This window comes from Rhamphochromis longiceps, linkage group LG8 (genome assembly GCF_057381845.1).
Source record: "Rhamphochromis longiceps isolate RC_006_pf linkage group LG8, R_longiceps_female_GT1.1, whole genome shotgun sequence".
Lineage (NCBI taxonomy): Eukaryota > Metazoa > Chordata > Actinopteri > Cichliformes > Cichlidae > Rhamphochromis > Rhamphochromis longiceps.
Genome location: NC_140564.1, coordinates 9650595 through 9772490, shown reverse-complemented (window position 1 = coordinate 9772490; position 121896 = coordinate 9650595). Strand labels below are relative to the sequence as shown.

The 121896-nt window shown below is 40.1% G+C and overlaps 2 protein-coding genes across 2 annotated transcripts; one reads left to right on the top strand and one right to left on the bottom strand.

Moving 5' to 3' along the window:
- Positions 1–7730: 7730 nt before the first annotated feature.
- On the top strand, positions 7731–26196 carry hs3st3l (heparan sulfate (glucosamine) 3-O-sulfotransferase 3-like). The gene is made up of 3 exons (XM_085415671.1): positions 7731–8555; positions 23937–24166; positions 24648–26196. The coding sequence occupies exons 1-3, from the start codon at positions 8056–8058 to the stop codon at positions 25034–25036; spliced, it is 1119 nt and encodes a 372-aa protein (XP_085271797.1). The 5' UTR covers positions 7731–8055; the 3' UTR covers positions 25037–26196.
- Positions 26197–26411: 215 nt separating this feature from the next.
- gsg1l2b (gsg1-like 2b) lies at positions 26412–58378 on the bottom strand. The gene is made up of 5 exons (XM_085415201.1): positions 57906–58378; positions 56955–57002; positions 52974–53126; positions 32487–32598; positions 26412–29214 (listed from the first exon to the last, which is right to left on the bottom strand). Exons 1-5 carry the CDS (start codon positions 58204–58206, stop codon positions 28914–28916), a joined length of 915 nt encoding a protein of 304 aa, XP_085271327.1. The 5' UTR covers positions 58207–58378; the 3' UTR covers positions 26412–28913.
- Positions 58379–121896: the final 63518 nt, after the last annotated feature.

Genomic DNA, 121896 nt, shown 5'->3' with positions numbered 1-121896 from the left:
GAAAACAAATCCTCTGGTGACGGAAAAGAAACCATTTTATAGACATTTTATCCAGTTCTTTTTCATTTTGCTCACTTCCTCACAACTTCTCTCTCTCTCTCACACACACACACACACACACACACACACACACACACACACACACACACACACACACACACACACACACACACACACACACACACACACACACGACCCTTCTGAAAGCAGCATAAGTAGAGCTTATCCTACTTGGAAAGCCTTGATCTGATCTGATCTGGCACCTACCTCTGATCTCTGTTCACCCTATGGGTCAATCACACACTCACACACACACTTACTCGCTCTTCACCAGGGCACTGTGTGGTTTCTTGGCCAGCATGTGAATCAAATGACAGGTGGAAAAGGTGCTGGGAGAGCAGGAGGTGCAGCCCTCTGATCAGGGTGTGGCTCTGGCAGGACTCATTGGCCCAGCAGTCCTCTAATTTAGAGACACCAACAGGACACCAAGAGCTTCAAAAGAACTGTAGGTACTATATGTGCAGTGATCATAATACTTATTCATTCTGAACCAAGTAGCATTTTTACACTCACACACATTTACTAGAACAAAAGCAGGTCAGAACTGAATTACTTTGATGCAATAGTATTAGAAACATCTAGAAAAGCTAAACGATTATTTGATTTTACTCAATTCACGTTTCTAGGCAGCAAATAAGAGGTTGGCTAGCTCAGTTTATGGGGGTCTCTGTCAAACAAGTTCTTCACAGGCTCAACCGTACTGTATGCCTAATGTGGACTAATCTCATACAATCTTGTCAGTGCTCTTAATGCTCCTTTAGCATAACGCCTGCTGTTGAGACATCAGAAGTCATAATATACAGTCATCTTCTTTATAGTGAAGTAAAACTGAGTGATAAACAGTCAAAACTCTCCACTGTAGTCACACTATATGTATTTGTGCAACTTTTTTTCATTGCACTTAGTCTGCTAGGCAGCTAGTTTCTGTGTTGGATGGATTCTTATTTATCATAGACTGCATATAAAACATGGTCATACTCGCTACATTTAGAAGCCTGAATTTAGGAATATAACCGCTGCTGTAGTTTTTGGTACTTTTTTGGAGTCAGAAGTTAGCCCTACTGTATTTGGATACAAGGTGCAGAGTGTGCTAATGCTTGCAAGCTTGGTTAGCTTGCAACTGTTAACTTGCAAGCTTAGCTAGCAAACTGTTTAGGTGGCACCAGTGTTGCCAATTCCTCAGTAAGGAAAATCGCTATTGGCTGTCCTAAAAGTCGCTAGAAGTCGCTAAATGATGTCATCGCCTAATTTGCATAATTGGTCATGCCTATGTAATTGTAACAGACGCTGTAGGAGAGAGAAATAACATCACGGAAGAGACATAAAGTGAGTAAAAAACACCATAAAAGCATTTAAAATACATTTAGAACTACAAGTTATTTTGTGTGTGTGAATGTGTGTCTGTGTGTGTCTGTTTTATAGTTTTATACCTTGTGATCCATAAAAAGTAATGGCAAAAGAAGAACATTTTTAACCATTAAAATAAAAATGGACACAGCAAGCCTCACCAGACAGCTTCAGTCATATCGGATGTACAAGACGGACTTAAGGCTCATCAAGGGCATCTGATTTCTAAGTTTGCAATGATGGGAATGATATTTTTTAGTGCATTGATTTATTTTAGTCAAAAAAAAAAGTACATTTACTGCAGCTCCCACCCTGCTTTACAGTGTGTGTGTGTGTGTGTGTGTGTGTGTGGGGGGGGGGGGGGGGGGGCTTTGCTCATGTGCTTTCATGTCAAAAAGTCATCATAAATAAGTCTCCAATAACACCAGAAAAAGTCGCCAGATTTGTCGCTAGTCGCTTTTTAGAAAAAAAGTTGCTAAGGGGGTCTGAAAACTCGCTAAATATAGCGACAAAGTCTTTAAGTTGGCAACACTGGGTGGCACCCATGTGGTGGAAAGGTCAGGTTCAGTGATTTTAAAGTATGGGGAGTGAGGGCTCCCCCTCCCCCTAAAGTAACCAGTCACACACATCTAAATGTATTTTCTTGTACCTATAAACATGATCATAATGTTTTTCTTGCTATTTTAACACTGGTGTGTATGTGACCGACTTACTTTTGGTGCCAGCCACTAGAGAAACTCCCGTTTTTGGCACTTGTGCTTCATTTTTCAGCCTCCGTAGTTTCTCCATGGATATGTCTCCAAGTCCCTGGTGGCTGGCTGCAGTATAGGTCAAACCCTTGCCCTGCCCCCCAAAATAAAAGTCTGTCTCAAAAAAACCCACATGAAATATGTCTTCAGTTGTACAAAGTACTTTTTTATTTTTACTTCTGAAAATCAGTGTTCCTTTTGTATGTATTGTACTGTATGAAAACCTTCCCCTCACACCCCCCTGTTTGTCTTTGTAATTTATGCTTGTAGTTTCACAGAAAGATTACTACCCTTTGAAAATAGGACGTTTCAAACTGGATTGACACAATAAAAACATACAATGACTCGTGTCACGCACTAATGGCAGATGGGTTTTAAAGAGTATGGTCAACCAAATCCCCCCAAAACACATTTTGTCTCATTCTCGATGCCATTAAGTGAGAAAATATGCTCTTCTCTCTTTTTTGGTAATGTGGGTGCGGCGACCTTGTAAGCACTCCACAAAAACCACTTCAGCACGGCCTGTGGTGCTGAGAGATGTTAATACCAGGTCCTTATGTTTGAAATGGATGGTGAGGTCAGTTTGTTAGTTTGTGACTGTGACTGGCTTGCAGGTATGAGGCTCTCCACTGAGTGAGTTATGGCTGTAATTTAGCCCTGATTACATTTACCATTACTTTACCTCTAATTAGACTGTCAATCAGGGCAGGTGAAGATGAAAGATGCAGTCAGACTGACTGTATAGGAATTATACTAAATTCAGGGTTGGTGACAAATGCATTGATTCAAGACGAGCTCGTGTTGCACAAAACCACCTCTTAACCTTCTGAAATTAATTACACCGTCAAGTCAAAGAAACGTAAAACATCAACAAAAGTACAGAGTGGCTCGCGTTCATATATTTATGTTTTTTAAATAAACACTCCCCATTTTATACATTGGGATACAGAATGTATTAATCACCTTGCTCTGTTCCCATTTCGGATAATGAATCCCTGCCTAGGTTTCAGCCCTGACCTCAGGGTCACACTTTATAGACGACCACTTCATCACAGAACAATCTGCAGGGCGACTGCAGACAAAAGACACACAGCCTCACCTGATGACCTTGCATCTTGATCCATGGAGAAAGGCTGGAGAATAAAATAAACAGGAAATAATAGGATATACAAAGTATAGTTGATCATCTCTATGGAGCCTTAGTGTACGTGTTTTTTATGTGTAGTTAGAAAGAAAGGAACACTTAAGGGTGACTTTGGTATAAGTGTTATTGAGTAATTGGGGCATTTAATGACTCTCTTATTTCAGGGTCAATTGAGCAGTGGATGGAGTTTTTACTGAACTGACACTTAGGGGTTGGGTGGTTTTGGAAATTTATCAGAGTAGGGATATTTTTGATGGTCTCACCAAAAGGTTAAAGTAATTGATATTTTTCAATGTCCTGTTTCTTTTTATACATAAGAAAAGCGCATAAGAGGTGATAAGTAGTATCTCCAAAACCAATGTTGATGCGATTGTATTTGTTGGGCTCATTTGGGGCAGGTCTGGCTTTACTTGTGTCACCCTTGTTTAATTTTTTTTGCCATAGCTGCTGTGGCTGGAGAGGCCCATACAGGAGCCCAAGAATAAAATCAGTGTGAGTAATGTTGTCTGATTGCTGAAAGGGTCAGCCACACTTGATGTTTTCAAAATGAATCTAACATTTGTCCCAGTGATCTTTGGGAACACTCCCAAAAATAAGTGATAATAAGTAACAGTGGCTAGGATGTGCCTAAGGCTTTGACTTTATGTATATCAGGTACTTTCACATTGACAAGTACGAGATATCTGAAAACAACACAATCTAGGGAATGGAAACTACTTCATGTAAGTACTTTGCCCCAATCAAAAGCTGTTCAAACAAGTGATTGCATTCTCACTTGAACAGTTTGCTGCAGATTGCCCATAATTTTTATGGGTAGAGTAAGTCAGAGTAAGCTCTGACTTCTGGCAAAACTGGATCAGATGGAGTAGGGGATGCATGTCCTTGCCTAGACCATTTTGCACCATCCCAAAACAGGTGTGGCGCAAAATACTTGCTATTACTTCTTTTCCCACCAACACAGTGCCAGTTCCTCATCTAGAATCACTTCTATGGATTTACACAACGACTAATTGGGGTGATCGTGGCGCAAGAGTTGGGAGTTCGCCTTGTAATCGGAAGGTTGCCGGTTTGAGCCCCGGCTCGGACAGTCTCGGTCGTTGTGTCCTTGGGCAAGACACTTCACCCGTTGCCTACTGGTGGTGGTCAGAGGGCCTGGTGGCGCCAGTGTCCGGCAGCCTCGCCTCTGTCAGTGCGCCCCAGGGTGGCTGTGGCTACAATGTAGCTTGCCATCACTAGTGTGTGAATGGGTGGATGACTGGATATGTAAAGCGCTATATAAATACAGGCCATTTACCATTTTGATTTGCATCAGTAGCTCAAGGAAGGGAAATGTAGCAATGATTTGCAGATACAGACCACAGATTTTGTTTTCCATGGTTTTCTTTAAAACAAAATGATTCCAGAGTCAGTCATGTTTGATTCCCAAACTTCCACAGTGGCACCAAATCAGCGTAAAATTCAAATATGTGTCAAATGAAACAAAGACTGTGGCAATGGAGCCTAAAACACCACAGTTAGGAACGCAGACCTTTCTTCTCCAGTTGGACCTGATGGATGCTTATAAGCTCCACAAGATGATACAGGGCATGTTTGCGGAGACTCCATTGGCATCATGGAGTATTTGTAGTATGTTACAGCTGGTGGCTTTCATCATGACCCTGATTCAGGGCTCAAGACGTGGTTAAGCAATAAAGCTGCTCTGTACACCACAAACTGCAGCTATGACCCCTGCCCACCACCTCTCAGAGCTTTCCCAGATTTACCAGGGAACTGACAGGGACAAGAAGAGTCCATATGCCCTTCATGATGAAGAGAGTAAGGTTGGAAGAGTGGGGTAAGAGTGAGCATTTACAGAGCGAGATGTATAGGATGTATAGGATGTATAGGATAGGATACCATTCTCCACAGGTGTATTTAGGGAATAAATAGTGGTTGACAAAAGGAAGGAATGATTTTATTTTTTGGTTTTTGAACATCCACAGGTGCACTGTGTTTCCCACATTTGAACTCTTTTGACTCACTGGGGCATTGATTTAAGCAGTCTGATGGCAACTTGTCAATAAAGTGTTAGTGAGACAGGAAGGAGCAGAACAATAGAGTAGCTAAGAGTAGATTAAATTTTCTCTTTCATCATCACATGAAAAGCACATATAGTAAAGTATATATGCAGATCTATGAAAAAGCATCCCCCCCTTTCTGATTTAATTAAATATCAGACAAAAATCCAGTAAATACAAAATGCAGTTTTTAAATGACGATTAGACTCATTAAACGAAAAAAGCTATCTGGCCCTTTCTAAGTCTTTGGGACTCCAGTGAACCCCAGTAACAGTGATTATCCACACCTTAACAAAATTTGTAACACTAGAAACCTTCCCACAAGTTTATTCAACTCAATTCAATTCAATTCAATTCAATTCAATTCAATTCAATTCAATTCAATTCAATTCAATTCAATTTTATGTATACAGCACGAAATCACAACAACAGTCGCCTTTATATTGAAAGGTAGACCCTACAATAATACACACAGAGAAAAACCCAACAATCATATGACTCCCTTTGAGCAAGCACTCTGGCGACAGTAGGAAGGAAAAACTCCCTTTTAACAGGAAGAAACCTCCAGCAGAACCAGGCTCAGGGAGGGGCGGGGCCATCTGCTGTGACCAGTTGGGGTGAGAGAAGGAAGACAGGACAAAAGACAAAAAAAAGGCATTGATGATCTCAGTGAAATGTGGTGGTGATAGTGTAAAGGTCTGGAGCTGCTTTGCTTCTTCAGATCACTTGTTGGAATTGGTGGAACCATGAATTCTGCTCGCTAACAGAAAATCCAGATGACCTTCGATCCCCCCCCCCCCCCCCCCCCCCCCCCCAAAAAAAAAAAAAGACTGGAGTGGTCTAGTCAAAATCCAGACTTAAATCAGATTGAAATACTTTGACTTGACCTTAAACTGGTCATTCGTGCTTTTAAAACCCTCCAGTGTGGGTAAATTAAAACAATTCAACAAAAGCATGGACCAAAGATTCCTCCCCAGTGATGTCAGACACTCACTGCCAGTCACTGCAAATACTTCATTGTTTTTCGTAGCACAGCCAGTTAGGTTGGCATTTACTTTCTCACATAGGGCCAGGTGGGTTTGGACATTTTTTCCCCTAAATAAATGAAATGATCACTTAAAAAAACCCCCAACATTTTATATTTGCTTGGGTTATCTTTGTCTAATATTAAAATTTGTTTTATGATCTGATACATTTAAATGAGGCAAATATGCAAAAACCACAAAAAAATCCTAAAAAATCACGAATGGGGCAATACTTTTTCACGGCACTTCAGCTTTTCACAATACTTTCTTATGAATAAATGTATCACTATAATAAATAGAAGTATGATTATGGCTAAATAACATAAAGTTTATCTTGCTGTAAATAGATGGTGGCTTTTATTAATCTATGCAGGACAATGCAGTGGTTTTATGGCATGGGTCACATCTGCTATGGGATAATGACAGGGGTAAGCCAAATGGAACATGAAGTATGTGCTTATTTGTGTGGGTAAGTGAACGTGTGCGTGTATGTGTGTGTGTGCATGTGTGCACACGCGCTGTGCAAGTGTGGTTGGGAGGGGGAATAATGAGTCTCCTATGAGCTATTACCCCTACCTTAGCTCCGCACTCTGCAATAATAAAAGCCAACATTGCAGAGCTCCCTAACAGGAGACTGCAACTCAACACACTCCTGATGCCAGTGATAAAGCGTTCACTTTTGACATGCAAACCTTTTTCCTGGATCAAAAATAAGTACACTTTTCGATTCATGTATCAATACCATTTGTCAATAGTTTGGGAGTTTATCATGTAAGGGATCAGAACAGAATCACTGCATCCTACACAGAAAACAAGGTTTCAAGGCATTTCTGAATGATTCACTGTGGGCTAACAGTCTGTCATTTGAGGTCAGTCAGCTAACTATTGGCGGCTGTACTACATCTAAAACTGTCTGACCCTTAAGCCAATTATGCCATAGGTTTTACAGAGCAGAGTTTCAGCTCTAAGTACGATAAATCCAGATCCAAATGACACCAATACTTCTTTGGGGATCCATCAGAAGAGTTTTCCATCTATACAAATATGCAATGGAGAGAGATGATAATGCTTGATGCGCTGATTTGTAGCATAAAGTCCCAGAAATTAATCATTTCTTTTGATAATAATGATTACTGAACATGTGAGGTGATCTTTTTCTTTAATAACTTCTATAAGTCTTCACCAAATAAATAATACTGTAATTAAAAGAGCCCCAAGCCATAACCCCGCAATCAAAGATATCTGAGGGAAAAGAGAGAGAGAGAGAAAACTGTGGACGTGAATCCCCTTAGGATAAGCCGTGGTAGAGAGACGCAGAGTAATCCAGTGAAGTGGGGAGAGAGAGAGAGCGAGAGAGAGAGAGAGAGAGACCCGCTGCAGCGAGGCTCTGACATCAGAGCGTTATTAGTTCCCCTAGGTTGCCAGGGTGGGTGAGTAAGTGGGCGCATATCCTGGATGTCACGTAAACACTAGTTCCAGTGATTTACTGAGTTTGAGCGGCTTTATGGTTCGAAGAGTTCTCAATATGCTCCAAACACGCGACGTGAACGAGCAGGAGAGCAGCGGAGCGGACTGACAGAGACTCTCCAAGAGTTCACGGGATGTTCATGGCGTTAGGATGTGAGCTGAACTTGTGGTAGAATGGCCCATTATCACACATGGGCCTGTGAGGAATGGCAACTTTTTACCACCACCACCACTACAACCACCATCATCACCACCACCCTCCGAACACGGACCTGCGGCGGCTTTTCCACCGGCTCACCATCGCGTCCTCGCTGAGCATCCTCTGCTTTTCGTTGGTCTACTTTCTCACTGGATGCTGCGAGTCGGAACTGACAGAAAACTCTGAAATAAAGTCGCCCACGAGCGAATTCCTCGTGTCGGGGTCAGGATGGCCGTACGAGAGAAACGGAACCAGTTTTGCCAAAGAGAGTGTCACCGCAGCTGGAGAAGGCGCATTCGGCAGCGAGCATCCCGAGCTGGAGGCGAACAGCTCCGGGAAAGAGTGGACAGCCACTCGGAGGTTACCCCAGGCGCTGATTATAGGGGTTAAAAAAGGAGGCACCCGAGCACTGCTGGAGTTTCTGCGGCTCCATCCAGACATCCGCGCCCTGGGGTCTGAGCCGCACTTCTTCGACCGGCATTACGCACGGGGATTGGACTGGTACAGGTACGCGCACTTTACGCACAGAATCCAGCTCACCAGAAGTGCTGAAAGTACTTTAGTTTTTGCACGAGTTGCTCTTTGTTTTATTTTTCCTTTACAAAGTTTATCCTAAGAAGATGTGTCTTACAGAAATCTGTATTTTTTAAAAGAGAAAACCAAAATGCTACAGTGCCCTAATAATTCTTGTCATTTAAATGACACAAATGATTCCAGTATTAGGTTTCTGTATTACATTCGAGAGCCAATTAGTAACCGCCAGCTTCATCTTGTGTACCCAAACACATCTACTGCTATTCCGAAGAGGTTTAGGTGACAGTCAAAGAGAATTTGCCATCTGGCTATACCAATCTGTGCATGCGTACACGTGTGTACTTGCCATACTTGCTGTGTGCGTGCATACGTGCCTGTTTGTTTGTAGGGCTGCAGAGAAAGAGAGCAGAGGCCTCCCAGACTGACTTCTCACAGAGCAGCAAAGTAATCATCTCTGGAGCCAGAGCCAGATGTTACTGTTGTCATGTGGCTCAGTTCTTGGGCTGTTTCATGACAACTCGGAAACAAACACACACACACACACACACACACACACACACACACACACACACACACACACACACACACACACACTCTCTCTCTCTCTCTCTCTCTCTCTCTCTCTCTCTCTCTCTTCTAGGTCCAATTCAAGTTACTTAGACCTGGTAGAGGGGACTTTGAGGGAAAAAAAGTTCCCAACAGATGCTGGATTACACATTTTTGATTTTCATTCTGCTTTTCGAACTGTGCCTACTGTAAGCCTGTGCACCCACAGACCCGCAAACTGCTCCAAATATGACAGATTAAAACTGTATCCAAATCTGGATACAGTGTTGCATGCTGTTAACCAGCTTACAGTATATTACAGGGGCTCAATAATGGCTCTCATTGGCCTGGATCTGGGAGCCTGTTTGATACGTCAGCAGCAATTTAACCTATGACTCAGAGAGATAAAGTGAGAGAAGTAATATCTGCTTCCTGGGGAGTGTTTTTACATTGATGTGATCACATGCAAAGACAGGAAAACACACCACAGCCACCATCATGTCAAAAACTGTGGGATGTAAACATAATGAGAAAATTCCACAAATCTGGAAGTACTGAGAAAGCCACAGAGGCCTCATCTGTCTGCCTACATGTCTGCTCTGTGTGAGAGTGTGTATGTGTCTGTGTGTGCCACAAGATTATGTGTATGTGACACGAGATTGTCACATCTTACCCTCAGACCAGATGGGCCTCGCTGCATGTTGGGCCACTTGACATCACTGTCAGCTTAGTCAATTGACCTCTGACTCTAGGTCACTTTACGCTGAGAGTTAATGATGTGTTCACACCACTTCATAACAAGCAGTTCACAAAGGACAAAGGACATGGACCCCTTTGTTTGTGGTTATTGAAAAAATTCTTAAATTACTATTGTTTTTATTTGTATTTTCTAATGTTGATTTAAAAAAGACTGCAGTTCAAGAAGTTATACTATATATATATATATATATATATATATATATATATATATATATATATATATATATATATATTCCTCAGTTGTACCAGCTTTATATATATGTATAATCATGTGAACAAAAGCCTTTCTAGTCAGAGTCTGGGACCTCCTATTAGTCCTATCACTGCAAAGAGGACAGTTTAATCACACTGCTGAGCTATTTCTCACAAAACGAAAGCCAATCTATCATGAAGGTCAAAGCTGAGCTGTAGAGGAAACTTTTCGGCATCATAAGAGAAACACAGCGCTCAAAAACATTACATTTATTTGATATCTGCTGTAACACCGGGCAGCATGGTAGTGTGGAAGTTAGCCCTGTTGCCTCACAGCAAGAAGGTCCTGAGTTTGACTCCACTGTTCTGTGTGGAGTTTGCATGTTCTCTGTGTTTTATGTGTGTTCTCTCCAAGTATTCCAGCTTCCTCCCACGGTACAAAGACATGCAATTAGTCGGGTTAGGTTAACTGGTCATTCTAAATGGCCCATAAGCAAATGGTTGTCTGTCTCAATGTGTTAGCCCTGGCTGGGAGCCTAACACATAGAGTGTACCCTACTTCTTGCCCTATGGTAGCTGGGATAGGCTCCAGCCCCCCACAACCACAAGGATGGATAGATGAATTCTAACAAAGAAGTAAATATTGCCAAAAGCTTTAAAAACTTTATTTTGGGGCAAAGTGACCAAAGTTTTTTTTTCAGATTTGACTGGTCTTTCATACATTTTTTTATGTGTCAGTGAAGTTAAAGCTATTATAGACAATGCTCAAAAACAAACTGAGTAAATGGGTGCATAGAAGTATTAAAGATGGCTGCCAAGTTATGAGACTTACTTCTGGAGTGACCACAAATTGCTTGCTTAGCTACTGGTCACGCAATCGTTATTATTATTATGTATTTCTTGACAATTGAAAGTAAAGTTATTCTTGTTTCTGTGCAAGTTTGAAGGAACTTAATACATAAATTACAAAATATCTTTAAAAAGGCATCCTATTTTTTTTTTAAAACAAAATGTAGTTGATTTCGTTTTGCTTCTCTTCTATAATTTATGTGTGAGATGTAAATGCCAGAACATGACATGCAAAAACGAATTAGCATATTTTTGAGGGGGGTTAGCTTACAAGTAGTCTTATTATCCCTCTGATGGTCATCGTCAAAATAGGGACCCTTTTGGGTCCCCTTGGATTTTTGATTCTCAATATATCAGTCATTTTAAAGACTAGTTGCATGAAACTTGGCTAGGAGTTGCATTTTAGCATTATTTTTAAAATTCATTGATCCCCTCTATGGTGTTGTGTATAGTAAAGGAGATTCACATAAGTGTTACCATCTGTGGTCCTCGTACCATTTTGGGTCCCATTGACTCCCATTATAATCACATATTTTCGATATACTGTAATCCTGACATGTGATAATTTTTTTCTCGTGAATACCTAATGGATCTAAGCCTCAGGCTTCAAAATAAAGGAAAAATATGTTTCGGATCCAATGAGCACAATATTAGGTACAGCACCACCATAGACATTTTCAGTGGTTTTGAATGCAGGACATGGTTATCTTATTATGCAAAATACATGACAATAAAACAGCTGACCACCATAAAATAGTCTCGATGTAGTGGAACTGATATAAGAGAGTGGTGTGAATGTGATTGAGAATATATTTATAATATATATTACGGGTTCCCCCCCCCCCCCCCCCCACCCCCAAAATAAATAAATAAAAAATAAACAGGGGTCTTTATGACAATAAAGCTATAAAAACATAAAAAATATTTACAAATTTATGAAAAACTTTATATCTGTGGTTAGGTCTGAAGTTGTTTAAAAGATCTGATGTGAAAAAAAATGAAAAAACAATTCATAAAATTCATTGCTATATCACCTTTTGGATGGGGACCATTTTGGGTCCCGAGGGATACCAATGGAAGTATATTGCAAAAACTCTTATTGCTCCAAAAATAATAATGCATCCAAATCAATTCTATTCTGAATTCTTTACCTATCCAAGGCTCTAATAACCTCATGCCAAGTAGTTCCATTTGCAACTCATTTTTTGAAAATATTGCATATTATGGTTTTTTACCCCCCAAAATAAAAAATAAACAGGGGTCTTTATGACAATAACGCCATAAAAACCTAAAAAAATGTAAAAGAAAATTATGAAAAACTTTATATCAGTGGATAGGTCTGAAGTTGTTTAAAAGATCTGATGTGAAAAAAAATGAAAAATTAATTCATATATGATATTGCTATATCACCTTTTGGATGGGGACCCCTTTGGGTCCCAAGGGATACCAATGGATGTATACTGTAAAAACTCTTATTGCTCCAAAAATAATAATGCAGCCAAATCAATTCTGTTATGAATTCTTTACCTATCCAAGGCTCTAATAACCTCATGCCAAGTAGTTCCATTTGCAACTCATTTTTTGAAAATATTGCATATTATGGTTTTTTACCCCCCAAAGAAAATAAACAGGGGTCTTTATGACAATAAAGCCATAAAAACATAAAAAATATTGAGAAAATTATGAAAAACTTTATATCAGTGGATAGGTCTGAAGTTGTTTAAAAGATCTGGTGTGAAAAAAACTGGAAAAAAAATTCATAAAATCCATTGCTATATCACCTTTTGGATGGGGACCATTTTGGGTCCCGAGGACCATAAAAGGGTGTAAATTTGAAAAACTCTTATTGCTCCAAAAATAATAATGCATCCAAATCAATTCTATTCTGAATTCTTTACCTATCCAAGGCTCTAATAACCTCATGCCAAGTAGTTCCATTTGCAACTCATTTTTTGAAAATATTGCATATTATGGTTTTTTACCCCCCAAAATAAAAAATAAACAGGGGTCTTTATGACAATAACGCCATAAAAACCTAAAAAAATGTAAAAGAAAATTATGAAAAACTTTATATCAGTGGATAGGTCTGAAGTTGTTTAAAAGATCTGATGTGAAAAAAAATGAAAAATTAATTCATATATGATATTGCTATATCACCTTTTGGATGGGGACCATTTTGGGTCCCGGCGACCGTGAAAGGGTGTAAATTTTGACGGTGGGTGCATAGAAGTATTAAAGATGGCTGCCAAGTTATGAGACTTACTTCTGGAGTGACCACAAATTGCTTGCTTAGCTACTGGTCACGCAATCGTTATTATTATTATGTATTTCTTGACAATTGAAAGTAAAGTTATTCTTGTTTCTGTGCAAGTTTGAAGGAACTTAATACATAAATTACAAAATATCTTTAAAAAGGCATCCTATTTTTTTTTTAAAACAAAATGTAGTTGATTTCGTTTTGCTTCTCTTCTATAATTTATGTGTGAGATGTAAATGCCAGAACATGACATGCAAAAACGAATTAGCATATTTTTGAGGGGGGTTAGCTTACAAGTAGTCTTATTATTGTTATTTTTTTTCCCGATTAAATACTTGAACCAAAGATGGAGTTTGTACAGGGAGTGCAGAATTATTAGGCAAGTTGTATTTTTGAGGAATAATTTTATTATTGAACAACAACCATGTTCTCAATGAACCCAAAAAACTCATTAATATCAAAGCTGAATGTTTTTGGAAGTAGTTTTTAGTTTTAGCTATTTTAGGGGGATATCTGTGTGTGCAGGTGACTATTACTGTGCATAATTATTAGGCAACTTAACAAAAAACAAATATATACCCATTTCAATGATTTATTTTTACCAGTGAAACCAATATAACATCTCCACATTCACAAATATACATTTCTGACATTCAAAAACAAAACAAAAACAAATCAGTGACCAATATAGCCACCTTTCTTTGCAAGGACACTCAAAAGCCTGCCATCCATGGATTCTGTCAGTGTTTTGATCTGTTCACCATCAACATTGCGTGCAGCAGCAACCACAGCCTCCCAGACACTGTTCAGAGAGGTGTACTGTTTTCCCTCCTTGTAAATCTCACATTTGATGATGGACCACAGGTTCTCAATGGGGTTCAGATCAGGTGAACAAGGAGGCCATGTCATTAGTTTTTCTTCTTTTATACCCTTTCTTGCCAGCCACGCTGTGGAGTACTTGGACGCGTGTGATGGAGCATTGTCCTGCATGAAAATCATGTTTTTCTTGAAGGATGCAGACTTCTTCCTGTACCACTGCTTGAAGAAGGTGTCTTCCAGAAACTGGCAGTAGGACTGGGAGTTGAGCTTGACTCCATCCTCAACCCGAAAAGGCCCCACAAGCTCATCTTTGATGATACCAGCCCAAACCAGTACTCCACCTCCACCTTGCTGGCGTCTGAGTCGGACTGGAGCTCTCTGCCCTTTACCAATCCAGCCACGGGCCCATCCATCTGGCCCATCAAGACTCACTCTCATTTCATCAGTCCATAAAACCTTAGAAAAACCAGTCTTGAGATATTTCTTGGCCCAGTCTTGACGTTTCAGCTTGTGTGTCTTGTTCAGTGGTGGTCGTCTTTCAGCCTTTCTTACCTTGGCCATATCTCTGAGTATTGCACACCTTGTGCTTTTGGGCACTCCAGTGATGTTGCAGCTCTGAAATATGGCCAAACTGGTGGCAAGTGGCATCTTGGCAGCTGCACGCTTGACTTTTCTCAGTTCATGGGCAGTTATTTGGCGCCTTGGTTTTTCCACACGCTCCCTGTTGACTATTTTGAATGAAACGCTTGATTGTTCGATGATCACGCTTCAGAAGCTTTGCAATTTTGAGACTGCTGCATCCCTCTGCAAGATATCTCACTATTTTTGACTTTTCTGAGCCCGTCAAGTCCTTCTTTTGACCCATTTTGCCAAAGGAAAGGAAGTTGCCTAATAATTATGCACACCTGATATAGGGTGTTGATGTCATTAGACCACACCCCTTCTCATTACAGAGATGCACATCACCTAATATGCTTAATTGGTAGTAGGCTTTCGAGCCTATACAGCTTGGAGTAAGACAACATGCATGAAGAGGATGATGTGGACAAAATACTCATTTGCCTAATAATTCTGCACTCCCTGTATAATGCAAACATACAAGCTAGCAACATGTATAAACATAAATAGCCTACTCAAAAATGCAGATTTTCAAGACAAAGCTTAGTTGTGATAACATTAAGGCTGGATAATAATTTTACTGTTTACTTTCCCTTTAAAAAAGTCTGGCTAACCTGTAGCTAGACACAGCTCTCTGTGAATGGTATTCATGGCCATTGATCAATGGTCTTTGATCAGTAGTTGTTGATCAATGATCATAGTAAAGATCAAGAAACTGACCTCACAGCCCATTGTTCCCTCAGTTGTACCAGCTTCAGTCATTAAGCAAATATGCTATTTATAATGTTGGAGAAACCTGCAGTCAGCTGAGACTGAAGAAGTCACCTGGATGATGACAAACATTTCTCCCACTGAAAACGCCACGTGCAGACGAACAGAATCAGCCTTTTGGGAGCTAACCTGTAGGTTTGTCAGGCTGCTCATATTCTGTGCCATGTTCCAAAATATCAATAATTATAGCTTTACAATGTTTTGCAAATGAACTATAGCTTAGAGAATACAAATAAGACTCAGCATCAACTTTTGGAAATAAGACTCATGTTGTAATAAATGAGAATGAGGCATAAGGCAAAAATGCACTTTTTCTAACAGATGGTTAATGGAGGGTCAGCTTCAGTGCTTACTTTGTCAACATGACATTTTTGTGTAGATACTTTTGTTTTGTTTTTTTTTCAGTTTAAATTAAAGAGGATGAGATATAGTGTATCTTCTTTAGAATCACCCCCTCTTCCATTTGGGAGTAAAATAACATTTAGCTTCCCCAGGACTATTGAGATCAGAGTCCTTGACAAAGATCCACTAATGGCGTTGAAGCAGAGATTGGATCTGGAAGAGCGCTGCGATGGGCCCTGAGATGGACTGGAAGTTTCCTCCTTACTGTGCTGCCTGGGATCGATAGCGCTATCTCCTCGCTCTGACCTTGGGTTGACTCCAGCGTTAGAGCAGTTAGCTTTGGTCAGCTCGGCTTCTGTTACAATTAGCAGGAAGCTTTCTCCTACATTGGCATAACCACCCCCCTCCCTCCCTTTCTCGCATAGGCACACAGGGGTCATGTTACTCACAGCTTTTTTCTCTCCAAGCAACTCCGGATGAATCCATTAAAATTGCTCAGCTAGCAATTCACATTCTCCCTCATGATGCTTTCTTATTGAAAGATGGCATGACTGGCGGATGGAGAGCAAAAAAAGGAGGGGGTGAGGGGTAAAGTGGATGAGGAAGAGATAAGGCTTGGGTGAGCTGGAGGTTAAAGGGTGAAGCCAGTGTTACCGCAGCCTCACACATCTCTGCTGACCTTTGCTTCAACCCAAGGGACTGTTATCAGAGCTGGGCTCGTGTGTGTCTGCGTGTTTGTGTGTGTGTGTGTATCTTTGGGTTTGGCTATAGACATTCTGTCCTCCAGACAGCTGAGCTGGTTGTATTTCGTTCCTGAGGTACAGTGAGATTTATCAATATATTATTGATTCTGATTTACTGGCAGTAAAAAATGTGACTCTTTTAATAAAAAGCAGCTTTATGCTTTGTGGTTGGAAGCCCATGGATAGCCATAGATAGTATAGACGATGAATGTAGCTTCCATATTTGTAAAGTAAAGCCAACATATATGCGTGAAAAAACTGCACCTGTGACACTTTTTGATTGCTAAAAAAACTCCAGTTTTGCTGCAACAGTCTGTTGTAAAATGGTCCTCAGATATCTGCTCTGTGAGCTTAGTAAACACATTTCTGAGCATATCCAGTTTCACAACACTACGATGGTGAGAAGCGTGCAGCTCAGGGCTTTACAACAACCAGTGGCAGGTGTCATGGAGGCTACTACCTGTCTAGCTAGCTAGCCTACTAGCTAGCCAGCTAACTGTATATAAAAGATAGATCATTAGTGTTTTGATTGCAGAAATGGTCGATTTCTGGAGTAAAACTGGCTGTATTTGGCTGAGAAAGTGTTATCTGTTAAGCATTCACAAGCAGTCAGGTGCAGTGCAAATAGACACGAAGGTCAAAGTCAATAATTCAAATTAGCAGAGCTGAGGCAGACAGCTGCAGTTTAAAAGTGTAAAGGAGAGATCACCCAGACTACAGCTATTATAACGTGGAGAGCTGTTTAATTATTTATTTATTTATTGGTACCATTGTTGAAAAAAGTTTTTTAATACTGTAAAGTTGGGCATTTTAACATGTGATTTCATGGGAGGGGTTTATCTAACTGCTATCTGAGACAGCCTCATGTGACCACTAGAGGAGCTGCAGATTCTGGCACGTCAGTGTTAGCATCTTTTTTCAGATGTGGAGGCAGCCTCTTTGTTCCGGACACACCAACTTACCTTGGCATAAATCTACAAGTTCCTGAAAATTGATTAAAAAAACACCCAAAAAACTTTTATTAAGTTCTTGGAGCAGTGTGAAATCCTAAAGTTCTGCTTTATTTGTAGTTACTTTAAGTTTAGTCTTCAGCGGTGAATGTTAGATTCTTCCTGAGCCTCACAGAAAATTTATTTTTCACTACCTCGACTTGAAATTTATGCTTAGGATCAAATAAGCCAATAACATTTTAAGATATTTAAAGGCATAAATCTTTATGTATTTTTTTGTATTTAAATAAGACCAATTTCACTGAAACCTTTTTAAAACATAAAACTATTTGTTGAAATTTATTCCATAAATAAATAAATAAAAAATAATGTTTTAATGCTCCATTATTTTACTTTCCCCCCCAAATTGGTATTTTTTTTTCACCAGCACTGATATCAGGAGTTTGATTTCATAGTAAGCTGTTAAAACTACACTGACTGAGAGGTTTTCTAATGCTGTGGGAGACCTACTGGGACTTTTAATTGCAATCCAGGATCAGCTGCTCTGATGGCACCGGTGCATTTGCAATTAATCCTGAACTCGTTAAGGGATGCTTTTAAATTCATACCAATACACTGCTGAGTTTTTCTTGCAATGACACAACACATGGTGTTACTTTTGTTTTTTGTGTATGTGTAATAGAAAATAATTATCATGTAAATAACACAAGAACAGTTGCCTAAACATTTGATGTCCAGCAGGAGTTAGAGAGAAACATGAAACCGAAATTTTTAGATGAATCTGATCTGATTTATTGATATTCTTTGGTGATATTCCACACACACACACACACACACACACACACACACACACACACACACACACACACACACACACACACACACACACACACACACACACACACACTTGTGCGCACATGTGTGTGTATAATTTTGATAAGTTGTTATGAAACAACACACTAAAGTATGAAGTAATTAAAGCTATACTTGATTTTGGTGGCTTTGTGTAACTGGGGTTCAGGTGTGATCTCTCTGTTCCTCGTACTGTACAGGAGGTAATCACCATAAGGCCTAGACGGGTGGGGCGATCTGGCTCTCATTAGGGCACTCCCCCGGGGTTTGGAAAGCAAAGGCTGGGGGTGGTCTGGGGCCCCTCTATGATGGATGTCTCCTGGAAGTGGACAGGGCACATCCACAATAGACCGACCACTTAATGGTCCCCCATACAGAGGAAATGGATGAATGGTCCCTCAAAAACACAGTCATGCATATGTACAAACACAAAAATACACACCCAAATCTCATATTTGACTCATAAGCAGGCAGCCAGGTGTGTATAATGAATTCCGCCAATATGTTGCTGCTCTTTAAATGGCTATTGTTTCCTCCTTGGATCAAACATCAAAGATTAACAGACCACTTTTTCATTCTTTGATCCAGCACACCCTCAAATCCTCAGATTCTTTGCTGCATATTTCCTGCTATACATGATGAAGAATGCAATTGCTTCACATTTATTAACACACACACATCACATGAAACAGTATGCTACTGATGAGCCTCTAGAGGGTCCTGGCTCCTTTAGTCTCCACCTGCTTCTCTTGGTCCCAGCTGAGGCTCAACGCTGCATTACCAGTTGTACTCCATCCCTTTACATTCACACCAGCACCCCCTCACTTCCCACCCCATCATAACATTCACCCCAGGTCATGTCATCCCTACTGTCACTGGCTAAGCACCATTCGCACCCACCTATACGTGGTAACCCCTAAGCCCCTACAGGATCAGCAGCCATTGGCCTTGGCTGGCCTGAAGTAATTCACCAGGGAGGTGTGCAGAAATATTGGAAATCAGGAGACAAAAGAGGGATTCCTCAAAGGAAAAGGGGCTCATTGTAAGGGGCTGGATAATCCACGTGTTCATCTTCCTGGATGTTTGATCTCGCGCTCAGGAGAAAATGAGCAATGAGCGGTAAAAGGATGCAGCTAAAACAGGAGCTTCAAAACTGCTAATTTATTAAGCTTTGTTGGGGGGTGGGGGGCATTTTCTCTGTAACACATGGTGTCTCCAGGCACTTCTATTCGCCTGCCAGTGAACACAAGAGGTTAATACTACTAATGTGGGGACAGACCATAAAAAGATACCACTTTGTGTCACTGTACAAAAGTAATGCCATCATAACATGTTAATGTTGGCATTACTCTGGGAACGTTTGTGATGCAGTATTCCTATTTATTCACCAGTTGGTGACCCTCCGAGGCTGTTTATTTGGTCTACTTTGGGTTTTGGTCACGCACTTTAGTGAAGTTCAGGTTACTTAAGTTATACTTAATTGGGAATAATATTTCTTCACATAATGTTCTTCACGAATAGTCATGCAGAACTACATGTAAAAAGCGGACTTTTTAAAAATACACTTGTAATATTTAATTTAGTTTGTTACTGTTGTTACTGTCTTGGAGGAACTGTGACCACATCATTTCCTTCTGATTACTCATTTATTTTTCATACCAATAACAAGTAAATATAAAACACCACACACTATTTTTTCCTAGCAAAATTACTCTTTTTTGATCCTGCCCCGTCAGCACCACTTCAACCAGTGACATTGTTTCTGATCTGGACGAAATGTTGCATACCTTTATTCTTATATCTCCAAGAGCACAAAGTTCCCTATGCCAAAAGTACGATGAAGCCATATTTAGTTATCAGAAAAAACTAATGGCTATTTTGTCAATCAATTAGTGTGTCTTTGCTAACCTCATAGCAGAAGCATATTTGGAATACATCTTATCTTTTGATGGTGCTCTTAGGAGCAGTAATTAGCTCTTTGTGCTTAGGTAATGGTATGGGGCTCTTGGCTCTCAGGCTATTCACAGACAGATTGCTAATGGAGGTGCGTTTGTATCCACTCCCATCATTCCTTCATCAGTCACCCACCCCTTTCATTTAAAACACTCTAGCAAATGCTCTGGCACACACACACACACACACACACACACACACACACACACACACACACACACACACACACACACACACACACACACACACACACACACACACACACACATGATCTTTTAAAGGGTCTGGTAAAAATCCACTACACCCACCATTTATGTCTTCAGAGCATTTGTGTGTGTGTGTGTGTGTGTGTAGGATGTTTCTTTTTTAAATGTGTCTTTTTCTGTGTGTGTGTGTTAGACTGTGAGAAATTGGTCCACAGGGAGACCAGAAGCACGACAGCAAATGCTTGACTAATGAGTGAATAATGAGTGTATGTTTGTGTTTTGCAGAATGTGTGTGTGTGTGTGTGTGTTTATGGGGCCATGTAACAGACTGTACGGCTCCTCCTGTCTAGGGTATTGGAGTTAAAAGGGAAGTCTTCAGGCTAAGTGGTGGTGAGCACTGCCTCACACTGATCAGATCAAATGAAATCGCTCTGAGTGTGTTTGTGAAACTCCTAGAAGTAGGGCCGTGTGGTGGGTAGTAGGTGGATGTATTGACAGGTTGCAGGTGCGACTGAAGCCTGACTGAGCTGACAGGTAGAACATCAATTGATCAGCAGTGTTTCTCTTTCCCTTTATCCTCTTTTTGTAAAAAAGTATCTTCTTCTTATTATTAAGGTGTCATTTATGAGAACATTTTTATTGATTCTGTTTTCTGATACAGCCTTTAAATAGGAGTTTGCATCTCACTCACTCACACACACACACACACACACACACACACACACACACACACACACACACACACACACACACACACACACACACACACACACACACACACACACACACACACACACACAAACAGATTTGTTTCCATTTTGACAGAGAGGGATGAACCAGTGACAGAAACACATCAATTAGAATTTTACTTAAGGATTTGGCAACAGTGGGAACAAAGAACTCCTTTTTAATAGGTACAAACGTCAGAAGCAGAAAATTACGACCAGTTTCCAAAAGTTCTGTGGAGCATTTTAGTTTTTCTGAATACCATCACTAAACAGGTTTATAGTGTTAGTGACATTTATGACATGACATGAATCTGGTGTATGTAGCAAAGCATTTAAAAGCAGCCAGTGATCCTATATGCCTAAATTATATAGCACATAATAGCATTGTGGATATTACAGTTTTTTACAGACGCTAGGACACATTTCTCAATACTTAGGTCACGTTTGCAAAACTCCTCACACAGTGAGCACAACAGAAGTCTATGTGGGCTAAACTGAGGACCAGTTATCATTGTTTTGGCACAAAATGCATTCAATGACTACATCTCTCAAATTTCATGAATTATCTTCTCACTCAGACACAACAACTGCCAAAAATCTTTGTACGTACAGGACATTTTGCATGTGCTTACATACTGTTTTCAAAACTGTTAAACTTATGGCCAAAACAATAACACAATGCAAAACTTAAAAAGACAGCAAAATCCAACAGCAATATTTTATTGAAACATATTTTAAATCTAAAAATGCAGTTTAACCAGCCACAGCTGATTCTCATTGTAGATGAACATCTACACAAGTGTTACTCCTTCAATTTTTCAACTCCTTCAATTCTGGCAGCCAGAAGATTCTTTCCTAGGTGTATTGCCCTAGATGACATGAGATGTGATGTGGATGAGAACCTGTGGCCAAATGGAGAAGACCGAGTAGATTAGCATTACTATTGTATGTGTATCAGTGGATGGTGTGTATACAAATTCTTGTATTTTGGGATTACTTAGTGCAAAAAAATAAAAATACATAAACAAATATTAACGAATTCTGCATGATGTCTGATTCATTCCAGTAACATATATTGAAATTATAAACAGAGATGTGTCCTTGTTTTACACAAGAAAACACTGTGTAATGCTACATGTTGTTAGTGTTTTTTAGGTCATTGTTTTGTGGGTGACAAAGTGTGTTTGTCGGCTGTCAACCTTTGCTAGTGTTCTGGAAGAATGAGTTTATTTGAGACCTGAATGAAGTGTTTTGGTAGTTGTAGTGCATTTTGAATGTGAAATGAACTGCTTTGCCAGGCTGACGGTCAGTTAGGAGGATTGTGTGAAGTGTTTTGCAAAAGTGACCTAAGTATTGTGAAATGTGTCCTAGCGTCTGTAAAAAACTGTAGTAGCAGTCAAATTATGAACATAATTCTTCATTCTGAATCTCAACTAAAGCTACAAGAAAAGTTTTGTTAAGAGAATACAGAATCCTAATTTAAGGTGATATACAGTAGGATTAGCCATAACAACTTCCCATCTTTATTTATTATTTATTTCTATTTATTTATTATTATTTATCTATTTTTTTTATTATTACTTCTAATAAATCTGTTTCTATTGTTTGCATTTTTATTCTTGGATTCTTCTTGAGTAGCTTTGCATCATCATTTCAAAAATTATCCAAATTTACTGAATACTGGCCCTTTGTGCAGTCTCTTAGTTCATCCCTTATCTGAAACAAGCCTTTTTAGCTTTAAAACAGCTTTTGTCTGATTGGCTGTTCTATTTCTCAAAGGTGCCCAAAATAACTAACTGAATAATTGATAATGGAAATAAAAACACATAAAAAGGTTAAATCATTTTTATCTTTGCCAAATTTGTTGTGATGTTTTTATCATGGAAACTGGCTGTCAGTCATCTTACTGCTAAATGAGACCATTTAAGGTCTACTAATATTCAGTATCATCAAATATAGAGAGGCTGTCTTTACATTTCATGCGAAGATTAAATTATAACAGGACACCTTGTCCATTGGGGTCTTTTTGGAAACAAATGAGGTTTTCCTAAATACGCTGAAACCCTGTGTTTGCCTTAACTACCTATTTAGAATCAGCTCTTTAGCTTACAACGTAACACCAGCTGAAATGCTGATTCAGAGCTGCTTATGATCGTTCCACTGTGGCTGCTTGTGTTTGGTCAGCCAGTCAGGTGTGTGGCAGGTGTGTTAGCAGATGTCCCTGAATCCCCAGACAGTCCTTTGGGGCCTCTGGAGTCTTTTATCTCTAAATGAGTCCCATCTGCTGGGCTTCTGCTGCGGAGGTGGAGGTGAACAGAGTGAGGTGCATTCAAGGAAATCTGTTTTACGTACCTGCCTCTTTGTCTGGTTCACAGAAGAAATCTTGCTCGGACACTCTGATGCGATGTGTGTCAAAATGATTAATAGGGTCATATGAGGGAATGTGTAGAGACCTTTGTGATTACTGTACTGATTTTCAAGAAAATACCTATATGTACCCATATGTGCAGATACATGTTTTCAGGATATAATTTCAAATGCTGAACTAGTCATTTAAAACCTTTATTTTTACTCTTTAAATAGTCACATGTTAGACAAAATCTCACATGGTGGATAATGAAGAAAATGTACTAACATTAAAAACATCGATCCATCATTCTTCCAGTGGAGTAGTTCCTCCATATACACGCATTTCATACCAGCCTCAATCTTTTGCAAGGATTTATGTTTCTGACTTGTGTAAATTCATCTGCTTACTTTCATGTGCAGAAGTATAATGCCCAAAGCCCTGGATGGCCAGATTGTTATGGAGAAGACGCCTCGTTACTTTGTTACCGTGGAAACACCAGCGCGAGTCCATGCCATGTCTAAAGATGTGAAGCTGATCGTAGTCGTCCGTGACCCTGTGACCCGAGCCATATCTGACTACACACAGATCATCTCCAAGACCCCAAACATCCCCGCCTTTGAGAGTCTAGCCTTCAAGAACCAAACCACAGGTACAGATACAACTAAATGCGAGGATTTGATTGTACTTCTCATGAAGATGTTTTCATTTTTTTCTATTATGGGTTTTTTTTTTCAGTTTGCCCAGTCAGCTATGCATAGCATCTCTAACTTTATGAGTCAGAGATTAGTTTAATTTCCAGACAGCTCCACTATCTGTAGGCATTTGCAAATGCTGCCACAAGCTGCATTTAATAGTTGTATCAATTAGCATTTATTTACACCTGCCAAAGTGTTTTACATCCAACATTTTGACAATGAGAAGTTTCCTGTTTCCTTACTAGGAGCTTGGGATGCTTGGTGTTTACAAGATATCAGCATTCAGCTTGGTTCTAGTGATATAGATGATTGGTGTGGGGTCAAAAAGTGAACACAGTGGGCGAAATCCTCATCATCTGACCATCCTTATCTAGGAGTAAAGATGACATAAATCACATGCATTGCTCTCTCTGCCTCCCGTGCCTTTGTCTCTAGGTCAGATCGACTCTCTGTGGAGCCCGCTGTGGATCGGTCTGTATGCCCAACACATGGAGCGTTGGCTGGCCTGGTTCCCCAGAAATCAGATCCATCTGGTCAGCGGGGAAAGGCTCATCTCAGACCCAGCCGGGGAACTGGGCAAAGTCCAGGACTTTCTGGGCCTCCAGAGGATTGTCACAGACAAGCACTTCTACTTCAACAAAACTAAAGGCTTCCCGTGCCTCAAGAAGCCGGAGGGAAGTAGTAAACCGCACTGCCTGGGCAAGACAAAAGGGAGGACGCACGCCTCCATCAACCCAGAGGCGATTCAGAGACTGAGGGATTTCTACAAGCCTCACAACCAGCGCTTCTATCAGATGGCAGGACAGGATTTTGGATGGCAGTGACCCTTTGACGGGGTGGAATTTGGGGCTTTTTGTTGGCACTGTTTTGAATAGACGCCTGTGTTAACATGCCATCTGATTGAGACAAATGCAGCGACTCAGAGTGCAGAAGAGAGAGCCAGTTATCTGCTTATGACCAGCCAAGCAGCATTGCAGAGACTTTGTTAATAAAAACCCTGTGTCAATCCATTCAACTCTACCAATCAATCACCTTATGTTTGAAAGACAGCCGTGTCTTTTTCTATACGACAGATTGCTCAAAGTGGTTAACATTTATGTGTAAAGGTGGTCATGAGAATGTGGTTGCTGTAAGTTGTGGCTGTATAATTGTAGAACAGTGAAAACACCGTAGCTTTTAGTGTCTCTGCAGTTTAATCTGCTCAGTAGACTGTACAAGGAACTCAAGATCTGATGCATTTTCACCCTCCTCAATTTCCATAACTTTCTCTTTCGACCTGTTTGTTTTCTAATCTTGCTGGTTAAGAATTTAAGAGCAATCAGTGCCTACATGTTGAGCACCATCCTCCAAGCATTGTTTCTGAAATAAAGTGGGATGAATCTTTCATGCGGCGAGCAGCAGAAGGGTGAGCAAGAGAATCTTTGTATGAGCTCAGATTTGACTGAGTGGTTTTGTATTCTTGAATAATGAATGCGGATAAATGGATGTAGGGGAAGCGGTGTGGATCACTTGCCGCTTGGCACATTTATGTGAAGGATTTAAGTTGGTATCCCGCTGCAAAACCAGCATCCTGTGCTGCACCTTGAACAAGGTAAAGGGAACCACTGGAGGACAACAGAAACAAGACAAGTTAAATGAATGCAGAGGTTCGACCCGCCGATGAGCCATTTCAGTGGACTTTGATGTACGAAGCTTTTCTGCTTCTGCTTACAGGGTTGTCAGTTTTCAGTTTGCATGTATTTGCACTTGTATGAAAGCATAAAAAAGACACCTATTTTTCAGCAAAGATTTCTTTCCCACAGCTCTTCTTGCTCATTGTTTTCTGTTGCTATAAGCTCTTACTGAGCTCGGATGACAAATGATTGAATTTCTATTGAATGGCATTAGTGCAATTGCTTTGCAAATGTAAAGGCTGCAGATTGCCTCGGTGGTAAGATTCAAAAAGTCTGGTGGTATCTGTAATAAAGTGAAACAATACTTTAATGTCTGAACACTCACGAGTGTGGTTACTGAGATGGACTACAAGGGTGACTGAGTTCAATCTTTTGATTAAAAAACATATTTATGTATGCGTGTGTATGGGGGTGCGTTGGCTCACCAATTTCTGCTAATTTCAAAGTTAGGCAACACCGCCATCTTGTGGTGAAAGCAAGGAACTGTGGGGTTGAAGCCCAGCAGAAAATATGATAAAAACAACTTCTTTATTATCACATATGCTCCTTGATTGCCTCAAATTAAATCTTTTCATAAAAACGTATTATTCATATTAACATATTAAGCTTAAAACAATTATCCACAAAAAAGCAACTAATGAACACTGCACAAAAAATGCCACTGTAAATAAGTCATGACATACTCGTAAAAACACAACAATCCATGCTTCAGCGTATACTGCAACCCAGGAGAGTCAAAGATAATTTAAACTCAAGAAGAATAAGCTGTCAAGTCATCTACGTTTACATTTCACTTTAAACTGAACAAATAAATAAGGTACGCAAAGATATACTTTGAAATGCACTTAAATGACAGTAAGTAGCAACAATCCCAGTGTGTCAATACAAGAAAAACACCCCCATCATCAAGTAAATATTAACACAGAGAGCTTCAAAAGACGCGCGGTTCTCTCGCTGATGGGTTTTGGCAGTTTGCACAGACAGATACATGTTTCCTCTAAAGCAGTCACTTTTTCAGAGAAACACCACTGCCCTTATTCATATGTTGTGAGCACAGAGCATGCTGCGTGAGTGGAGGCATGCTACTGGAAGTAAAGGCACTCAGCGTGGCCTGCAGGCATCCTCCACCCCCAGAACCTTCTTGCTATACACCTTAAAATCATCTTTTGTTTCCATGTGTTAGACAGAGCAATGCTGCTACAGTTCCTCGATCGTGGTCGTACTTCTCGGTTCTAAAGACCTAATGCAGTGTGTTTGATGCCACTAAATCCCATTTGGTTTACATGATTGGTTAGGTGTGAGGCAGTGTATCAATATATGGATACTGTCGGTCCAGCAATGTCTATTTACAGCTGAGTGAGTCATGGACACACGCAGCTTTAGCAACTTTGTACACCTTCATCAATAGTTAAACTTTAAAATTCAGCAACCCAAGACTCTTTACGCCTCACTGAACTAATTGGAGATGTTGAAGAAGCGATCAGATCACTGTCCTTTCTATGGAGCTTTTCTCTTGGCTTTTGTTAGGTTCCTCAGCTTCACCTATTCTCATTTATGCTAACGGCCACCATGGGGTGACTCCTACATGGAAAATAAGAACGACTGAAGAGTGGCCTCTGTACAGCCAATGAGAAAAATGTATCCTATTTCTCAGATGATTTACAACTAGAGCAAACATTTCTGTAATGTTGCTAGTTTCAATAGATGATGATATTTATATGCTTTGGTGCACAGCTAACCTTCATCCAGTGTCTTCAGGTTCTCATCAGATCTGAACCATGCTTGTTACGCCCCCTGATGGAGACGGCCGGAACACTTAGGATTTCAAAACATTATGATGGGTATGTCTATCTTTTATGAACGGGGAAGAACCACTGTGGTGGGCTCAGCGACTAGAAGTACTAGACATGGAAGAAGCTACATGTACCATTTGAGCATCGGTGTATGCAGAAGTATCCCAGTTATGTTTTGTATATGTTTTGGTTTCAGAAATCTGGATAAGGCTATAACCCAGTTTTAACGGGACAGCTATGTAGGTTATAGGAGGCTTGATTAGCTTTAAACAGTTGGCCTGAACCAACTGGGTCCCTGTAGAGTCTTTTATATATCATGTTCTGACTTTTATCAGAATCAGGATAAGTTTCCAAATCAAATTTCCATGTACATTTGATGAGTTCTGAGGTAATAAACAATCACTGTAATCACTGAGATCATTGCTGAGGAGACGGCAAACCTTCATTTTGAATTTTACAGTAGTGTAATTAGCTTCAATGGTACATTTACTGTATATTGACAGTATATTTGTTGATATGCTGTGCCACAGCAGATCAGGTTTGACCATCATTTAAATGGTGAAAAGCTTATTTTTCAGATCTTTTTGTTGTTTTGTCACTACACAAATATACAGAATAAGTTCCGAGTAAATACCTTCCCTGCTTTTTGTGAAGGGCTAAATTATTTTCTAACAAAAGATGATATGATGATCTGAAAATGCAAGTTAGTTTTTTTTAATTGACTTTTTATTCAAAGTAAGGTAAATAGTCTTCCTGCTAATAACAATAATTGTTGTAACCTTGCTAATGACGCATGAATATAAAACTAAAACTGGATTTTTTTTAAGGATGTGTAAAAAACCCCCAAACCTTTAAATCTTCTGCCTTAAATATGAAGTTATTATGCTGAAAATATGTAATATCCTGCCGTGCTTTTATGGTTTTGGGTTCATGGCTGTCATCACCCGTCAGCAAGTATCTGTTGAACACAGTGAAAAACCTGAAATTAAACATCCTGTTGTAGTTCTCAGGAATGGTGAAGACCAAACAAGAGTTATGTTTATCAGGTGACCAGAAATATGCGTCCAAATTAGTGCTGTGATTTACGATGCTAAATGTTGAACATTTTGGCTAATCACTTAAAATCCCCAGAGGTCTCAATCATGATCTCATTATCCTTAAAGAATTTACATCCTTGTAAGACACTGGACATGACAGTGACAGAATCATGTTTCAAAATGCTACACGCTGCTTGTCTAGCAGTATTCCTCTCCCTGTGGATCTGGCAGGTCATTGAGGTCTAAGAAGATGGAGGTGTTGGACAGCTTGCGTCCATCTGACGACAGGTCGAGCAGTTCCTCGGCAGTGCTCGGCACAGAGCTGATGTACATGTCCCACACCTGCTCCGGAGAGTCCAGCTCCAACAGCTTCTGCTTGATCTTCAGGTTCTTCTCAATGTTCCTGCGCTTGTGCTTGAACTCCAGGATGGTTTTGGTGTAGCGGTTGATGGTGGTGACTGAGGATGCCATGCAGGCCGTGAAGGAGCTCCATGCCAAACTAAGGAAAGAAACGAAAACACCATGAACTCCTTCATTTGCTCCATATTCAACACCCTTTGTTCAGTTTTCTATCCTTTACAGAACCTGAGCTAATCCTTTGATATACTAACATTTAAATCGTGGCCACTCCCAATAAAAATGTCACATTCTTCAACTCTGGCACCTCCACCTCCTTACTTTAACCTCTTAAGCCCCAAGCCTACCTTTTGCCCCCGTATCAGGGGGCGTTGGGGCTTAAGAGGTTAAATACTGATAGCAGACTAGGTATGACAAATGCATCCTCAAGTGAAAGCATTCATAGAAACATGAAAATATGATTTTGAAAACTTTATCTTGATAGAAAGTCTCTTTTATTTAATGATCAAAACACAAAAAGCCTCTTTCCTCCAAAATTCAGACTACTGAAAACAGGTTGTCATATTATTTTGATATCTTTGGAAAACAGTTACTTTGTGACAACATAAAATACTGTCAAGGTAATTTTTTTTGTCACGATCAAGTAATAATAATTATTTGACAAGTAAACAAAGGGGTTGCTTTGATTAGGGATCAGAAGACAAACAATAGCTAAAAAAAATATACATGCCTGTTTAGATAAGTTATCAATTTTACAGCAGCATATTACACGTGTGCACCATTGTTTAAAAATTGCTATTCACACATTTATAGACTAAGACAATCTAAATCTGTTTTAATGACAGCACACTGTGAACTTTTTAGCATAACGAATGGGTTTTCTGGTACAGAGAGGTGAGTCAGTAAGAGAAAACATTGCATATACAACAATGGCTACCTCACAAAAACCATGTTTATAGATACGGACTAAATACAAGGAGGGAAGGGCAATCAGGAACAGGTGACTTTAAAGGTGCAGTATGTACAATCTCACCAGTAGACGGACTGGTGCTTATATCGCACTTTTCTACTTTAAGCGCTTCACACAACTTGCCTCATTCACCCCGTCACACCCCGTCACACCCAGTCACACGAACACTTTTCTATGTTTTTCCTATGCAGGTGCCTTTTTATCAAACATTCACAGTCTGAATGGATGCATCAGAGAGCAACTTCAGGTTAGCATTTTTAGCGCTGGAACAGACAGGGATCAAACCAACAACCTTCTAATTAGTAGGTGTGCTACGCTACTGCCTTAGCTACAGCCACCCCAATAGATGTCAAAAGACTGCAGACTGCAGTCGACTGAATCTTGTTCATAAATCTCAGCTACACTGGCCACTGTAGGACAAAAAACTCTGTAGGACTGCTGGTCATCTGCAGTAAGTGTAGGGTGTCATTCTACTGTTTAGCTCAGCTGTCTGGCACACTAGCTGGCACAATATTAGCTTAAAACCAGCTGCTGTTTTTGTTCAGCTCATTGTCCAGAGACGGTGAGTAAGTAATTGCGACAATATTGAGACTAAATAAGCATATTTATGAACCTTTTCTTGTGTTAGAGCCCCGACTTCAGTTGAGGAGATGAAGCTTGAGGTAAAGAGGAAGAGGACGAGGTGAAAATGAGGAAGAGACAAAAGCAGAGGAGGAGGACAGAGGCATAATGAGAAGGAAATGATAAGAATATACATGTACTAATGCTAAATAGCTGGAGCTTGAAAGAGCTGTTTGTGATCTTCTAATGAGGCATGCAACGTATATCTCAAGCCATGAACATAAAACACTATTATGCTACTGTGTCTGCTGTATTCAAGACAGCGGTGCAAGATGGTGGCTTCCAAAAACTGGCTCTCTTTTCTTTGTAATTTAGTGATTTGATCCTAAATTTACAAGAATGCATAAATTATGATATTTATGAGTAAAAGATTCTTTTTTTCTATATTAAATAACCACCAGAAATGATGTACTATGCTGATAAAAAACTGTCTATGTGCTTTCATCGTGTTTTTGCAGAATAAAAGTCCAGCCAATGTGAAGGAGGAATTGTCCTCCGGGTGGCGCTGATTCATCACAAAAGCCCTGCAAACCTGTCTGCTTTATTCAGGCATAATTGTTAGTTTAACAAGGAATAAAGATCGAACTGATGAGGTTTAACTAGAGCCAAACCCATTTGTTGTCAGGCTGATGTTACTGGCCAGTATTACCTGTGTGCTGATTTATCAACATTAGTATTTATAGTGATTGATAAATACAAGCTTTCCCACTAGCAACACAGAAAAAGAAAAAGATATTGGCTAATCTGTTGAAATGTTTGCCTTTCAAATCACTGAATACTGATACCAGTACTCAGTGATTTAAAATTCAATATCAGCTGGGCTCCAAGTTTAGCACAAAGCAAACAAAAGTTGAGAAAAGAACTGCAATGCATGGTTAAACTAAGTATTACATATTTCTGCTGTTCTTGTGCAATTTAAATTGATCAAAAATGAAATAACCAATGTATAGAACATTTTACCAAATCATTTCAATGCTTTGGGAGAACAAACAAGTGAGGACTCAAAGGGCCAAGTGGTGAAACAGTGGGATAAGAAAGAAATTACTACAAAGACTGTAATGGGAGGGAGCGGGGTAAGGAGAAATACAGAAAAGTAGGCTGAGAGCAACAGCACAGGAGACACAAAGAGAAAAGACTAAGCTATCTTGTAGAGTGGGCTTTTTCCTTTATCCACTTAACAAGCTCAGTTTTTGGACCTGTGATTGCAGCAGATGAAAAGACTGAAAAGTAGGCTACAACTGAGGTGCTGAAAGGTTCAGTCTGGCCCACAGATGGCTTTGCGAACTGTTAAAATTGCATTGAAGCAAGGCATAATTTGTGGACAATTTACTGTACCAGGAGGCACAGGAACACAAAAAAACGCCCCTGTAAAAGCTCATGTTTGAAGTTTAACAAGCTCACGTATTTGGCAGTGAGCAGAACATAAATGTTCAAATCCTAAATGGGACAGAAAAGGAGTTTCATGCAAAAAACATCTTGCAGTTATGTCCTTACACATGGTGTTGCACATGGCTGCATGACAATGTGTAATTTATAGATGTGCTATCTGTACAAAACTATGATTAGAAGGAATCATTGTTGAGTTACAGTCAGTTCACCGATTTTGCTACAAAAAAAAGACGTCAGAATTTAATGCTCAGAAAAATTCTCCAAACTCGGCTTGGAGTGACTCACAAACCTTGTTGATTTTTAGATTATATGTCCGAACAAAAACTTTGAAAGACTTCCAGAAAGCCTGGAGAATTATTGTTCAAGAGCACTTTAAAAATGACACGAATGTCTGGCTGCTTGGGAGCAAAATAAAAAGAACCAACATCACTCACATGTATGACCAGCTGTAGTCCCACGTCTGAGGTTTCCAGTCCTCTGGGCCCAGACTGACTGTCAGCTGGAAGGCTGTGGTGAACATCATGTGGGCTACCATCCCCAACAGACCTGGACACACACACGTACACAAACACTGATAAATCAATAAGATTTACCCACACTGGCAGCCAAAGAACCTGCTAAGTGTATTTCTTGATAGCCACCACTTGATGGCAGTATTGCACAATGTAACACATGACGACGCATACACGAGCAGCTGTTTGCAACCATATACATGTCAAACACTGCTATTACACAAAGTTTAAACCTCTAAGAACGCAATAAAATAGAGCAGAAGAATTTTCTCTAACTACCTCTCAGCTATTTAACATATCCTTTGACCAATCCCAGGATATGAAACCACAGAACTAACTAAAATATTATTAAAAATGAGTATTAATGGTCTAATAATTCAATAACACTGTCACATGGACTGATTAGTCATACTCTGTATTTGCTGAATCTGCATGCTTCCTTCACTATTCATTTTACTGCAAGGGGTACTGAGCTACAGTGAGTCACTGTTTAAGCGAGTCACACCGAGTAGTGCTGCTATCTACAGAATGTATTTCTTTTAGGGTTGGCAAATGATCACATACAGAGAGAAATATTACAGGAGCTGAAATTCTAACTATGTGGCCAGACTAGGCACTGATTCTCTGTTTCTTTACTTATTTCACACATTCTTAAAACGAAATAAATACATAAAGAAAAATAGACAAGACTTCACTAACAGCTGAAAAATCAATCAGAAAAGTCCAAGTGGAGCACAAAATAAAACTAAAACTGTGAGAAATAAACAGTGAAATGCAACTTTCAGGTGTACCAACTTTTCTTTGTCTACTGCATTATTATTTTCTCATTTATTCCTTAATAACCAGAAGAAGTAGCAGCGCACCAAGGAACTGGGAACAACACGGAGAACTCTGATAAAAAAGTTTTTAAAAAATATTACATAAGCTGCGGCATTTAAATCACATGCGGTTGTTCAATCTTGGCTAGCCTATGACCCAGCAGGTGCCACTGTTTCTTGTTCTTAGCTGGTACATCGCGTGGTCTTCTGCTGCTGCACCCATCTGCTTCACCTGGTTCATTCAGAGATGCACTTCTGCGTACTGCAGATGTAACCAAGGGAGCTTTGTTGCTTTCTTATCAGCTCAAAGTATTCTGGCATTCTCTTCTGACCTCTGACATCAACAACACATTTTCTCCCAGTTTCTGACAATTCTCTGTACACCCTGGAGGTGATTATGTGGGAAGCACCCAGTAGATCATAAGTTTCTGAAAGGACCAGGTTGTTGCCAGGCAGACCAGCTTGCCTGGCAACAACAACCCTCCCACCGTCAAAGCCACTTAAGTCAACGTTCTTCTCCATTCTGATGCTCGGTTTGAATATCAGCAGGACATCTTCACCATGCCTACTTACCTGAAACCACTGGGTCCCTGTTACAGTGATGGATTAGTATTTTTACCTTAACAAAGTGGCCACTGAGTGCATCTCTTAAGCTCATAAGATTCGCTCTGTCACACCAAACACATCATATCCTCCTTCTCTACATCCATGAATCCCAAACTGTCTGTCTGATGTACTCATTTCTAATCTTGTCCATCATTTCCAATGAAAAATTTAACATCTTCAACTCCGCCACCAGCTCCCACTTTTGTCTTTTTGTTAGTGCCACCATCTCCAACCATATATTATAGCAGACCTAACTAGTATCTAGTAACTTTGCCTTTCACTTTTGCCATCCTTGTGTCTGCACTTTGTCGGTGTTTTAAACCATTCATTGAAGAGAGCTTTTTGTTATGTTAGTGAGTAATTAATGTACTATTTTTCATTAACTATTAGTTAATTATAAACTGGGTGTATTTTACCGTTTTATTTGAAAACATGGCACAGCTACTGCTCCCAAAACAGCCTCTGTGAGCAGCTCCTGCTAAAGTAGGTATATCCAGGCCCACAATTTCCCATGATGACAAGCTGACTCACGAGGTGAAAACAATACCATTCACAGTGCTGCTGCTGCTAATAAATCTTGCAGTAAATTTCAGAATACAGCAGTGTTGGTGGAGTTATTTACTTTTGCACGTAAGCAGGCTTCTGCTTGGGAATAGGATCAACTAATGCAATGAAAGAAATGAAGGCATAAATATGGTAATTACAGCCAATCTCAGCGTGCCACTGTTTGTGAGATGAAGACCACGAGAGTCAAGGGGAAAACAGAGAGACAATTCATTTTTCCCTAAACCCTGTTCCCTTTAAGCTTCTGTTGCTAGGCATGCTCAGCTTAAGGCCAATATGCAATTTACAAGGAAAACAACAAAGGTTTTTAACTAATTGTAATTTTTACACTATATTTGAATCAAACAGTTGAGTTACACCAGCAACACGCTGGTGAAAAACATATTTTGTAGAAACATTCATCCATCCAGTTTTGGCTGCTTATCTGTGGCTGGGTTGTGTTGGCAGCAGTGGAGCAGAGAAACCCAGACCTCAGGTAATGGTAGGAGGGTAGAGCTGAATTTCTCCCAGCACTGCCTTATTCTCACCTGCCTTTAATCCTAACTGCACACCAGTAAACATTCAGAAAAGCATCTAGCACAGATGCAATGCACCCCAATGATATAGATGTGGTGATTTAGCATTCCAATATTCTGATATATCAGGCGATATTTTTTCTTTTAGACACACGACAGGAAAATAGATTTCCCTATAATTTACTGTTAAAAACACCCAACATTCGACCCCTGGTGGATTGGAGTGTTTCTCCTACATCTTTTTTCGAGTTTAAAATTTTCATTTATTGGCCATTATAAATGCTGTCGCTAGCAGATTATCAAAAAAGCTAATATTAGCTTTTAATATCAGCCCTCCTATAATACTGATATTATTAATTTGATAAAATACATCCACAGACAGAACTATATATAGCAACCTATGAAAGGACTCAAAACTGCCTTGTCAAAGTGTCCTCAGGGTCACATTCGTCTCAAAGATACGTGTGAGTCATTGCAATACAATAACACACGCACGCACACACACACACACACACACACACACACACACACACACACACACACACACACACACACACACACACACACACACACACACACTAGACTAAACAAGGAAAAAAAATATATTAGCAATGCTGTTGCTACTGCTAGCACATGCGCTGTAGTTAGCAAACAAGCGACAGTTAGCTTACTTTGTGAATTGGCTGAAGTTTTTATGTAGCTGTAGCTTTTTTTTCTAGCCAAATGATTTTAAAAACCCAAACAGTAACATTCTGTACTTTTACTTGCGATACTGAGCAAGTAAAAGTAAAACTATGTATCTTGGGCAGCAAGTTAGCTTTCCAACTAGCTTAAGATCCATGTAGAATACATGAAAATACGAAAGGAAAATGATGGATAAGAACATGCACAAGCTTTCCTAACTAACTTAACTTTTTTCAACTTTGTTAAAATTATGAAGTTTTTGAATGTACTACTAATTAGAGATAATAAAGCTTTATACTCAGAGGAACCATTAACTGGATGCAGCAGTGCCTGCCACAAACATACTTTTTTGTTCGTTCTAAACAAATTTACTCTTTAGTTTTTATTTTATTAAAAAACAAACGGTTCATTAATAGCACAGTACAGTGTTTCACCTTTTATGATGGTAATAATGAAAACTCTAGCCACGAAAGAGTCTTTCTCTATTATGCATATATTATTTATTCATACTGCTTTTTTTTGCTCTGTTCTTTTTAAGCAGCTCTTTATTATCTGGGCATGTTTGCAGGATAAATGCCAAAAATTGAGATTAAAACTAGAAATTAGAAAAAACTAACAGATATAGACAACACCAACAAATGACATGCTTGCTGCCATTTGTACTTCTCCCACATTTGCAGTGTTAAATGTATTAGAATATAAGCTGTTTAGCATCTTGGTACCATTTCCTGTTACATCTACCAGTTCAGCTTCCTGTGTACTTCAGGCATAGTTTATTTACAGTAGTGCAAACATATCTGCAGGATAAAATTGTCTGCTGTGGCAAATGTGAGAAAGAACAACTGTGAAAAATATTCCAATCTGATTTTGTGTAAAAAATGGAAAACAGCAAAGGTGTTAAAATTTCCTATCTTTGTGTAAATCATATTTAATATTTTTTTCTCTTTATGAATGGAAAAGATGGAAACAAAAAGCACACTCTGACTTTCAGCAAGCTGGATAACACTGATGGGAGATTGTACTGAGCTGGAGAAGCTAGAATAAAAGATAGCCCAGACATTACAAGACATCTCCTATTTATTTACACCCTTTTCATTATGTGAAGAAATCTCATGCTCAACAGGCGTGCTTTCATCCTGTAATAGGACAACTATTGTTTGTTGGAGGTTTCAGCAGCCATCAACTGAGTCCAATCCATATATACCAAGAACTGGGTGCAAAACGTAAAGTAGAGATTAGCAGCATCTTCCACTTATCCGGTATACTCTTTGTCCTTTCATATTCTTCCCATCTCTTCCCCTCGTCTGCCTCTTGCTTGGTTTTCTGTGCTTTGCTTCATTTATTATTTTCATCTTTGCACCTGATTTTTTTGTGCTGGATTTTGCCTTGCCCACAAACCAGCACAGGAATAAAAAGCTACGGATTTGTAGCCTACCAATCCGATTACCACATAAGCCCCCCCCCCTCCACAAATCCCTGGGCCGAACATGAGTGCACCAGATTCAGTACCAAACACCTAAATTCTCATCTCATCCCTATCAGAGCTCATGTTTATTCCTAAAGATATGACAGTGCTACATTATCATAATGTTATGCAGATCAGAGGCAGCCGTGCATCAGGATGAGTGGAACAAATCGCAGTCCCGAGTCTCAGCACGTTCTGTCATCTGGAAATTATGCTTGTTCTCCTAACACAAGGTCACTTTTTTCCAAAAGAAGTCAATACATGCCATTGCAAGGTTATTTATTTTTAGTGTCAAAGCACTTAACATATACAAGCAGCCTCAGAGATGTGACGCTTTTGATCCAGTTCAGCCGTACAACATCGAGAAAGCAGTTTAGCCTAATCTGTGCTGCAAAGCTCTCTCACAGTCAACAGGGGGCACCTAGATTTTTTTAATCTGTTTTGTCATTGTGCACAAGCTACAACTGAAGTCTGACACTAAGGATTATTTGTCCTTTATCACGCTGTTTGGAAAATGACTATTCATCCAGTGTACAAAAGGTGGTTGAGCTTTTAATCCTGCGTTTAGAACTGCATGAGAAATCTGTCATACGACAAAGCGGATATGAAAAAAGAAAAAATACATGTGTTTTTTGTGGCTAATACAATACCGGTCACAGGATATGTCAAACTTTACACTTTTCATTTTTCGGCATGTCAGACCTATCAAATTGTAGCTATACATTATGCACAGCAACAACACCAAACTGCAAGTAGGGGCAGAGGCGGAGCCAGACATTTGAAACACCCGGGGCTTAGCCCAAAGAGTAGTATGCATGTGGGATTTTTTTTTTTTTTTTTTTTTTTGGGGGGGGGGGGGGGGGGGGGGGGTGTAGAAATGACTGAAAGATTAATAGGCTCTGTTCAAAAAAGAATGACTTCATATAGGGAAAAATATATATCACATGTGCAGGACACCTTAAACTAGTTTTTTAATTAAGCAGCAAGGCAGAACAAGGTCAGGGCTGCATCAAGACACGAGGACTAAACCCCAATTCAACCAGACCCAGAACTGATCCAGAATTAAAACAGGACTACAACAGTTCAAAATCAGGACTACTGAGGACTTAACCAAGACAGAACCAGAATCAGAACTAGATGATAGCACTAAAAATCATCATAGACCTGCACTACACTTATTTTTTAATTCTACCAAAGTCCACTATTTAGATTGAGAAAAGTTTATATAATTATTTAGCCTTGTTGTGCAAACAAGCCTGCAGAACTTAATAAATACAGAATTTGAAAAATAACAAACCTAAAAAGAAACACTAGGTACGAGATACATGAGGACCTGTGATACGGTGATACTTTTGGTAAACAACCATTTGACTAACATGTGTGTCTCACCTGCTCTTGTTCATCTGTTCTGTCCTCGTTCTCCTCTCTCTCCCTCTTTGTGCTGACAATCATCAAATATACAGTTGAAACCAGATATTTACTCTTCAGATAAAAACACTTTTTTAACTGTAACATCAAATCAGACTAAATGTTTATTTTTTTAGATTGATAAATATAAAAACATATTTGTTAACTTTAAGAGTAAAGAGAGAAACTATCTGTATTTCTTAATTGCAAATGGCACCAAATTGTATTCAAACTTGAGCCACATTTATGGAGCTCCACAGTTCTTTTCCTGGTGTTTTGGTTGATATCTCTTGATTTTCCCATGTCAAAGAAACAGGCTCTGTGTTTTGCCTTATATGCATCCACAGCTGTGCCACCAATTTACTCACATGGACTCTACTAACCTATCAGAAGCTTCTTCAGCTCAGAATGGAATCTTCTGGAGTTTTCTTATTAATTAACAATAAATTTAGTGTACATGTACTCCTAAATTTGATGAAAGTGATAAAAATAGCTCTGTCTCTCTTTATTCTGAAATTTAACTAATTCAAAATATATTTCAATATTTATCTAAAACAAAAATTTACTCTAAATTGATGTTGTACAGTAAAAATGTTTTATGTTTTCTCCCTAAAGTGTATGTAAATATCTGGTTACAAATGTGAATATCCTGCTGTGTACTGAAATCCCTCTTGTTTTGCATAGAAATATACTGAACAACATACAAAGCATAATATATAAAATAACATTTACCTGAGTTTTTTCTTTGAAAGAACCCTCGAATGTCCATTCTTATGTTTCAGTGCATAACTGAAACCGATTTAGTCGGGGAGGGTAAGAACTGAGAATATGAAATAAACACACGTAAGCTAAGACTCTAAAAAAAATAGCATTTGTTCGGCTTTTCATTTCGCCATTTGTTGATTCACTTGAAGAGCAAGTAACGTAATATTGGTCAAGTGATCAGTTTCATATCAATCTTTCGTGATGCACCGTCATATTTACATTATTTGTACGGTACGAATGATTTGCTTTGGTACCTGGTCAAACTTAAGCTCTCCTTAGTATGGCTGGCTCCGTCTCTCCAACAGCGCACTCACGGGCAGCAGCTGCCCCGCCCCCTCGCTCAGTCGCTTAGTGCCTGAGCTTGGATCATACCAATATCAGGGGGGGATTCACGCACAGTCGTAAATTCCCACAGTGTGCACTATGTGCTTCGAATATTGTGTGTACTTTTTGTTTTATACAGTTGTCAGCCAGGCATCTAACTATGAAAAAATTACACTCCAAAATACCCCGGGCTTCTGACAAAACAACCCGGGCTTAAGCCCCGTAAGCCACCCCCCCGCTCCGCCCCTGAGTAGGGGCATGTCATTAATCTGCAATGCTCTCATGTGAAAGATTATACACAAACAATATGCTTTACTCAAAGTCACAAACACACGAAGAGCAATGAATTGTTTTTCTCTCTCTTGTGGGGCATTATGCCTCGTCTAATTCCAGTTGGCTGAAGAACAGTCTTTTTCTGAGTATCTGGTCAGAACATCAGAAACAGGACGTCACAGTGTGATTTCATACAAGAACACAGCAGAATTATTTTAGTACAGACCGAAAAACATTTATTGTTGAGAGATATTGTGCAACATATTCCCTCGTATTGGAATATTAGTAAATAATAGAACCACAATACCAAAAAGTTGGAATAGTGTATAAAGTGTAAGTAAGAAAAGAATAAACCCAATTGTTTGAACTGATAAATAATATTAGCTTATTGTAATTTAATGGCAGCAACACGTCTAACAGTGTGGTACAGGGACATGTTTACTACTGTGTAGTACCCCTTTTTTAACACCACTGCCCTAATACTGTCTGATATAGTATTCTACCTAGTCAACAGTGTTGGGTCTTCTTTGTTTTATTTTTCATTTTGCAATGCTTCAAATGTTTATAGGTTGAAGGTCTGAACAACTTCACTCTTCTACTACAAACCAACGCTGTTTTAATATCTGCAGTATGTGGTTCATGAGAAATATGGCTTGCTGAAATGTGCAAGGACTTCACCGAAAAAGTCAGGAGGATGTGTGCAAAAAAAAAAAAGAAAACACTAATTTCAATTCCTCTGACTACAAGAAGAGAGCATTCACAGGCTTCACAATTACACTGAAGATCATTATTATGAAATTTTCCCACAACTTATAGACACATGTTCTTGAACAGTGGGACTGGGGCAGCATGGTGACATGGTGGTCAGCTTTGCTGCCGCACAGCAAGAAGGTCCTGAGTTTAATTCTACCATCAGGATCAGGACGGGGTCTTCTTTTGTCGAGTTCGCATGTTCTCCCTGTGTTTGTGTGGGTTCTCTCTGCTTCCTCCCACAGTCCAAAGACATGCACTTAGGGGGGTTAGGTTAAATGGAAACTCTAAATTGCCCATAGGAGTGAATGTGAGTGCGAATGATTGTCTGTGCCTATGTGTTAGCGCTGCGACAGACTGGCACCCTGTCCAGGGTGTACCCTGCCTCTTGCCCTAAGACAGCTGGGATAGGCTCCAGCGACCCTGAAAAAGGATAAGCAGAAGCAAATGGATGGATGGTTCTCCTCATCTTTACTTCTGAGAAGCTGCCTTTCTAAGCTGCTCTTTTTATATTAAATTATGTTGGTTAAAACTGGGTTGTTGTCTTTGTTAGCTTCTTTACAATGTAAACAAATAATTTTGTTTCAAGGTGTTTTGTATGTTTTCATAGTGGGTTGTGTCTTTAGTCATAGTGCATGTTTTGCTGCGGTCCAAATACCTCTGAACTTGGCCTTCCAAAAAAGAAAAACAGGATTTGCTAGGTAGATAAGCTAGTTAGAGCCATTCATGTATCAATACAACATAAAACTTTTTTGCTTTTAAAACAGCTGGAGCACATTCATGTATAGAGCTTGGTCAGTGCTCTGCATATGGCTTGTTTAGTCAGTCACACATACACAACATTGGCAGGACAGGTTTTACAGTTTTACTTTTGCTCATGTTCAGTGCTGCCATCTTGGACCGTTACCTCGAGGGTTGGTAGGGCTACTCCAACCTTCCAAGTGGGAAATCCAAGTTGAGGGGGCATTCAAGATTCAAATTGTGACACTAAGAAATTCCAACTTATTAAGGAATGTGGCATTAGTGTATGCCTGTGAGTGTGCACACAACCATTTCCCTGCACCACTGTGGATTTTTCACAGGCATGAAACAGGACGACTCATAATATGTCATACATGAGGCTGACTGGTCAGTCAGGGCTGAGAATCCTGGAACTCGTTTGATTCTGATCTTTGGCTGGTTGATCTGTGCATTTCTACTTACCTACACTATCACAGCAGCTGCACTAGGTGCATCTTCTATGCATATTTTTTTTACTGTGCTAATATAGCTTCTCCTGAGCTTGTAGGCGTCCTGTTTTTCTTCAGCATCTAAGGATAGATTAGTACACTTGTAAGCATACAATATGCAGCCCAGCATACAGGACTGAAAAAACAAGTACTGCTGTGTTACTGTGCTACTAGCCAGCATTCACAGGCTTGTCACTAGGTTACACATACTTGGTGAGCAGATGATTTCTCTAACATAACGATTGCTTTACTCCACTGACACTGAAATATTTGTTCTGTACATATAAAACATCTGCAGTCCTCCAACATAAAATCAAATTGTTACTTCTTGTTATATTTTGGTAGTTTCTTAAATAACTACAGGTTCATTGTGCCTTAAGTAGTCAAGCAACACATCCATGCACACTTTAGTACACTAGGCACACACTAATTTAAGAAATAGAAACAGAAAGTGTGGTTATCTAGCAGATGTTTGTCTCCATGTCAGAGATAAGTAAACTTGTTGCTGCTGCTGTGCCACGTTTCTCTTGCTTTGGAGATCAGTTGCTTTAAGCTGCAGGTATTAAGACAAGGTGCTGGAAGGTGAAAAAAAAAAAGTTGTTAAAATTGAGAACACGCGTATTACCGGTAAGTGTTGTTAATCTAATCCGCCAGAGCATGTGTTCTTTGAAGTAGAGTTTAATTTTTATGGATATTTTATTTCATATTTATTTGAGATAAAACATTGCAGAGCAAGGTGAATAGGAAAACTTGAACATTTTCAAAGGTGTTTTTGTAGTTTTCAGAGAGGTCTTTTTATGTGCTCTTATCAACTGAAGGCAAGTCTATGTTTTGAACTCCTTTCATCTATATGGTCCAGTGGAAAAAGCCAGAGTTTCAGAGTTTGTCTTGTGTATAGCTTTCTCATTAGAATGAAACTTTGAGGCTCTTTTTGTTTGGGCAGCATGAAAAAGGCAGAAAATAGCTGACAGTTGGCAAGTTAGAGTGTAACACAAATGGAGAATAGAGAGTTTGGAGAAACTTGCTTTTTTGAAAAAGTCAGAAAAGATTCTTTCATATCAAGAAAAATTGTATTAATAAGCTGTATTTAAATGGTGCATAACCGTTTTGTTTTTTTAATAAACTGCAATGTTTAAAAAGATTTTCTAAAAGTAATGCGAAATATAATTAAAGGAATACAAATGCTTTTTTGGTTTTGTTTATGAGAAACATGTCACATTTTTCTCAGATTGTTAAGTATCACCTAAAATAGCTCCAGATTGCTCAGTATTTCCTTCTGTCCCCTCAGGCTCTTTATACACTAACGAGCACCAGTCTCTGTCACACACAGTACAGTTAGCATGACCACTCTTACTATTGGAACAAATTGGCAGTTCCGCAGGCACCCGCTATTAAAACCACAGTTTTTATTTTTTTTAACACACACTCAGCACAAAAACTGAAGTTTTTACTCACATTGCTCACATTAATTACCCGAATTCAGCTCAACTTAAGTTCATTCCTCACATCAAAGTAAGCCTCTCTTTCTTTTACTTCCCCAATACGTCTGTTTTTCATCATCACCTCACACGCCTCATCATACGTCACATAACTGACAGGTGTAATAAAATTTCAGCTCAGACCTCATTAACATAACATATTCAGCCCATTAAAAAGAGAAACAAACTGTTACAAGGACACTAAACCGTTGATGTTTGAGAGCCGACGAACTGCAACAAAAGCCGTAAAAAAATTCTAAATGATTTTGTGTTTTAGAGAAATAAAAACTACACTCACACTTGAGTACCAGCCTCACAGATTTCACCCCCTCTATTTATGCAAACAGCTCACTTCTTCAGACAGCGAGCCATATATAAATAAAACATGACACATACGGCCTGGGTTGAGAGTTCACTCGCTATCTTACTGAACGTTACAGCTGGCAAAACACTGGGTAAGTGTGTGAAAACACGACTCCTGAGTTTAGTTGCAGGAGAGCATGCTAGGTTCAGCACCTATCAGGTGAAAATGAAAATATCACAAGACCACAACAGGATGACTGAGTGATGGTCAGTAGTTTTTCTGCTGTGATAGACAGACCCTGGAAAAGGTGTCAACCTTCAGCCTGCCCCTGCCAGTAAAATGCACCAGAAATAAATAGAAGATAAAATAAAATCATCCAGCATCGTCTACATCCATTTACTTTAAAGTAATGGCTTTTTAAATGCCAATTACTTGGGCATTTCAACACTGGAGTCTGGGGGACTGACTGACATATGGATCTAGCTTCAGTTGGCCATTAAAGGAACTGCAGATTTTGGCACTTCTGATTAGCTTCATTTGTCAGTCTCAGAGATTCCCATTTGGAAAGGAGATAATAAAGTCTCACGATTCACAGTGATGCACAATCCACAACGACACAAAAGCAAACTGTCAATATGATTAACAAGTGACAAATAAAAAAATCAGGTAAATCTTAGTTATCTTTTCCATCTTATAACATCCTTGCTACAGCGTTTTAAACCTTCACCAGTTTTTTAAACTGACAATAGGTTTGGAGGTGCATTTTCTCACTTGAGTCTATGCCAGGCAAAAGATGGTCACCTGAACTCAAACTTTAAAGGCTTGAGCAGAGTGTTAGTACTGTTGCCATCTTGGTGATTTTAAAATGAGGAGTGATAAAACTGATAACCAGAGGAATATGTAAGGTACTGATCTGAACTGATCAGGAAAAGTCTTACTAAGGTCAAAGGAGCTGAAGGCTGTTTTTCCATAGACTTCCATGTAGCTTGATGCCTTTTTGAACATCCCTCCCTGCTGGCCATTAGAAATAATGCATGTTTAAGACACTTGCATCCATCTTTTATATACAGTTTGTGGTGATTTGAATGTAATGGCAATGTAGGTTTGAAGTAATTGTGATTACAAGCAGGGTGGGGTGGTGCTGATGTCATGACGATAAATATGATGCATTACCCATATCACTTTTATACAAATCTATTTGAATGAGAACTTTCAATTTGCTTTTTACTTCTTTTTTTTGTAAATATTCCAGTTTAAGGAAAAAGTAGGTCATTCCCAGTGTATTCATCTGCAAAAAAAGTCATATAGGATTAAGAAGGCACCTGATACACGATATGAAGTTTTGAGGACACTTAACTAGTAAGACTATAGCTCCGTCATTGCCTCATATGCCAACAGGATCAAAAGAGAACTTGGGTTACTCTGTACTAAAATCAAAGCAACAGTCAGACTAGGGGGAATCCAACTCTAACGTCAAACTAATCAATATGCAGCCTCAGGCTCACCACATATCCATATATGTCTCTTGAATGAATTTCTCTAATCTTCTTGGTCTCTTAAAGTTTTTAAAAACTTTGCCTTCTGATCAGGGGCTTTCCTTCACAGACATAAAGCCGGATTCTTTGAAAAAGACAAATATGACAGAAAATTTGATCCAAGCAGAGACAAAAACCTCATTCTTGCACCAATTTCCAACAAAATACATTTCACTAAAACAGACTATTTGAAGAAAAGCACCAATCAAAGCAATGTCTTGTCTTAGAGTTAGATCAAAGAAGTAAAGTTTCGTTGGGTTTGAGCAAACGTAATATTTCCATTTTTTTGTAATGCTTTCGGACACTGCTCTGTATCCACATTGTTCTTGATAGAGACTCTCCTTGTCGTGACCTTTTACCAAAATGAACAGTTTTTCTTTCCTACAGTAGGAAAGTCAGTATTGGGCATTAAAAGCATTTTAAAACACCTTTTATTCTGGTTTTACTGGTGATTCTATACATGCAGTATTTATGTTCCAGTGACCACTGAAATTACAGTTAATTTAGCTAATTAATTAAATTAGGTTTCAAGATGTCTGCAAAGTTACAAGCTTGATGCAAGCAGAAAATGTTATTGTGGATCTGACCAGCTTATACGTTTACAGTTTTTACCGAATGCCTAAACACTAACTGTGAATCCTGTAGCACAATCTCTAAAACTATTCAGACTTATAGCAAAACCACTCACTGAGTTTGCAAAACTAAAAGCACAAAAACTGCTTTGCACTCAGTTTGCAATTTTGTAACACACACTTTGCAAGACTGTAGGCACAATTCACTGCACAACACTCAATTTCCAAATTTCCAACACACTCCTAGCAAAAGTATACACATGTATGGCTATCATTACAGTTTTTTCTGATTGCTTAAGCACATTTTTTGTAACTATTGGCTAATTTTGCAAAACTCTTCACACAAATAAGAAAACCTGTCACCCAATCATCAAAACATTGTAGTTCTCTTGCAAAAGCAAACACAGCTAGATTAACTCTTCACACCTTCGTAAAAATGGTGTTTCCGTATCAAACAGTACACACAAGCCATCATCTACTAAGCACACAATGCGCCAACTGCACACCGATGGTATGAATACAAAACACATCTGGCGTTTGCCTTCCCTGTGCACAAGGTAGGCTATGTCAGTTTGAGCTCATACTTCTGTCATAGATCCATAAGCATAGAGGGATCCAAACTTCAAGTACTGGTGTTTATTCAAACACATCAAAACAAACACAAGTGTTTATTTCCAAGTATAGGATTATTTGCAATCGCCATAATGACTATATGGGTTACGTGGTCTGCAGTGAACATGCTTCCTCTGCCCCCTCCTCGTCTTCCTCTTGCTCCTCCTTGTCCTTGTCGTCCTCTTCATCCTACTTCTTCACCTCCACGTCCTCTTCCTCGGCCTCCTCTACTTCTCACTCTTTCTGCTCCCACCATTGTACTCCGCACACACAGCTTACCTGTATTATAGTGCTTAGGCTGATTGCAAAGTGAACGAATTATCTAAGAAAGTTTTCACATGTGAAAGTGTGCCAGACAGTTGGCAAATTAGTGTTAATGATAGCCATACATGTGTATACTTTTGCTAGGAGTGTGTTGGAAATTTGGTAATTGAGTGTTGTGCAGTGAATTGTGCCTACAGTCTTGCAAAGTGTGTGTTACAAAATTGCAAACTGAGTGCAAAGCAGTTTTTGTGCTTTTAGTTTTGCACACTCAGTGAGTGGTTTTGCTATAAGTCTGACTAGTTTTAGAAATTGTGCTACAGGAATCACAGTTAGTGTTTAGGCATTCGGTAAAAACTGTAAGTGGCTTAAAAAACAGAAAGTAGACTAGAATGACAATGAGTGAAAAAGCAGCCAATGTCCACAGGAAAACTTTGAAAGACCTTCAGAAAGCCTGGAAAACTATAGCTCAGGATCACTTTAAAAAATTACAAGAATCTAAATCGTTGTCAGTGTGGTTCTGGGAAGGTCAGGAGAGAAGTACAACCATCTATGAAACACAGGGCAGGCTTTGTCATGGTTCTGTGTTGGGGATCTTGATAAAACTGATAAAATTATGAACACAGAAAAGTGCCATCGGAGTTTAATCCACCATGCAAAACGATTTGGAAAGTATCTGATTGGTTTTTTGTCATGCTTTTTTCAGCATGACAATGAAACACAGAACAGAAAAGCACAAAATAAACACTATCAGTCATGGATTTGCCTTCCCAGTGCCTGAATCTCAACATTGATATTGAAGCAGTGTGGGATCATTTTGACAGAGAACTGAAAAAGAGGCAACCAGCATCCAAAGAAGTGCTTTGAATGTCCATCAAGGAGCCTGGAGAACTATCCTGAAGTCTACTTCAAGTCTATTTCATTTAGAAGAAAGCTTGAAAAACAGTTCAGACTGTTTATATATTGTTATCATACAGTACACACACACACACACATATATATATATATATATAAAAAAAAAAAAACACCCAGCACGCCCCTGCGGGCGGTTTATCCTTCAAGCTCGGGTCCTCTACCAGAGGCCTGGGAGCTTGAGGGTCCTGCGCAGTATCTTAGCTGTTCCCAGGACTGCGCTCTTCTGGACAGAGATCTCCGATGTTATTCCCGGGATCTGCTGGAGCCACTCGCCTAGCTTGGGAGTCACCGCACCTAGTGCTCCGATTACCACGGGGACCACCATTACCTTCACCCTCCACATCCTCTCGAGCTCTTCTCTGAGCCCTTGGTATTTCTCCAGCTTCTCGTGTTCCTTCTTCCTGATATTGCTGTCATTCGGAACCGCTACATCGATCACTACGGCCGTCTTCTTCTGTTTGTCTACCACCACTATGTCCGGTTGGTTAGCCACCACCATTTTGTCCGTCTGTATATATATATATATATATATATATATATATATATATAAAAAAAAAAACACCCAGCACGCCCCTGCGGGCGGTTTATCCTTCAAGCTCGGGTCCTCTACCAGAGGCCTGGGAGCTTGAGGGTCCTGCGCAGTATCTTAGCTGTTCCCAGGACTGCGCTCTTCTGGACAGAGATCTCCGATGTTATTCCCGGGATCTGCTGGAGCCACTCGCCTAGCTTGGGAGTCACCGCACCTAGTGCTCCGATTACCACGGGGACCACCGTTACCTTCACCCTCCACATCCTCTCGAGCTCTTCTCTGAGCCCTTGGTATTTCTCCAGCTTCTCGTGTTCCTTCTTCCTGATATTGCTGTCATTCGGAACCGCTACATCGATCACTACGGCCGTCTTCTTCTGTTTGTCTACCACCACTATGTCCGGTTGGTTAGCCACCACCATTTTGTCCGTCTGTATCTGGAAGTCCCACAGGATCTTAGCTCGGTCATTCTCCACCACCCTTGGGGGCATCTCCCATTTTGACCTCGGGACTTCTAGGTTATACTCGGCACAGATGTTCCTGTACACTATGCCGGCCACTTGGTTATGGCGTTCCATGTATGCCTTGCCTGCTAGCATCTTGCACCCTGCTGTTATGTGCTGGATTGTCTCTGGGGCATCTTTACACAGCCTGCACCTGGGGTCTTGCCTGGTGTGATAGACCCCAGCCTCTATGGATCTTGTACTCAGAGCTTGTTCTTGTGCTGCCATGATTAGTGCCTCTGTGCTGTCTTTCAGTCCAGCTTTGTCCAGCCACTGGTAGGATTTCTGGATATCAGCCACCTCCTCTATCTGCCGGTGGTACATACCGTGCAGGGGCCTGTCCTTCCATGATGGTTCCTCGTCTCCCTCCTCTTTCTTGGGTTTCTGCTGCCTGAGGTATTCACTGAGCACTCGGTCAGTTGGGGCCATCTTCCCAATGTATTCTTGGATGTTCCTTGTCTCATCCTGGACTGTGGTGCTGACACTCACCAGTCCCCGGCCCCCTTCCTTCCGCTTAGCGTACAGCCTCAGGGTGCTGGACTTGGGGTGAAACCCTCCATGCATGGTCAGGAGCTTTCTTGTCTTTATGTCAGTGGCTTCTATCTCCTCCTTTGGCCAGCCTATTACCCCAGCAGGGTACCTGATCACGGGCAGGGCGTATGTGTTGATGGCCCGGATCTTGTTCTTACCATTCAGCTGACTCCTCAGGACTTGCCTGACCCTCTGCAGGTATATATATATATATATATATATATATATATATATATATATATATATATATATATACACATCAGGAAGATGGCCCCAAGCGACCACGTGCTCAGTGAATACCTCAGGCAGTAGAAACCCAAGAAAGAGGAAGGCGAGGAACCATCATGGAAGGACAGGCCCCTGCACAGTATGTACCACCGGCAGATAGAGTAAGTGGCTGATATCCAGTACAGATGGACGAAATGGTGGTGGCTAACCAACTGGACATAGTGGTGGTAGACAAACAGAAGAAGACGGCCGTAGTGATCGATGTAGCAGTTCTCAATGACAGCAACATCAGAAAGAAGGAACACAAGAAGCTCGAGAAATACCAAGGACTCAGAGAAGAGCTCGAGAAAATATGGAGGGTGAAGGTAACAGTGGTCCCAGTGGTAATCGGAGCACCAGGTGCGGTGACTCCCAAGCTAGGCGAGTGGCTCCAGCAGATCCCGGGAACAACATTGGAGATCTCTTTCCAGAAGAGAGCAGTCCTAGGAATAGCTAAGATACTGCGCAGGACCCTCAAGCTCCCAGGCCTCTGGTAGAGGACCCGAGCTTGAAGGATTGACCGCCCACAGGGGCGAGCGGGGGATTTTTCTTTTTTTTTTTTTACATATATGCTGTAGGACTGCATGTTTCAGTCTCTGCATGTATTTCCCGTTTTCCTCATAATATATCAAGAAATGAGAAGGCTCAAGACTTTTGCACATTACTGCATTTCGGTTTATGAATGGATTAAACAAATCCAACACATCATGCTAATTTATGACGTTATCATGTTTTAGACATATTTCAATAAAGCCAGACTAGCTGTTCTCTGCTGCCTCAGGTCTTTAAATTAAGCAATGCTAAACAATATGTGTCTCTAGCCAGAGATGAGAAGAGTACTGATTCTCTCATGTCACTGACATAACAAAAGCTGGTAAGTGTGTTTCACAAAATGCTAACATATTTTGGGTGAGCCGTGGATCAAGTATAGCATCAGTTTTACTCCAGGCCTACAAGCGTCTTTTCTATAGTCTAACTAGAACTGCCTGTAGTTAAAGAATAGATACAGTACACACATATGTTACAACCTTTAAGCATTAAATAAATTGGTCAAAGTGTGGACCTCGGTTTTACAGGTTGTACGATTCTTCAGCCTGTAGCCTTTTCTGTTTTTTTAAAAACACATTTTCTGAATTTCACCTGTCAAAGCAGCAAAAAGCTGTGAGTCACTGTCGTGGAGTCAAGTATCTTTCATTGCTGAATCACTGCCCAGAGTGTGGTGGTCGGGATCATTTTCACAGAGTGGATTAGAGAGAAGGTCATTGTTAATTCCTCCACCGAGAGAGGGAGGCAGACTGCAAACCGGCTGGAAATCTTTTCAGGGCTGAGAGGCTACAACTGGCCTGAATATATGACTGGATAAATGCCAACAAGGAAGCAGAACTAAGGACTCAGTGGTTTTAAAGTTAAACAGAAACGGAATAAAATCAGTATATATCTCAAGCGTTTGCTATAGTTTTCTTACAGTACTTAGCACAAGTGTATTTAAAGCTTGGATAAACGTTCCTGCAGTAAATGTTAATTTTTATTTTGGGGTCCTCTACAGGGCATGACTTTTCAGTTTTATATTAGCAAAGAATGCGGTGACTTCATGGACAAGGAGCCTAACATCAATGCAATACTGTCACTATTCATTTGGTGCATCGGTATGTTACCAAAATCAGGTGAAGTTACAGGATGCTGTCTTTTTGTGCGTTACATAATGCTGAAAAATACATTCTTGAGTGCACAGGAGCTGCCAATGCCTCAACAGGACCTAATAAAATTTAATAGTAACCTTGCCATTAAGGGAGGTTAAGAAAGTTTCACTTTGGAGTTTCAGATTCTCATGCTATCCAATGTAATCGCGTGCAAAAATAAGGGAAAGGCCCTTGTCCACAAAAAACAAAATGTGGTTCTTGATAGTTTTCCACATTTCAGCACTATAGCAATCCATAAATATTCTGTTTTTGCAAAAACTTGCAAGGTAGGCTAACTTCCTCCTCCTTAAATAAATATAAACTTAATAGTTTAGTGAGTTGTAAAAAGGAGAGCATGGCTTAAACCACGACAAAAACTACAACTGACTGAAAAATGGCTCGAATTCAAATTCATATGCTCTTCTTCATAGTGCAAGTTATCAGCGCATTTGATAACAAACCTGGCTGTCAAGTCTCTTAGCAATAATCAAACCAGAACACCAAAGAGACCACGATCCACCACAATTCACAGGTTTTTGGAAAGTCTGAAGTAGAGAAAAACAGGACAGCCATCAGTTCTAACGCCTCCCATTTGAGCCCCAGCCTACCCAAGCATGCAGTTGCCTCCAGGAACTAATCATGCCCTGTCCTTGTCCCTTACATTGAGTGCATGGCTGACAGCTCCTCCATCATCTCAGATTCTTTCATCATCCCGTGTACAAAGATGACATCACAACCCCTTAATGCAGAGCTAAGTATAAAAAATCTGAATTGTCTGCTTTGGTTTTCATCTAAAGCTCCAGATTTCCTCCAATGTCCTTGATCTGTCTTACTACTTTTTACCTGGAGGGGGGTCAATTCTAAAACACCTCTTTCCCCCCCCTCAGGGCATATTGTTACACTCTTTCGGGAGCTTGTGAACTAGATGGGAAGAACTGCCAATGTATATCCTCATCAATATGCATGGAAGAGATCAGGTGAGAGGTACAACAGTGACTGTCTAAAGTCAATTGTAAAACATGGTAGAGGCTGTGGCTGCATTTCAGCCAGTGTTGCTGGAGAACTGGTCAAAATGACTCAATTAAACATTGAATGAGTTGAATGAATGCAGAAAAGTACTGTAAGACTTTGGCCCATCCTGCAAAAAAAATCATCTGGAAAGCACTGGATTAGCAATAGCTTCTTCTTCTTTTTTTTAAGTACGACACATATCTAAAATAGTTGCAATAAAAGCATAACTGGATATGAAAATCAAACAATGGAACACTATCGGTTATGAACTGGAGTAATAGTAATGGAAGCAACATATCAGTTTATATGTGACAAATGGAAGACAAAGACTCCTGGAAGCAGCATCTTTCTGATTTAAATTTCAATACTTTATTTTACTGACCAACTCTGTCTGAGCAGGTTTTGGTTACAAACACGTAGAAAGCAGAAGAAGATACTCAGTATCTGCTACCCACATATGATTGGCTTTACTGAAAATCCTCCCTTTAACGCAAGAGAACAACAATGAGTTCTAACTTTGGAAGCCAGTTAACCTAGTTTCAAGGTTTTCCAGTTGACTTTTGGGAGGCTATAAGACTCACTAATGGCAGCAACATATAGTTATATATAGTATAGTTAGTAATATGTCCAAATAAAAGCTCTTCTCATCTAAAGTGGAAAAAGATACTGACAACAATCACAGTATCTGTAATCTTTTCATTGGAGAGCACAAAACAAACATGAACAAAAATAGCGCTCATTGAATCACAACTATTTGATTTGATGCTTTTCACTAACTTGATGGCAAAGATGGTAATTATATTAATGCTTCTCACCTGACAGCACAGTGAATATGGCAGCAAAGGCGTTGAGCTTGAGCCCGTCGATGACGTTGCCGATGTGACACACTTCTATGGACATAAGGATGCCTCCGGTGGCCAGCAGAAGAATGTAGAGGCACTCTGCAACTATGCACAGCCACAGCACACCTGTGAAAACAGTTTGTTATAGCAAAGTAATGGCCAAGAGGAAGAAGACAAAAAATCAAGTTGTGTGGATGGTGGTGTTGAAGTGTGACGTCGTGGGGAGAGAGAAGGGAAATTGGGGCGTGAGGGAGAATATGGGTGAGCAAGGGTGAAGGAAGGGAGCAGAGACGTGAAAAGGCAGAGGAAGCGGGGAAGAGTGAGTGGAGAAAGGTGCACCGGCAACCCCATCCCCCGTATCATTAACCTTCACAGTCAGGGAGAGGATACAGAGCATGATCTACCCAGAGACGCAGAGCATTCTGAGCTGGAGTCTATATACGTGTTAGGACAAAATATCAGCGTATTTAAAAACCTGTCAGTGTACGCTGTAGTGTAATTGCATATATCACCCAAGGGCAGGCAGTTAGTGTGTGGTTAATTAATCATAAGGTGTGTAATAAACGTAACATGCCTGTTACCCAAAATATCCCTGAATGAATTGTGGACAGAAATACGTCCTTCAGCTAAAAATTCTTTTTCTTGCTTGCTTTAAATTGACTTCAGTAAAAGATTTCTTCAGTTTAATTTAGGCAGGTGGAAAAGATAGAGGCTTTAAAACACTGCAATTAAGCCCCTTCCATAGAAATGTTTCTTTGTTTTGCTAAATCCTAGTATTTTAATCATGATGCTGGCAAATGGTTTGCAAAGAGATGGATGCTCTAAACCTGTTGTACAGGGACAACGGTACAGGCTTCTGTTTAAAGAGTCTGGCATCCAAGTTATTGTTTCAGTCGCTGAAGATCTCTTTATACGAGGATCTATTTTGTCTTTGCGGCGAGGCTCATATGGAGTTGCCTGGTTACAGATTACTAATTTGCTGCCCACATCTTGTTATGCAGCATTTTACATGTCTGCACACAGTTAATTGTTTGCATAGTTAAAGAAAAGAAAGAAGCACATGTGTGTAGGAGGGATTAAAGGATAAAGATGGCATTTTTATTGAATTTTCTTCTTTTTGTATAAAACAACTGAATGAAACAAAGTGTTAGCCTGCCATTGTCTGAGGGAGTTAACCTCAGTCTTTCAAAACAGGTGTCAGTTAATTGTTTTTTCTTATTTTAAGACAGCAATATTTTTCTAAAACAGATGTACGCTGTAGTTTTTAGGCACTACAGTTCTTTGTGTTACTGAAATATACTGAAATAAGGCATTTTTGGGGATCTGGTTTTAGTGGAGGAGTGAGCTATAAACTGCGGTGGGTAGTAACTAATTACATTTACTCAGTTAAATTTACTTGAGTACGTTTTTGGGAAAAAAATACTTTTAGGAGTAGTTTTACTACACTGTACTTTTTACTGTTACTTGAGTAACATTGTTATGAAGTATTGCTACTCTTGAGAAAAAAGTCTGGTTACTCAGTGTGAGTAACTTCACTGAATGAATAATAAACGTTTTAACCAAAAATGCACGAGACACAGACACAAATCTACAGTTTATGTCGAAGTGAGACTTCTTATTTGTTGTTTTAATGTTGTTCTATCTGCTGAGTCTGTTGTGCCATTTGGAGAAATAAAGTAACACCATATACTGTCACTGGAAGTATTTTACCTGTAGTATTATACTATTCTAACATATATTTATATCACCTTCTCTAAATATTAGTTCAATAATGAATTAGAAAAGTGTTTCTTCTGCTTAGATTTATTATTTTGTAATCATGTTATGTTCATGTTTTTTTGCTTTTCAGTCTTTAAAATTTGCACTAAACTTTATATTTTTGTCTGTCTGATTATCTAACTTGCCATCACCAGTGTGTGAATGGGTGGATGACTGGATGTGTAAAGCGTTTTGGGGTCCTTAGAGACTAGTAAAGCGCTATATAAATACAGGCCATTTACCATTTATCTCATTTTTAAAAATTAAATCAGATGTTATGATCAGTTACTCAGTATTCAAATAGCCTTTTTCACTAAATACTCTTTTACTCTTACTTGAGTAATTTCTTGGATGGCTACTTTTTATTTTTAGTAAAACTATGTTGAGGTAGTGCTACTTTTACTTGAGTACAATTTTTTGGCTACTCTACCCACCTCTGTCTATAAATGACACAAAAAGGAAGATTTCTGACAGCAACTACAACTGAGTGAAACCCTCCCAAAAAACCTTGTTGTCAGTTTTTTCTGGAAATAAAGAAGCAGGTTGGGCTCAGTGGAATAATCAGGCTTTGGATTTACATTTTCCCCTCTCTTCCCCGCTGATGGTCTAGAAAATATTCCCATTTTTTTATGATAAAAAAATAATTTTTTTGTTTTGCTAAGTCTGGTACAATACGTATCTTCTCTGTCATGTCGTACTGCCTCCTGACAAAATAAACTGAACTTTTACTATAAAATTCTGACTGAGAAAAAATGAATAAGAAAAACTGAGTATCAAACATAATATACATAATATATTCACTACGTGCTAGCTCTAATTAAAATTTAGGAGTTGAGATTTTGGGAAACATTTTTGACCCTGTGAATGTGACCCACGGGAGGATCTGCTTAATTAATGGCACTGTTGGTGCCAGGAAATATAGCACAGATATTTTTCTCTTCTGCTTGGTTTACTTTAGGACATTAATAAATAGGACATAAATAGTAGCTCATAGCAACTTGCTTTCTTTCCAACAGCCTGCAGAGGGTTACAGCAAGAAGTACAATTGTATCTAAGTCCATGAGAGCATATCCCTGCTTCCTACTTAAAAATGACATCAGTTATTAGTTTCCTAATGACTTCATGATCTTAATCATGAAGTTTAATGTGCTATATAGGTTTTGTTCATTTTTCTATGTCAGTCTCATTTGGGATCAAAACATTATTATGATTTAGGGTGTGGCTATTTTCTGATTGACAAGTTGCTGTTTCAAGGGGGGTTAGTGTCTGTGGGCTCTCATCCACACTCACCCCTTGTTTTTCATATTGGGTTGGAAAAACAAAAGCAGGAAGTTAACAGAAAGATTATTTTGTGGCTATGGTAGTTCATCAACCAGTGCGTGACATCATGATGACTGTTTCCAACCTCCACCCAAGACCCAGATGTGGCTTAATCCCCATTTTGAAATAGTATGAGAATATGAGATTGACCATCAGAAAAATGCATGTTTAACGCACTTCCCCACTGACTTTGTCAGACCCAGAGACCAAGATCCTCTTTCATTTGTACTCTCTGTGCTAAACACCGAGAATGCAACGAGAGGCAGATTTTAGCACAACAGCAGCGTTCGGGGCACTAATTAACTGGGAGAAAACCACGTGGATCTGATTGATTTACTGTTTTGGTTTCTTATTGCCTAGCAGCAGCACAAGTGATTAGGTCATCCACAACTCCATGGTGTCACCAATAGCTGTTGATTTTTTTTTTCCAATATAGGATAATTATGTGAGAAAAAAATCTGGGGTGGAACCTGACTCACTTTCAAATGACAGGAAGTCAGTGCTGATGAAGAAGAAGATGAAGATGAAGAAAAAACTTAATACATCACTTGGAGGCCTAAAGACGCTTAAACAAATGTCTAGAAAAAAATATCTGAAAGAGGGTCAGTGGAGAACCAAATGACTTTGGCCAGCATTTCATCACACTGACAAAATTACTGAAACGTCCACTTCAGATTCATCTGCTTATTTAGAGTCACAAGAAAGCAGCCATACAGATGACAGAGATCTTTGGGTTATTTTAAGCCTTGAGATGACAAAACTGATAAAGGCTCTGATTGACTGAGAATTTTGCCATGTCCCTGAAAAAGTCTTTATTTGCAGTAACATTTTATATGTAAAAAAACCCAAAAACAAACAAAAACCAAAAAAACTTACCTCTTTCGTTTGATGGTGCAACATAAAGGAAATTTCTGCAATTCTCACCTGTAAAAGAACGTAAATTAAACATTTATTTCATGTACCAAGCTGATAGCATGTCAGACTTCATATGTTTTTCCTCCATATTCCACAAAGATAAAGTTACGATGTAAAATTTTAAAGAAAAAGTTCCAGTCTGTGATTATGTAGTAACAAGAACACCCAACCCCCCTCACCCCCTCTTAGGGTGTCACAGTCTTCTGCCTGAAATGCAGCGTATAGCTGTGTGCTGGCCAGAAATTCTACTGTCAGTGCAACAAATGCATTTATGGTGGTCTGCACACGGACACGTAGTGCTTCACACTCAGTGATAGAAGAACCACTGAAGCGGGTGAAATATACCTTTAACCTTGCTTTGTTCATGTTTTTGCCCATAAAAACTATTCCAAGAATAATTCAATTAATCAACATTACATATATTTAGTTTGCTCTTTTCAGGCTCCCAGACATGATTATTCCATTGTCTGCTTGTTTAATCATAAATATTACTAAATTGTGATTAATTAGCGTTTTATTCATGTATTTGTGTTTGCAATTTAAATGTCTTTGCGTGTACTGACATTACATCCTGAACCTGAGTTTATATAAATCTGTCTATGAACTTCTCTATCTGATATCCTTTGAACAATGGGCACAAAAACCTGTTAGTTAAATATAATACTCATTGTCAGATTATGACTTCCTGGTGACATTTCCATGTAATTTTCTCAGTAGTTTCCGTGATTAATCCCCAAATCCAGTCCTTGTTGATGTGGAACTGAACGTAAAAGTCAATGCATTAAAATCCGGACTTTTAATTTTATTTCATCGCAGCTGGAGCAGCACGTCTCCCTCCGTGACGCACCTCCTCAGCGCGCACAGCGGTCCCGCCGTCAGTCCGCCGTTACTTCTGTAGAAAACCAAACTTACCGGTCATGTTGATGTTCTGCTCGCAGGAGAACCAAATGCCGGTGTGAAACTTCCTCAACACGTACTTGTCCTCCCCGGTCTCCCAGATGTACTGCACCAGCCGCGTGTCGTTGATGTTGGTGCTGTTGAACCTGATGCAGAAGGACTGCTTGGTGGTGACCGGTCCTGTGCAGAACGGCTTCACCACTTTCCGTGTCCCTTCGCACCAGTAGCTGGTGGTGAGAGCCGACACAGCCAGGAACAAGGCGAGAAAGTTCAAGGTGAGAGCCAGCGATGCTCTCCGCCGCCGGTCTATCCCCATAACGGCAGAGGGAAGAAGTAAAGACGCCTAACTTAATCCCTCGCCCTGCGAGACACCGGATTCTGGTGACTTCTCCTCAAATCCTCATAATCCCGTTATTCCCATTAATATCCTCGGCTAATTATCACGGTACATCTGGCTTCTTCAGCGCGCTCTCGCTTCTGTTCCTCCACAGCGGCGGACTCTCATTTTGTAGGTTTTCTCCCCCCACTTCCATCCTCCACTCCCACACACACCCGGCGCACTCCCCCCTCTAGCTCTCACGCACGAACTCTTCGGCGTCGGAGCTCGGGGCTCATTTGTTCCTTCTTGGTCCCTTTTAAGAATTATCACCACACGCCACAAAATGTCATAAAAATCCCCCCCAGCATTTTTGTTTCTTTAACGGCTACTTTTCCCTCTTGATCATTTCTGATGTTTCCAATGAACAACACAACAGGATCCGACTGTGTACCATGCACTCAGAAAAAATGGATGTCACAGTCATTTAGCCAGTGTTTTTACACTCATTGTCTGATCAGAGGATGCTTTTATGTTATTACTTTATTTCGATAACTCACTTTTGTGTCGGTTTATAGCCCATTTCTCGAAGCGTTGGGGGAGGTGGTATTTGTCAGAGTTTAGAGTGGAAACTATTTGGCTATTATGGATAAAACAGAAGAATAGGAATGGAAACAAAATGGAGCAAAAAACCCCAAACAAAACAGCACAATCGGCCTTGGACAGTAGCGCATACTGCCCCCCAGGCTGACCCTCCCAGTCAATAAATTTATTTTCTTTGTTTCACTCAATTCTCCTTTATTTTTGACACGCAGAAAAATACACATCATATATTCAGCTTCTTTAAGTACTTTATGGTTTTATCTTTAAGATGATTCACATTAACCAATGAGAAACAACTTCCATATATTGGGATCCCTGTATGTGTTTGAAAATTGACCTCTGCTTTTGGCAGAGGTGGGTATTTAAAAAAACTGCTATAAAACCAACTAAATTGTCACATTTGACACTTTTTATGTCATGACAACCACGTATTGACAACATCCATAATATTGAAATGTCACTATAATGTCATTAATGCACATATGATAATATAAAATAAATTTGTAATTAGACTTTTTGTCAGCTTTTTTGCAGGCATAGTCTCATCCATGCACCTCTAGTTAATTTTGAATTGAATGAGTTTACCAAAAGAAGTACAACACAATGACTTGAAGAGACGGATTTGACATGTTATGTTATTGTGAATTTCATGATATTAGTCAAGTAGATATTGATTGGCATCAATACAGAAACTAGAAACATAATATAAACCCCATATGTTACAGCAGAATAGACTGAGAATCATTTTTTTTTACTCTTTCTTGTTACTATGTCAGATTTCTATTCTGTTGAGGTATTCTTGGTATAAAGAATTATTTTCTTACCTGTTAACAAATACAAGATACCGAAGTACATAAAAACTTTTTTCCCCCTTGACTCAAGAATGGTTTTTTTTCTGTGAGATTTAAAGCTATCTTTAAAGCAGATATAAAATAAAAGTGATCAGGCAAAGGGCTTGTTGCAGTTCGGAGAGAAAATTATTTTAAAAATGCAAGGAGAATCACCATGTGACCCATAGGGAATACACGAAGGACAGATGGAGGAAGAAGGTTAGCAAAAGAGTGTAAAAGGTTTGGTGATGCAGCAGGAAAGAACACTGGGTAAAAGTGTCTGTTCTGAAATGGCCAGTGAATTCATTCAGAGAAAATGTAAAGATGGCCTGGCAGGAAAAAATAAAATATATCAAAATGTGACAAGAAAACAACAAAATAGAAATGAGCAGCAAATACAGGAAACACGAGCAAATCCTGATGCAGGGACTACAGAGTCAGACTGATAGGGTGGGGACATATGTTGACCCTAAACACAGAGTTTTCAGTGTCACAGTAGTGGCGCTCTGCTAATCTGGCTAGATCACCATGGCAACATTTGGTTTAAAATCGCTACATTTTCTCAGATTCCTTTATCTCTGAGCAATACTAGCTCACATATCCTGTATGAAAACCTATTTAGCCATAAGTTTGCAATGCTAATGAATAAGGAAAATGCTTGAATCGGGATTGATTTGTTGCCAAACCCATTTTATACTAAAAGCATTGCAGGTGAGAATGTAGCTAATAAGATACAGAGTAGAAAATGCATTAGACACAGAATAGTCAACCAATAAAATTCACCTCACTTTTTTGTGATATATAACCTGTGTAAGGTGTAGAAGAGAAGATTGTGATTTACTATTCCTAAATCATCCGATCTCCACACAGCTGACCCCTGACTATTCAGTATTCGCAGATCATTGTCTCTGATTAATTGGAGGAAAGAAAAGAAAAATCAAAATTTTCCATATTCATGGAAAAATCACCTATTCGTTGATTTTTTTGTAAAGCATATCTCAAAATTTGCTAATGATGTCATTTTTTTGTGAGTAAATACATTTTTTATGATAACTAATTTTCAAATATTAACATGAATGTAAACACAGCAAAATATCAATAACATGTTTTTTTTTTCTTAAAAAACTTCCACTAAACAATGCAGAAATTCCCCAACACAAAGCTGTTTTTGGATGACGGTTTAATGTATATTTGGTATTTGACCAGTTAAAATAGATAGTTATAAGTGTTTTTGGATCGTGTCTCAAGCATTTGTGAATTTCAACTATTTGCACGTGGTTGTGGTCCCTAACCTGGGGGTCGATTGTACAGGAAACAAACAGTAGAGATTCTAGAGTCTTTTGGGGCCCTAGGCACCCGGGCCCCCACAACCAGCATTCATCACCATTTACATTATTCAAGTGTCTCTCCCTCATAGTTAAGACTAGATTAGCAGTATTTGCATTATATTTAATGCTATTTTTTTTCACCAAAGGTCCAAGTGACTTCTTCAGTCTCAGCTGACTGCAGCTTTCCCCAATCTCATAAACAGTACATTTGCATATTGACTGAAACTAGCCCACTGAAGGAACAATGGGCTGGGAGGTCAGCTTCCAGGTCAGCTTCCTGCAGTCAGCCGAAACTTGGATGAGTGACAAAACGTTTCTCCCACTGAAAACGTTACGTCCCGATGAACAGAATCAATTTTTGGAGATTTACTTACCTGGATGACTGAGCATGCAACAAGATATTTTTTTGACTCCCAAAGAGGAAACTCATTCATTTTCAGTAAGTAGCTTGTGTTCTTGTAATTAGGTTTGTTCAACAGAATCAGAATCAAGGAACGATACAAAGATATGCCCCGGATTGTGGATAGAATCCAATAGAATGATGCTCCCGATGGTAACACGCTTTCCAGCCGTGTATTCCAGCCCTAACCCTTACATTAAGCCTAACCCGAACCATAACCTTATCCCTAACCTTAACCACAACCTTAATCATATTAGATAGTGTTTTCCAAAGTGATTCATGATGAGAAAGTAAAATAAATGTACATGTGTAGATTCATTCCAAACAGTTCTCATGTTTCTGAACACGTAACATACAGAGGATTTGTCACATAGCATCGGTATGGTACGTTTTAGGATGAAAATGTGTTGACTCCACTTGCAAAAGGAATGAGTGGAGTCAGGTGAAGAACCCTTAGGGGGTCGGACCTGTCCTACTGTCTCTGCAAACTTATATAGCTAATTATGGTGGGAATAATTAGTATAGTATAGTGTGCTGACTCTTCTCAGAAAAGCAAGAAGACACAGTCATATAAACACAATATTTGCACAGAGATAAGACCCTGCCCCATATATTAAGTGACTTTGGATAGTCTTGGTATTTTCACACCTACCTACAGCAGCCATTTAACCACTCTCATCTTGGTACAGAAGCTGCTCTGCCAGCAGCCGTAAATCACTACAGAGGGTGGTGAAAGCAGCAGAGCACATCACTGGCATGAGGCTTCCTGCCATTCAGGACATTTATCTTCAGCGATGCCTCCGTAAAGCACACAGCATCATCAAGGACCAGAACCACCCAGCACATCAGCTCTTCTCCTTGTTACCATCTGGCAGACATTACAGGAGTCTGTCTGCTCGGACTACAAGACTTAAACACAGTTTCTACCATCAAGCCATGCGACACCTCAACCACAACACTTAAACACACACAACACAGCCCTCAGAAGCTGCCCTGCAGCTTCACAAGTACTCTGTACAATATGCACTGGTCACTCAACTTTATTGATATTTATATATAAAAAAAGTGCAATACTGTAACAACTGCCACAAAACCCCCCCAACTTTTGTACTGTTCGATACTGTTGCTCATTCTTTATTTTCTTTATTTAATCACTAGTGTGTACATAGATTTATATATACATATATATATTTAGTCAGTTAACTGGAAATCTCTCTTTTTTTCTTTTACTACATCTTATTAATATTCTGCTCTTTACTATTTTTCTATTTATTTTTTATTATTATTTTTTCTTCTGCTGTACCATTTTGCTGAGTGACTGTCTTCTGCTTGTCAAATACATTTCATTGCGATGTTGACCCTGTGCTAACTTGCATATGACAAATAAAACTGAAAACTGAAACTCATCAACTCGCTGTGTGTCTCTGTCACTGATTGAAAGCTGTCTTGCCCATCCTGACCTGACACAAGCAGAGCAATTCCCCTAGTAGCAATTACATGGAGGTGCTATCTGCCAGTTTGTGGGGTGATAAAAATTTGCTGTCAGCAGTTAGTTTTTTCTTCCTTTCATGGAGGGACCTGCTGTAAAACGTTCAGATGTTATGGCCCCAGAAAAATAAACCACATATTCAAGCAGGAATTTTAAAGATTTTGAAGCTTTCTCCACCGTCTGGGGTTATAGCTTCACATTTTTGTGAAGGGAAAAAACCCCAGGTATATTGAAATAATGAAGTTACAGCTATCGTTCTCACTTTGGGGATGTATGTATACATCCTGTAGGTAATTCTGTGATTCCTTGACTATTTAAAAACTCAGATGAAAGACTCCTACAAACAGCTGGAAACAAAAAACACAACTAGTCCACCACTAGTCCGCTCTTCAGAGGAGAAAGCCAAACACTGAAAGATTTATGTTCTAAACAACACAACACGCAAAACAACACAACACATCTCCTTCTGTAATGCAACAGATTTTAGGAAACAGAAGAAACGGAACACGTTGTAATGAAAAGAGGCTATACCATGTATCTAAAAACATGAATGAACTTGTTTTTTCCCCTTCACAAAAATGTGAAGCTATAACCCCAGACGGTGGAGAAAGCTTCAAAATCTTAATTCCTGCTTGAATATGTGGTTTATTTTTCTGGGGCCATAACATCTGAACGTTTTACAGCAGGTCCCTCCATGAAAGGAAGAAAAAACTAACTGCTGACAGCAAATTTTTATCACCCCGCAAACTGGCAGATAGCACCTCCATGTAATTGCTATTAGGGGAATTGCTCTGCTTGTGTCAGGTCAGGATGGGCAAGACAGCTTTCAATCAGTGACAGAGACACACAGCGAGTTGATGAGAGTGGTTAAATGGCTGCTGTAGGTAGGTGTGAAAATACCAAGACTATCCAAAGTCACTTAATATATGGGGCAGGGTCTTATCTCTGTGCAAATATTATGTTTATATGACTGTGTCTTCTTGCTTTTCTGAGAAGAGTCAGCACACCGGGATGTCCATCTGTAATTTCTTCTGCCTATGTTATAGATACGAAAAGAGTGAGCAAAATAGTTTGTGTGTGTGTGTGTGAGTCTTGGGAGGCTGTCAAAGAACTGCACGTGTTTGTCCTGTGAGATTACACGTCACCATCTTTTCTTACATTCCCTCCCCCATTTTCTGACCTATAACATACACACTAAACTGGTGCAAAACTGCTGTAGCCCCAGAAGAGACACAGTGTAGACCTCCAATACTGTAGTTTCAGGCCCCATTATGATTTTTCTTCCAAAGGTTGACCTAGAATCATCACAATTAATATCAGTAATGTATGCACTCACTCTGCTTTCTGTCACACCCAACATAACCTCAATCTGTGTCTCTGTGTGTGTCCTTTACAAGGGGAATTACTGATAATCAACAGTGGGTTGCAGTGTCTACAGTGCATAGATGTGCCACACCCAGTGTTTAATCCTGTAACCCCAGACCTGTTATCTTGATTCAAGACACTCTGTCACCTTCAGGTTGATGTATACTGCTAACATATGACAAGGAAAGAGGAATCACTCCAGCTGGAATTTCTCACTGAGAGGACATAGACTACTGCTTGACTCGTTTCCTCTCTAGAGCCAGAGAAGAAAAGCTCCAAGGTCGAGCAATGCGGCACATTCTCATCATATGGAGTGACCTTGTTGGGGCCAGATAAAAAATGTCAGGTGTTTCATGATCCCGCAGCGCCATACATTGAATCTGTGATGGCGAGCAGCACAGGCAGAGCGATAAATATTGGAAATGTTTCATCTGCCTTGGTTTACATAGTCACCTTGGGTGAGAAGAAGGGTGAGTGAGGTCAAATTTAGAGAAAGGCAATATATAGTGTGTATATATATATATATATATATATATATATACCGATACACTGAAGAATACCAACGAGGATATTTGGGAGATTTGACGCATGACAGATTTGGTCTGGAAGCAGACTGACACAAGGCCTGTTGGCTTATTAATATTACCGCACACTTACAGTTAATCGATCTAACACCACCAAATTGACTACAGCAGAAATCAGCAAAAGAGTGCGTGCTTCCATGCTTGACAGCCTTTTAAAAATAATGTCAATAAGTAATGATTTTAGCAACTAATTTTGCCTGGTCCAGGGCAGAAAGGGCAAAATCTGGAACATTTTTGTATATAGTTTAACCTTCATTAGATACTTATATTCTGACAAATTCTCAAGATGACTAGAAATCAGACCAAGCAGCAGCTTCACAGGTTAAGAAGTGAAGCCAAAAGAACCTACAGTTCATCAAATGGCCACTTGAGGCTCACTCCAAAACGGAGTCAGTCTCAAAGACAGTGTAAAACTGGTTTAAAAAAAGAAAACCAATGTGGAAGCTCCATTAACCTGGATTCTATCTAAAGGTCACCAGAAGGCAATAGTTGTGTTTGCAAAAAGACTTCTGGTCCTATGAAAGTGCGATGAAATGGTTTGGTGACTTGACCACTCAGGGAGGGGCGGCCTTCTGCTGCGACCAGTTTGGGTGAGGGGAAGAAGACAGGGCAAAAGACATGGTGTGGAAGAAAGCCAGAGAATAATAACAAGTAAGGATTCAATGCAGAGTGATGTATAAACACATAGAGAGTGAAAAAAGGTGAGTGAAGAAAAAACACCCAGTGCATCATGGGAATCCCCCAGCAACCTAGACCTATTGGAGCGTAGCTAAGTGAGGATTCAGGGTCACCTCATCCAGCCTAACTATATGCTTTATCAAGAAGGAACATTTTAAACCTAATCTTAAAGGAGGGAGAGATGTAGTGTGTCTCCCGAATGCAATCTGGGAGCTGGTTCCACAGAAGAGGGGATTGAAAGTTGAAGGCTCTGCCTCCCATTTCACCACAAGCAAACCAGCTGTATGACAGCAAAGTGCTCTATTGGGCTGATACGGTACTATGAGGTCTTCAGGATAAGATGGGACCTGTTCTTTCTAGTCAATGTCAGTATTCTTGCTGCAACATTTTGGACCAACTGAAGGCTTTTCAGGGCATTTTTAGGACATCCTGATGATAATGAATTGCACTAATCCAACCTACAAGTAAGTAATACATTAAATTTTTTGAATGTTTTTCAGTTTCACTCTGAGACATGATGTTTCTAATTTTACAGATATTGCACATGGAAGAACGCAGTCCTACATATTTGTTTAATATGTGCATCGAAGGTGATATCCTGAAAAACAACTCCAAGATTCCTCCCAGTCTTGGGGCTTCAAAATGGGACTTCAGAAACCAGTGGACTCTATCATGGTAAATTTGTCTGTTGTCATTCAAACTTTGGAGAGTCCTGAGACAAACATTGTTTTTCAAAGCAAATTTCACTGTTTATGACATACAGTAAATACATTTTTATATAAAGTAACACATATTTAAATTGTATTAAGATGTGGATCCATAGTGTAGTCATTTACATTTTTCCTTAGGAAGCGAAAGGACAGAGACATAAATGTCCTCGGAGTTGTGATAGGAAGTGCATCCAGTGTAAAACTGCGAAATCAAAGTTGTGATGACCCTTTGTGACAAACAAGCAGTCAGATGTAGAATGTAAATTGTATTAGAATAGAATAAAATAGAATAGAATAGAAGTATCCTTTATTGTCCCTCACTGAGGAAATTCATGCGTTCCAGCCGCAAAGCGACAGCCAGATGCAGATTCACACAAAGTTAGGAATATAAAATAAAAGAACAAGAAATAAGAGATACAGTGACAGGGCAAATTTACAACATAAGGAAAAAAAAGATACTTACAGTAATTTATGGATATTTACAGGGATGGCTGATTGGAGTGACAGGTGAGTGCCATTTTATCTTGTTCAGCTGCACTACAAGACACTAACACACATCTATGCAAGTCTTTTTTTTAGCTAGGAAAATATTTAATGCTACCATGAATTACTGCTGCACCTTGGCAACCAAGCTAGCTATTTCACTGCCTGTGGAGACCTAGCCACTGCTAGCGAATGCTCTCCATTTCCCCTTGTCCAAATAAGGTCTTAAGAAAATAGTCCATGAGCCAGTGGGTGATGTCATGGTGGCTTCATTCATCTTTTTATATCCGACCTATGGCCCAGGCCCACGTAATTTAAATAAAGTGGACAACTGTTACGCTAAACATAAAAGCCTTTTGAGACTTTCAGGCAATCCTATAATTTTTGAACATCCTGGAACCATTTTCAAATTTATACAAGACTGTTTAAGCGTTAGCATTCTGTATGCACACAGGGTCTTATTGATTGCTGCATGAGGGCTGAGTATACGCGAGGGGTGTGTGCCTGTATGTGCTTTACATGTGTGGCCTCTATTGGTGGTGAGAGAGTAATTATGTAGAGGGATGAATCGGCTGCCAGCATCTGTCACAGTCTGTCTGTTAGTTACAGCTCAGAATCATTCATCACAGACATGAATCAAGAAAGACAGAGAGAGATTGAGAGACTGTGTTGGGGGGGAGTGAGAAGTAGGAAACATGGAAAGGAAGTGACTCACCTGCCTCCATCGTTAAATTCCTCTACTTGCATGGAAGCATATTTCACTGCCTGCGGAGGCCTGTCGGGGTTTTTTAATCAAAAAATCAAATGCAACAGACATCTTTATATTTATGGTGGAAATCTGTTCTGCACATCATCCCCAGCATGCAGATAAACGAGTAAGTGTAAAACCCAATCTACTAAATGAATGTAAAGGTTGTTTTTTTTACGGCCATATAAACTATGCAGCGTTATAGGAGTCCGTTAGCTAATTGATGAACAATGTGTCCGGAAGTCTGCTATACCCTGACTATAAAGCACTAATACTTGCTCTGTTATATTCATTATGTAAATGTATTATTATAGCAATGGTCAGAACTGGCCCCTGCAGGTCTTTAACATTGTAATTTACCATCAATAATAAGTAGCACTTCTCATATAATCAATTCCACTTTTTCTTTATTGCTTTGTATTGCCACTTAATGCACTCTACCCGCAGACTGCATTTCATGAGCCCTATCAAATGTATTTTAGTAATTTTAGATGTTGATTGGTGGAGACAGCCAAAGTACCCATGCCTGGCTGACAGAAGAGTACACAAGGACTCTAAGACCAGGCTGCCAAACTGAGACAACACGGGAGACACAATTGGTACCAGTGGTAATAGGAGTATCAGGAGATTCCAGGCACAACATCAAAGGTCTTTGCCCTGAAGAGTGCATTCCTAGGAACAGCTAAGATGCTGTACAGAACTCTCACCTCACAGACCTCCAATTCCCAGAGTGTAAGAGTTTTGTTTTCTCTTCTTGTGGGAAAGGCAGGTCTGCATGAGTCTGCTAGACTGTTGCCCTGCCTCTGGTCCCAGATCAGATAAGAGGCAGAAAATGGATGCCTGCATATATTTGTCATTGAGCTAAGTTTCTCTCCACGTTTTGGCTCTGGTAACGGTAACCCCGTCTCTTCCTCACGGCACGCTCATTTAACAAAGGAATTGGATCAGTACTCAGTGTCAGCAGAATTGAAAAAACAAACAACACAACCCCCAAAAACGGACTGATACAAACAATTTTTCAGGAAAACACTGGGCTGTGCACATGAATGAAGCCACAAAAGTACAGTCCTCCGACTATGAAACTAACTTGTACAATGTTACAGCAAATGGTTAACACAGACCTCCCCATTCAATCAAGAAAATGTGAATGGTGGGGGGATTTATGGCACTACCTGACCATGCAACATTGAGTTCTGACAAAGCATAAATCCTGCTTAACTATGGCTGCATCCTTAAACATCTACATTTATACCAGAGCATTTAATAAGAGGAAACACTGGAGGCTCAGTTCAGAGCTATAAAGCCCCATCCTTATCATTTGCAACTGATTTATTCTTACGCTTACATCATGTGTCCCTTTCTAGGATTATAAGATTTCATAAATGTGGGAACATTTAAACTAAAAAGAGTATATATCCACACCAAACTCCAAGAATTTATTGGTTTACTAATAACAGACACATAATCTATCAGAGCTATTTAAAATTGATCACTTCTTAATCAGATTTATCTCAGAGAGTATTATTTATCAGAGGGTATTCATTTATCTTGAAATGCTATGTGGGATAGAAAGCGCAGATAAAAATAAATATATAAATAAAAACTTGGACTGAAAGCAGCAGTCTGTGCCATTTCTGTACTATATTTAGATCAGGTATTGGACAAATGAATCAGTGAGGGAAAATAGTGCAACACACACTGTATTATAGCTCCCCAAAGAGTCAGCACATGAACTGTACATTACTGGGTTCATTAGGTGTAATCTCAAAAAGAGACAAACATAATAAAAATGCTAGAAAATTGAAACAGTCCCTGTTCCCATAAAACGCCGCCTCGTGTATTTTGTTGGTTGTGAACATTTTTACATTGAACATATTTCTCTAAGCTGAGAAAGGTCACCTTGCTGTGTTTACCACTATGGCCTGAATCTTCCATCAACCCGCTGCCCTCATTTGGTTTGTGGACGTACCACACATCCCCACACAGTCCTGTCCCCCTCCTCCATCCAACTCACTGAAGAGGACGTGGTTCAGCACGTTCAGTCCACCTTCATCACCTCATCACCAATCACTCTGGCTGACCACAGCCCTCGTTATCTCATATATTCCATGATTTTTCTTCCCCCTTGCTGCTGATGATGTCTGCTCAGTGTGGCTGATTACGAATGCTTAAAATGACTCGCAGCTCTAATGTCTCTCATTTGGTGCAACGGACAATCATTTTCAAGGTTGAGAAGGTACATTTCCACTAAAGGCTTGTTTGTGGGTGACTTGGGATGTGACAGTGCGTGTATGCCGGAGCGTATGTGTGTCTGCATGTTTGTTCTCCATAAATGTCAACGTGAGTCTGCACGTTGCAACCGGGTCTTTCACTTTGTCATTGCTGAATGTCAGACTTTCACTTCCTAATAAACTAATCCCAGCTGAGGTTGAAACTCATCCTCCTTAAAATGTGATTTACTGACAATAACGTCTAAAGCGCATCACTGAATCGTTACCTCCACAGCTAATGGAGATGCTTGGTTTGTGAGAGTCATTATTCCTTTTGCCTCAGCTTACACTCCTCGACTTCAACACATATCATTAATCAATCCTAAACATGCTGTATTCACTGTTCCTTCAGGCTGTCAGGGGGAGTGGGGAATGAGTGCAGAAATCAGCTCCCATTTGATGGGTTTATTGGCTTTGGAAAACTTATAATGTTCCTTTGAGGCAAACTAACTCTCAGGGGGCACAATTTGTAACTTTGTCCCAGAAAATATGTCTACGATGGCAAGATAATGAGACTAAATCCCCAGAGTGTAATGACTCAAGTATCTTATTTAATTGAAAACAGTACAAAGACAACTTATCAAATGTCAAAACAGAAAACTTTTATTGTCAAATGCTCATTTTGAATGGGGCAAGAAAAGACTGTTTGAGACTTTGAAGTGAATTATCTTGGAAAAAGTAAAAACTATTAAAAGTGAAAACCTCACTGGAAATCATGGATACTGTATCCACACTGAAGGGGCATGCATCCATAACCCAGAATGTGGAAAAACAGTACACTCCATGAGCCCAGAGCTTGGTGGACCACTTTTAGCTACTTCAAATAAAGTAATCGTCTTTAGCATGATTTCATCAGTCTTTCATACTGTTGTGGAGGAACTTTAACTTTCTATGCAATGTTCCTTCAGTTTATTGGGGTTTGTGAGCAGTCATGGACAGCTTTCTGAAGGTGTCACAGCAGCATTTCACTCACATTGAGGTCTGGAATTTTACTGGACCCCTGAAACCTTCAACCCAGTTGAAAATTTGCTGGTGTAGTATTCAAAGGAGCTTGCAAAGAAAAGCATCTGGACTTCTTTAAGTTGCTTGAAGACGTTTCACCTCTCATCCGAGAAGCTTCTTCAGTTCTAAGGTCAAATGGCGGGGAGTCCCAGATTTAAACCCAGTGGGAGTTTCCCCCCAAAGAGGGACAAAAGGACCCCCTGATGATCCTCTAATCACATGAGCCAAGGTGCGAAAAAGGGTGTGGGTCCCAATCAGCCAGGGTTTCGGGTGAGCTCATTGTGAAACCTGGCCCCACCTTATCATGCGATTTCCTGAGGTCAGATGGCCCAGGATGTGAGTGGGCGTTAAGGCGTTTGGGGAGGGAACTCAAAACTGGATTCGCCATTTGACTTTAGAACTGAAGAAGCTTCTCGGATGAGAGGTGAAACGTCTTCAAGCAACTTAAAGAAGTCCAGACGTTTTCTTTGCAAGCTCCTTTCACTACAATGACCTGGATGACTGAGAACCTTCACAGACATACTGGTGTAGTATTATGGTGATCATTGGGATCATTGTTGGATGACCCAGTTTTAGTCAAGCTTTAGTTTTCAGACTAACTCTAGAATATTTTGCACACAGAGGAATTCATGGTTGTAATGACTGCAAAGTGCTTGGGTTCTTTGGCTGCAAAACAAGCCCAAATCATCAGCCCTCTTCCACCATGCTTAACCGTTGGTTGTGCTGATTTGCCAATTGTGGTTTTCACCATACATTATGCATTATGCCTAAAGACCTTTACTTTGGTCTCTTCTGTCCAAAGGACATTGTTCCAGATGTCTTGCAGTTTGTTTAGATGCAACTTTGCAAACATAAATGATGCTTGTTCAGTCTTTTTCTAAGCGTACTGTCATGAACTTGAACTTTTAACATCGTTACAGAGCCCTGTGGAGTCTGAGATGTGGCTCTTTTGTTATTTTGCGAATTCACCCCAGATTCAGATTATTTGGAATTGGCCTTATAACCTTTCGAGGGATGGGCAGCGTTGCTTCTCTAAGACATCCTTGGCATCAATTTTCTGACCTGCAAACTGCAACATTTCTGTTTTCATAGAGGTGGTCACACTTACTCATGATCAGCTAATCAAGTATATGTTAAATTGATTATCAGCACCTTGCTGTTACTTTCCTATGCAAGTAGTAGTGTTTCCTAACTTTGTTTGTCACAAGCCGCTTTGGAACTTTTGTTAATAAAAAACCAACGCCCATCATTTGCCAAGTCAATGTCAAAACACATTCAATAAATATTAAGACCTCATGATTCATTGTAGACTCACAGTACTAATCTGGCCTCCTTGACCTTTGCACAAACACAAAAAAGGGGGGAAAAATCAGACAAAATAGACCCCAGACTACACTGTAATCCTCTAATTTTCTTTGATAATATTAGATTATTCTGTTATTATATGTTACCTTATATATGTAATCAAAGTAGTTGAATTAGAATACTGCTGTAGATCACATTATACCCTTTAATATAGAGTGTGTGAGCTGTATGTAGTTTAGTTCTCATTATACTTTTGAGTTAACAGAACATATTCACATATTAGTTCATTAGATAAATGTGCATCACTCTGTATCCTTGATCTGCTGGGAATGTGTTACACTGTTTTCTTGACATGCTTAATTGTTGAATCATGAAGAGAAGGTTGTAAGCAGGAGACTCTGTGTCTAAAGACAGGGGAGATAGATAGACCACATTCCACACCCCCACCTTACAGAAAGCAGAGAAACAACTGCCGAGGTCATAACTTAGGCGCTGTAACAGAGAAAAAATGTGATGTTTTGGCTTTTACGACTAGCTGGGGGCCACTAGAGACTATAAAAAGCTGAGCAACCCGTCACCATTTTGAGACATGTGCCTGACCCTCTGGTAGCATCTCTCCCGTCCGGACGTTGTAATGCTCTGACTGTTGAATTGTATGGAAATAAATGATTGTTGATTGAGCATTGATACACCGAGTATTGTCCCTCCTTCAGCCCAAAGATTCAAAGAATTGGGAGATTTCAACAACTTGGTGCCGTGTGACCCGGATCTTTGGTGTGCTGAGGAGGTGCAGATTTGACCTTTGGTGAGATCGTGAGGCGAGGTGAACAGAGGACCGGTCCAAAAATAAAAAGGTAAGCACAGCCTGTTGTATTATAAATACCAAATGTGCATATTGGGCTTTCCAAATTAATCTGTTCGCTGAGTCACATGTATTTTCACAGTAAATTTGTCGGTGTCTGGTTTTTGGCGCAAGATACTAACAACATAAGTTGAGGCTGAATTCCAGTGTGTTAAATAAACTGCTTCTACCGAGATACTAATAACATACTACGTTGGACTAGTTGCAGCCACTTTACCTTCCACATTTAATTTTGTCTAATACTGGCTTCTGTAGCAATAATACATTAGAATTTATTCTGAAGACGCGGCCATTAGTCCAGTACATTGAAGTCGAGGTTTGTTTATTTTGTTTATGGTGTCAGTGACGTCCTGGCTTTTGCCGGCTATGAAATAGAAGTTGATTTAAGGAAAAGCAGATGCTGGCTTCACGGTGCAGTTGGACGCTGGCAACGCGAGAGCGAAACACGTCCGTAGGTTTGGTTTATGATACAGCGTGTTCCGGTGGTGCGGCCGTGAAGTGCAGTAGTGGTTGGTGCTAGTTTTAGTACATTGGATAGAGGTTTTGACGGTGGTTTGTGGCGTCAGTCGAGTATAAAGGGCTGCGGTCATAATACAAAGTAAAATTTAAGTACATAGCAACACCTGGTTTATGATGTCAGGTATAACTTCGGGGATGCAAGCATCACTTTTATGATGCGACTTTGCCCCGTGGTGGCGGTCATAAGCGCAGAGAAAGGGGTATTTTGGTCTATGGTGCAGTGTGCTTTAAGAAGATCTAATAGTTGAGCTCAGAGGTTTCTGTGTAAAATTCCCGCTGAGGAAAAGTGTTGTGTGTGAGTGTGAAAGCGCGCTCTGGGTGAGAGAGTGTGTGTGAAGCTGCGAGGCGCGCTCTGGGTGCTGTCTTGTGGGTAAAGCGCGCACTGAGTGAGAGTGTGAGTGAGGCGCGCTCTGAGTGTGTTTTTTGTGTGGAGTGTGAAGCGTGAACACAGTGACAGTGACGGTTGATGTGTTTGATTAGGAGGACATTAGAGCAAATACACATTTTAGGATCAAAGGTTGATGCCTAGTGTACCTGTGGAACATTTGCCCTAGGAGTGGCGACCCTCCTGTCCGTGGACGCGCGGCCAGGACCGGCGTCGTCCGGGTGCCGAGGTGGTGACTTGGGGAGGTGAGGGCCCCCGCATAGCTACGGAAATAACACTGGAACGGCCGTGTAATCACGGGTTCACATTTATTCCGGACTAGAACAAGACACATTTTGCGAACAAACGTTGAGTCTAGATTAGTAAAGAAATATAAAAAGGTTGAATTCCTCGTTTCAGTGGTTGAAATTGTTGTGTGCCTGTCCCCTGACGAGTGTGAAATTAAAATAAAGAGGGAATTTGGAGCCACATAGAGATAGACGGGCATAATTGGGTGTATTACTCTGTGGTGTAATAAAAATAAAAAGGAGAGATAGTAAGAGGTGTGCAGTGGAGAATTATGGAGGAGTAGAGAGAGGAATGTGTTGGGAGACTGGCGTACAGTTTACGCTGTCAAGGTAGGCGTGTTGCCTGCTTATCGGTTTAAAAGTGATGGAAATGAAATTAAAATAAATCTCTTAGTGTGTTAATACAGGAAGCTGCGGACCTGGACCAACTGCCCCCACAAGCACAGCGGCCGAAGCAAAATTATAGGTAATGGGAACCACACCCAGCACGAATCAGCAGCTGTGAAAAAGACAGCAGCGAGGAGAGAATTAGAGGAGAAATTAAGAGAAGTTTTAACACATAAAATTGGGGCCAACGGACTTGTGGAGGTTGGGAAGGCGTCCGGAGCATCACAACAAAAAGGTGAAACAAAAACACACACAAGCAGAGAAATCTGAGAGAAAGGCTCCTTTTAAGGTAACGCCTAGTTTGAGAAAAGATAAAATTAACCTGCTTTTATACAAATGCACATACACGCAATGAAGAAACAGCTTACACTCATGAACACGTGAAGATTTTCCAGCAAGGTTAAAGAAAAATTGACATACTTAAATGATGAAGTCTATACATTACTGACAAAGAAACCCTCTGGGTTGCAGGACAACAATTTAACTAAAAAAAAAAAAAAAAGGAACACTGGTCTAACCAACCAGGCAAGACACAACAAATTTAGTGGTTAAAAGATTCAAATTGTGACATGTTTTCTGTTGATTGATTAATAAAAGTGATTACTGAATGAAAGAAAGTTCCTTTTTTGGGCTTTTAAACATGATCTTAAGAATTTTAACATATACCGGTGTTGTCCTGTCAACTTGGTGGGTTAGGAGTTGATTATATCGGGAGACAAAAAACAAAAAAAGGGGGAGAGAAGGCTGACACAGGGCCTGGCCCCATTGCCTCCCCTCTGAATAACACAGCCAACACAACAACATCTTCCTGTTCGTTTGTTTTTGTTTTTTGTTTGTTTTTGTTTTGTTTTGTTTTTGTTTTTTCTATACATATTTAATTACAGGCTGCTTTGCCGGCCCTGAAAGCCGAGGCTGACTGGACTCCTGCTCTCCCCCATACGTGACACTGACCAAATGCTGCAACAGCTGGACCCACAACAACGACCTGAGAATGTCAACAGACCTGCAGGAATGTGATCTCAGGCAGCCGAGACGGAGAGCACTAAACCTAAGGCCCGTTTCACTACACGGGGGAAAATTCCCAGACTGCGTCAGCTGACAGAGCTGTGACGAGACGCCCGCCAAGCCCGAATGAAAAGTAAGGCCGAGCGAAAGAATGCTGACCTTGATAACTTTGCATTCACACTGTGCAGGACAGTGATGGACCAACACGGGTGATCGGGTGGCGAAAAAGGGCGTGACCGAGACAAGAGGAGTAACTGAGGACAGAAGGCACCTCAGAATGGACAAAAACACAGAAGAAGATGCAGGTTTCACCTGCGGTGAACATCGACACTGGAGAAAGGACTGCCCCAATTGGGGTCAGAACCAGGACGGACTGAATTTTGAGCAGCAGCAGCAGCAGCAATGGTCGCAAACAAACTGAAAAAGGAGGGGGGCAGGACCCCAGGGCATGCTTCAGGCCGTGGTTTACCCAGAACACCAGAACAGGAAAGTGATGAACACAAACACCCACACAAACACACACATCTACATGCACTGACTCAGAATGAAGAGAAACAAACACACACACACACACACACACACACACACACACACACACACACACACACACACACACACACACACACACACACATTGGAATGCTGATTCACTGAGAAGTGATCCACATACACACACACACACACACGCTGATGCAATGAAGAATGCTTTGCTTATGCTGATATGCAAAATGCTGCACACAAACATCCCAATGCATAATTTTTATGAGGAGCCATTGATTACTTAGAATGTGTTATATGTCACCTAGAAGGCATTTATGTAGATTTTAGGAATAAGCTCTAAAACGGTTTGGTTATGAAAACAATGTCTGTGCGTGATGTCTGTTTATGGCTCAAGGCCTTGACTGAATTCTTTGCTGTGCTTCACACAGCCCTGATGAGGAACAGTGGCACAGAGTGAAAATGATGAATTAATAGTGTAAGGTTAGGTTGGAGTACGGCATTTTCTGTGATTGAGTTTTAATTCAAGGAGGAACAAAAGGTGTTACGGCACCTGAGGTTCTCATTCCCACACAATATTGTCCCGGCAGGAAGCAAAATGTTCCTGTGAATTTCTGGTTGATTGTTTGGTTTTGTTTAGCGCTAGCTTGATTTTATCAGTGAGCTTTGGCTTGTGTTCTTTCTCGTAAGCGAGAGAGGATAGTTTTATGCTTGGACATGTCTGCAACGGGCCCTAGTTTGTGTTATTGTTGTTAGTGTTTTGTTGGTTATGTCTGTTTTCATTTTGTTACAGTGCACTGAGATAAGAAAATCTGAGAGGTGTGATCCACCGGTGGTGATATGTTGATATTTTGTGAGTTCATGATTTAACAATCAGCTCTTTAAACAAGGCCTGAAAGATTGAAATTTAAAGCGCTATAAAATATTATTACTGTAAACAGTTGCAAAGTGTGCTTCTCCATGATTGTAATTGGCTTGGGAGAAATTCACTTATAGGGAACACTGATCTAAAAGGATTGCACCGAGTCAATCCGGCCCAAAAAACAACAAGGAATTGTTTTCCTTTAAAATGATGACGTCATCTTGCTGGTGATGGAGGCTCGAATAGGTTGCGCGTGAGACTCCATTATCAGCAACATCTGGTATGAATGTGTATGGAGGTATGCATGCGAATGGACTGTGATGGACTGACGACTAAAAGTTTTGACTGACTTGATACTGAGACAATGACTGCACCCACTTTAGGATTAGTAAATGCCAATAAACAATTCATAAACAAGTCACCCAGCCGACAAGAGAAGGGTGGATGCTTCGCTTTGTTTTGTTTTGTTTTTTCAGGAGCAGGAGGATAAGAGAGACTGGAGGAGGAGACTCTAGCTTCACATAAGTATGAACTGCAGACTTAACACTGTGGTTGCTGATTTTGAGTTACCGATGTTTGCATTAAGAAAACTGTGCTATATTAGCTGTGTTTTGAGTAAGGTATCATGTTATATTATTGGGAATGCCAAATGCTACAGTGGAGAAGACTTTTGATGCCACTCATGACTGGAACATGTTATTATTAACCATAGCAGGCCACTGTAAAAAGTCAATTAAATTTTATAGAGGAAAATCGCCAAAATTGAACAATACCTATGAATGACTGGCCACATTCAGAATAGAGATATGCAATAATAAACATTGGTCCACGTGATTTAGGTTCTCACTTGAAATAGTAAGTTATTAAATGTAGAATATAATCGACAGGGACATTTGATAGGATGTGGTACTGCAAAAGAACAAGAGCAAAGTAAATAAAGAAAATATTGTGTTTAGTTTGGATAAATTCAAATTAAAATGTACCATTACACTCAGAGGATCAATATGAAATAAAACATATGCAAAATTTGTAGGAAGTACATGACTGATAACTGTTCTGTCCTGAGCGTTTGTTTCTAGAGCACCCACTTGACCACACCAACAGTTTCTCGCCACCGAGGAGGGGTACTTGCAAAAAGAATAAAATAAAAATCTGAGTTTAACAAAACATTTTAAATGTAAATATCAAGCTTACCTTTCTTTTTCCATGAAATGTGCTTGTGGGCACGCCAGCCATTTTGAAAAGGTGGGCAAAACAATTGGCAAGGCCACACCCCCACACATGTGATATAATTTTAAAGGTACTGTTGCCCTCTCTAAGAAACATCAGGAATTAGAGGAGTGGCAAGTAGAGTATGCGAGCTACAAGCAAAAACTAAAATGTGTACTACAGTGTGCAAAAATGAAATACTGGGTCATCAGGGGGTCATGAGGGACATTTATAAAACTAAAAGTCCCACTAACCTTAAAGTGCACTTGAAAAGCTCACACAAGAAGGCTAACCTAGCTTACCTAGAAGACCTCATCAGGGGGAGCACACTCCCCCTCCTTGAAGAGCTCACCCACTCAACCCGCATCCCCAGAAAACAGCTAACCCCAGATAAGGCAGCGTGATGTATCCCGAGACAACAGGACTGGGACATCTAAATAAAGGTGTGAAACAATCGCCTTCAAAAGGTTATCAATTCACTTGAACCAAAATTAGGACCACTCGGTGCGGCAAGAGTTAATAGTTATTAGTCTCAACACCCAAGGATAACCAGAAGAGCATGACTGATATGATGGAACTGGGATTTTGTTACACTTAATTTTTGCAAAACACAAATAAAACTAAATTGAAACTAAGGATTTTCAGAAAATAAAAACTACACTAAACTAGCAAAGAATTGGTAAAAACTAATTACAACTGGTAAAAATTGAAAATCTGGAGTCGAAACTAAATAAAAATAACAACTAATGGAAATGGCAAAAAGTTTAAAACCCTGGTGCAGAGATTGGCAAATCTGACCAGGAAACGTTATAAAATGGATTGTCAGGATAGTCAGCGTTAAAGCCACTTTTGACAGTCCATACTAGGATGGCATTGGACATCTTCGGGGCAGAAAAGGGTTGGTGTGACCAAGGTGTGGTTTGGCTTGTTGTATGTACATTTCAAAATGTTACAGCTCTGGATGGACCAGTTACCAGATATGATGTCACCAACCTTCTCTTTTAATTGTCTAGCTCCAATGAATTGACACATGGGAGTGTGTCAAAAAGGGGGAGTTGAGTCCGAACATCAAACAATGGTTTTATGAATATCTTATGACGTTATTTCTGTGTTTAATAATTTAGCTATGGTAAAACTTAAGCTTATAATGTGTTAGACTTAGAAAGGGTTCACTAATTTTTGATTTCTTTTACACACACATAGATTATGATTAGAATAGGTCCTGAACATAATATTTTAAACCAAATTTGAATCATTAGAACAACAATGGATAACAATATTAGATTATCAAGGCTAGGGAGAGAGGTGTTTTGGTTTTCTGTCTCTTGCAGAGAAAGGAAGAGACACCAGACGGGGACCCGGAGATGTGAGGACCCTTCACAGCAGGGACAGATGTAGGGACTGCCGAGACAGCAACTGGGGTCAAGTGTCATGACGTTTGGGCTCCTGGAGAAGATGGATCCCACAAACACAGCAATAACCATGAAGGGGTTGGCGAAAACCAGGAACACCAGACCAACGAGGTTCGAGAGGCTCTTGGCAAAAAGGGGGACACGCCGGTGAACCCAAAACACACAGATCCTTGTTTGAAATCGGGGCAGAATAATCCCCAGAACTGTGCAATGACTAAAGGGTGGTCTAACCCCGGAGGTCGAAGAAAGAAGCTGAGAATCACCCAACTGGAAGACACTGGTAGCTGCAGCAATAAAAATAAAGGTTAAAAGCTCCTTAGACAGAGGTTCTAGTCTAAGTACATTTGAAAGGTATAAGGTGGCATTAAAATGGGAGTGGAAAACTGGAGCACCAAAATAAAGCTGTGGGAGAATTGGGGAGTGATGGGAGAGTCATCTGTAACTGCTGTTATGGTTGTAAATCTAACTTTGCTTGCATCTGAACTGCGTGAACACAGAGGTCATCCCACATATGGTCCACCCGTTAAAGGGGGACAGAGGGCCTCAGGATCAAGAAAACCTGGACCTTGCGACCCTGGAGTGCATGTTGTAAGTGATCTCTTTCAGAGATCAAAAGGGGGAATTATTAGATTATTCTGTTATTATATGTTACCTTATATATGTAATCAAAGTAGTTGAATTAGAATACTGCTGTAGATCACATTATACCCTTTAATATAGAGTGTGTGAGCTGTATGTAGTTTAGTTCTCATTATACTTTTGAGTTAACAGAACATATTCACATATTAGTTCATTAGATAAATGTGCATCACTCTGTATCCTTGATCTGCTGGGAATGTGTTACACTGTTTTCTTGACATGCTTAAGTGTTGAATCATGAAGAGAAGGTTGTAAGCAGGAGACTCTGTGTCTAAAGACAGGGGAGATAGATAGACCACATTCCACACCCCCACCTTACAGAAAGCAGAGAAACAACTGCCGAGGTCATAACTTAGGCGCTGTAACAGAGAAAAAATGTGATGTTTTGGCTTTTACGACTAGCTGGGGGCCACTAGAGACTATAAAAAGCTGAGCAACCCGTCACCATTTTGAGACATGTGCCTGACCCTCTGGTAGCATCTCTCCCGTCCGGACGTTGTAATGCTCTGACTGTTGAATTGTATGGAAATAAATGATTGTTGATTGAGCATTGATACACCGAGTATTGTCCCTCCTTCAGCCCAAAGATTCAAAGAATTGGGAGATTTCAACAATAACCAGCCTTCTCAGTTTGCATGCTAACAGAGTGTAGCTGAAAAAAGATGTGATGCAACATGCCAACTTTTTTTTATGGCATTAAAATGGAAATTAGAATTATTTTTTTTTCCTTTATCAAAAGGCAATTTCTCAGTTTCAAAAGATAGTTTGTAATTCAGGTTACCATCATGAATAGGGCACACTGATTGCATTGTTCTTGCACATATTAAATATAATATCTAAAATGTAGAATTATGGCTCCAAATGCTATGGCTGCACAAATCCCTAAGAACACAGTCAGGAGTTACTAAATCTGAGTCAACTGAATTTATTAGGATTTAAAATATACTCTAAGTTATGTGTTAAACTGTTGCACTGAATTCCATCCACTTACACAGGTGCCAGCCGGCTCTGTGGCCTACTTTTCAACAAGCTGATTTTCTGGAGAAAGAATCTCATCCCCTTCCTTTCACTCTTCTCTTGTTTTTTGGAAGGTTAAAGGGAGTCTCAGGTGGTGGGGCACAAGCACCAATTACACAGCAGATAGAAGTGTAACAGGAAAACAAGGATGGTCATAGGACTGAGAGGAGAAATCAAAGGCGGGCTGCTACAGACGAGTAACGCCATAGCCAGAAGGAAAAGATAGGGATTATGCCTCTGAGACTCCAATCTTATCTGTAATATACATCTGCACCACCAAAGAGTGGACATATGACAGGGGAGAATATAAATGTTTTGGCAGGCGGATCTCTTACAAGATCAGAACAGCTGCTTGATTAAAATAACAGTGAAGTTGTTCTGAGTCAAAATGACAGACAGTGTAATAAATGATTGTGTTACAGATAATTAGAGCTCCACAGCTTTAGTTGTTCACTTGGCATGCACAAATTTTTGGCATGACAGCTAATAGCTGATGGATGATGTAAGTAATGAAAGTCAGCAAGAATATTTTTAGTTGAGGCAGTCCGCTCACCCAAATCACCCTAAAAAACCCCACTTCTCTAAAAAACACTAAGAGGGAATCCCTGAAGTCTGAAAACACCAAACTGTCAGCATGGCTCACAGTCTGATAGCCTGTTCCACTTTTAGATCTCATTCCAGATTGGAAAAAACCCCCAGATTCACTAAGCTCTGACACACGAGTGCATCTTTCTATTTATCCACTGTCTTTGTTATAGTTATTAGGTTTGGTTACTTTTGGAGTAATCTGTGTTAGTTTTTCCTGTTTTCTTCTATGGTTTTTATCACCAACCTTTTCCAGCATGCCTTGTGTTTCCTTGGTCATGTGTGCTACTCATCTCTTTTCTGTTTAGTCATTTCTTATTTTATTTTCTTAGTTAATTTCTGCGTATTTTAATTGATTTTAATTCCAGTCTTGATTTGATTGGTTTGTTGCCATCGCTTGCCCCGCCTGTATCATTAGCGTCGTGGGAAATTTCAAATAAACTGCAACAACTTGCTGAGCGTCTTCTGAAATGGATTTTATTATAAACACTGCAGTGGAGAGAACACTCTGGTCCGACACCAAAATGGTCTCTAACGATGTCCACTGCTCGCTCATGTCTTATACACAAACTGATGAAACACAGAGACAAAGAATATTCCACACGAAGGTCTATACCTTCATCCTTGAACCCTCCCACAAAGACAACTACGACTGTTTTTCACTTAGCCGTTTCCTCCCTCCTCCCAGAGACGAGCAGAAGGGCCCCCACTATCTATCTTTTCTAGACTTGCCTGTTTTGTTCAGTGTCTTTTCCCATTTTTGTAAGTAAATGATGTGTAATGAAGTCCCTTTGCTTCTTCCTAACCAGGTGTCAGTGTCCTATCTGATCAGATCTGACTATCACTTTTATAGCTTGAAATTACAAACATCCCCAAAGGTGGATTAGAGTTTATCACTTGTAGCTAATTAATATGTTGATTGCCTACAGCCTTATCTATTTTGTTATTAAAGGGTCATACAGAACAAAACAGTCAAATTGAATTGAGTCTAAATGATAACAACATTGAAAACCACTGTCAAAAGTTGAAATCTAACTTTTTAATATTTTTGGGAAAACATTTTTAAAAGGTTTTATTTGGATTTTGTGTCTTTACTAGACAAAGAGATGACAGGAAGTAAGGGTAGATCTTCAGTCACTGTAGATTCTGATCGTAAATTTGAACAGTTTTTACAGAGGCTATGATACAAAGGTGTTTTTCAAGCTATAGGACCTTATGTAACCACAGCTATCAGGTGGCCTTCACATAGAAGGATTTTCAGGCACTTCTGCATTTGGTTCCAACACGGAAGTTAGATGCATTTTTTATACTGTCTAACACTGAGCTGAGTCTCATAAAACCTCTCATATATGGGCCTGTAAAATACCAAATCGCTATTCCATTTAAATGCATTGTTTTTGTCCAGGTTTAATGCTGAGAAAGTTACCTAATCAGCCAATGAAAGCAAAAATAAAAAGTCAAAAAGCAAAAAAAAAAAAGTCAGCTAATCAGTAAGTGAAAACAAAGCAAAGGCAAATAAGGACAACTTGTGCAAATCTCTGCAACTCCACTGGCGTCCACCGGCCCCACCATGCAGTCCTTTCTGCAAAAGCAATCTTTCTGTGTTGTACTGAGTAATATTTCTGTATTGATTTTAATACAATGGCTGTCTAGATGCATGGTATTTTGTTTACGTGCAGGCTTGCACAAGAATAAAAATTGCATGTATCTCTTGCATTTTGAGTTTTCAGTGTACTAAACATTAGTCCAGAGAATGTTAAATCCCTTGGAAAACAATAAAGCATCTGTAACATGAGATATCTGCTATTTCTGACCAGATCTCATGCATTATATTATATGAAACTTGAGCTACTGAAATCCTGCATGCAGCTCATAATATCACAGCTACTTTAGGCCACTCCTGCTATGTCTGAATGAAGCCTTGAGCATTATTAATGTAAAACTGGCCAATGTCTGACTCACAGAATGCTGACATTTGAATTAACTGATGAAGCCAGCAGGATGCTTTCATTTCTCTGTTTATTATTTATTACATTATTATTATTTATTATAGTACACTTGCAAGTCTTGAAAATGTAGGTGCTTTGAAAAATGCATTTTGTCCATTTACTTGTGAATTTTCAGAGCAAAAACTTCAAAAGATTCAAGATGTTTGAATTTAACAAGCACAAGCATTACTGATTTCAGAGTCAATAAAAATGTCAGCCCTATTGTAACTACTATCACTTGTTATTATTTAAAATGGGTAAACTGACTCTGTAACTCATTACGAGCTGTTTGTGTTGCTATTGTGAGATATTGTACTAGAAGGAATACCAATGTTTTTCTAAGTATTGCATTGTTCCAGATTCTCCTTTATTTGTTCCCCACTGCTGTTGTCCACAAGCTCCATTTAGTCACTATTATGCAGCACATGAGATATTAGCCAATATGGCAACTGCAGAGGGTCAATAAGCTTTTAGGTATGGTTCACTTAGACCCTGGCACCTGCTTCAGATCTATGACCGAGTAACATGGGGACTCCTGTATCAATCTTACTGCCGGGCAGAACACGGCTAATTCAGTTAAACCCTGCCTGCTGCATATCCCCTTTGGGGAGGACGAAGTTGATGAAAATAATGAATGCCTCTGCGCCACTGGAATTGCAAATAGTGGTATTTCTGTTTGAAAGCGGAGCACTTGGTTTCATTGTGTGATTGTTTTGGGTGGAAATTCAACGAGATTCAATCAGCCCCGCAGGACATTAAAGTGTGGCTGGGAGAAAAAAAAATTAAGACGGACTTTTGCGAGATCTCGCAAAACTTTTGCGAGATCTCGCAAAACAAACTCGGGATCTCGCAAAACTTTTGCGAGATCTTGCAAAAGTATAATGGCACTTTATATTTAGAACAAAACTGTTGTTGGTGGTGGTGAGTCGGTCCCCCAGTGTTTTGAGTTTTTTCTTAATGTATATAAAGTGATTATGGCTGCACCTGTAATAAAAAGGTTAATATGGTGGCAGTAGCTTTAATAAACATCTTTAATGCAATATCAATGCTGTAGGATATACGTAATATGGCGTTAATGGCTGTGAGGTCATGTGCCATTCTGTACTTTCCTGTCCCATGTTTCTCCACCGGCAAAATTGGTGTATTCCAAAAGGATCAAGCACTCCTACTTTCAGCAATCCCTTCCTCTGCTTACACATTATTGTTTGTTTGATTTCTTCATGGTTATCTCTATTGGTGTTTAGGTTTTGTTGTCAGGGTTTCTAGTTCCTAGGTTTTCCTCCTGTGCCTCCTTTGATTAGTGTCTAAATATCCCTGTCCGTGTGCTCTGTTTCGTGTCCCTGAGTCTGTGCTGGTAAGTTCAGTCTGTGGGTTTCTGGTTTTACTTTGAAGGTCTGTGTCTCTTGTCTCATCTTGCGTATTAGGTTCAGCTGTGTTCTCGCTCCTGTTTCCTCATTTCCCTCTCTGTATATTAGTGTGTCCGTCTGCATTTCTTGGTGTTTCTCTGCGTCTCTCTTTGTAACGTTCTCCGTGTCACCCATGCATGTCACAGCCTTTCTTCCCATGCCTTTTGTTTCCTCATACTTCCAGGTATCCTGGTGTTTAGCATTTTGTTTTTCGGTTCCTGTTTGCATGAGGTTAGTTTTCCCAGTCTAGGTTTTGGTAGCTCCCCGTTCATTATTTCCTCTTTTTGTCACGTTGGTACTACTGAAAACAAAACGCTCACTCGCATCACAGCCTTTGCCTGCATTTTGGGTTCTTCCGTCACAAACACCACACAACTGCCGTAGCAGCCATGACAGTACTCCTGGAGTTATAATAGATTTATTCAAGGTAGGGTAAATGAAACATTTACGTCACACTAGCTTTAAGACCATTTTCATCATGTGTGTGTCTGAGTTATGAGTCAGATGTGGCTCAGTATTTCTGTTCTTCTCCACAAACTTTTAAAGCTGTTCAATGCCATTCAGTTTGCAGACATGGCTGAAAAATATGTGTATCTAACACACAAATTTTTTTTAAAGAATACAGACAGAAGTACTGCAGTTAGCTTTTTCAACAAAATATCAGTAGATATGTGCATGAAAGATGTTTACTGTGGTTCTCAGAAGAAATTCAACAGACTTCTCTCAATTCTGAGAATTTTCAGCTTGTTAAAAACATTCATTTTGAATTTGATGCAAATCAGGTTGATTGGCCACAGCTCAGTAACATAACTGGGTAAGTAAGGAGTATCCCAGAGACGTTGAGGATTTCAGCAGATATGGAGGTCAGCACTTAATGAACAATTTAAGACATTTAAGATAAAGATTTGAGGGGGGGGGGAAAGGATTTTAACACCCATGTTAGAAAATTGCAGGGATCAAAATCTAATCCAAAAATCTTCCGACTAATCTGGTGGAGCACTGAGGTGTTCCCAGGTCAGCTGGGTGATGTAATCTCTGTGTCCTGGGTTTGCCCTCGACCCTGTTCCTAGGACAGGAACACCAGGAGGTGTTATCATAATATATAACGATTAGAAAGATCAATCAGAGGTGGGCAGTAATGTGTTAATCTGATTACTTTTATCGAGTAATGAGTAAAGTAAGGGATTACTATTACAAAAAAAGTAGTTAGATTACTGTTACTTTCCCGTAACACTGCGTTATTGCTGTCCATGGCAGCAACAGATGTGTGCAGATCAACAATGGATGATATGGAGCGCGGGAGAGTACGACCATGCAGCATTTAAAGCTGGGAAGTACTTACATTACTTTGAGTTCTGTAAAAAGTGACAAAAACATTAGCGTGGGCCCCACGCAGCATTTTACATGCTGGGATATGCAGAAAATAGATTTAAATGTTAAACACATTTCTTCCAGTCAAAGACAGTTGCATATAATTTTTGCTTGATCCAATGTGCATAAAATTAAAGGATTAAAATTAATAAAACAAATTTTAAATAGAGGCTTTTTATTTGATTCAATTTTATATGATGGATTATGCAGGAAAAAATAGAAAGGTTGAAAGGTCCATTGCTTTATTATGTTTTCAGGTTGTGTATCATGTTTTTTAAAAGTAACTAAGTAATAGAGTAATAAAGTAACTAATTACTCAAGAAAATAAGTAATCAGTAAAGTACCAGGATTACTTTCGTGGAGAAGTAATCAGTAATTAGTAACTAATTACTATTTTCAAGTAACTTGACCAACAGTGATCATCCATGCCATTCTTTCTTCAGTAAAGATGCTGTAATGTGAAAAACTGCAAATACTGACTGTGAATTTTAGAAAAAGAAAAATATTTAAAAATTCAAAAAATATGTTTGCATTTTTAAGACAGACAGATTTATTCCATGAAGGAAATGTGTAATGGTGTAATGTAAAGGCAATGATGAGACATGATGTCATTGTAAAAGCTGAACATGACAGCACAGCTTTCCGAGGAAGTGTGTGTATTTAATATTGTTGCCATCAAGCATAAATGTGAGCATCTCTCGCTTTAAAGATGCTCACAGATCTTGGAGGTAACCGCATGAAGGTGAATGAATTCTCCAAAATTAAAACCATGTAAGTAAAAGTCTCAGAGAAAGATCAGGGGATAAAAATCAATCGGGACAACGATTCATTGTTTGAGTTTACCATCTCCTTCCCTGGCATATACTGTAAAACCAATAAAACCTTCACTCCCACACAGATTCTACTTCTGCAGCATTCTGTCTTTTTTTTATTTCCCCACAGGATGGAATTGGAGGATTCTCAAGAGTGCTTTCATGTTTTAGACAGACACAAAACTGCCATTGATGCTAAAGCAGCAGGAGGCATGTGGCAGTCAACACGCTGCCTTTCTCCATAGCAGTAAAAACACATTGTCAGCACATTAAATCACAAAGGCCCCTGAAGTACTGTATAAGGAGATCTGCAATTAGGCATAGAGGCTATTGAGGTGATTGTTTCAGTATGTTTACTGCTAATAAAATGGTTGTGCTTGTGTTGTCAGCTGATGCTATATTTTCCTGTGCCACCAAAGAAAGTTAAAACACGATAGATCACTTATTGTACGCACTGTAAATAAAAAAAGTCTTTGAAATATGCTTTAATCTGCATTTATGATGTGTGAAATGGATTAATTGCTGCAACTAGACCTTTTTTCATTTTCTCTCATCTACCGTGGTAAAAACTGAAGGGAATTTTACTTCACAGTCCCTACAGCATTTAAGAATTATGTTGAAAAAAAAAATCATCCAAAAGCATTTCCTTGCAAATCCTGTTAGTCTGGATAATCCACTGATCATTCTGTGAACTGTTTATTTTTTATTGAAAGCATTATATAAAAACCAAATCTTCCCACAGAGGGAGTGAGTAAATATGCTGCCTTGTTGAACTTTTGGGAACGCCATAGATATGTTGTTTAATTTATCTTATAACCTGAAATAACACTGGGGAGATTTATTTAGCTTTCTGCTAAATCACAGATCTGTGTCTTAAGCTCTTGTTTGAGATATGCTTTTAAAGCTGGATTTGGAGAGAATTCCCAAATTACCTTTACTAGGTTTTACAGACTGTTGGTCTTGACCAGGGGTGCCCAATCCCGGTCCTCGAGAGCTACCGTCCTGCAGCTTTTAGATGCATCCTTGTTCCCACACACCCGAATCAAATGAATGGCTTGTTATCAGGCCTTTGCCAAACACGATGGCATGCTGAAGAGGTAATCAAACCATTTGATTCAGCTGTGTTGGGATGCATCTAAAAGCTGCAGGATAGTAGCTCTCGAGGACTGGGATTGGGCAGCCCTGGTCTTGACCATTCCCCAATGCTGTGTGGGCACTGGATTCTGGGTTAAAACTAGCTGGTCATTTATGGCCTTTGAAAGTATATACTATTCTCTCTAAATGTGCTCGAGAAGTGAAATATGAGTCATTGTTTCAGGCTGTTATCAATCTAACTTCAACTGTTTATCGATACATTTTCTGTTTAGATTAGAAGTTTTAAAAAGTGTCTAAATGGTCCACAGCTTCCAGGGCTGAAATCGGGTTATATTTGGCTCACAGGTGTGTAATCAGACCACTGCACAATAACCGCTTCAACTACAGTGATATTTACACGGGTAAGGATAAAAAAACAAACAAACAACACACTCTTGGCTTCAATTACTGCGCTTTCCTCATAAATGTTTATTTGGATGTTTTAGTAATAGAAATAAAACCCTTGTTTTATAAACTCTGATGACAGCATCCACTTTTGTCTGGTGGATTATTTACTACATTAATTTAAAGGAGGCTGAGTAATCCCTTTCACAACCTTAGACATAAAGCAAGTACACTTTTTTAATGGCATAACATTATTTTGGTCAAGACCTTTAACGGGTTCTTTGAAAAATTATTTTAAAAATCGTTTCAGCAGTAAGTGAGTGAGATATCTGTTGCATCTGGAAGCTGTGGAGTAGTCTACTAGGACTGAATGGCATTTTTAGGGGATTTATTTTGTTATTTTCGTTAAAATCTTATCACACGTTGCGACTTTGGGGTGTTGGACACATCTGCTGATGAAAATCTTTGATTCTGGATCACACTATGAAACCTGACTGACAGACTGGAGCTTTATAGACCAAACATCAGATCAGACTCTCAAATACAAACCCACCCAGAACTAATCTGCAGGGTGATTAGGTCAGAAGGCAAGTATCCACAGATGGACATGTCTAATGCGATCAGCAATTAGACATGTCTTCCACCAGGGACTAAAACCCTTTTAAGATTCTTCTGTATTTCTAGGAAATAAAGCCACAGTATAAATGTGTGAAAGACATGGAAGCACTATGAAAAAGGTTGCTGTAGAATGAGGACAGAGGACATAAATGTTGAGGGAAATGTTTGCAGCACTGAATTTTGTTGACTAATCAGGTAAAATATACTTTAAAAATAACTTTTGTTGCTTTTGTCCATTTGGAACTAAATGGTAGATAACCTACAGTATATGTGACAGATGTTACACAATATCCAAAGGAAGACATCAAAGAGAAATATGACAAAATAAGAGGAAAATGTCACAAAACAGAAATTTATTTGCAAGGATAGTGTCCATAAAATGTTACTAAGAATATGATTGGTTTGTGTGGTTCCACACAAGATAATATTCCTGGAAATTTCCCCAAAGGTTCCTGAAATTCGTCCCTAAAGATTTGTCAGTAATTTCACTCCAGTTATAAGGTTCTGGTAAAATAGTTCACAGAATTTAAGATACGGTCATAAAAGGCAGATTAAGTTGCCTTCCATCATTTTAAACCACCAAACAATTTATAAATAAAATTACTTTGATGCAGTAATCCACTGATTTACTGTTACACAAGTTAATAAAACAGAGTGGAATCCATCACTTTGTATCTGTAATTTGCATAGATAGTCTAGGTAACATTAAGATGGGTATTTATTTAGAGCAATAAAGACGTGTTTTCACCCTCTGAGAAGTGTTGGCAACGTGCATGAAGGTATAAGTTCATCCTGTTCTTCGACTGCTTTGACATGATTGCAGCCATTAAACAGATACTTTGTGAAGGTGGGACTGTCTGTCCCCACCTCCAGACTAACGCTCCATAACTCTCCTGTTTGCATGTGTCAGAATGCCTGTTGTCGTCTCTTCCTAATTTTGTCCAGGTTTCTCGACATTGTCCTGCGTGTTCTCAAACAAGGACAGGCAGGAAGTGTGTCTTAGTGTTTGCTCCGTTACATCCCTCACAAAGACACGGCGTCTCAACTGGAAATAAACAAAGTGGCTGCAGATGGCTTTTACGTCAGTAATATGCCGGGTTGAAAGTCACCCTGAATTAAAAAGGTGGGTGAGATATTGTGCTGAAGGGATTGAAGTGAGAGGAGAGTCTGATATTGAAAGGCAGGGTGAGAGGAGAGAACGAGGCAGCAATGTGTTAACTGCAGCGAAGAGGTCGATTTTCAGGAAAACAGTTGTTGGCATTGTGGATGTCAAAGAGATGGAGACTCAAGGAGACACTTGAGTGATGAAGATGTGGATCTCAAGATCACTGGATAAGACAGATGGGCAAACAGCTACTTATGTGATCTACTTAGTTAAAACTGTGTCCACAACCGGCCACAACATTAAAACCATCGAAGGTATGGCTGCCATTAATCAATGTTTCAATCTTAAATTTATTCAGTCTGTCTCTTATAATGGTCTACGCACCTAGGGTGATTAAACTCATCCCAGTGGAGCTGGTTCCATCCCAATGGTTGTGAGACACAGAGCTTTCTACTTTTATGTCCAGTTTGGATTTGCGAGGCAGACACAGTCTCTACTTTTAAGATTAGACTTAAAAAGACTTATAAAGCTGATAATTAGGCTTAGATCAGGTGACCTTGAACTCTCCCTTAGTTACCCTGCAATAGGCCTAGACTGCTGGGGTTTCCCATAATGTGTTTCTTCTTTACTTACCTGTTTTCACTGTCTGTGTTTTATACAGTGCATCATTGTTATAAAGGGAGTTTTTCCTTCACACTGTTGCCAAGTTCTTGGTCATAGGGAGCAAACACCGTACAACGTGCTCTGGAGTGACTGTTGTATTGATTTGATGCTATATAAATAACATTTTGTTGAATCGGCAGCACTTTATGATAACGTCACACTATTAAGCATTAATAAGGATTTAGCAAGTGCTCAATTCATCTTACATATATCATTACTCCTCCTTAGTTTGTCATTTATAAATACAGATATGTTTGTTACTGTTACATCATGTACATATAATATATCTGTATTTATAAATGGCATACTAATGCAGGAGACAGGTGACCAGTGGTATTTACAGACTGTAGTTAAAGGAGCATAGAAGCATGAAGTTTGAGGCAGACTGGTGAATTTCAGGTAAGGCTTTACAGAGACTGGGTCAGGGATTCTCCACGGATGCTGTCTAGAGAAGAGAAAAGGTCCCAGTTTGACAAGAGGAATGTTTAAATGTGTTGCAGGGTTTATTCCTTACTTTGACCTTTCTCTCAGGTTGCAGCTGAAGAAGTGCAGACAGGACAGTTCAGGAGAGACGGTGGAGAGTGGGCAGGGAGGTGAGTGCAGGTGAGTATGATTAAATCAGCTTACTGGGAGCAGTGGAAAATGATTGCAGGTAAGTACAGGTTAGCATAGCAGCAGGTAAAACAAAGCACGAGCAGAGTAATAAACCAGGAGAAAGCTAGGATGGTTTGTTAGAACACAGGTAAAGTTTCAAAAATTGGTAATATTTTTCAAAGCCAAATTATCAGGGCAACAACAATCTGGCACGGGGTAGAAACTAAGTTGGTCCTTAAATCTTGAACAGTGATAAATAGATAAATTGCGTGCCGTGGCGCACATGAACAAGTTTGCCTGAATGCGGGACCTGCTCCTCCTCAGGGCACCTGCTCCAAACTCCTCCTGAGAGAGAGCCAAAGCAAGAGGTGGAGAGAGAGCGTGAGCGAGAGAAAGGGAGAGAAACAGCAGAGCCTGCCAGCTGGGTTACTTTGAATTCCGGCATAAACATCTTAACACCCACCATCTGATCAGCAGCCAATCTAGGGTTAGGAGTAGGATTAAGGCTGGAATTTGTAGTAGATACATGCCAAATAGGTAAACTTGTAAATGTTACCTTTCAAATGAAATCTCATATTCATTTGTGGATTACCATTTTTCTTAAATAGTCCAAAAAAACTGGACAAAAACAGGAAAAAAAGTCTAACTAACCCAGACCAAAATCTAACCCTTGTTGGCTCTTCAGGGATTTAAAGACTGTTAAGAAGTTGACCCTGCCCAACACTAACTGTGTGTTTCGGGGGAAAGCAAACTTCTCGGTAGCTTCTAGTTTTTGATGCCGTATGAATGGCTCTTTACATATTCTGAAAGCAAAGAACACCCTTTCTTTACAGTGTCATTCCCACAGTGGCTTTTCCAGGAATTTTCCCTCTCCAGGGTGAAAGATCTGGCCAGGCTTTGTTTTAAGCGCTAATGCCCGCTCCCACACAGCAACAACTATCCAGAAAAGGTTCAGCGAACACAACAAATAGCTCAGGGCATTGATTGTATCTCCAAACTCCCCATCCAAATTCAGGAGAGGACCATGCGAATGCAACTCATAGAATGCCTGCTAATGTTGCTGTATGAAGCCTGATGGTGATCAGCTTCTTCATACTGAAATCTCGAGAAAAACCTCAAGAGGATTTACTCAGATGTCAATAAGTGGAGAAGTTGTATGCAGAAATGATTTTCAGGCTCATGTGCACTCCTATGAGTCAGAAGAGCCCCAATATTTTGTATTATTTTGTATTAAACAACTGTTTTGCAGTGTGATGATTATGTTTTTACTCGTTTTACCCAATTTAAAAATCATAATTCTACTTATACAACACTACAAAAGTGTTAGCATTAAATTAGACCCATCACCCATGCAAAAAGCAGGGGGAAACATCTGGCCAGGCTTTGTTTCAAGTGCAAATTATTTTGTCTTATCTCACATGTTTAGTCTGCTCAAACAACAATGGAGGGGGAGTTTGGTGTCACGAATAAGAAGCCAAGGAACAAGAAAGGGTACACTGCATAATCAAGAAATTCGATTTTCTTTCTTCATTGTCTGGTCCCCCTAAACTGGAACATCCTGAAGTGTGCATTAGAGCCCAAACATGCCATTTATAATGATGCGGTTTTGAGACGCAGACAAATGTATCTTGTCTGAAAATACAACAGATGAAGTGTTGCTCTTGTGTATCTACGAAACATGGTTAACTAGATAACACAGAAAGAAATGTTGTTGTGTTCACTTTGAGAATTTAATAATGCTGAGTGAAATGTTTCTCCCAGTGTGATCATCTTACAAAGTCATCTGGTTTGTGAAGATATTTTCGCTGCTAACAAGAATGAAATCGCCTGGGGAGACTCAGCTGATAGCTGGAAAATGATGAAATGTGAAGACTCTTATCTGACCTGAAAAACCCACATCAGTCCATCTTAATTTTCATAGTACACAACAAAGCTGACACTGTGTCCAGCTTTGCCCTGCGTCTCATCTGTCAGACAGGCTGGGAGTTCATATCAGGTTGGAAATCTTCTGGGTTAATGAAGCGCAGGCATGTCGCAGTGCAGAAATGGCCTGAGATCCATCCCTGCAGGACAGGTCTCTGATAAGACTGTTTGAGTGAAAAGAGAAAAACAGATCAAGTTAGAGGGATTAGGCGTTAGTGTGTCAGTCAAGGACGCGCAGCTCTGAATGACAATAGTTACGTAATGAACCGAGGGTCCGTGTCAGATGACACCGTCTGCACAGATGTGGGAAGGGTGCTGGTATCACTGTGGGTAATGACAGAGGTTGGAGCCTCACCTCGCCCTCCACCTCGGACTGCTGACTGCAGGAAAGAGAGAAAGTTGATTTGTGTAAAAGTCCCAGGAGACGTTAAGGTAGCTGAAAGACTTGGTTTTATTATTTTTGACAGACACACACTCATAGAAAACAATTATATGTATCTACAATTATTTACAAATTTTTTTGCAACTACCATGTCCCCAGTCATCTTAGTTAAAGTTCAGTTGCTAATGTAAGTTATTAAAAAATGGCCTTTCGTTACTGTTATTGTTGGATAGACTTATTCATAATATTCAACACTATAAGTACTATTTTTTTTCTCTATATGTTTTTCTTTGCAGGGAAATCATGAGTATGTTAAAGCATAACATATCCACCCTGTTGCCATTATTTACAGTATAAACTGTTACTGTTACTACTATTACTGCATGTTACTGTTACTGTTTTCTACAGTAACAGAGTCGACACACAGTAACGGGCTTGTTGGCCAATGATGTGATATGCACATTTTTGTGTGTATTTTTAATTCATTATAAAATATGAGACTTTTTCTTAGAATCGTCTTTCAGCCTCGGTGGCTGGGGATTGAACTGCAGAGGCCTTCACCCTTGACCGCCACCTGGTGCTACTCGCCTCAGTGTCCCCCTGGATAAGCTGGAGGAGGTGGCAGGGGAGAGGGAAGTCTGGGCGTCCTTGTTTAGCCTGCTGCATCAACGATGGTCGAGGATAGTCGGAAAAAAATGGACGGATGGGTAATTTTTCAGGGCATTCATCTAATATACATGATTTCATATTTTGTATAAACCCCAAACATGTTAGACAGCGAGACTACCCATGTAAATGAAGTCTATTAAAAACAGTGCTGAAATGATTATAATGCACAGTCATGATTTGATATTACTCAGGTTTGAAAAATTTGTAATTTATCCCAACACACTCGTTAAATGTCAAAATGTAGATTTGTCCTTGTAAGCCCCTATTGTCACATCCAGTGCAACATGGGGCTTACCTTTGCACGGGGAGTTTATGAGATGTTTAAACATTTGGACTTTGCCAAAGTAATACATTTCACATTTATTTTTTGAGTTACACTGATGCTTCAGTCCCTTGTGCATTCACAGTGAACTCACAGTGACTTTCCACTTTCATTGACAACATACAGATCCACAGACATAACTATGGAACCTCAAGCCATATTTAAAGACACAATAAGTAATTTTTGAGCTTATTTAATAATAATAAAAAAAAACATTGCACTCACATATATGCATTTATTAGTGTATAAGTACATTCTCCATCAAGTTGATGCATTCTCACAGACTTAGAATCAATTAATTAAAAATACACTGGACTGGGTGCCAGATACAGTGGCCAAGACAAACATTGCCGCTTAATGCAGATTACAGATAAAACTCTCCCAGCTGTGGACACTTGACAACAAGCAGGCCACACCATAACAAAAGCTGGTTATAAGCTAACATTGACAACAGGCCAGCTAATGTTAGAGTTAAGGATCTTAAAGTTACACCTTTCCTCTGATAACAGTTTGATTACAGTCTCAGATAGTTTGAGAGTTTATTCAAGTATCCGAGTTTAGTTTATCTGTTGGGTAACAGCAGCAAAAAACAGTTGCACTTACTCACAGAAACATTCAGGATGTCCTCAACAATCACCCCAAGTTTGCTGTCATTAGACACAGGTGAGCTTCACGGACTCATTGACTTGTTCTGGAAGTTTTACATCCTCCTCCAGTTAAACTAGAGGCCAGAATTATTTATCCTACAACGGCCACCGTTGTAGGATTATCTATTTTTCTCAATAAAACAAGGAAAACTCTTTGCTGTAGATCAAGTTTTCACAATGACAATAATAGTAAAACGAAATAAAAAGCAAAATTTCAAAAGCGAATGACATCAAGTTTTTGATGTCATTCACAATTTTTACTCAGTAATAAATAGTTGTACATAAAAGGTGCTGTTTTGTAACTGCTTTAGACTACAACATAAATATAGATGAGGTGAAGTTCATTTTCATGCAACAAAAAGAAAAAGGATCAGCCTGATGAATAATGAAAACATTTAGAGAACCCGATGAACAGATTTTTCCATCAGTCTGGTGGGAGTGGTGAGGGCTGGCTGAGATTATCTGGTCTACACAACAGCAAGAAAGCAATCAGGCTCTGCTGACTATGAGGTGAAAGCTCAGTGAGTCGAGAAAGGCGTTTCGATACAGCGAGTGCACTGATCCTTTAGCTGTTTACCTACAGCTTCGTAATAAATTAAACTGGGAATTGACCTTGCCTAAACAGTGTTTGTCCAATCACAGTATAGCAAACATAACTGGGTAAAGTCAGCCTGCCATGCAGTGGATTTGTCAGAGTCTTGAAGCAGCATATATGTGGCTCTAAAATGCTCTTCATTAAGGTTTTGTAAATACATCTTATTGACTAGAGCGTCTATTATTTTTCCACTGTACGGAAGCCTATCAGGATTTATTGTGGCACCAGCAGCTCTCTCCATTCGTCTCTTTGTTGCGTTTGTGGAAGTTTGCACTTCAGCAACCTCAGCCGCACAGTTCAGACTGATGAATGAACCAAAGTTTAACATTTAAGACTATTAGATTTATTTAACAATCTTATTTACCGTATTTATTTATTTGGTGGAGTTAAAGCCTGGCAGCTATTAGCTAGAACTGCCTGCGTCGGGTCACATGTCAGTCAAAACACTCTCTTTCAACTGCAGTGGAAAGCTGGAAGTATACATGGAAGAGATGCACAAACACCCACACATACACATGCACGAGAACACCCCCTAACCTCCCAACCAGTATTCTCCTCAATCATATCTGTCACCACTAAAAAACCTCTGCATTAGCACTCGTATGGGGCTAAAAGAAGTCAAAGAGAGAGCAAAGAAAAATGTGAATTTTTTCTCCAATGTTTTCTCCAGTAAGCTCCCCGACACTAATCTATCACTGAAATGATGAGTAAGACTGACACGGTGGTATGCTCTTTACATCCAACATGTCACTTTTGATCCATCTAGAGTCAAGGTTTTGGTTCACTTAACATCCCACTCTTTTCAATTGAATGTTTTGAAAATGATTTTAACACTAAGTCTGTAATGTCAAAATCTGACTAGAAATATGTCTGAAATATTCTGAAGGTTTGCCTAATTAGCATGTGGCCAACCCCAAAACCCAAGCTGGTTTGCTGGTGACCTGGTTGATGCTATAAAGTTAAGAACTTGGCTTTCTCTCAAATTCATGCAAAGAACTTGGCAGAGACAAATGGCCAGTCAAACTGCTTTTGACGGACACCTGCAACACAGGGCGGGCAGCAGCTCGGCGGTTGCTGTGGAAGGCATAGCCAATCCCATTTTGTTACAGTACAGGCTTGGCAGGCTGAGTTATATTAGTAAGGCTGGCTGCTTCTTCATCCTGCCCCACAGTGAATTCCCCAGCTGACTGAGCTGACTGGGGCTCCTGCTTGACTGCCTGGGACCTTTCAATTTACCACTCTTCACACCTGGTCCCAAGGGTGGAGGTAGCTGGTGGAGGAGGGAGACTACAAGAAACTCATAATGCTTAAATAAAATAGTGTGATGGTGTAGTTAGTTTAACGGTTTTCAACTGAGTTCATTACAGGTCTTAACATATGAGCAAACACACATTACTGGGAGCCTGTAGCTTGTTTCCAAGGCGCTGAGTGAGCCACATTGCTTCGTTTAACACATCGCTCACACACTGCTGCTTTGTAGATAATTGCCCTGTGTGGCATTTAACACCAGAGCACATTACAGCGTACGTCTTTCGACCGTGGTGTGAAGAGGCTGAGATAAAGAGGCGGAAAGATACGGCGGATCACAGTATGATCAGAAAGATGCTCACACTCCCTGAAACTATACAGTGCACTGTACCCCAGGGTTCAGTGCTGTTCTGACCTAGATATGGCGCTTAAGCTCAGGAGCACTGGGGCACTTACTGAAAAGAAGATTCCATGGGCACAATGCCTTAATTAGACATGCGGTTTACTGCGTGATACTGGCAAAATTGATCAGAATAGAGAATGGGCTTCAGGATGGAAAAAAAGAACCAGATGAGTAGGGAAAAGGGATTAATAAAAACTAAGAGGACGGCACAGCTGTCACGGCAAGAAGTATCTCTGCCATATATATTTTACTGTAGTTCAGCTGGTCTAATCAATATGTTTATGTGCTTTGATGCAGGCTTTTTTATTCCCCCCCAATAACACTGGTACTTCATCACTTCACTGTTTCGTGCATTCCCTCATTCATAATGTTTCTTTTGTATATTTCATCAATCAAAAAGCATCAAAACAAGACAAGTGTTCATGTGGGTTAGAAGTAGGTCAAGAGGGTTGCTTCTGCTATCTAGAGCCATTTGTTATTACTTCCTTAGTAATAGCTTCCTATACGCTGTTATCGTGTGAAGACAATCAATTCAATTCAATTATAGAGAATGATAAAGAAAATGGCTTTCATTTTACTGTACACTGTGCACTGTGGGGAGATGGAAGGAAATCAAGCTATCCAGGTGAAGCAGACAGAGCATGGTCATTTCTTTAATATTTAAATATACTTATGTTCTGTTTTTCTGAAAAGCTCGAATTGAATTCTTTGTGGGATCTGAGTGAGTGTTTTCATTTTAAGAAAACAAAACACATTAGATTCAATTTCAGCTTTTTAATAATCACCATTTCTAATCAGCTGTTTATGGAAGTCTTTGACAGACTTTGATTTGTTTTCAGTTTTCAAAGATAATTTTGCACCTTCACACAGCTTAAGGCTGGAACACATGCAGTACTAGTTTACCTGTTTGTGTGCAGAAATAGTGCAATGAATGAATGGAAACATTTAGACCAAGTGTGTTCCAGTCTGGCTTGGTGGGTATGGAATTGTCACAGCGGGGTACCACAGTGTATTAATGGAATGGACACAAATGCAGAACATGGGAGGAGACTGCACTGAGCTTTAAACCAAGGGCGAGCCTTTATCAGGGCTGATAACAAGAATGCAAAAACAAAGCAAAGTGAACATGAGAGTGTAAACTAGAACCTAGACTGGAAAAAAAGTAACTGTGATAAATGGTCTTTGATCAGTAGTTGTTGTAGTTGTTGATCAACGGTCATGAGAATGTGCATATAAATGATCAAGGAACTGACCTCACAGCCAACTGTTCATTCAGTGGTGCTAGTTTCAGTCATTGTGCAAATGCACTATTTATAAGGTTGGGGACACCTGCAGACTGAAGAAGTCACTTGGATGAGTGACGAAACGCTTCTCCCACTGAAAACACTACGTCCAGATGAACAGAATCAACCTTTTGGGATAATCCTGAACAGGTACGTGCAGGGAACTATGAAGTGAAAACATGAGCATGAACATGACCTGAACAGTATTATGAAAATCCGTTTCATAATTCAGAAGACTGAAAGAAAACACGATCAGGGGAAGTGGAAACACAAGCTGACACAAATGACAACATGATACCAAAGTGAAAAGTAATACTAAGCACAATGAACATAGAAACAAGACTTTTAAAATAAAACCGGAAACACTGAAAAACGTAGACATGACATCGCAGGCTTGACAACATGAAACACATGACAGACTTAGGCTACGTTCACACTGCAGGCAAAAGCGCATCGAATCCGCATTTTTTGACCCTATGCGACGCACATCCGATCATGGTAGGACAGTTTGGACGGCACAAATCGGATATTTTCAAATCCGACCCGGGTCACCTTTGTATGTGGTACTGAATCCAATACATATCTGATGTTTTAGAAAGCGACTGCTGTTTGAATGGTCATGTCGCTTTAAATCCGTCTTTTACGTCACTGACACAAGACAGACGCCAATTATCAGCGCCGGAGAAGACAAATGAGAAAGCATGGCGGCAGAAACTGGAGACGGAGTCAATGGACAGAAACTGAGGTTTTGGACTTGATTAGCATATGGGGAGACAATTCTATTCAAGCTAAACTTGAAGGGTCGTATTGTAACCGGGCTGTGTTCGAGTCTATTGCCAAAGAAATGGTTGAACGAGGGCACAGGCGAACGTGGCTACAGTGTCAGAGGAAAGTGAAGAGCCTCAGAGCCAAGTTTAAAGAAGCTAAAGATATAAACAAACGAAGTGGACATGGTCGATTCACCTGCCCGTTTTATGATGAGCTTGACCGTGTTTTGGGCGACAAACCCAGCTGTCAGCCAGCTGTGACATCTTCTTTTGCGCGTGCGGGCCGCTTTGACGGCTGTGAACTGTTCACACTAGAGCGCGTTTACTGTCACATTTTATTTGTAGCGTGAACAACCAGACAAAAAAAAAATCAGATTTGATCAAAAAATCTGAATTGAGCATTAAGACCTGCAGTGTGAACGTAGCCTAAGATGTGGAGTTAACACGGTGGACGGACGAGAAGCACGAACATTGAAGAACATACAGAGAGAAAAAGGAACAGGAAATGAAACATACAGCACAAAGAGAGACTTATAAATTAGAAGTTATAGGAGAAACGAAACTAGAATGAAACTCAACTGAATCCTAACTAATAATACCAACGCATAAAAGCATGACAAGATGACACAAACTTGATAACATAAACCACGCAGACATGAAACATGACAGGTTAGACACACGAACCAACAAAGAAGACTAAACCACTTGGGGTGAAGACACAAAAGGATCTAATAGCAAGGAACTATAACTGAGCAACCTAGGAGCTAACGATGACTAAATGAACCAAAACGTGAACAATGAAAAACTAAATACAATGAAACTCAAAACACCGGGTCACAGGACCCAGGACTGTGACAGGAATAGAACTAGAGACTCGCAAGAGGCCACACCAAAGTGTTCTCAAACTGCAATAATTCCTGAACTTTGCCATTGTGGTTGGTATGATGACAAACCATGGACATGCTATGAAAATGTTTTTTTCACACGACTATATATATATCAATAATTACAAGTTAAGAATTTTAGGTAAGGTTGCAGGGGTAACTTACAAAAATGACCTAAACAAGTTCATCTAACAACAAAACTGTAAGAATGAGATGACTAAGGATCTCTGAGGAGACATCAAGGATATACACCTTTTCCTGTGTGTAAGAATAAGACCTTATATAGTCAGGCTTGTACATAGTCTTATGTACAGAATGAATTATGGGGAGAACAAAGTCATAGGAGATTTCTGGAACAACTTCACCTACTTACTTGCACCTTGAGGCAACTGCTGTTGTGCTTTGGCACCATATAAATAAAACTGAATTAAGCTGAACTGAACTTCCGAGGTGCATGGAGAAGAACAAGGGTCTAAAGAGGTCAAAGCTCCAGCAACACTGGTATTATACAAAGCAACTTTTTTACATGACCTATGGGTTTCTGTCTTTGACTGTCATCAGGGTCATATTTGTTTTAGTTCAAGAACACACAAGAACATGCATTTTGTGGTAATTCTGGAATGTCTACTGCCATTGCTAATCAGTCATATACTGTAGTGTATTGTCGTGCTTCTTTATGTGTGGTGTGCCAAGTCATGAGGTTGTCGCAAGTTAGACCAGTCACTGTGTGAGACTGGTATCATTGTCACATTTTAATTCTCAGAAATTTAAAGAAATTGTGGTTTGTAGTAAAGGTGTGATGAGCGTAGGTTTCTGACAATGTTGTGTCAGTGCAGGGTTTTGACCATAAGTCATAACTGTTATAGATTAGCAACATTTTTGGAGCCTTAACCAAAAGTTTCTACTTTCAAAGCAGTCATTTGATTATGGGTCATGTGTGTTTTTCAAGGTTAAAGATATTTAGGAGTGAAAACTTGGCAGACGTTCAGGGTGCATGTATTGCTCCTCTTGGCAGTGATTCAGAGTAGCTAACTACATTTTGTTTTTCTCCCACACTGTCTCCTACTGTCTCAATGTAGTTCTGATAACTTGAAGTGGCTGGAGAATATTATTTGCCAATCATCTGCATGGCTGATGATGATGTATGGAGAGTCTGGTTTGCTTCTAAAAGATCTAAGAAATCTTCTAAGAGAGAACTGTGACAGCAAAATGAGCGGAAAAGTAGTTGCTGGTCGGAACCTTACAAATGGGAGAGACGTCATTATTTATTTGTAAACCAAATTTTAATCAGGGATTTTAAAAATCACATTAGGTGTAATATAAACAATATTAACTTAAATAAATCCCTTGATTATTGTTTTTAACCCCAACTGGCATCCACTTCGCTCACTTGCCTCAAAACTGACAAATATCAACTTGTGCCCACCTTCTTTGTGTTGTCTGTCACTAACACTGCTGAATTTCAGTTTTCAGTGACATTCCTGTGTTAATAGTCGATGTGTTAATAGACCTCTCTGCACTGAATTATACTTTTTATTAATCTCTGTCTCTCTTCCACTGCATGTCTTTATCCTGTCTTACTTCTCTCACCCCAACCACTCGAGGCAGATGGCCCCGCCCCTCCCTGAGCCTGGTTCTGCCAGCGGTTTCTTCCTGTTAAAAGGGAGTTTTTCCTTCCCACTGTCGCCACAGTGCTTGCTCATAGGGGGTCATATGATTGTTAGGTTTTTCTCTCTTTATATTATTGTAGGGTCTACCATACAATATAAAGTGTCTTGAGGTGACTGACCACTATGGCAGCTACTAGGAGAGTATGGACTTCTGTGTCATGCATGACACATTGAACAGCCAGTTATAAAATACATAACATGCAACTGGTCATAGTGCTTCAAGGAAACTGTGGCTCTTTCTAATTTTTTCCGCTTTGTTTCATCAGTGTGTCAGTATAACAAAACAATCCCCGTATGTTACCTTTACTTCTCCTCCTGTCCGTGTCTTTGTGCTCTGTCCTTCTGGAGGAGGATCAGTGAAAGTGCTGAACAGGTGCGAGCAGGTGTGCTGAAGGGGTTTGATCTCTCCCTCTCTGGCCTCATTCATCTCTCTCTGTCACATCCAGCTGTGGCTCCTTGTCACTACCTCATTGTCATTCTGCAGGGATGGCCGCCCTCCAAACTGATCTGTGGATGAGCCAGACTCTTACACTGATTATACAGATCCTCCAGGAAGATGAACGCACAGCCAGATCCATCTTAGACAGTTTCTTTTTGTTGTAAGTTTAAAAAAAGATGCATAAACACACACTAATTAAATAGCTCCTGTGATGATGAAGCTTTTAATATAGTAATAGTTTTAAAATGTGTAATTTAAAATTTTTATGAAGGCTTGAAATCTTAAAATGCAAGTCATGGTGTAAAAGCCATTCAGGCCATGAAATATGTACGCTGCTTCCTTTTTAAATTTAGCCCGATGATTTAAGGTATCTTTTAGTTTTTCTTTGCGAACACGGAGCTTAGTATAAGCAGACATTTTAATCATCGTTTTGTCTTAGTTGGAATTCATGGACTCTGTGCCCCTTAGCTTTCAACTTCTGAGGGCTGATGGAAAGAAGAGAATAATGTTTGTTTAAGGACACTTTACAAAAAGGATATGCAGCAGAACAGAAAACGTAGTGAGGCTGGCTTTTTAATTCTAACTGTGTTTTTGGTTTTTTAACAATGTTCTTTGGGTCTTAAGAAAATAAAATTTGGGATTTGTAGTTTCAGTTAGTTTTTCTATCTGGGAGTGTTTTCATGGTTAATCTGGTTCTTTCACAAATGCAGGTTTACTCTCCCCAAACATGTTTAGCTGTTAAATGCTCTACTACACTTACCATTACTAGCTACATTGTGCTGGGCAGATATTGTGCATTGGGTTTATCCACCAAAACTTTGAGTATTTAAGAGTATTTATGTTAATATCCTTTGAAGGCTTTCCATCACACGTGTATTAATGCTTAACACATGACAGAACTATTTCAGCAGCTCAGTCATACACACTATAATTAAAGCATGTACATAATTATAAATGTATGCTTGCATTCTGTTGACACAAACACAAATGTACACACATAGTATAAGACAGCAACAGTCCACTCTAGGACAAGATGAATGTAAGGCACCGAAGTGCCCTTCAGATCCTCATATTTCACTGAGCACAGTTCACATGAAAGCTTTCACTAATGCTGCTGGATGTGAAGCACAGCCCCAATCAAGAATATTAAAAACTTGAGAAGGAAATAAGGGATGATGAAATGCATTCATTTTTTTGAAGCTGGTGAATAAGGAGGACAAAGATAGTCACTTGCAAAAAAGTCCATCTTTAAATCTTTATGCAGTTTAAACTGTGTGAATGTAAATACACATTTTTCTTTCATATTGACTTGCCTTAAACCCATCTGTGTACATGTTCCTATTCATCAGCATGAAATTCTACACATAAACACAAATCTTATTTCAACTCCCATTTTATCAGATGTAGTGTCGATGCTCCCTGCATCATTTACACAGGCTATAAAATCTTGAATTCTTGAAGTTTTCATTTCTGGAATCACAAACAGATGAAAAACTACTCAAGGGAAAAAGAAACTCAGGATCAACCGTGAAGTTCAGATTGTAAAACACTCCCCCCCCCCCCTAAACAAAACCACATGAGTAGATGTACATATCTTTTAACTGTTCTTGTGTGTCATTGTATAGTAAGATGAAACTAGTCTGACTAGAGTGCAAAGTTGCAGATGTTTCAGTTTCAAAATCGTTCATTTGGGTGGCTGTTGCTCCCCCCAAATATCCTTGGGCAAGATATTAACCCCAAGTTGCTCTCTGATGCATCCATCAGAGTATGAATGAGTGTGAATGGGAGTTAGTAAGCAGTGTTTGTGTGAATGGGTGAATGTGGCATATTGTATAGAGTGCTTTTCTACTCCGTGAGAGTAGAAAAGCACTAAGAATCAGTCCATTCAAAGCCTTCAGGATGCACTCCTTGTGGACAGACAACTGCTGCTTTGCTTCCAAACGTTTCTGAATATTTACTAAGGGGGGACTTGGATACTGTCCATCCATTTGCTTCGGTTTATCCTTTTCAGGGTTGCGGGGGGTAGGGGTCTGGAGCCTATCCCAGCTGTTATAGGGCGAGAGGTGGGGTACACCCCAGACAGGTCGCCAGTCTGTCGCAGGGCTAACACATAGAGACACAGACAACCATTCACACCTATGGGCAATTTAGATAAATCAGTTAACCTACCCCCACTAGCTGCATGTCTTTGGACTGTCGAGTACCTGGGGAGAACCCACGCAAACACGGGGAGAACATGCAATCTCCACACAGAAAGACGGCCTGATGATGGTGTTCTTGAACTGAGGACCATCTTGCTATGCAGCAACAGTGCTAACCACCGTGCCACCGTGCTGCCTGAGCTTAAACCAGACAATTCAATAAAATTTTATTAATACAGCGCCAAATCACAACAACAGTGGCCTCAAGGTGCTTTATGTTGTAAGGTAGACCCTACAATAATACATACAGAGAAAAAACCAACAACCATGTGACCCTCTATGAGCAAGTGCTTTGGTGACAGCGGGAAGGAAAAACTCCCTTTTAACAGGAATGTAAAAATTCATTTAATTAATTTAAATACCTTAAATACAACCAGAGCAACAGGAATAAACTCGATTCTTCCAGAACTTTATGTGTTCTCATAGCAGTTTTCAGTTTTGTTTTGTTTTTTGTAACATTGTATTAATTACAAGAACCCTGATAAAACAACAAAGGAAAAACTGTACACAGGCAGCTGGATAATTATGTGTACACAGATAGAAAGTTATAAAAATATTAAGTAGTTTGGTTAAATTTATTACAGAATAGATTTTGTGTCTTATTTGTGAGTTTGTGAATGGTAAATTGTGCAAATTTATATAGACTGAGAAACCATAACATACATTTTTGTGATGTTGCGTTAAATTGTTAGTACCCACTGTGTTATAATCGTCTTACTATTCCGACTCTTATCCTGTCTGTATTCCCTTTGTCCATCTTATGTGTTTGTGCTGCTGTTTTTCCATGTTCGTTATTTCCTTCCTGAGCCACAAGCTACTTTTGGCTCCTAACGTAGCTCAAGCCAGAGATAATTTCAATAACAAGGTGAGTGCTGGATGTGACTCAAAAGTCAGGTGTAATGTAAACAGTCTTAAATAAATAGTGATATATGTGAAGCACAACTGAAATGTGTGGAGTTTTGTTGTTTTGTTTGACATTTGTACACTGTATGGTTCTTACTACTGTGCCTTTTTACTGATGCCTGACTGGAAAATTAACACAACAAGCCATTTGTCTCAACAAACCAAATCCTATTAAATGTATCTGCATAACAGCAGAACATCAAAGTTTGTGCTGCAGTTGGAAACAAAGTTACTAACAGTGTTTTTAACTTTAGTTTTCTAACTCACCTCAGTGTCCCTGATTTGTACTACTGCAGTAGAAGCAACTACTAGCACCATTAATTATTTAAAGTGACTTCTATGGATTTGTACCAGGTTTGTCAAATTAAAAATGACACCTGTCTACAGGGAAAGTACGGCATTCAGATTGGCCAGTGTACCTTGACTGAATTACATGCTGTCCTTACCTTTTTATTCTTGCCATAAGACAGAACCAGACAGCTGTGTGACGTAATCAGGGAAATGGTGTCGGTGTTCACTCAGCACATTTTCCCCTCGGCAAAACTGAGCTGGGAGATTAACCCTGTATATGTGGTTAGAACCTTGTATTTAATATTAATGAGCCAATGTTCATTTCCCACAAGACATTAAAGATAAGACTTTTACGAGAAGGGGGAAAAGCAGACAGTTCCAGTGAATACTATTTCTCATGTTATGAATTATTAAGGGCTCATACACTGTGGATTAATTAGGTTGTGAGTACTGGCTAGTTTGCTTTTTAGCGCAGCTCTTTCATTATCCTCAGGGACAGAGGTGGATTAGCGTGAGGCAATTTTTATTTTAGCTCTAATGAATTATGCTTAGCAGTGCAACAAACATCATTAGTTATTGCTGCACTGATTACATCACTTGGGATAACCTTTTGTATCATTTGTGGGCAAACCTGTAGCAATATTGCATTTTGGTGCTGTATAAAGACACACCGTATATTTTGACAGCGCTCCCGATGCCTGCCAACGCTGCTGTAATAGAAAACCTCTGTTTCATACTCTGTAACTATATCTTCTGTCTGCATAATGGCTTGTGGTGTAACTCTTGTGTCATTATTACAGCAGTTAAATGTAGTGTTATCACAAAGATAAAAAATAAACTGCTACATCCCCCACCTGCTCGCTTCTGTGCTGTTGTGTAACTGAAAGGAAAAGATTAAACCGGTCTGAAAACATTCTCAGGGGAAACACAAAAATCGCCCCCTCAGACCAGAGCAACCAGGTGCTTTTTACTCCTGGGCTTGTGTATAACTCTGCGATTAGCTAAAGGTGAAGCTGAAGGAGGTTAATTTGAGGTTCAGTGGTAATATCTGTTATCAGTAAGAGTCTGGCAAAGCTCCATTCCCCCAGTAACTCCTCAAGTTCAAATCTGCAAATGCAGCTGCCCTGCTACATTTTAATGACCCGCACTTTGGCAGAGAAACATTTATCCTCCTTGGGAAGGAGGACAAATATGCAGCTTTTCTTTGAGGTCAATCAAGATTAGTTTAAAAACTCCCGTGTGCCTCCAGTTTGCTGATGTTTCTATCCAGTGACGTGAGAAATGCTGAAATGTAAAAGTTCCTTTCTCTCATGCTCAAGCAGGCTGAGATCATCAGCACTGCATTATGCTGCAAGGGTGCTGTGAGGGTTGTCAGCAGAACATAAGCACTGTGTTAAACAGGCTGTCAACTTTGACAGGGAGTATTTCTCTTAACGTTTCATTAAATTAATACAGTAGGAGGCATATATTCATACTGTCACATATGAGCTTTCATCTAAACATACCATGTCCACAAACAGTAAAGCAAGAGAAATCTGAGATAATAATAATAATATTTAAAAACCCTATATATTTGCAGGCTACACAACAATTCACAACAAATACACCAACATATTGTCTCAAGGTGCACAAAAGGATGAATGAGCTAACTTTAAACTTGGACTTTTGGAGTTTAGTTTCCATTTACTTTGACATTCTTGAGTAAGATCAAGCTTTAAGGCTAGCTGCACGAGCTCAGAAATGCCTTCTTTTTATTTCCAAGGAGATATGAGGGGGTCGTCTGACTCGCTAAGGTCCATCTGCTCCAGAATCATCAGAGCAGGTGTCAGTCTCCATCAGCTTTGCGCCAGTGGGATCAGTATCCACCTCAGTCATATTCGTTTCCTTTATCACTTCACATGCACAAATTTTAATTCATTTCACTTGGTGCTGTAAAAGTACACCAGTAGACTTCAACTTAGGGGCCACAGTCAGGCTTTTTAAATGTTGGGTGATTATCAGTTTTATAGTTCTAATATTATTAGTTTAAAAGTGTATAGGCTAAAAATGAACACAGTTGTAGCTTCCAAAATAAGTCATTGGATTATTCAAAGGAATAGTTGTAGGAATGGTGACAATATGGTAAATGGACTGTGTGGTGAGGCGTGGTTGGCGGATGCCGTGCGGATGCACCTGCATGGCATCCGGAATCACGCCCGCTCATAATTTCAACCTGTGGTGCCTTATTAACACCACAGTGGTGCCGAAACCCTGGACGCGGCACTGCGGGACTACAACCGAGACAGAGGGAGGAGCTGGCCCAGAGGATGGCCGAGATGGCAGCCACCTAGTGGGAGCAGGCCGCCACCCCCGCCGGTATATCCTGATGGTGGGGAAGCGGTGGAGGAGCCACGTGGGGTACCTCGGCAGCTGGAGATGGTGGACGAGGCGTGTGAGGATCCGTGCCTGCCGGAGGAGGAGGAGGAACAGCCGTGTGGGGAGATGGAGGTCGATCTGGGTCCGAGGTCAGCGCGCAAACTGCTCCGGAACGACAGATGGCGGCCCAGCCGCCCGCAGGGGCTCACGACCGTGCCTGCAGGGTCAGAACACCGACTTGCCAGGTGGCCGGCCTATGGACCAGCATCGCCGCTGCTGGAAGTGTGGCTGACCTCCGGAAGAGGCACGGCCCTGTCGTCGGGTTGAAAGCCGGTTGGGGTGTAGTAGGTTCAGCCGGATGGCTCCCGATGGGGGTGTGTGGTGAGGTGTGGTTGGCACCCGCCTGTTAAAACATGGGGACTCAGGGGTTGGTGATTGTGTTGTGGTGTGATGTGATGTGCGGCTGGCATCTTTGGAGCTGCAGTCAATGTAAATAAATGGCTCATAATTACAACCTGTTGTCCCGCTGTGCCTTATTCACAACACAACCTGATTCTTATAAAGCGCTTTTCTATTCTCCTGGAGTGCTCAAAGCGCTTAACACAACATGCCACATTCACTCTAATATCCTATGACTAAGGAACCACGGAGACCATGTTTAACTCACAGTTACTTCTTTATTAACCCTTGTGTGGTGTTCGTATTTTTGTTACTCAGCCAGTGTTCATGGGTCTGGTGGACCCGCTAGAGTTTTGGCTTTCCAAATTAACACTATCAAACAATTTTATGTTAAATTACTCAACAGATGTTTACTTCATCCCAATTACAAGACATATGAACAGCAAACATGGTTAATTTTTTCCCTTTACCTTTGTTAGATCACATTTATGAATTAATGTGCTTCTCGTTTTTCTTTTATATAAAATGTTATAAATAAATCAGTTATAATCAAGTGGAGTGAGTGGAAAGACACAACACATTTACACGTGAAAAAATAATTAATTGTTTAATTTTTCTTTTGAAAAAAACTGAACACGGGTCTCACAGACCCGAACACCATACAAGGGTTAAGAGAACCGGGGCATGCGCCACACACCCTGAAAACTCTCCAACAACTGTTGCCCCCTGGTGGACAAATCCCTGCCACAACATAACATTCACCCATTCACAAGCAGCACTTTCTTCTATGATTTTAAGTGCTTACTAACTAGCATTCACACTCTGATGGATGCATCAGAGAGCAACTTGGGGTTAATAGTTTGCCCAAGGATATTTGGCATGCAGACTAGGGGGAGCCAGGGATTGAACCAACAATCCTCCGATAAGTAGATTTTCAATTCCATTAAATTTTATTTATATAGCCCCAAATCACGAAAACAGTCGCCTCAAGGCACTTTATATTGTAAGGTAGGTCGTCCTACAATAATACATACAGAGAAAAACCCAAAAATCATATGACCCCCTATGAGCAAGTGCTTTGGTGACAGTGGGAAGGAAAAACTCCCTTTTAACAGGCCTGTGTTACGGCTACTCTTCCCGTCCCATGCAAGGACACCTGGATTGGCTGGAGGACTGTTTACTTAGCCTGATAGGCCGAAGGACACTGTCTCAGCTAAACTATGGACACGCACAAACATACACTTACACTGATATGCACACACTGATCCCCCCTCCCTTTCCAACGCCTTCGAATCTTGTGCCCTACCGGGGAAGATGGCAGTCAACTGGACCAGCGCAGACATGCTGCAGGACCGGATGCGCTGTCTACACCGGCTCTCTCTTACCCTTTACCCGCCCCTGTTGCTTGTCTTGTGTTTCTATGGTGTATTGATAGTCATGTGCTTTTGTGCTGAGGTGTTTTTTCTGTTATCAAACTGTTCTCCCACTAGGAGCTCAGTCTGAGTGGAGTTTTTTTTTCTCCTCCTCTTACCTCATGTAGTGTATTTTCGTTGTTTTTTCCTATCAGCCTACCTTTCTGACATGTCTCCCCAATGTGATGTTTGTGTAAAGTTGGTCAGAAGGTTCCTTTGTAAGTGCGCATGCGCCATTAGCGTGCTGCCTGCTGTAACCCTAATTTTCCTCGGGATTAATAAAGTATTCTGATTCTGATTCTGATTCTGAAACCTCCTACAGAACCAGGCTCAGGGAGGGGCGGGGCCATCTGCCATGACTTGTTGGGGAGAGAAATGGGAAACAGGATAAAAAACATACAACATAGATGACCTACTCTGCCTCCTGCGCTACAGCCACAAACTGCTAACCTTAACCCAGCATGATAGTCGAAGGAATACAGTTTTGTAATTGTTGTAAAATGCTCGCTGTCCAGATAAATCCAAATTTTGAGTGCTAAACTATGATAACGTTTAAAAAAATATCCATTAATATTTTATGTTGCATGAAAATACTTGCGTCTGTTGGTATTTCAAATTCCACATAGAATTTCACATTTAAAACAGCTCACTTGGTCATATGCAAAGACCATACTGTAAGCTAGTAAAGAAGCTTACAGCCATTTTGAAAACTTTGATTACTGCAAGCAGATCATGTTTGTTCTATGAAAACCCCACAAACGTCCTCCAGCTGAAACAAAACTCGAAAAATTTAAAAAACAAAACAAAACACATGCACATGTCTGCTAATACTGTAGTGGACCCCCTTTGCTTTTAGAACTACCTTAATTATTTGTTGCATAGGTTCAACAAGGTGCTGGAAACATTCAGAGATTCTGGTAACACAGATGCTGCAGATCTGTCCACTACACACCAATGATGTGAATCTATGGTCCCACCACATCCCAAAAGTGCACTATTGTGACTGTGGAGGTTGTTTGAATACACTGAACCCACTGTAATGTTCAAGAAAACAGTTTGAGATGATCTGAGTTTGGGACATTATCCTGTTAGAAGCAGCCATAGAAGACTGCTGCATTGTGGCTATGAAGGGATGGAAATGGACAGCAACAATACACAAGTAGGCTGTAAACAATTCTCAGCTGCCACTAAGGAATCCAGCGTGTACTAAGGCAGCGGTCCCCAACCCCCGGGCCATGGACCGGAGCGGTTTGGTACTGGGCCACGAGAGTTGAGGTTCGGGTGTGAAATTCATGGTTTTCAGGGTTTTTATCGTTAACTTGGTTTCCCTGGGTCTTTTCCCATGTGTTATGAATAAATCTCCTTTTTTCTTGGTACAAGCACTGGTTTTAATTTATTGTATTTATCCGCGACAAGGCCGGTCTGTGAAAATATTGTCAGAAATAAACCAGTCCGTGGCGCAAAAAAGGTTGGGGGCTGCTGCACTAAGGAGTCCTCCACAGCTGTCTTAAAGAATGGTGTCAAGGAGAGAATGGTGAGCTGAATGCTAACCTGTAGGTTGGAGGTGTAGGTGTAGGCAAAGGCAAGGATTAAAAAGTGGAAGCTGAAGAAGGAAGAATGTTGCACAGAGTTGGAGGTGAGACAGGTTCTGGGTTGATAGGGAAGTGTTACCAGATCACTGGGAAAGTACAGCTGCTGAGGGGAACTGTCAGTGTTTGGTATATCCTCCTGACAGAGGAAAGAACACAAACAGGTTAGCTAGGAAAACATGGGATAGTAATGGTGAACTACTATTAGGAGGCTAGGTGTACAGCAAAGAGGGAGGTGGCAAAGACAAAGGAAATTGCTTATAGTGAGTATGATGTGAAGCTGGACACGAAGAAAGACTTGATTTAAATGAGTGGACTTCCTTTTGGCTTTTTTAAAGAATTCTTTGTGGACATCAATTTCAGACTATGAAACACAGTTTATGGTGAGAGGTTAGAAGAGGTTGTAAAGGAACTAATGAAGGGGAAAATATTTCAGGAGAGTATATCAGGAGAAATTACAAGCTACTATTTCCTCCTTTTTAGCTGTTGGCACCCTACATATTGGCTCTTACTAGAAGCCTCTCAAGCATTATATCACTTGCCCACTGTGTCTGCTCATTAACTGATGATGACAGTGCATTATGCTGCTTTCTGTTTTGGGTTCAGTGTGTTGGTATTTTAAAATGGGTCAGGTCTGGCTGTGCTATGATCCGCCTCCAACAGGGTTTCTCTTTCTTGTAATTCCAAGGTCTCTTTCCAACCGAGTCCAAATAAAGAGCCGCTTTATTTTGCTGTAAAATTGTATCACTCTTTGAGAAAATTAATACTCGAGTAAAAAGAAATAAACTCAAAGATATTTAAGCAAAATGGGATGTTTTGCTTCTTTAAACAAACGTAATAATATGGGTTTGAGTGTCATTCCATTTGCTGTAATAACTGAAATTCTCCTGATTGCTAGCCATGGCTGCTCTTCAGAGCACAGATCTGTTAGAATGATAAATATCAAAGGACAGAAAAGAGTGGGAAGGGCTACAGAAGCATTTCTTAAGAATGAGACCTCAATCAGTCAGCAGTCAGTCAGATAAATGGGACAGAGGGATGAAATTTGGCACTCCTGCTTCACTTCAAAGAGAGGTCGCACTGCTAAGATCACTGCAAGAGTGATGTGAGAGCTCAGGCTGGTATTTTGCAGGCACTGCTTGTAAATGTGTTTTTCACGAGACAAAGATAAGGACGATGACAAGAACACCTCCTTTCTGGAGGGGAGAGGGAGGGGAAACAGGAGGACAAAGGAGGGAACAACTAAGCTGTAGTGCCTCTTCACCTCACTGTGCAATACCTTTTGTGCAATACTTTTGTAAATAGTCAACGGTGCAATAGACTCAATACTTGAAATGTGCAATTCACTTGTATTTTTATTTTTATTCCTATTTATTCTATTTATCCCCTTCGTATATTTTATTTATATTGTCTCTGTATTTATATATATGTGTGTGTGTATAACTCTGTAACTTCTGTCGGTGCTGTGCTTTTTTGGAAATCGAATTTCCCAGAGGAACCCACCCGAGGGATTAATAAAGTTCTATCTTATCTCTTATCTTATCTTAAACCAATGAGGTTTCACGACCTTACTGATCAAACGCAATATAGCTGTAATAAACCTGCACTAGAAATCACTCACTGCAATGACAAGATGCAGTATACTGGGAACAGAGACAGATTGAACACTGGTTTTCCCTTTCTTGTTCTACATAATCAAATTGAAATTATGGTTTCAAATAACGTGGATCTTTTAGAAATTTATGATTATTATATTTTACTTACAAAAGTCATTGTTGTTCAATAGGAGAAAAAAAACACTACCAAGCATACAGTTGTAAATAAGAATTTAACTAATTGAATGACATCATCAGTTTCAAGAAAAGTTAGGCTGCTGTATAAAATGTGATTAAAAACAAATAATAGAAAACATATGAAATGTTTAAACTGAGAGTGCAAAGTACTTAGTAAACTACAAAGTAAGGAAACAGGAACTGATTAGGTTAACTGGCTACAGATCAGCACTGTGACTGGGTTTAAAAAGAGCATCTTACTGAGGCAGAGCTTCTCAGAAGTAATGAGCAGAGGTTCATCAATCTGCAAAAAAAATTCTACAAATTGTGGAAAAATTTCAAATGTTCAAAGACGCCATATGACCTAGCAGTGTCTCATTCTTCATTTAAATGATCTATATCTATCTATATTTCACTGTTTTTATGTGAAGTCAAGTCAAGTGGCTTGTATTGTCATTTCAACCATGTACTGTGGTACAGCACAGAGTGACACGAGTGCAAAAGTTGCAAAAAAACAAGACAAGACCGTGCAACACGAGACAGAACAGGATGATACAGACACGAGACAGTGCAATGGAAATGTGCAAAATACTGAGTATTGTGCAAAAAGGAACTTGCTGTCTGAAGGTGTGTGTGTGTGTGTGTGTGCGTGTGTGTGTGTGTGTGTGTGTGTGTGTGTGTGTGCGTGCGTGTGTGTGTGTGTGTGTGTGTGTGTGTGTGTGTGTGTGTGTGTGTGTGTGTGTGTGATTCTGCAGATAAGTGCTTGGTAGTAACATGTATGAAGGTATGCGTGTGTGGTCTCATTCTAGTCGCTGAGTGTTCAGGAGTCTGACGGCTTGGGGGAAGAAACTGTTCCGCAGTCTGGCAGTGAGGGCCCGGATGCTTGGACATGAACAAAACTGTTCCTCTTTGCAGAAGGTACCGGGTGCGTGGGGTCCTCCACAATGCTGGTAGCTTTGCAGATGGAGCAGGTGCTATGAGTGTCTGTGATGGAGGGAAGAGAAGCTCCAATGATCTTCTCAGCTGCTCTCACTATCTGTTGTAGGGCATTGCGATCCGATACGGTGCAGTTACCAAACCAGACAGTGATGCAGCTGCTCAGGACGCTCTCGATAGTCCCTCTGTAGAACGTGGTGGTGCTTTGGCAGCCAGGATCAGGGGCATCACCAAGGGGTGGTGCACTGGCCACCCCCCATTGGTCCCCTCTGATAATTTTAATAAATGTGAGCACAAGAGAGAGGGAGATACTCTACAATGAGTTAAAACGTTAGCTCCTGGCTAGGCTCCAACACCCAACCGTGAGAAGGATAAGCAGAAGTGTATGGATGGATGCGATTTGGGTAGTTACTGCAGGTAACAACTTCAACGCTTTCCCCAATTGTGTCTGAGTGAAGATTCTTCTGTCATCTTCACTGCAGAGATTCACATTTCATGTCCATTATAGCAGAAATAGGATTACTCCGCGTAGCGAGTGTGAATTGGGCCACAGTAACATCACCTGTCACACCACTGTACTATCAAACACCCCTCCTCTGTGGGCCTCTTTATCCCACTCCCTTCTAGGGATTCTCAGAAACTCCAGAGTAATACCCTGCTGTCTGAGAAACATCTACAGCAGCAGCATCTGTCCTTAACTTTGTTCTTTTAAATCTAGCAGTGGTGATCTGATATTGATTCAAACATAAAGTGGTTTTCTTATTTAGTGCACTCCTGATAGTGGGTTTCAGTGATAGCAAAATCAGCTCTCTGTGCCACAGCTTGAACAGACTGAAGATTGTGTGTTTATGTGACCCATACCCACATTAGCATACCTACATGACCTTTGACCTTGGGACTTTGCGGAGCCGTAAAACAGACTAGCTGCAGTGGGATTTGCTGGGTGTCAAGGAGACAGAGGTTTAGCAACAATTGAAGATGACAGCTCATTCATCATGGCTGAAGTATCCGTTCCACTGAATAGAGCACATTTTCCATCCTAGGCAGCTCTGGCTCGCTTAATTAAAAATATGAGCATAGTAAACAACTTCACTGACTTCTTGTTTTCGTAGTGCTACCTCAATAAAAAAACAACAACACACTTTTGATGTTTGGCATCTTTTTTTTGAATGAAGAATTGAACTGAGTTGTTAATTTTGAGGATATGCTTTAGATATTCTCTTTGTTCTTCTGTCTTGTTTTCAGGGCTGCATGGAAAATAAATGTGTTTGTGTGTGAATGAGATAGTGCCTTATTGTTCACCACAGACAGATGAAAGCTGGGTCTGATGTCAGGAAAGTGTGCACAAACACACACACAGACTCACACCTGGGGATTGTTTCACAAAGACAAAGTATCTGTGACTTCCGTCAAATATTCTAGCAAAGATGCTTAAGTTGGACAAAGATTTTTTGTGATGTCTTTGAAAGTAATATTTTGCTAAGAAATTTGTAAAGCTTGGTTTACAGGTAGTTATTGTCAATTTCTGTGTTTTAAAATAAATTCACATGGCGGCATTGTGCTACCACCGGTGGCGAGGGGCAGCAGTTCATGGAGCCCTTTCTACTCTGCTGTCTCTCCCCGGGTCCCTGCAGCTACTGGCACTGTAACCAGCTTGCAGGGGCCAGCACAAACGTCGGGGCAGGAGTGTTGGTGGTGCCTGCGGTCGCTACACTTCTGCCGGGAGTGCCAACTCAACCAAGTCAACCAAGTCTTCCGTGTCATTAGAGGCCCAACACCCAGGAAAGACGTACAGCATTCTGATAGGGTGCCAAGGGGGTACACATCAGGCTGTGGTGGCCAAAGACTGCATGCAAAGCCGGGTTCGGCCAGGGGGGTTGTTGGAGGCAGAGTGGGTGGAGGTTAGGGGTGTGCTTGCTGCAAATTAAATACAAAGTCAAAGCACAGAGTTAAGGCTGCGGTGAATGAATGAATGCGGATGAGTTCACAACCTTTAGTGACTCTGAGGAGGAGGAGACAGGAGGGCCTTCTCGTGAGGCCTCGCCAGCTCCATTATTTCACTCTGTGGGAGATTTCCCACTAGAGCAGTCTCGTGATGACACCCTACGCTGAGTCTTTGAGCAGGTAATAAAAATTCATGATCACACGGTGCACCCTGATACAGTGCTGACATACCCCATTTTGTATTGATTAAAGATAGGCTGTTTTGATTGAGTTGTGACACTTGCACGGAAGAGGAATACACCCAGTTGTTGGTACCTAATAGCCGCCAGGAAATGATTTTCCCAGCAGCTCATTATAATGCATGACAGGGTTTATGGGATGTAGGATATGAAAAAATTCTGGAGTAAATAATGGCCCGACTTTATTGGCCAGACATTTGGGTGGATGTGTGCTGATGGTGTGCATCCTGCCCAGAGTGCGCCTTTGAACCCATTGCCATTAATGGAGGTCCTGTTTGAATTCATAGGCATCGACCTCATTGGACCATTTCACCCAAGTGCATGTGGCTATCCCTTCCTATTAGTTCTTGTGGATTATGCAACATGATATACCTGTGCCGCTGTGCACCATTTCTGCAATGAGTTTGGTGGAGTTTTAAGTCATCCTCCAAATTGGCATCCCAAAAGAGATGCTGACTGACCAGGACACATCGTTCATGTCTTGCACAATAAAAGTACGGATTATTGAGTATTAAATGTGTTTGGATCAGCACCTACCACCCTTAGACTGAGACAAATCCATGATTCGTTTATTCACAAGGATGAACACAATTGCGATCAAATCACTCTCCAAGTTGCATCGATCCTTTGTGGTCACACGGCAAGTGGGGGACATTGACTGTGAGAAAGTATGGTCGGACAGGGGAGGAGCCACACTCAACCTCCTAAAAGAATGGAGAGAGACTGAAACTCTTCTCTGGTTGCCCTGATGAAGGAAAGAGATGAGTCTGGGCCAGAGGTGCCAAACTCCACCATTCCCTCCTCGCTCCAGTACTACTCATTTTTTCATAACGCTGGGTTTAACCAAGGGCTACTGGCAGACTCCATTGTTTGCAGAATCCAAGGAAAAAATGGCCTTTCCCAGTCTGTGGGGGTTGTACACCTTTGTCATACTTCATTTTGGCTTGTTTGGAGCCCTAGCGCCTCATGGACCGGGTGCTGCCCCCGCACGCTGCATATGCTGCATATGCTGCATTGTGGGCGATCGTGGCTCAAGAGTTGGGAGTTCGCCTTGTAATCTGGAAGGTTGCCGGTTCGAGCCCCGGCTTAGACAGTCTCGGTCTTGGACAGTCTTGGGCAAGACACTTCACCCGTTGCCTACTGGTGGTGGTCAGAGGGCCCGGTGGCGCCAGTGTCCGGCAGGTAAGGGGGGTGGACGGGTGATTTTGGTGATTGTCATCATGCTAACCACAGCTTCCAAGTTTCTATTAGCTGTTGGGGCCTGGCGCAGCAGTGTGGGACCAGAGCCGAACGTGAGCTGGTCTGGAACAGAGCTGCAGTAAAAACTGGAGCTGAACCACAGCTACAGATCCTAAAACTGTAAATAAAGCGCATCAAGAGGTGTGTGTGTGATTGTGCCAGGCTTTGTGTAACGATGTGTTACAAACACATTCTATTTATAATGGCAGTGTTGAAAAAGGGTAAGCCTCACAAATAAAAGGGGTTTAAAAAACAGAAACATCAAAAGTTAAGCAGCTGCACACATACAGAAGAATCTTAGTTTCCCCTTCCACAGGTAAAGGAACTGTTTCAAGCTTTGGCACTGGCACCAAGTAGAAAAGGGGAAAAAAACAGAAGAAGGTGTGGATGCCTTGATACCCACACTAAAAGATATTGCATGCAGAGAGCAATCGCTCATGTTTCAAAGAATGACAAAGTGCGCAAAAGTAGGTTGAAGTATGTCAACCAGGAGGCTCCTGGGAAAAGTTGGAAATTAGGTTCAGCAGTTTCCAGGCAGAGATTGAGATGTTTTGGACATATGCAGACAAGGGATAATGGATATATTAGGATATGGGCTAAAGGATACTGAATATGGAAGTGCCAAGGAGGAGGAAAAGATATAGAACACAAAAAGATTCATTGATGTAGTGAAGGAGGACATGCAGAGAGTTGGTGTGACAGAAGAGGATGCTCTTGACAGGGTGAGATGGAGGCAGATGATCCGGAGTGGAGATCCCTAAAGACAGCAACCAAAAGAAGAGCAAAAAGAATATTTCCTAGCATTAGTTATTGTTAGCACTGATGATTTTTCTGGGTGTATCCTTTCATCCTATGACAGCTTAAATAAGTGCCAACCTGCCAAAGACTCTAGCTGGATGAGTGTTAGAGTCAATGAACAGCTGGATGGAGTTTGTGTACAAGATTATTGTCCTACAAGACCAACTCAGTTTGGAACAGAAATACTAGATTTAGTTTTTTATTTTAAGTACAGGTGCCTCTCATAGTCTAATTAATTAAAATCATTATCATTATTCATTCAAATATTTTGTGATAACTAAAGGAGTACCTGAAATTTTTTTTATTTTCTTGAGTTGGAGAAAAATATTGAAGTTCTCCAACCACTAATTAAGTAGTGTATACTCTGTGGTAAGAATACGGTTGCTAGAATGGGAAGACAGCAATTATTCTCCTCAAGGACCACAGTATTATGCAAGAGCTTTTAATGGTGTGTGAATCTACACAACTTTCAGTGACTATATAAAGTAAATAGCTTTTAGTACAAATCACTTGGGAGTTTTTTATTGGTAAGGCAAATGGTCCAACAATTAACACCTAACTCGAGCCAGTTACTGTATTGCAACCTTTCTAACATAAACAAAACTAGTCTGAAAGCAACACTGATACCAGAAACTAAAGGACTTTTGGACCAATTTCTCCCCAATTCATGCCTCCCAACATTTAACATAAAAATTATGCTTCAGGAGATCGCTACATGAGGTGTCTATGCTGTGAGAGGTTTTCAAACCACATGTTTACCTATCAAACTAACTCACTTGTGGTTTTATAAAAATGTCAACAAATAGTTGATATTTAGTTGAAATAAAATGATTATTTGGCAGATTGGCTACCACCGTTGGCAAACCATGGGTAAACCACCATTTTTGGAGCCTGGATTTACATTATGGATGAATAACGGTAATTTATGAGTTGCTTCTTTCAAACTTGGTTAGAAAGCTGCATTCATAAACTATATGACTACTGTATTGCCACTGCACCAACACACATATTAACTACTTATACATAGGCATTAAAACTGAAGCACAACCTTTCTGACACAGTCTGTGCAAGCCACAACATTAATGAAAGTGTTTATTTAAAATGCTCCAGAAGGCCCTAACAGCACACACACACAGTGAAACGGTCCAGTTTCATGACTTGAAGTAGTGGACGAGGCCTATCAGACACCAGCTCTCTTCAGCTACAAGTATATGAATATACATCTATGTATAGAGGCCCAAATACTTTTTGCACCAGTCTATAAATATACTTTGAAATTTTACTGCTGTTTTTGCCACTTCAGTGGCACTTCATTTCTCAGCTCAGAAAAAATATTCTGGCCCAAACTTCCTTTTCTGAAACATGAATACTAACTAATACTTGGTCTAAGAGTGAATCACAAAAGGAACACAGGAAGCTGGTGGTGGTCAGAGGGCCCGGTGGCGCCAGTGTCCGGCAGCCTCGCCTCTGTCAGTGCGCCCCAGGGTGGCTGTGGCTACAATGTAGCTGCCATCGCCAGTGTGTGAATGTGTGTGTGAATGGGTGGATGACTGGATGTGTAAAGCGCTTTGGGGTCCTTAGGGACGAGTAAAGCGCTATATAAATACAGGCCATTTACCATTTACCATTTGTGCTACCTCGATGCTCTCTCTTTGTCTTTCTAAGGTTTCTTCCTGTTAAAAATAAGTTTTTCCTCCCCACTGTTACCAACCTCTTGTCCAGAGGAAATTTTCTGATTGTGGGTGTTCTCTTTTTAACACTTTATTTTGAAATAATCTGTCTATCTATTATATCAGCGGTCCCCAACCTTTTTTGCGTTTATGCCCGACAATATTTTCATGGACCGGCCTTTAAGGTGTCGCAAATAAATACAACAAAATAAAAGTAGTACCGGTACTGAAAAAAAGATTTATTCATAACACACGTGAAAAAACCAAGGAAAACCGAGTTAACGATAAAAACGATAACAAAATAACGCTGAAAACCGATAAAAACCCTGAAAACCATACATTTCACACCTGAGCCTCAACTCTCGCGGCCCGGTACCAAACGACTCTCCGAGGCCCGGGGATTGGGGACTGCTGTATTATATTATATTATATTATATTATATTATATTATATTATATTATATTATATTATATTATATTATATTATATTATATTATATTATATTATATTATGCTGTGATATACTGTTCCCAGTTGATTAGTGTTACCAGTCCATTTGTTGCGATGGGCTCTGCTGATGGCCTGAGCTGGAAAGCCTTGTGGTTTCACGGTCCCTCTGTCCTCCCTGTGCTTGCTCACCATTTTTCTATCTCTCTCCCTTTGCCTTATTGCTCTCTCTCCTTTCTTTTGTCTTTTTTGTGTCTGTGTGTGTTAACCTCACCCAGTGCCAGTGTATGACTTTGATTAGTTGTACACTGGCACTGATTCCTTTCATTGAGTCCTTTTTCACAGAACATATTTGGACCTGTAGAAAATGCAGTAGTAGTAATGGCAGAAATCAATTAAGCTGAATTAAGCATTAGTTGTTTTCAGTCAGATAATAACTACTCAGAATTAAAAAATCAAATATCTACTACAAACAGACTCATGGAAACCAGAATTGGAGAAGAACAAAGCTAAGCTGAGGCTGTGTTTCTCAATGTCAAATCTTCAACAAAACCATGTGATTTCCAAAAACTAGGCTGTATTTTTGCCAGAAGGCCAGTTACACAGTGTATAGTAATGAGCTGGAATAGAATCAGTTCTCCACTTTCAATAAACTTCAATGTTCCCGAACTGCATTACTGCCTGACTGCTAATTTGTCATCTCAACTGAAGAATATGTAGACCAGAGCAGGTGGCTATCACTTTGCAGCCCTCTGGTGAAGGTAGTGCT

What these genes read in the sequence shown, in the direction of transcription:
- hs3st3l (XM_085415671.1), top strand. Translation starts at nt 8,056, where the DNA reads ATGGCAACTTTTTACCACCACCACCACTACAACCACCATCATCACCAC. An exon ending in CGGGGATTGGACTGGTACAG is followed by an intron (nt 8,556 to 23,936) that starts GTACGCGCACTT and finishes TTTCATGTGCAG; the next exon opens with AAGTATAATGCCCAAAGCCC. An exon ending in CTTCAAGAACCAAACCACAG is followed by an intron (nt 24,167 to 24,647) that starts GTACAGATACAA and finishes CTTTGTCTCTAG; the next exon opens with GTCAGATCGACTCTCTGTGG.
- gsg1l2b (XM_085415201.1), bottom strand. Translation starts at nt 58,206, where the DNA reads ATGGGGATAGACCGGCGGCGGAGAGCATCGCTGGCTCTCACCTTGAAC. An exon ending in TGCACCATCAAACGAAAGAG is followed by an intron (nt 53,127 to 56,954) that starts GTAAGTTTTTTT and finishes CTGTTTTCACAG; the next exon opens with GTGTGCTGTGGCTGTGCATA. An exon ending in CATATTCACTGTGCTGTCAG is followed by an intron (nt 32,599 to 52,973) that starts GTGAGAAGCATT and finishes GTGTGTGTCCAG; the next exon opens with GTCTGTTGGGGATGGTAGCC.